Genomic DNA, 144,179 nt, shown 5'->3' with positions numbered 1-144,179 from the left:
TTCCACCCTTCTAAATTCTGGGGTTTTTTTTTTTTTTTTTTTGCTGTACGCGGGCCTCTCACTGTTGCGGCCTCTCCCGTCGCGGAGCACAGGCTCCGAATGCGCAGGCTCAGCGGCCATGGCTAATGGGCTCAGCCGCTCCGTGGCACGTGGGCTCCTCCCAGACCGGGGCACGAACCCGTGTCCCCTGCATCGGCAGGTGGACCTCCAACCACTGCGCCACCAGGGAGGCCCCTGGGGTTTTTGTTTGTTTGTTTGTTTTGTTTTGTTTTGTTTTGTTTTGCGGTACGCGGGCCTCTCACTTCTGTGGCCTCTCCCTTTGCGGAGCACAGGCTCCGGACGCGCAGGCTCAGCGGCCATGGCTCACAGGCCCAGCCGCTCCGCGGCATGTGGGATCTTTCGAGACCGGGGCACGAACCCTTGTCCCACGCATCAGCAGGCGGACTCTCAACCACTGCGCCACCAGGGAAGCCCTAAATTCTGGTTTTTGATGCTGGGATTGGGACTCTGCACACTACGTTTCTTCTTTGTCAGCTGACTTTGTTTTAAGTTCCACCAAGAGGATGACGTGCAGGGACGCTGGAAGGTAGGAGAAGGAGAGAGGGGAGTGTTTCTTCCTTATTTGCTGGCTATCCTTTTCATGTTACTCTGGGAATGGTCATGCACCCCAGTAGCACCAGTTGGTTCTAATCTCCAACTTCTTTTGCCACTCCCAGAACCAGCCTCATCGCCCTCACCTCAGAGGTCTGAGTCACAGCTCCAGGGGACCCTTTCTCTGAACGTTTAGGTTCTACAACTTCAATTTTTCTCTTTGTTCCTCCAGCCCAAGGACTTGTAGCTGCTTCCTGGAGTTATTACCTCTGTTTTACTGCCACATTCCCTCTTTGACTTTTCAGTCTTCCAACATCTGTTAAACTAATTCCCTATATTAAATTCTCTTTGTTTAAATACCTAGTATGGTTTCAGCTTTCCTGAATGGACCCTGCCTGATATAATCGGCAGCTTAATGGCCAAATGCCACTAAAAATTGTAATGCTATTTAAGTCGGGGAGAATGGATATTGGGGAGAACTATCAGTCTTCAGAACAAAACAAGAATTTTAGTACAATTTCATTCTTGTGGGTGCATAACCCCACCGTAGCTTTCAAGATTTGTTGAAACCATGTTGAGCTTTTGTTCCAGTTGATTAATTTTTTTTGTAGTTTATGCCTATAACATTTAAAGACTTCTTTAAACAGTTCTACTTAAATTCACAGACATAGTATCAATATTTGGACTTAACACATTTTATTGGTTTTATTTTTCATAACTCTTTTGATATAACAGATCTTCGTGTTTTGTAAGTTATTTATTCTGATTCTTTTTCCTTCCCTAGGTAATATTTTTTTAGAAAAAAATGTATGTGTGTAGCATACGTTCTGGATTCCTGGGTATTCAAAAATGTGTCTTACAGTGAATGGGTCCACATGTCACTAGTGTCATGTAATATAGATTTAAGATTATTTTATTGAGAAAAACTTACAGAGAAGTAGCATAGGGCACCAGTGCCCTGAACACTCATTACCCCACAGAAAGGTGATTACTCCACAGAAAGGTGGACTGCGTGCATATGGACCAGTTTTCAGGAAGGGAGGCCCCAAAGTACTTTATATATTTACAGGGAAGATGGGAGGAAGTGAGGAACACTTAGTGGGTATAACAGTGGGGTTTCCTGGTTGAGGAGGCTGATAAAAAGCCTCCAGAGCTCAGCCTTTGGTTTTAACTTGTTCTTCTACTGGGCTCACTTAAGCCTGCTGAATAGACTTTTTTTAAAAAATTTTTTTACACAGCAGGTTCTTATTAGTTATCTATTTTTATACATATTAGTGTGTATATGTCAATCCTAGTCTCCCAATTCATCCCACCACCACCACCACCCCCGCCACTTTCCCCCCCTTGGTGTCCATACGTTTGTTCTCTACATTTGTGTCTCAGTTTCTGCCCTACAAAGCAGTTCATCTGTACCGTTTTTCTAGGTTCCACATATATGCATTAATATATGATATTTGTTTTTCTCTTTCTGACTTACTTCACTCTGTATGACAGTCTCTAGATCCATCCATGTCTCTACAGATGACTCGATTTTGTTCCTTTTTATGGCTGAGTAATATTCCATTGTATATATGTATATATGTGTATATATGTGCCACATCTTCTTTATCCATTCATCTGTCGATAGGCATTTAGGTTGCTTCCATGTCCTGGCTATTGTAAATAGTGCTGCAGTGAACATTGGGGTGCATGTGTCTTTTTGAATTATGGTTTTCTCAGGGTATATGCCCAGTAGTGGGATTGCTGGGTAATATGGTAGTTCTATTTTAGTTTTTAAAGGAACCTCCATACTGTTCTCCATAGTGACTGTATCAATTTACATTCCCACCAACAGTGCAAGAGGGTTCCCTTTTCTCCACACCCTCTCCAGCATTTGTTGTTTGTAGATTTTCTGATGATGCCCATTCTAACTGGTGTGAGGTGATACCTCATTGAAGTTTTGATTTGCATTTCTCTAATAATTAGTGATTTTGAGCAGCTTTTCATGTGCTTCTTGGCCATCTGTATGTCTTCTTTGGAGAAATGTCTATTTAGGTCTTCTGCCCATTTTTGGATTGGGTTGTTTCTTTTTTCAATATTGAGCTGCATGAGCTGTTTTTGTATTTTGGAGATTAATCCTTTGTCCGTTGATTCGTTTGCAAATATTTTCTCCCATTCTGAGGGTTGTCTTTTTGTCTTGTTTGTAGTTTCCTTTGCTGTGGAAAAACTTTTTTTTTTTTTTTTTGTGGTACGCGGGCCTGTCACTGTTGTGGTCTCTCCCGTTGCGGAGCAACAGGCTCCGGACGCGCAGGCTCAGCAGCCATGGCTCACGGGCACAGCCGCTCCACGGCATGTGGGATCCTCCCGGATCGGGGCACGAACCCGTGTCCCCTGCATCGGCAGGAGGACTCTCAACCACTGCGCCACCAGGGAAGCCCTGCTGTGGAAAAACTTTTAAGTTTCATTAGGTCCCATCTGTTTATTTTTGTTTTTATTTCCATTACTTTAGGAGGTAGATCAAAAAAGATCTTGCTGTGATTTATGTCAAAGCGTGTCCTTCCTATGTTTTCCTCTAAGAGTTTTATAGTGTCTGGTCTTGCATTTAGGTCTCTAATCCATTTTGAGTTTATTTTTGTGTATGGTGTTAGGGAGTGTTCTAATTTCATTCATTTACATGTAGCTGTCCAGTTTTCCCAGCACCACTTACTGAAGAGACTGTCTTTTCTCCATTGTATATCCTTGCCTCCTTTGTCATAGATTAGTTGACATAGGTGCATGGGTTTACCTCTGAGCTTTCTGTCCTGTCCCATTGATCTATATTTCCGTTTTTGTGCCAGTACCATATTGTCCTGATTACTGTAGCTTTGTAGTACAATCTGAAGTCGGGGAGTCTGATTCCTCCAGCTCAGTTTTTTTCCCTCAAGACCACTTTGGCTATTTGGGGTCTTTTGTATCTCCTTACAAATTATAAGATTTTTTTTGTTCTAGTTCTGTAAAAAATGCCATTGGTACTTTGGTAGGCATTGCGTTGAATCTGTAGATTGCTTTGGGTAGTATAGTCATTTTCACAATATTGATTCTTCCAATCCAAGAACATGGTATATCTCTCCATCTGTTGGTATCATTTTTAATTTCTTTTATCACTGTCTTGTAGTTTTCTGCATACAGGTCTTTTGTCTCCTTAGGTAGGTTTATTCCTAGGTATTTTATTCTGTTTGTTGCAATGGTAAATGGGAGTGTTGCCTTAATTTCTCTTTCAGATTTTTCATCATTAGTGTATAGGAATGCAAGAGATTACTGTGCATAATTACTGTGCAACTTTACCAAATTCATTGATTAGCTCTAGGAGTTTTCTGGTGGCATCTTTGAGATTCTCTAGGTATAGTATCATGTCATCTTCAAACAGTGATACTTTTACTTCTTCTTTTCCAATTTGTATTCCTTTTATTTCTTTTTCTTCTCTGATTGCCGTGGCTAGGACTTCCAAAACTATGTTGAATAATAGTGGTGAGAGTGGACATCTTTGTCTTGTTCCTGATCTTAGAGGAAATGCTTTCAGTTTTTCACCATTGAGAATGATGTTTGCTGTGGGTTCGCCGTATACGGCCTTTATTATGTTGAGGTAGGTTCTCTCTATGCCCACTTTCTGGAGAGTTTTTTTTTTTTTTTTTTTTTTAAACATCTTTATTGGGGTATAATTGCTTTACAATGGTGTGTTAGTTTCTGCTTTACAACAAAGTGAATCAGCTATACATATACATATGTTCCCATATGTCTTCCCTCTTGCGTCTCACTCCCTCCCACTCTCCCCATCCCACCCTTCCAGGCTGTCACAAAGCACCGAGCTAATATCCCTGTGCCTTGCGGCTGCTTCCCCCCAGCTATCTACCTTACTACGTTTGTTAGTGTGTATATGTCCATGACTCTCTCTCGCCCTGTCAAAACTCACCCTTCCCCCTCCCCATATCCTTAAGTCCGTTCTCCAGTAGGTCTGCGTCTTTATTCCTATCTTACCCCTAGGTTCTTCATGACATTTTTTTCCCTTAAATTCCATATATATGTGTTAGCATACGGTATTTGTCTTTTTCTTTCTGACTTACTTCACTCTGTATGACAGATTCTAGGTCTATCCATCTCATTACAAATAGCTCAATTTCATTTCTTTTTAAGGCTGAGTAATATTCCATTGTGTATATGTGCCACATCTTCTTTATCCATTCATCCGATGATGGGCGCTTAGGTTGTTTCCATGTCCTGGCTATTGTAAATAGAGCTGCAATGAACATTTTGGTACATGACTCTCTTTGAATTTTGGTTTTCTCAGGGTATATGCCAAGTAGTGGGATTGCTGGGTCATATGGTAATTCTATTTGTAGTTTTTTAAGGAACCTCTGGAGAGTTTTTATTATAAATGGGTGTTGAATTTTGTCAAAAGCTTTTTCTGCATCTATTGAGATGATCATATGATTTTTATTCTTCAATTTGTTAATATGGTGTATCACATTGATTGACTTTGCATATATTGAAGAATCTTTGCATCCCTGGGATAAATCCCACTTGGTCGTGGTGTATGATCCTTTTAATGTGTTGTTGAATTCTGTTTGCTAGTATTTTGTTGAGGATTTTTGCATCTATATTCATGAGTGATATTGGTCTGTAATTTTCTTTTTTTGTACTATCTTTGTCTGGTTTTAGTATCAGGGTGATGGTGGCCTCGTAGAATGAGTTTGGGAGTGCTCCTTTGTAATTTTTTGGAAGAGTTTGAGAAGGATGGGTGTTAGCTCTTCTCTAAATATTTGATAGAATTCACCTGTGAAGCCATCTGGTTCTGGACTTTTGTTTGTTGGAAGATATTTAATCGCAGTTTCAGTTTCATTACTTGTGATTGGTCTGTTCATATTTTCTATTTCTTCCTGGTTCAGTCTTGGAAGCTTATACCTTTCTAAGAATTTGTCCATTTCTTCCAGGTTGTCCATTTTATTGGCATAGAGTTGATTGTAGTAGTCTCTTAGGATGCTTTGTATTTCTGCCGTGTCTGTTGTAACTTCTCCTTTTTTATTTCTAATTCTATTGATTTGAGTCCTCTCCCTCTTTTTCTTAATGAGTCTGGCTAATGGTTTATCAATTTTGTTTATCTTCTCAAAGAACCAGCTTTTAGTTTTATTGATCTTTGCTATTGTTTTCTTTGTTTCTATTTCATTTATTTCTGCTCTGATCTTTATGATTTCTTTCCTTCTGCTAACTTTGGGTTTTGTTTGTTCTTCTTTCTCTAGTTCCTTTAGGTGTGAGGTTAGATTGTTTATTTGAGATGTTTGTTGTTTTTTGAGGTAGGCTTGTATTGCTATAAACTTCCGTCTTAGAACTCCTTTTGCTGCATCCCATAGGTTTTGGATCATTGTGTTTTCATTGTCATTTGTCTCTAGGTATTTTTTGATTTCCTCTTTGATTTCTTCAGTGATCTCTTGGTTATTTAGTAGTGTGTTGTTTAGCCTCCATGTGTTTCTGCTTTTTACGTTTTTTTCCCTGTAACTGATTTCTAATTTCATAGCGTTGTGGTCAGAAAGGATGCTTGGTATCATTTCAATTGTCTTAAATTTACTGAGGCTTGATTTGTGACCCAAGATGTGATCTGTCCTGGACAATGTTCCGTGTGCACTTGAGAAGAAAGTGTAATCTGCTGTTTTGGGATGGAATGTCCTATAAATATCAATTAAATCTATCTGGTCTATTGTGTCGTTTAAAGCTTGTGTTTCCTTATTAATTTTCTGTTTGGATGATCTGTCATTTGGTGTAAGTGAGGTGTTAAAGTCCCCCACTATTACTGTACTACTGTCGATTTCCTCTTTTATAGCTGTTAGCAGTTGCCTTATGTATTCAGGTGCTCCTATGTTGGCTGCATATATATTTATAATTGTTATCTTGTTCTTGGATTGATCCCTTGATCATTATGTAGTGTCCTTCCTTGTCTCTTGTAACATTTTTTATTTTAAAGTCTATTTTATCTGATATGAGTATTGCTACTCCAGTTTCTTTTGATTTCCATTTGCATGGAATATCTTTTTCCATTCCCTCGCTTTCAGTCTGTATGTGTCCCTAGGTCTGAAGTGGGTCTCCTATAGACAGCATATATGTGGGTCTTGTTTTTGTATCCATTCAGCAAGCCTGTGTCTTTTGGTTGGAGCATTTAATCCATTCACGTTTAAGGTAATTATTGATATGTATGTTCCTTTGACCATTTTCTTAATTGTTTTGGGCTTGTTTTTGTAGGTCCTTTTTCTCTTGTGTTTCCCAGTTAGAGAAGTTCCTTTAGCATTTGTTGTAGAGCTGGTTTGGTGGTGCTGAATTCTCTTAGCTTTTGCTTGTCTGTAAAGCTTTTGATTTCTCCATCAAATGTAAATGAGATCCTTGCCAGGTAGAGTAATCTTGGTTGTAGGTTCTTCCCTTTCATCACTTTAAATATGTCATTCCACTCCCTTCTGGCTTGTAGAATTTCTGCTGACAAATCAGCTGTTAACCTTATGGGATTTCCCTTGTATGTTATTTGACGTTTTTCCCTTGCTGCTTTCAATAATTTTTCTTGTCTTTAATTTTTGCCAATTTGATTACTATGTGTCTCAGCGTGTTTCTCCTTGGGTTTATCCTATATGGGACTCTGGCTTCCTGGACTTGGGTGGCTATTTCCTTTTCCATGTTAGGGAAGTTTTCGACTATAATCTCTTCAAATATTTTCTCTGGTCCTTTCTCTGTCTCTTCTCTTTCCGGGACCCCTCTCTTTCTGGGACCCCTGTAATGTGAATGTTGGCGTGTTTAATGTTGTCCCAGAGGTCTCTTAGGCTGTCTTCATTCTTTTCATTCTTTTTTCTTTATTCTGTTCCGCAGCAGTGAATTCCACCATTCTGTCTTCCAGGTCACTTATCCATTCTTCTGCTCCATTATTCTGCTATTGATTCCTTCTACTGTAGTTTTCATTTCAGTTATTGTGTTGTTCATCTCTGTTTGTTTGTTCTTTAATTCTTCTAGGTGTTTGTTACACATTTCTTGCACCTTTTTAGTCTTTGCTTCCATTCTTTTTCCGAAGTCCTGGATCATCTTCACTTCAATCAGTATTCTGATTTCTTTTTCTGGAAGGTTGCCTATCTCCACTTCATTTAGTTGTTTTTCTGTGGTTTTATCTTGTTCTTCATCTGGTACATAGCCCTCTGCCTTTTCATCTTGTCTGTCTTTTCTGTGCATGTGGTTTTTGTTCCATAGGCTGCAGGATTGTAGTTCTTCTTGCTTCTGCTGTCTGCCCTCTGGTGGATGAGGCTATCTAAGAGGCTTGTGCAATTTTCCTGATGGGAGGGACTGGTGCTGGGTAGAGCTGGCTGTTGCTCTGGTGGGCAGAGCTCAGTAGAACTTTAATCTGCCTGACTGCTGATGGGTGGGGCTGGGTTCCCTCCCTGTTGGTTGTTTGGCCTGAGGCGACCCAACACTGGAGCCTACCTGGGCTCCTTGGTGGGGCTAATGTGGACTCTGGGAGGGCTCACGCCAAGGAGTATTTCCTGGAACTTCTGCTGCCAGTGTCCTTGTTCTCACAGTGAGACACAGCCACCCCCTACTGCCTCTGCAGGAGATCCTGCAAACACTAGCAGGTAGGTCTGGTTCAGTCTCCTGTGGGGTCACTGCTCCTTCCCCTGGGTCCTGATGCGCACACTACTTTGTGTGTGCCCTCCAAGAGTGGAGTCTCTGTGTCCCCCACTCCTGTCGAAGTCCTGCAATCAAATCCCGCTAGCCTTCAAAGTCTGATTCTCTAGGATTCCTCCTCCTGTTGCCGGATCCCCAAGTTGGGAAGCCTGACATGGGGCTCAGAACCTTCACTCCAGTGGGTGGACTTCTGTGGTATAAGTGTCCTCCAGTTTGTGAGTCACCCACCCAGCAGTTATGGGATTTGATTTTATTGTGATCGCGTTCCTCCTACCGTCTCATTGTGGCTTCCCCTTTGTCTTTGGGTGTGGGGTGTCTTTTTTGGTGAGTTCCAGTGTCTTCCTGCCGATGATTGTTCAGCAGTTCAGCTAGTTGTGATTCCGGTGCTCTTGTAGGAGGGAGTGAGAGCACGTCCTTCTACTCCGCCATCTTGAACCAATGTGATGGTGAGTTTTTTATGGTAAATTTGGCTAGGCTATGGTGCCCAGTTGTTTGGTCAAACACCAGTCTAGATGTTGCTGCTGTGAAGGTATTTTGTAGATGTGATTACTGTTTGAATGGACTTCTTGTTAAGCTACTGAGAGAGGTGAGGGAATGAACCTCCAGAGCCCTTGGATGTTTATCTTCTTGGTAATGTTGGCACTAACACCTATAAAAGATAATTTGGCTGGGTGTGCAGTTCTAGGGTAAGAATACTCTTAGATATCAGCTAGGGTTTCTTGCGTCCTTGAGATCAACTTGAACCCTGATTTCACATCTTGTGCATGTCCAGAGCAGTACCCAAGATTTCTTCAGATTCCCAGGGGATTCATGCAGTGTTTAAGAGAACAGGCTCACGACCTAAACTGCCTGTGTTTAAATTCTGACTCTGTTGCTTGTGTAACCACGTGACCTTGGTTTCTTAAACTTTCATTGCCTCATCTGTAAAATGGGAAAATAACACATCAGTTGTGCTGACCACATCTTTCCAGTTCTCCAGCTTTGGTCCCCTTGTGCCTGGGTTAAGCTAGGTGACTAGTTCTTGGTTGTGAGTAGAAATGACATTTGTGATATCTGGAATTGCTGGTTTGAGACCCTCAAGAGTTCTCTCCCCCGACCTCCCCACTTTGGCATGGTGATAAGCAATGTATAAGATGATTGAGTTGTCCAGTTTGCACACATAAATGAAAGGGAATAAAAAGCATCTGAAATTTGAGGCCTTATGGGTAGGCCTGCCCATAACATTTCTGAGGTCTGGAGCCAGAGCACAAAGGAGGTATGTATACAGTTGTCTAGATATTTGAAAGTTATAAACTGAGATAAAATATTAAATAAAATCTGTTCTACCTCCTGCCTTGACAAATATATTTCCATAACAAAAAAATTAAAATAATGTAAAGCTATTTTTATGACTGAGAATCAACAAAATATCACAGATGACTGTATTAATTACTGCACATATTTTAGGTGGTCTTTGGTGGGTCAGTAATATTTACATGAGTAAGAAAATTAAGAAACAAAATTTATGACATTTGATATAATTTTATTTTAATGAAATCACTAATTATGTGAATATAAGAATTTACATTATTTCTATTCTCTTGACATTAGTGGTATTAAGTGTTAAAAGCAAAGTAATTATTCAAAGTATACAAAATTTAAATATACAAAATTTATCAAAATGGAAAATTTTATAGATGCAAAATCAAAAATTAAAATTATTTTATTTTCAAAAAACATTTTCCCATAACAGTAAAATTATCTATGAAAAGGTAAAATAAAATTATAATTAGTGAATATCAAACTTATACATCAAAATTAAGTAAGCATAAATTTAATATTTCAAAACTTCAATATTATTGATACTTTATACTTTTTATTGCAATTTTAGTGTTCAGTTTCCATCTAGTTGCCAATATAAAGGATATTGGTATCACTTTATGCATCTAGACCTTATATTTACAAATTCAAGAGTAATATGAATTATTAATATTGTAAAATGTTTCTCTGACAGTATGTGCAACTTTTGACAGTACTACAAATTGGAACAGGGAAAGAAAATGGGCATTTGACATTACTGGGAAATGATACTTTGTTGTGCAAGAATCTTCTGCATTCATGTTGAGGGAAAAGATTTGACAAATTAGTCTTTTTTCTTTCACTTCAATTACTCCAGTCTTCTATCCACTACAAATCAGTGTTCATCTCTGACATCAGCAGTGACAGCCCGAGGGCTAGGAAGGTACATTACACTCCAGCGTAGTTACTTTGCTCTTTCGTTGGTTGGTTTGTTTTGGCTGTGCTGCACAGCTGCGGGATCTTAGCCAGGAATTGAACCCAGGCCCTCGGCAGTGAACACGTGGAGTCCTAACCACTGGGTTGCCAGGGAGTTCCCTAGTTATTTTGTTTTGATGACATATGAAAGAGATATCGAGAAGTGAATTCCTGGGGCCTGAATGGTGTAAGATATGAGAGCAGCTGTTTGTGTTGTGCCAGGGCTGAGTATCAGATCTTGAGTGACACAGAGGCTCTCTAAAATATGGAGCTAAGGACAGTAGCTCCTCCTGTCTAGGTCTGGGGGAACTAGAGTGGCAGAGTTGGAGAAGTCACCTGCTCCTAAACTTTAAAGAGTAAGAGAATTAAGAAAAGGTTTGAATATCAAAGGCCAATCAGTGATAAACCCAGCAATAAAGGATTGAGTTCTTCTCATTTAAGTCTGATGGCTTCAAACTGCCAGTGATTAGAGAGAGAGAGGGAGGCCTGGGAATGAGACATTAATATAGTAAACTAGACTTGATGTCTTTGGAAAGATATGAATAGTAATGAAAGTTGAGTGTGCCTACTGGCTCCTGACACTAAAGAAGCAAATAGATCATAAGCCAATTGAGATTCTGAGAAAGTTATATTGCAGAAGAGTCTGTGAGCCTAGACTAAAATGCTTTTAACAGGTTGAAACAATCTCTGGCCCCCAAACTTTCATAGGCGGGAAGTAGGCTGTGAAATCTTGAGGCTCCCAAGGAGGACATAATCTCTAACACACACCATAATGTGGCCAAGGAGGATAATGGACGTGGAAGAACCTCCAGAAAGGTGATGCAGGGGCCACAAAGAATCGAGAAATTCTTCAACAAGTGGAATCAGGTCTAATCAAGGAAATTCCCCCAACTGGCAGAAAAGAGAATCCTCATAATGCCTGTCCCATCAGATTTCCTAATTGCTACAGACCAATGATTGCTGTGTGTCCTCCATCAGGCCTTCTTCTGGAGGGAAGTTTGTCATAGTTATCCTCTCCTTGATCTGCATGGTACAGTGGGCGTGTTAGGGGTCTGAGGGAAGATAGCATGTCCATTAGTTCATGTGCTGTGAGGTCCCACAGAGGCACATCCAGATCTAAAGACGTCTGTGCCTCATCAGCCCTGGACTTTGAACTGGATGCAGTAACTTGATGGGACTTTGGTTTTTCTTCCTTTGGGAGATGACAGCATGTTCAGTGTGGGAAGGACAGTGTGCCCAATATCTGGTAGCCAAAGGGGTGGACTGCTGTAGAGATGGCCACCTCCCATTGAAAACTGTGCTCTAATTCCATAGTGTAGAGATATTGCTGGAAAGACATAGAATCAGTTCTTCTGCCAGGCATGAGTTTTACTGGGGTTATGCTTTCCTGGCTCTGGCTTTATAAAAGAAGCCCAGGGCAGCCTCTCACTGCCAAGGAAATCTAACTTCAAATCCAACTCTGCTGTGGGCGTCCTCTTTATTTATGGCACTCCTCTTGCTTTATACCTCAGCTATATATTAAAATATTTCAAATATTATATATAGCATTTTTATGTGTTTGGAGGAGGTAGGGTTGCATTCCACATTAGCTCTGCCTGCCATCCTGAAGTTCTCCCAAACAACAGCAAACATCCAAAAAATAAATTGCAAAGTTCCAAAAATGTTGAATTAAATCATTGAGGAAGGAGAAGCATTAATTTTATTTATTATTCTTTAAAATATATTTATTTCATCTTATCCTATGCATCTCTTTACATTGTAATTACTGTATAAATCATGATCTTAATGTTTGCATAACATTCATTAGGTTCCATACAATATTTTTGTAGTGAATTTCTTAGTGGCCTCTGCTTGCTATTCATCAAGTAGAACATAAATATAATACACTAATTTACCGTCAGATACATCTGATGGTAAGATCTTAAAAATTTTAAAAAAATTCTTAACTATGACTTTTCTTCTAAATACAATTTTCTTAATAGACTTTCCATTTGGGGAGATACAATATTTGTTCTTTTAGTTTCAGAAAGAGGTTCTGGTATATATTGAAGATGAATTGCTTAAATTGGGTCCATTTTGGTTTGTCTTGAAGGAGTTTATCAATATATTTTCTCTATCCAAAAGAGTATTTCACGCAAATGTATGACCTAGAATCTCAGAAGCATAATGGATATGCGAAAAACTGGTCAGCAGTGTCATTTTAGGGTATAAATCACTGGCTACTTGTTTCAAATACTGGTCAACTAAATCTGCTCTTGGTGTAAATATTTGCCTATATTTAAGATTCTGAATAGCCTCAAGAGAAGTAACACACAGGGATTGAGATTTCATCATGGTGTTTTAAAAAGTAGGTTGTGGGCTTCCCTGGTGGCGCAGTGGTTGAGAGTCTGCCTGCCGATGCAGGGGACACGGGTTCGTGCCCCGGTCTGGGAAGATCCCACATGCCGTGGAGCGGCTGTGCCCGTGAGCCATGGCCGCTGAGCCTGCGCATCCGGGGCCTGTTGCTCCGCAACGGGAGGGGCCACAACAGTGAGAGGCCCGCGGCCGCAAAGAAAAAAAGCAGGTTATTATGAGAAAAACTGGCAATGAGCTACTCCAAAAAATTCAGTACAATTTTAGTAAAATTGTTTTTATGTAATATTTTATTTACATTATGAAACATTTATAGAAAATTAGACAAGACAAGTGAAATTGCTGAGCAGTAGGATGTCAGCTTTATAAAGTGTTATCAAATTGCTCTTCAAAGTCATGGTACCAATTATGCTTCCACCAGCAATGTGCGGGGGTTCCAGTGTTCTCACATGCTCCCTCAATACTTGGTCACATCTGATTTATTTTTCCAATCTGATGAGAAATTTTTATATCATTGTTTTTATTTACATTTCCCTGGTTATTATTGGGTTGAATCTTTTAAAACATACTGTATTTGTTTGCTGTTTGGATTTCCTTTTGTTTGTCTTTTTTTGTCCTTGTCTACTTTTTGTTGTAACATTTTTTTCGTATTTATAGTTTATAGAAGTTATTTAAAGAGGATTTTACACATTTTTTTTAGTAGTTGCCCTAGGATTTACAACATTTGTCTTTATGTAATCACACGGTATCTTTAAACAGTGTCATCCTACTTCATATACAGTATAAGAACCTTACAACATATTATTTCAATTTCTCCTTCCATCTTTTGTGCTGTTTGTGGTCATATATATTATTTCTGCATATGCTATAAACCTACAATACATTGCTATTATTTTTGCTTTAGACAGCCAATGATCTTTTAGAGTGATTAGACATAAGAAAACATGTCTTTTATATTTACCTTCATTTTAACCATTTCTGGAAAACTTTGTTTCTTTTTGTCAATACAAGTTTCTGTCTGTCATCATATTTCTTCTTCTTGAAGGACTTCCTTTGACCTTTCTTGCAGTGCAATTCTGAAGTTAATAAATTCTCTCAGTACTTGTTTGTCTAAAAAAGCCTTTATTTTTCCTCCAACTTTGAAAAATATTTTCGTTGAATATAGAAATCTAGATTCATCAGTTTTCTCTGCAGCAGGTTAAGGAGACACTAAGGAGGCTTGCTTAGTTGTGGACAAGAAGTCTGCTGTGATTCTTATCATTTTCCTCTGTATGAAATTTTTCAATTGAATTTGTTTGCTTGTTTTTTGCTGTTGAATTGTATGAGTTCTTTATATAGTTTGAATATTAATCTCCTATCAGATATATGATTTGCAGATATCTTCTCCCACTTGTTATGTTGCCTTTTCATTTTGTTGTGCAGAACCTTTGTAGTTTGATGTAGTCTCACTTGTTTATTTTTGCTTTTGTTGCGTTTACTTTTGGTATCAAATTCAAAAAGTTGTTGGCAAGGCCAATTTCAAGGAGTTTACCACCTATGTTTTCTTCTAGGAGTTTTATGGTTTCAGGTCTTACGTTCAAGTCTTTAATCCATTTTGAGTTAATTTTTGTGTATGGTATAAGATGGTGGTCCAGTTTCATTCTTTCGCATGTGGCTATCTAGTTTTCCAATGCTGTTTATTGAAGAGACTATCCTTTCTCCATTATATGTTCTTTTTTAAAAAAAAGTTTTATTGGCATATAGTTGATTTACAATGTTGTGTTAGTTTCAGGTGTACAGTAAAGTGAATCAGTTATACACATGCATGTATCTGTTCTTTTTTAGATTCTTTTCCCATGTGGGTTATTACAGAATGTTGAGTAGAGTTCCCTGTACTATACAGTAGGTCCGTATCTATTTTATTTACAGTTAATCCCAATCTCCTAATTTATCCCTCCCCCCTCCCTTCCCCTTTGGTAATCATAAATTTGTTTTCTACGTCTGTGACTCTATTTCTGTTCTGTAAATAAGTTCATTTGTACCATTATTTTAGATTCCACATCTAAGCGATACCATATAATATTTGTCTTTCTCTGTCTGACAGTATGATAATCTCTAGGTCCATCCATGTTGCTGCAATTGGCATTATTTCATTCTTTTTTATGGCTAAGTAAGTTCCATTGTATATATGTACCACATCTTCTTTATCTACTCCTCTGTTGATGGACATTTAGGTTGCTTCCATGTCCTCTCTTTTGTAAACAGTGCTGCAGTGAACATAGGGGTGCATGTATCTTTTCAAATTATGGTTTTCTCTGGATATATGCCCAGGAGTGGGATTGCTGGATCATATGGTAGCTCTATTTTTAGTTTTTTTAAGGAAACTCTGTACTGTTCTCCATAGTGGCTGTACCAATTTACATTCCCACCAACAGTGTTGGAGGTTTCCCTTTTCTCCACACTCTCTCCAGCATTTATTGTCTATAGATTTTTTGATGATGGCCATCCTGACCAGTGTGAGGAGATACCTCATTGTAGTTTTTTTTTAATTTTATTGGAGTATAATTCATTTACAATGTTGTGTTTCAAGTGTACAGCAAAGTGAATCTGTTATAGAAATACATATATCCACTTTTTTAGACTCTTTTCCCATATAGGCCATTACAGAGTATTGAGTAGAGTTCCCTGCGCTATACAGTAGGTCCTTATTAGTTATCTATTTTATATATAGAAGTGTGTATGTGTCAATCGCAATCTTCCAATTTATCCCTCCCCACTTTACTCCCTGGTAACCGTAAGTTTATTTTCTACATCTGTAACTCTATTTCGTGTAGATAAGTTCATTTGTAGGCTTTTCTTTAGATTCCACATATAAGTGATGTATGATATTTGTCTTTCTCTGTCTGACTTACTTCACTCAGTATGAGAATCTCTGGGTCCATCCATGTTGCTGCAAATGCATTATTTTGTTCTTTTTTATGGCTGAGTAATATTCCATTGTATATATGTACCACATCTTCTTTATCCATTCCTTTGTTGATGGACATTTAGGCTGCTTCCATGTTCTGGCTATTGTGAATAGTGCTGCAATGAACATTGGGATACACGTATTTTTTCAGATTATGTTTTTTTCCTGAATATATATATGCCCAGGAGTGGGATTTCTGGATCATATGGTAGCTCTATTTTCAGTTTTTTAAGGAACCTCCATACTGTTCTCCATACTGGCTGTACCAGTTTGCATTCCCACCAACAGTGTAGGAGGGTTCTCATTTCTCCACACCCTCTCCAGCATTTACTGTTCGTAGATTTTTTGATGATACCTATTCTGACTGGTGTGAGGTGATACCTCATTCTAGTCTTGATTCGCATTTCTCTAATAATTAGTCATGTTGAGCATCTTTTCATGTGCTTTTTAACCGTCTGTATGTCTTCTTTGGAAAAATGTCTATTTAGATCTGCCCATTTTTTGATTGGGTTGTTTATTTTTTGATATTAAGCTGCATGAGCTGTTTGTATATTTTGGAGATTAATACCTTGTCAGTTGCTTCGTTTGCAAATATTTTCTCCCATTCTGAGGGTTGTCTTTTCATTTTGTTTATGGTTTCCTTTGCTGTGCGAGAGCTTTTAAGTTTAATTAGGTCCCATTTGTTTATTTTTGTTTATATTTTCATTACTCTAGGGGTGGATTGAAAAAGATCTTGCTGTGATTTATGTCAAAGAATGTTCTGCCTATGCTTTCCTCTAAGAGTTTTATAGTATCCAGCCTTACATTTAGGTCTTTAATCTGTTTTGAGGTTTTTTTGTGTGTGTATAGTGTTAGGGAGTGTTCTAATTTCATTTGTTTACATGTAGCTGTCCAGTTTTCCCAGCACCACTTATTGAAGAGACTGTCTTTTCTCCATCATATATTTTTGCCTCCTTTGTCATAAGATTAGGTGACCACAGGTGCGTGGGTTTATCTCTGGACTTTCTATCTTGTTCCACTGAGCTATATTTCTGTTTTTGTGCCAGCACCATACTGTTTTGTTTTTTTTTTTAAATAAATTTATTTATTTTATTTTTGGATGTGTTGAGTCTTTGTTGCTGCATGTAGGGTCTCTCTAGTTGCAGTGAGCGGGGGCTACTCTTCATTGCAGTGAGCAGGCTTCTCATTGCGGTGTCTTCTCTTGTTGCGGAGCATGGGCTGTATGCACACGGGCTTCAGTAGTTGCAGTGGGCTCAGTAGTTGTGGCTCGTGGGCTCCAGAGTGCAGGATCAGTAGTTGTGGTGCACGGGCTTAGTTGCTCTGCAGCATGTGGGATCTTCCCGGACCAGGGCTTGAATTCGTGTCCCCTCCATTGGCAGATGGATTCTTAACCACTGCATCACCAGAGAAGCCCATACCGTACTGTTTTGATTACTGTAGCTTTGTAGTATAGTCTGAAGTCAGGGAGCCTGATTCCTCCAGCTTCGTTTTTCTTTCTCAAGATTGCTTTGGCTATTCAGGGTCTTTTGTGTTTCCCTACAAATTGTAAAATTTTTGTTCTAATTCTGTGAAAAATGCCATTGGTAATTTGATAGGGGTTGCACTGAATCTGTAGATTGCTTTGGGTAGTATAGTCATTTTCACAATATTGATTCTTCCAATCCAAGAACATGGTATATCTCTCTATCTGTTTGTGTCATCTTTTATTTCTTTCGTCAGTTATAGTTTTCTGAGTACAGGTCTTTTGCCTCCTTAGGTAGGTTTATTCCTAGGTATTTTGTTCTTTTTGATGTGATGGTAACTGGGATTGTTTCCTTAATTTCTCTCTCTTGATCTTTCGTTGTTAGTGTATAGGAATGCAAGAGATTTCTGTGTATTAATTTTGTATCCTGCAGCTTTACCAAATTCATTGATGAGCTCTAGTAGTTTTCTGGTAGCATCTTTAGGATTTTCTATGTGTAGTAGCATGTCATCTGCAAACAGTGACAGTTTTACTTCTTTTCCAATTTGGATTCTCTTTATATCATTTTCTTCTCGGACTGCTGGGGCTAGGAGTTCCAAAACTATGTCTTGTTCCTGATCTTAGAGGAAATGCTTTCAGTTTTTCTCCATTGAGAATGATGTTAGCTGTGGGTTTGTCATATATGGCCTTTATTATGTTGAGGTATGTTCCCTTTATGCCCACTTTCTGGAGAGTTTTTATCATAAATGGGTGTTGAATTCTGTCAAAACCTTTTTCTGTATCTATTGAAGTGATTAAAAAAAATTATTTTATTTTTGGCTGTGTTGGGTCTTCACTGCTGGGTGTGGGCTTTCTCTAGTTGTGGTGAGTGGGGGCTACTCTTTGTTGCAGAGCATGGGCTTCTCATTGCAGTGGCTTCTCTTGTTGTGGAGCATGGGCTCTAGGTGCATGGGCTTCAGTAGTTGTGGCTTGCAGGCTTCAGTAGTTGTGGCTCGCGGGCTTTAGAGCACAGGCTCAGTAGTTGTGGTGCATGGCTTAGTTGCTCTGTGGCATGTGGGATCTTCCTGGACCAGGGCTTGAACCCGTGTCCCCTGCATTGGCAGGCAGACTCTTAACCACTGTGCCACCAGGTAAGTCCCTGCATCTATTGAGATGATCATGTGGTTTTTACCCTTTAGTTCGTTAATGTAGTGTATCACATTGATTGATTTGCAGATACTGAAGAATCCTTGCATCCCTGGCATAAATCCCACTGGATCATAGTGGATGATCCTTTTAATGTGCTGTTGGATTTGGTTTGCTAGCATTTTGTTGAGGATTTTTGCGTCTATGTTCATCAGTGATATTGACCTGTAATTTTTTTTTTGTGGTATCTTTCTCTGGTTTTGGTATCAGGGTGATGGTGGCCTTGTAGAATAAGCTTGGGAGTGTTCGTTCCTGTGTAATTTTTTGGAATAGTTTCAGAGGATAGGTGTTAACTCTTCTCAAAATGTTTGATATAATTCGCCTGTGAAGCCATCTGGTCCTGAACTGTTGTTTGTTGGAAGTTTTAAAACCACAGTTTCAATTTCAATACTTGTGATTGGTCTGTTCATATTTTCTGTTTCTTCCTGGTTCAGTCATGGAAGGTTGTACCTTTCTAAGAATTTGTCCATTTCTTCTACATTGTGCAGTTTATTGGTGTATAGCTCCTTCTAGTAGTTCCTTATGATCCTTTGTATTTCTGTGGTGTCACTTGTAACTTCTTTTTCCTTTCTGATTTTATTGATTTGAGCCCTTTCCCTTTTTTCTTGATGAGGCTGGCTAAAGGTTTTTCAAATTTGTTTATCTTTTCAAAGAACCAACTTTTAGTTTCATTGGTCTTTTCTATTGTTTTCTTCATCTCTATATCATTTATTTCTGCTCTGATCTTTATGATTCTTTTCCCTTCTACTAAGTTTGGGTTTTGCTTGTTCTTTCTCTAGCTGCTTTAGGTGTAAGATTAGGTTGTTTATTTGAGATTTTTCTTGTTTCCTGAGATAAGATTGTACTGCTATAACTTCCCTCTTAGAACTTTTGCTGCATCTCATAGGTTTTGGATTGTCATGTTTTCATTGTTATTTCTCTCTAGGTATTTTTTGATTTCCTCTTTGATTTCTTCAGTGATCCATTGGTTGTTTAGTAACATATTGTTTAGCCTCCATGTGCATGTGGGCCCCCCACCGGCATCTGCTCCTGATGCTGTCTCAGAGCACATGAGCCTGCCCAAGCAGGAGGGGGCAGATGTGGTGACCTAGGGCACGTGAATCCTCTCTGGTGGGAGCCCCTCATAGGGCCCACAGAGGCAGGGGACAGCACATGGGGAAAGAGGCTGCAATGGCAGCCCCACCTCTCACGTGTCACTCAACAATGGCGCTTCACCTCTATGGCACCCCGTGCTTCTTCAACGAATATTTCTGGTTGCGGAGCTCCTCATTCCTGTCCCTTCAGGCTGTCTCCCCACAGCCAACAGCAGTGCTTTTCCCAGGTCTACTCTCCAAACCTCATGTTCCAGCCCCCAGCCCCCACGCACACCAGCAGACACGTGTCTCAGGCTGGGGCGCGCAGGGCTGTGGCATGGACTATCTGTGTAGGTGTCACTCTGCCCTGCCTGCCACAGACTTGTTGCTGTGCTCTCCTCTGAGCCCCTGAAGCTCCCCTTCCGTCCCAGCTGATCTCCCTGCTGGTGAGGGGGCTTCTCTGGATGCAGGAACCTCTCCTGTCCTTCACCTCCCCACCCCCAGCAGCACAGGTACCATCCTGCTTCCTCCTTTCTTTTTTTTCCTTTCTTTCATCCTACCCAGTTATGTGGCGATCTTTCTTGTCCTTTTAGGTGTCTGAGGTACTAGGCTATTGTTCAGCAGGTACTTTTGTGAGAATTGTTCCATTTGTAGATGTATTCTTTTTTTAAAAAATTTATTTATTTGTGGCTGCATTGCATCTTCGTTGCTGTGCACAGGCTTTCTCTAGTTGCGGCAAGCAGGGACTACTCTTTGCTGCAGTGTGTGGGCTTCTCATCGTGGTGGCTTCTCTTGTTGTGGAGCATGGGCTCTAGGCTTGCAGGCTTTGTAGTTGTGGCAAACAGGCTCAGTAGTTGTGGCTCGTGGGCTCTAGAGCACAGGCTCTGTAGTTGTGGCGCACGGGCTTAGTTGCTCCATGGCATGTGCGATCTTCCTGGACCAGGGCTTGAACCCGTGTCCCCTGCATTTTCAGGCAGATTCTTAACCACTGCGCCACCAGGGAAATCCCTGTAGATGTATTCTTGATGTATTTGTGGGGAGAGGTGAATTTCATGTCCTCCTACTCTGCCATCTTGACTCCTCCCCCTCCATTATATGTTCTGACTCCTTTGTTGTAAATTAATTATCACATATGCATGAGTCTATTTCTGGGTTCCTTATTCTGTTCCATTGATCTACATGTCTATTTTTATGCCAATACCATACTCTTTTGATTACTATAGCTTTGTAGTATACGGTTGACCCTTGATCAAACTGGGGTTAGGGGCAGTGACCCTCTGTGCGGTTGAAAATTCACATATAACTTACAGTTGGCCATATGTATCCAGGGTCCCTCATATCCACAGTTCTGCATCTGTGGATTCAACCAACTGCAGATCATTTAGTACCACAGTTTTTACTACTGAAAAAAATCCATGTATAAGTGGACCCATGAATTTCAAGTTCGTGTTGTTCAAGAGTCAAGTGTAGTTTGAAATCAGGGATTGTGATGGCCTCCAGCTTTGTTCTTGTTTCTCAAGAGTGCCTTGGCTATCTGGTGCCTTTTGTGGTTCTATACAAATTTTAGGATTGTTTGTTCCATTTCTGTGAAAAATGCCATTGGAATTTTGATTGGAATTGCAATGACTCTGTCGATTTCCTTGGGTAGTACATACATTTTTTTTTTTTTTTTTTGCGGTACTCGGGCCCCTCACTGTTGTGGCCTCTCCCGTGTGGAGCACAGGCTCCGGACGCGCAGGCTCAGCGGCTATGGCTCATGGGCCCAGCCACTCCGCGGCATGTGGGATCCTCCTGGACAGGGGCACGAACCCGTGTCCCCTGCATCGGCAGGCGGACTCTCAACCACTGCGCCACTAGGGAAGCCCATGGGTAGTACATACATTTTAACATTAACTTTTCTAATTCATGAGCATGAAACTTCTTTCCATTTATTTGTATCTTCAACTTCTTTCATAAGTGTCTTATAGTTTCCAGTATACAAGTCTTTCACCTCCTTGGTTAAGTTTATTTCTAGGTATTTTATTCTTTTCGATGCAACTGTAAATGGAATTGTTTTCTTAAATTCTCTTTCTGATAGTATATAATTAGTATATAGAAATGCAACAGATTTTTGTATATTGGTTTTGTATCCTGCAACTTTACTGAGTTCATTTATTCTAACAATTTTTTTGTGGAGTCTTCAGGGTCTTCTATATATGATATCATGCTATCTGCAAATAGTGACAGATTACTTTTTCCTTTCCAATTTGGAGGCCTTTTATTTCTTTTTCTGGCCTAATTGCTCTGGCTAGGACTTCCAATACTATATTGAATAAAAGTGGCAAGAGTGGGCATCATTGTTTTGTTCCTGATCTTTAAGGAAAAGCTTTCAGCTTTTCACCACTGAATATGATGTTAGCTGTGGGCTTATCATATATTGCCTTTATTATGTTGAGGTATGTTACTTCTATACCCACCTTTGTTGACAGTTTTAATTATAAATGGATGTCGAATTTTGTTAAATGTTTTTTCTGCAGCTATTGAGATGATCATATGATTTCTATCCATCATTTTGTTAATGTGGCATAATATATTATTGATTTGCATATGTTGAACCATCCATGCATCCCTGGAATAAGTCTCACTTGATCAAGATATATGATCCTTTTAATGTATTGTTGAATTCAGTTTGCTAGTATTTTGTTGAGGATTTTTGCAGCTGTGCTCATCAGGGATATTGGACTGTAATTTTTTTTTTCTTGTGGTGTCCTTGTCTGGTTTTGGTATCAGGGTAATGTTGGCCTTGTAAAATGAGTTTGGAAGTAGTCCCTCCTCCTCTATTTTTGGAAGAGTTTGAGAAAGATTGGTATTAATTCCTCTTTAAATACTTGGTTGAATCTACCAGTGAAGCCATCTGGTTGTAAATTTTTGTTTGTTAGGAGGTTTTTGATTACTGATTCAATCTCCTTACTAGTAATCAGTCTCTTCAGATTTTAAGTTTCTTCATGATTCAGTCTTGGTAGGTTGTATGTTTCTAGGAACGTATCCATTCCTTACAGATCGTGAAATTTTTTGGCATATAATTGTTCATATAGTCTTCTTATGATCCTTTGTATTACTGTGGTATCAGTATTAACATATCCTCTTTCATTTCTGATTTTGGGTCCTCTCTTTTTCCTTTGTGAGTCTAGTTAAAGGTTTTTCAATTTTGTTTATCTTTTCAGAGAGCCAGCTCTTTCTTTCACTGATTTATTTTTAGTATGTATTTTGCTCTGATCTTTGTTATTTCCTTTCTTCTACTAATGTTGGGCTTCTTTTGTTCTTTTTTTTCTACTTTCTTGAGGTATAAAGTTAGGTTGTTTGAGATTTTTCTTGTTTCTTGATGTAGGCATTTATCACTGTGATCTTCCTTCTTAGAACTGCTTTTGCCGTATCTCATAAATTTTGGTATGCTGTATTTCCATTTTGTCTCAAGGTTTTTTTTTGTTGTTGTTTGTTCATTTCACTTAGATTTCTTCTTTGACCTGCTATTTGTTCTGTAGCGTGTTGTTTAATTTCCACATATTTGTGTATTTTGATAAGTTAATTCTCTAAAAATTCTTTTTATCAAGTTTTAAGTTAGTACTGTGAAGTTGGTATTCTACTATGTCTTATGTCTCTGTTGAATTTAATCCCCCTTCCTGTTTATTTGTGCTTTTTTGGTTATAATTTTAAAACTTTATTGAAATATTATATACAGAAAATCATGCTGACCATACCCCTTCTTTTTAATTTTTAAATCATTTGTCCCTCAGGAGCTCGTCTTTTCCTCTCTCCCTCTCTTCCTCCCTCCCTTCCTTCCTCAAAGCCAAATTTGGGGTGTTATTGCTCCTCTCTCCTGTCCTTTTTAAATATTAATCTCTACTTGTATTTTCCTTTTTCTAATCATTCCTTCTATTATCTTGGTTTTTTGTTATTGTTCTTATAACTTGAGTTACTTAGCTCATTTTCAGCCTTTCTTCCTTTCCTATTTAAGTTTATGAAATTCCCTCTGTACATGTTTTGACATGTCAGGTTTTTATTTTATTTTTTAAAGTTTATTTATTATTTATTTATTTAAAAAATTTTTGGCTGCACCGGGTCTCAGTTGCAGCACACTGGATCTTTTGTTGTGGCACACAGGCTTCGCTCTAGTTGTGGCGTGCGGGTTTTCTCTAGCTGTGGTGTGCAGGCTCCAGGGCACGTGGGCTCTGTAGCTGTGGCACGCAGGTTCCAGAGCGCGTGGGCTCTGCAGTTTGCGGCATGCAGGCTCTCTAGTTGAGATGCACAAGCTCAGTAGTTGCGGCACTTGGGCTTAGTTGCCCTGCGGCATGTGGGATCTTAGTTCCCTGACCAGGGATTGAACCCGCGTCCCCTGCATTGTAAGGCATATTCTTTACCACTGGACCACCTGGGAAGTCCCGTGACATGTCAGGTTTTTTTTTTTTTTGCTGTACGCGGGCCTCTCACTGTTGTGGCCTCTCCCATTGCGGAGCACAAGCTCCGGACGCGCAGGCTCAGCGGCCATGGCTCACGGGCCCAGCCGCTCTGCGACATGTGGGATCTTCCCAGACCGGGGCACGAACCCGTGTCCCCTGCATCAGCAGGCGGACTCTCAACCACTGCGCCACCAGGGAAGCCCGACATGTCAGGTTTTTAATCTCTTGTCTTTGTCTCACTGTTAAACAACAGTTAAATAACACAATTCCGGATTGACTGTTAGTTTTCCCTGAGTGATTTTAAAGGTTTTTAACCTACACTCTTTCGGGGGAAATTTTCAAAAAACACTAAGTAGAGAAAATAATGCAGGGTTAACAATTATCAATATTTCTTTAGCATTGTTTGGTTTTTTGGGGGGAGGGTGGGGGATGGAGGGTTCTTAGTCCTTTGTGTATTAGTATCTTTTCTCTGCTTTTGAGATTTTCTCTTTGAAGTTCTTAAGTATTCACATGATGTGTTCAGGTAGAGATTTAGTTTTATGTAAACTGTTTCTTGAATCTGAGAATTCATGTTTTTCATTTATTTTAGATAATTTTCAATCATTATTTTTTAATACAATCTCTCCCATTTTAAAAAGTCCTTCTGGATCCTGTCAAACACATGTAGGAGCTTCTTATTCTACTGTCTCTTAATTTTTCTCTTATATTTCCTTCTTTGTATCTTCTTCCTACATTCTGTGTAATTTCTTCAGGTCTAATTTGAGTTTACTATTCTCTATGGTTCTAGTCTACAATTAACATATTAATTGACCTTTCAATTTCAATGTGTGTATTTTTCACTTGTAAGTTTTGTTGATTATTTTTCAAATCTCCCTGTTCATATTTCATAGTACAGTCATCCCTTGGAGTCCAGTCCACAGTATTGGTTCTAGGGCCCCTCTTGAATACCAAAATCCATGGATGCTCAAGTCCCTTAAATAAAATGCCATAGCATAGTCAGGCCTCTGTATCCACAAATGCAGAACCTGCAAATATGGAGGGTCAACTGTATCTTATTCTTTCCTTAGGGTTTTGATTTCTTCTTTTATTTGTTAATCATTTCAACATACTTATATATTTTTTCTGATTGTTTTATTAGCTCAAGTTCCTGGTGCTCTAATCCTCCTGTTTGTTGTTTGTTAATCCTGGTTTATGATAGTTTTTTTTTTTAAACCTATACTCATTTTTAGTGGGATAAACTTTTTTCCTGTGACATTTAAGTATGACCTGGATTGTGGGAATGTTTGCTTGTAGAGACTCTGCATTTGTGCCCCAAAGCTATCCCCATTCATTTTTCAGCTTGGATTCCTAGATCATGTGGATAATGCACATTAAAACATTGCAACCAGGGACTTCTCTGTGGCACAGTGGCTAAGAGTCCTCCTGCCAATGCAGGGGACACGGGTTCGAGCCCTGGTCTGGGAAGATCCCACATGCTGCGGAGCAACTAAGCCCGTGCACCACAACTACTGAGCCTGTGCTCTAGAGCCCGTGAGCCACAACTGCTGAGCCCACGTGCCACAACTAATGAAGCCTGCGTGCCTAGAGGCCATGCTCAGCAACAAGAGAAGCCACCAGCCCCTGCTTGCTGCAACTAGAGAAAGCTCGTGTGCAGTAACGAAGACCCAACACAGCCAAATATAAAAAGATAAATTATTTAAAAACCCCAACACATTGCAACTGAACTGCACAGGGCAGGAGGGTTCCATTTTTTTCATATATGTATGTGTATATATATATGTGTGTGTGCGTGTATATTTATATATTTTTATTTATTCATTCATTCATTCAGGCTGCACCAGGTCTTAGTTGTGACACACGGGCTCTTTGTTGTGGCATGTGGGATCTTTTAGTTGCGGCATACGGGATCTTTATTTTTTTTAGTTGCGTCATGAGGATTTCTTAGTTGCAGCATGCATGCGGGATCTAGTTTCCCTGACCAGGGATCGAACCTGGGTACCCCCCGCATTGGGAGCGTGGAGTCTTACCCACTGGATCACCACGGAAGTCCCAGGAGGGTTCCATTTTTCAGGGGAGATTTTTTTAAACTCAGAACTTAGGCAGAAGCAAACAAGCTTCCTTTTGTATTTCTTTTTGGGTACAATCCCACTTTAATGTAGGGGTCTAGCTCTAGAAATCAGAGAGCCCAAGACTTTCCTCCTATCCCCAGATGAGAAATAAAATCCAAGTGCCTATATAGGTTATTGTCACTTACCTCAATCATTGTACTGAAAATGTTCCCAAAGGTCATGAAAGACCTTTATATTGCCAGATTAAGTGGCATTTTAAATCTTTACACCCCTTGACATTTTTGTTGCATGTAAACCACTTCTCTTTTAAATTTTGCTTTTCTTGTTTGTGGTGTACACAACACGTTCATTTGGGGTTAGGAGATGGGTGTGCATGTTGCTGCCACTTACTGGTTGTGTGACTTTGGTCAAATAACTTTTGAGTTTGATTTCTTATCTAAAATAGGGATAATGCCATCTTCATAGCATTCAGAGGTTCTAATAAGTTAATATCTATAAAAGCACTTAATAAATTATAGACCACTATAGAAATTATCATACTATCTTGGTTCTCTTCTGACCATTATGCCTTTTTATTATAATCATTTGGTATGATTCAAGACGTGATATTCTGCCTGTCTCCCATTACATCTCCTTTCAAATAATTCAGTCTCATGACTTTAATGACCAACTTCTAAATCTTTCATCATTTCTTTCTTCTTACTAAAACAATGCTACTATCATAGGTTGTGATGATGATTAAATAAATGCAGGCAACTTAGTAAATAATACATACTCAATAGAGGCTATTACATTTTTATGTGCTTCCTGGACATTTGCATTTATCTTCGAAATATGGATCATCTTTCCTTTCCAAACTGGCTTCCTTTCCCAGCTTCCTTGTTCTTACAAGTGATAAGCACTATTCCCCAGTCTGTCAAGCCTGAGAAATGGAGTCTTCTGACCTTTTTGCTTTTCATCATCTTCCTTACTAGTCTATAAATTCTACAGATATTTCTTAAAAGACATTCCTTCCACCTATTCCTTTTGCTCCTAATTGGCTCTCCTTCCTTAGTGCTGGTTACAACTCATGCTTGGATTAGTGCAATTTGTAGGCTGGTTTCCATGTGGGCCAGCCTTCCTATTGTTGCACATTCTTTTTTTTTTTTTTTTGCACAGTACGCGGGCCTCTCACTGTTGTGGTCTCTCCCGTTGCGGAGCACAGGCTCTGGACGCCCAGGCTCAGCAGCCATGGCTCACGGGCCCAGCCACTCCACGGCATGTGGGATCTTCCTGGACCGGGACACGAACCCGTGTCCCCTGCATCGGCAGGCAGACTCTCAACCAGTGCGCCACCAGGGAAGCCCTGCTGCACATTTTTAAAGCCACTCTCATGTCCCTCTTGTGAAAGTCAATAGTTTCCCGTTTCCTAGTCTAAATCAACTTTTAGGACCCTGTACAATCTAGCCCTATTCTAGCTATGCAATTTTTCTCATTCCTAACCCTCTTCTTCCCATCTTTCCACTGTCTTATGAACGTAATACATTTGTTTACTAATCTTTTATCTTTACCTTTGTTCCCTTTCTATCCCAATCTCATTCATAATTTAAGGTGAAGTTCAAATATGTGGTTTGTCTCCTTTGGTGAACTTATAAAACCTGTTTCGGAAGTTGTAGATTGTGATTATTTCCTGTCACAGGTATAACAAGTATTTTGTCTTTCCAAATGGATCCTACTTGAGGGTAAGATACCTGGTCTTCTTATTTTTACTGTGGTCCCTACAGTCCAACACCTCAGCGCAAAGTAGGTGCTTACTATGTATTACTAACCAAATTCTCATCCATGGCCTCTCATTTCAGTGGGCAAATACTCCTAAGTACTTTCACCAGCAAGCGACACCTAAATTAATTCTTTTATGTTAGGAATTCTGATAAAAAATTGGGGGAAAACTTTAAGCATGAGATTAAAGTATTTCAAAATTATAAATAATTTAAAATTATACATAATTTTATGTACTACTAGTTACAGCAACAAATACCTTTTATGCAAGTTCTTAAATTATAGATCAATAATATTTTCAATAGCTCACTACTTTTGAGGCACTTATAACAGCTTCTACAGATAAATAGGACACATTAATGAAAATGACAGTGGAAGCAAATCTTATTTTCAAAATTGTTATCTAGTGTTACCTTGTCACAAACTCTAGTCCATAGAAAAGAACTGCAATCAGTTTTATTTGAATTGGTCTTCAGTGTCATGAAAAAGATCTGAAGATCTTTGCTTGCAGTATGTTAACGTAGGCTATTAACATGATTGTTCATAATTTAGCAGATTGCCTCACAGTGCTGGAAGTCAATGACCTCAGAAAACATTAGCTGAGCCAAATAAGATGTAATGTTGAAAGTATTTTTCTAAAAATTTAGTAACTGGGGAAAGTCAATAATTATCTGTTGAATAATTTTTAAATGTTCAAATTAATTATGCTATGATAGTTGTATTACCTAACTCATTTTATTTTTCACTGATGTTATTAGACCCTATAACAAAGAATTTTAACAAGCACACCTCCCCAAAATAGAGGAACTTAGCTACATGTTTAATTACACAGAGATAAAAAAAAGTTATTGTTGAGAAAAAAATAAACAAAATTGATTATCCATTTAATACTGTATTGTGCAAAAGGGTTTATTTTTGAGGATAATGGTATTCACAGATTTTCTCATTTCCTCAAACATCACATAATGCATTTCTTCCCAGTTATGAGAAGCTCATTATAGATAACTCTTTCATCTTAAATTCTGCTAAGTAAATGCTATTAAATATTTTTTGTGTCAAGTTATAGAAAATAACATTTCTTAATTTACATGCTTTTAAAAAATTATTAAAGCAAAAATAATTTTAAAAGAGCTCTTTTGAGGGAACATTCTCTCCTGTCTACTTTCATAGAAAGCAAAATCTACTGTAAAACTAAGTGAATAAAGTAAACCTACCTTTATTTGACCTGATAGTTAAAAATGAAATTCATAGTGAGAAATACTTTCTCAAATAATTGAGGTAACACATGATAAAACCATGGTTCAAAAAATTCTAGCTCAATGAATTATTTAAATGTAAAATCTAATGCAAAATGAGGCAAGGAAGGCACTGTGACCATGACAAGAGTGTACTAATGACATCCTCTTCTCATAAAGCCATTGGAAAAATTTGCATGTGCATTTGAGGAAAAAGATACAACTCACTGGCCCATTGTTGAATAATAGAATCCTCCTAGGTTGAGTACTGTGACATATTTGATAATTTTACAATTAACATTTGGTGCTTTGGATTGCTACAGTAGAATGAAACTATGAATAGTTTTTATTGTAGGTCCCAATGTCACATGGCCTTGGTTATTTCAGAACTAATAAATCCTTTAGTTTTAGAAACATTTTCACTGATTTTACTTTTTCTATGGCAATGTATAATTGGCAACTCACCATTTACTTAAATGGTAGGGCTATTTATTTCTCCAGAAAAATCTTTATTCTACATTTTATGACTTTTTTTTCCACACAGAAGGATCTTAATACTTTGCTTCAATGAAAACCCGTCTCAATCTACAGTTACACATAGCCAGAAAGACCTGCACTTAAAAAAAAATAAAAAGTATATGAGAATTACAGAAAAAATTTATTTGTATTTATTGATGGTTTAAAGAAATGATTTTTCATAATTATATCAGACATAAAATGGTAATAAAATTTTAATTGCTTCAAAAGTATCTTGTGGTCAAGGTAATCTATTTAGAAATGTCAGATTAAAATTTTCTTCTAAATGTCTTTATTTTAGAATTGTTTTGATAACTCTGTGTTCTTTAGGTATTTTGTGTGTGTCTGTCTGTGTGATTGTACATGTGTATATTTTTATAAGATGAAGTCCCAGCAGTTAATAGGATTCTCCCATAATTAGTCTCACAAATAAATTATTAATGTCAAGCATCAAACTCTATAGTTTCAGAGATGGAGAATTAGCAAAACTACACTTAACGGTAAGTACATGCCATAGACAAGAGTTTATCTTTCCTGTCCTCTGCAATAAGTCAAAGCAGATGTGGTCTTTCAGTGTATCATTAGTCAAACTTTGTTACAGAAACACATCAGTTTGTCTTCATGAAATCTTTCATCTAATATCATGTAAGTTAGATTAAGCACACTTGTTGAAATGTATACCTTAAAATAAAAAATAACCATGTGATTCTTTACATCTTTTCAGTTTGGTTCTATCTATCTGAGAGAGAAGACTGAAACGTCACTCCAGTGCTCTCCAGCACAACTGGTATGTCTGTTTCTTTACTTAGCACTTCTTATCGTTTCTAACATAGTAAGATGTACTTATTTACTGTGTTAATTGTGTTTCCCAGCACCCCCCCTTCCCCACTTAGAATGTAAGATTCGCAAAGGCAGGGGTTTTTGTCTTTTGGCTATTGGTGTATTCCAAGTGCCTAGAACAAAAACTGACACCTAGTAGTGCTCAAATATTCACTGAATAAAACAACGTGATTGATAGAAGATGAGGTCAGAGATGTGGATGGGGGAACAGATCATCTTGTAGGCCACTGTAATGACTCCAGCTCTGAATGCAATGAGGAGCCACTCTAGAATTCGGAGCAGAGGAGTGCCATAACCTGATACGTGTTTGAAAAGCTTCACTCTAGCTGCTGTGTTGAGGATGGGCTGTAGTAGGCAGGGTGGAAGAAAGGAGACGGATCTGGGTGAGGAACGATGAGGGCACAGATCAGGGTGACAGCACTGGAAATGGTGAGGAGTGGTTGAATTCTGTATTACTCTGAAGGTAAAGCAAACAGTATTTCCCGATGTCTTGGACACGGGTTGTGAGAAAAGAGAGGAATCAAGGTGGTTCTGATTTAAGCAACTGGAAGGACAGAGTTGTAATCAACTGATTTATGAAACATTATGGGAGCAGTGTGTTTGAAGGTAGGGTGAGGGAAGATTAGAGTTCAGTATTGAAGATACTCTATGTTTTGTCGGGCAGTCACTAAGATAAACCAAAGGCTGGTGCATCCGTGTGTGGCTCAGGCAATATTCTGGGCTGGAGACATAGATTAAAGGTTCATTTTGTATGAACGAGGCTTAAAGTGAATTCAGAGAAGAGGAAAGAGGCCTGAACACCCTTGCAGCTGAAAGGTCTTCTTTGAGAAGGAATGAATTTTATCACAGAAATAAAAGGAATATCAGGTTCTTCTCAGGTAATAAACACCCTGAAGGAGAAAAACATCATTATCAGGTGATGTTACCTTATGAAGGATAGGTAAGAACAAGCAAATTATGAACATAATTTAAAGATAAAATTTATTCTCTGATGGTTTACTCATGCAAACTGCACATAAAAGAAAATAGTACAGTTTGTGTAACATTGCAAATATAAGGACTCAAAATGCTAGGTACAGAAGTAGTGTGACATCCTGAAAGTCAAAATGGAATTTGTGTTTATACAACTAATAATGACTTTTATTCGCTGAGTACAGACTGATTTACAATGAAAGTTTTGCTAACCTTGGTAATAAGCTCATTAACTGTTTACATCACTTCTTACATCTATGTAGTTTTATTTTACAGTTGCAAGAATTCCTGTTACCAAAGAACTTTTAACTTGCATAAATAATAAAATTTAAGAAAAATGCACTGAATGACCCAGGAGAGTGAAAAACAGAGGCTTTTCCTAATCCATCCAAACTACAATAAAAAACAGCCTTTGAGATATATTTTCATATTTTGTGCCTTTGAGATCAACTCCTTAGCATAACTATGGCAAAATCATGATTAGAAATTGATTACTGGAAAATTATAAAATCAGTTAAAAATAAAAAAATTTTAGAAGTAGAATTATCAACCCAAAATGGTATTTTTAATAAGCCAAACAATAAAATTCCTATTATCTTCATAATTAAAAGTCCTGAAATGTCATTTGTATAATCTGAACGTTTCCCAGTTTGGAACTTAGGCAGGTGGAATGTTTCCTTGAATTACCAAGGATATTCCATACCGGTTTTTAAAATGTCAGTCTCATTAGGAGATGGCACTGAGACTTTAGCAAACAGTGTAGTATGGATGCAGAACAAACTACACAACTTATTATAAATGCATTACAGATATTTACATAATGGATCCTGCTCGAATGCCAGAAGTTGCTACTGGGGAGGACTCATAACTATTTTACAAAGTTTTCTTACACACGTCTACTACATTTTTATTTTTTAACAATTTTGTCTATTTTAAAATATTGTACTGTATTTTGAACATAACTGCAGAATAAAAATAGATAATGGCACATTAGAAAACTCAGTATCCCACAGATGACTGGATAATGAGAAAAGTGTACCTACAATCATCTCATCAGAAACAAACTACATCATGGAATGTTAGTTATCCAAGCCTGCACAGTAATGACATCTTAAATTGCAATCATCTATTGGCCAGCATCACACTGAAGGCATCGTTAAACATTCAAGCAAAGATTGCTGGCATGAACTATTGAAAGACACACACACAAACACACACACACACCCACCCACCCCACACACACACTCTTTCTCTCATTCACTCGTTTCCCATATTATAATTACATTGTTCTAAAGATAGATACTGATTTTTTCCCCACGAGAAACGTTATCAAAATATGCTACTAAAGATGACAGTGCTTTCACAAGAATAAGTACAAGTTACTTGCAAGTACAAGACAATGGGGTAAACAGTCTTAAATTTTCTAAGTAGTAATTTTTAGGCTTTTTCTGGCAACCATACCTTACTTGATTATGCATAAACTTCTCAGTTTGAAACCTGAAATCTGCAAAACAAAACAAAACAAAACAAAACCAAAAACTAATTTCAAAAAATTATTAGATATCTGATAACCCTGTATTGTACATTATATAATTTCATATTTTGTTAGTCTCAAAACATAGGGTTTAAAATACTGAATTTAAGCCTTAAAAGTCATTTTTGAAATGATAAAGGATTCCAAAATTCATGCCTACTTAAAATCTTAAAAAAAAGGAAACGCACTGTTACTGATCTTCATTTAGTTTAAGTGTGCATAAAAGCACTGTATGTCTTTTACCATGTTTCACTCACTTAAAAAGTGTTCGATAATGTTCTTCCTTTTGCATAATGTGCAAAATAAAAGGCAAAAAGATTAAAAGCAAATTTCTATATTTTTCTTGCTAGTGCTTTATGACCTTGTTAACACTACAAAGTCAATAGGGACTATGCAGAACTTTGGTATAAATGATATAACAATACTACCATCACAGTTGAGGGTTAAGAGGTGGTCAAAAGAAATGGAAGTGGGTAGAGAGATTCAGTAACACCCCCATTTATTAAAACACCACAAAATTAAAAGTGAAATAAACCACAATGAATTAATTATAATACAATTTACACATTGAGCACAGAAAAATGAATAAATCTAACAATATTTATAAAAAAAGCAAAATCAGTCTTTTTCCAGAGACTAAAAACTGTTGCTGTTCAGTCTGATCGTCAACTGCTGCTACACCAACTTTAGAGCCAAATTTAATTTCAAGTAAAAAAAAAAATTTACAACCACAGACTTCGCATAAATGGAAATTGGTCTTTCCTTGATTTCCCTTTGAAGTCACTAATGAGTATCTAAAACTGCTGCACTGAGGTTTTTAATCAACTTCCTGAGGGCTGTGACTGGGAGGAAGGAGCCATGACAATCTCTGAAAGCGCAGGCTCTGAACTCTGGTCCGCCATCTGCGTGAGGACTGAAGTGGCTACAGCTTCTGCCTTGGAAGTTGAACTGACTCCATTGGATGTGCTGACAGAACTATGCTGTATAGCTTCAGTATGTGGACTACTCGGCACTGACAGGTCTTCTGAACTATCATCTTTATCAGCAGCTGAGTGGAAAAAGGAAACTACTCAGTTTCTTAAAATAGTTGTAAGAATTTATCAGGTTGAGTCAATGCACAGAATAAAAAGTTAGATGGCATTTTACAGAATCAGTTTAGAGAAGTTGGTATGACTGGAATTGAGTAACTGAAAGGTGGCTAGAAGTCATGAAGTAGGCAATTTTGTCTGTACAGGCTAAACAACGCACAAGCGTGCACATGGAAACACCTCAATGCCCAGTGCCACATAAAAGAGAGCTGAAGAATTATTTGCTAAATAGTGTTAAGGAAGAAAATTGGGTGGGAATTTGGGAGATAGGTCTCTTATAGATATAATCAAACACTTACCCCAGCAACACATTTAACAAAACCAGTCTGTTTGCCTACATGCCATTCTTATTAAAAGATTAAAAAATTTATAACCATATGCATAAACAAAATGAATTCTAACATACAAATTATATCTTCAAATAATTCCCTCTGTAGAAACTATTTTTATTCTGGCTGACTTTCCATCTAAGGCAGCAATGGATGATTATAACACCTGATTCTAGTGATGCATACACATGAGAATAAGCAATATTTAGACTCTAAATGCCACCAGCTGTTATAGTTGCACGAATTGAGATTCAAATAAAAATCCATATAAAACTCAAGATACTGTAATTGAAAAGATATTCAGGAAAGGGCATTCTAAATATTTATGAAAATATATCTACCATTGTTTAGGCTTTAACAACAAATCTTCAACTTTCTTATTTTAATGGAAGAGAATCCAATAATTTCATTTAGTGAAAAATCTGGTAAGTACAACACACACAAATAATTATAGTGTATGCAAGTTATGAGACACAATGATAGCATGAACACCTGTGAACCCAGCCCCCAATTTAAGAGAAAATTGCTAGTAACACTCGTGCTTCTTGGAGGCTCCTCTCTTCACCAAAGGCAATCACCATTCTGATACGTATTTCTTTTACCATTCCCTTGTTTTTTTCTTTGAAGTTTTACCAAATAGGTATATATCCCTAAACAGTACTGTTTAGCTTTGTTTCTTCTGAACGCTCTAAAATAATTTTTATTTAGTGTTTAGAAGTATAATAAGCTGGCTTCCTATCAAACCTGACAATACATACTGGCCTGCTTACTGATGGCCAGGTGCTCATTCTGAAAGTCAACTATTAAAAGACTGTGGACCCCATGAAGTAGGACTTACCCCATGATTTGTAATGTAGAAGATAGAGGGGGAGGAATCTGGCAAGTACAACTTTAGTTCAAATAAAATTCTTCATTTTGAGGGGTTTCTGAAATATAGTAGCTCTTACAGAATTTTAATGTGATAGAATCTCACCCTCTCTATAAATCTGCTTTAAATGCAAAACTACACCACTGGATAAAAAATCTGACCTCAAGATGCAGTTAAAAAAAAAAAAAAGCACAATCAGTAATCCTTTTTAAAATTATATAAAGCAGAAAGGATACTCTTCTGATCAAGCAATAATGAATGTTATAAAATATTTACAATTCAGTTATATAGCCAATACAATTGTTATACATTCACAGAAAACACTAGCAAATGACAATTTAACTAGAGAGAACAGTAAAAAGCCCTCTATTTCACCACTATTCACCATGACAACAAAATGTCTTTTCAATGTTACGTTCTAGGGATATAACAGCTTTCAGAAATAAAGAGGCTGATCTGTGATGAGTGGTATAAGGAAATGTAAATATATTGTGGAGGCGATGACTCAAAATGAAACAGTTAAGTTGTAAGGGACAAGTGCTTATCTACCTCCAGGCTTTCAGAATTTGGTAAAACAAATCTTTAGGCCGTACAAAGAAGCAGGTACTCACTTATAAATTATGTAATTATCAATTTTATGTATAAAATACCTTTATAATGTGATACAGCTGCACCTATGTCCAGTTCTAGATGGTAAAGGGAGAAAAATTACTAATATAATCACAAGCTCTAGAAAGATACAAGAGATCTTACTGCATTCACAGAGTCATTTTTGGCCCTACTTAAAAGAAACCAGCTGTTTGACAATTCACTCTCTCTGAAGTTCCACCAGTGTTTATACATATTCTCATTAATGAAAATATAAGCTCACAATTTTGGGCCCAATAAGCTTTTCTTCCCATTTAGGATTACAGCAACAACTATAGTACAATGTTAATTATGCCCAGAGATCTACAGAATATGAATTAATGGCAACAAGATTACTCTTACGTTTTACTCTTCAAGGAACCCAAACATTAAAAATGTTTTCATTCTCATTTTATATACTACTTGACCCTTAAGGTCAACAACTGTCACGGTTTTCCCATGACTGAGGGGTTTCCTAGGACGTGGGACTTCCCAATGTTAAAAAAGAGACCCTATGACTGTGTGACTTTATACTGTCACCTTTACCTGCAAGATTTTGTAAGATTCCTTAATTTCTACTAAACCTTAGTTTTCTATATACAATGTTTTGAGTTAACTAGTATTATAGCTCACCACTATTAGCAACTGCTATGTGCTACAATGTGATGAAGTGTTAGGTATTTGTGAATTTCTCCACATTTTCTCCAAGATTTAAACATTTACTTAAACAATCTTTGTATTTACCTTGACTATTAAACAACAGAGAAGTCAGATTTTTCCCAAAGACTTCAAATTTGAAAATAAAAAATTTGAAATTTCTACAAAGTCCAATTATCTCCCAAGAGCTGAACAGAACTAATTTTATGCAAGAACTATACTTACCTCAGTCAATATGATTATCTAGATAACCGGACAGGATAAAAGATAGGAACTGTTCCCAAACCCAAAAATGTCTTATTCATTTCTTACATTTTCACAACCTCGTATACCTTCACTAGAAACTTATTAATCTAGATTTTCAGTCAGTTTGAGGATATAGCATATAAAACCATACATATATACACTTAAAAATATCTTTATTGCTTAAAATAAAAAATTGGCTTGCATTTGCTGAGCATATACTGCCTGGATAACAGGGATAAAACTGTTGGGGTTATCCAATAAATTAACTAAGATTAAAAAATTGAAGATAATTTAAAACTGAATGCAATTTAAGAGTTAATTTTCCTTCTAATTTTATAGAATCACTTGTATATTTCTTTCTGAACCATCAAAATTCAAGAGAGCTCTCTTGTTAAGAAAATCATGTATACATAATGCTGAACTCAGTAACTTCTAAAGGAAATTATGTTGTTAAGTCCGATGGGAGCCATAATGGCCTCATCCCTGCAGCAATCACTATTAATACAAACCCCAAACATATTTCTATATGGTTTCAATTTACTCCACAATGTGTTTCACAATCCTGTCAAAATGACTAGATATCAAAGGATTGAGATTTATTTGCTCAAAACTGACAAAAATCAATGTTCTAAATATATATGGCAACAGAGAGTTGCTCGATCTACTGAATCTTTTAAATTAAAAAATATTGCCCCTTGGGCTTCCCTGGTGGCGCAGTGATTGAGAGTCTGCCTGCTAATGCAGGGGACATGGGTTCGTGCCCCGGTCCAGGAAGATCCCACATGCCGCGGAGCGGCTGGGCCCGTGAGCCATGGCTGCTGAGCCTGTGCGTCTGGAGAGACCACAGCAGTAAGAGGCCCGCGTACCGCAAAAAAAAAAAAAAAAAAAAAAAAAAAAAAAAAAAAAAAAAAAATATTGCCCATTCTGATGAAACTGCTTACAACGACTACAAGTAAAGATGGTGGCCATTAAGTTTTATCGTGAGCACCTGAGGAACTGTTTGCATCCACTACAAAATGTTTTTTTCTTTTGAATTACTGACACTGGCAAATTAAAACGAAGTGGATACATATGGTTGAAACAATTTTCACATTTACAAATATCCTGAAATATCACTAAATCATAAAAATGAAAGCTGTGGGTTATATATTATGAATGTTGCCTAATGCATTCCCAGCTCTGTTATTTGTTACAAATTTGTGTACGATGGACAGAATTGGCCATTTATTCAAGAGTAACAGCTGGTTCCAACATTGTGCATCTTATCAAAACAGGACATTACAAGAAGGAAAAGCACAATTAACTTCTAAAATGCTGAAAACAGAAGAATCTCATTTTGAAGGTAAATATTTAAAAGGAAACTTACAAGCAGATAATTTAAATACTGTTCTATTTTAGCATTTTTATGACTAACTAGAAGACTCAATCTAAAGATTCAGAACAATAAAATTGCACAATGCTGATATCTAAGAAAGAACAATAGGATCTGCTACAGATTAAGTGAAGACAAAAAAAAATTACTAAACGGAGGCTAGTAGTAGTGTTTCACTATGTCAGTCCAAGAAAAGTATTACTCTGAGAATATAAACAAAGTATCATCAGTACTTACACTATACTTTAAATTATTAACCAACCCATTTTATTTATAGTAATCTCTAGAAAAAAGCTAGAAGTAGGAAAATTTTAAAACTCTAGATTCTAAGAAGTATATCCCCCATTCCATAATAAACTTGCAGAACTTCTGATATTTAACATTAAATATCAGAACTGCAGTCTCCACTTTTTTAATGGTAGCTTGGTTCACTCTGGCAGTATTTCACTGATGTAGCCTAAGGCTATATAGGTAATGGAACATTACTCACTATGATAGCCAGATTTCTTCTGCATGGCGGTTACAGGGCAATCTTTATGAGCCAGAAGAAGCTGTTTCAGCTGTGCCACTTCATTTCTCAGCAGGGTGACTTCACTCTGGGGAAGAAACAACTTATGTACCTTACCAGCATCAGACTAACAATTTTTACTGTTTAACACAAGTGAAGATTAAGATATGAAAATCGGACATCTTTAAAAGAACACCAAGAAAAAAAAAAAACACCAAGGAATAAACAAAATATGCTGTTTAAATGTTTAATCATTATACATTAGCTTTTATATTTTAGCATTTATATAGACCCTGAAACTTACATAAAAATTTAACACCACAACTGGATAGCATATTTCAAAGTTACTTTTTACATTATCATTTGCCTTGTGACTGCTTATATACTACAGGTTACCTATCAAAGGTATTTTTTACACGTTACACGCTCTTTTTTTTTTGCAGTACGTGGGCCTCTCACTGTTGCGGCCTCTCCTGTTGCAGAGCACAGGCTCCGGACATGCAGGCTCAGTGGCCATGGCTCACGGGCCCAGCCACTCTGCAGCATGTGGGATCTTCCTGGACCGGGGCATGAACCGGTGTCCCCTGCATCGGCAGGCAGACTGTCAACCACTGCGCCATCAGGGAAGCCCACATGCTCTTTTTGATTATTTGAACAATTAGAAGTATCAGGGGAGTCAGGATACAATTTCACTGACTCTATTCACTTGGAAGTAAAAATTTTGTCCTGGAAACTAAATTAAGCAGTTTTCTAGAAACTAGGAAAAGCTCCATAGGGGAAAACACAAACAACCAAAGAATCATGGATACCTAAAATGCATCGCAAGGCATTGTGTTGGACACGGAACCAGTGAAAGCAGATGTAATGTTGAAATGGCTTAACTGCCTTTGACCTAGGCCATTTGTACACATCTGAGTTTAAATCTGATAAATCAACGGTGATCTATCCTACTCCTTATCACAGAATGAGCAGTTCAGTCTTTGTTTTGGATGCATTAATCTGATAGATTCTATGTAAAAGTTCCAAATTGAGAGAGTCCAATTAATTCCTTTGGGTCACCCCCAAATATTAACACATAAATTAGTGATAATTACCAATACTCAAGAGTTAGAAATAATATGAATTTAATAAATTGGTAACATTAAAAGATCTTAACTTACAAACACCTCTACTTATTTGGACTTATATTAACCATTCACATTTTATCCATGAACCCAAAACTAAATGAAATACAGCAAAAAAGGTGTACATAACAGCTCAAGCACTTCTTTTTCCATCCCTCAGTCTCTTAACCAGAAAGCTGAAGGTAAAATACTTTAGTAATTAGACTCATTACGCCTCCTTAAGTGATCAATGACAGAAACATACAAATCAAAAGAATAAAAGTTAAGCAATCCAAAGGCAAGTCTGTTGGGTCAAATAGTTCCTCACACCCCAATAACAATAAACTGTAACACTGTATTAAAGCACAGAACAAATGCTTGTTCTTGACGCTTACAAGAACTCTGAACCATTCATAAAAAGGTTAAATTATGTTTAGAATATTGTATTTGAGACAAAAATGGGTGTATAGTGATTAAAGTACAAAAAGAAAAGGTTAAAAGTTTGCTTTAAAAAACAAGCTGTTATTTAGAAAACTAATTTCTATGGAATACTGAAGTCGTCATTAGTGTCAATACTGCTAATTATAGCTCTTAATTAATGACACTATTTATGGGAACCCGTATTATGAATAATCCAACGTATATTATCCAAAAAAAAGTTTCTCTCTCTGCTGTGTCAGCTTGATTTTGAGACTCACATCTACAAGTTTCGCTCATTAATTTTTATAATATGAAATAGGGCTGGATATGTATTTTTAGTCAAGAATACACAATCTTTTATAATCTGGTACCTGTGATCACCCTTCTCACTAGTTTGAACCTATTAAATAATATTTAATCATTTTGACCTACAAAAATAGAAATTTCATATGGCTAACTAAATATATACTGTTGCTTCCATCTAGAAAACCTTTTTGCCTTGTTAATTATTTCACGCATCTTTAAGCGTCAACTCAGTACAAATATGCATAGGAAAAGTTAGGTATCAATTTCTGTGCTCCCACAGCCGTATATACATGTATGTATCGTATGTGTGTTTGTATGTGTGTATTTACATAGTACTTATCACACTGGATTGTAATTTTTAGTTTACTTATTTGCCACCTCTGCCAGATTGAGGTTTCTCAAGGGCAGGGATTATCTTGCTTTTTGTATCCCCAGAGCATAGCCCACAGCCTGGCACAGACTGAGTACACGGAATTACCATGGTCTTCTCTAAAATCTATTTTCAGGGGGTAAAAAACACCAAAGAAGGTGAAATGAAATAGCTTAAATGATATAAAACTGGTCAGGGATCCTAATTTCATTATTTATTGCCAACAACCTCACCAACATAGTCACACTGTTAATTTTCTCAGTCAGAAAATGAAAATTGGCGTGTTTAATAGCATCACCTCAATTACAGAATTTTAAAAATCACAAATGCTTTCTCAACTACTCTATATGGACATTCATTATAAACCATATTATGAAACAAAATGCTGTATTAGATAAAATTCCTGAGCAGTTACAAGTTGATAATCTAACTGATACAAAATAGTTGATTTAAATAATTCTGGGGATTAACCAAGAAAACAATATTCCTGTGCACTCAAAATTAAATATATACATTCAAAATCTCTCTTTAAATGACAGGTTTGAAACTGATGGATGGAATATCAGTTTCTATATTCAAACTTAACAGTTGGTGGTGTTTTGGTTGTTCATCTAATTAGACTACCTGGTCCATTGACAAGTGAAGGAACTAAAGATGCCACTAGCTAACAATGGGTAATGAACATTAAGGACTTCAGAGGTAAGGTATTTGATTCCTGTTACAACAACTTACTTATATTTGTGTTAACTGAATTTAATTGGAGTCACACTTCACAGAGCAAACAACTCGGGGAAAGAAAAAAACTGGAAGAGAGGAGGAAATTGAAAATAAAACCATTTGAACATTATAATTTATATATACTTAAGTGATAACAGTACACAAATATGCTAGTCTTCATCCAAAATTCAAATAACCCAATTTTCCCCCTACACCTTTTAAATGACAGAAATTGTAAGAAAAAAACCCCCAACAAACTCAAGCTTTGCTCAATACAAATTTAGTCTAATTTTTTACATCATCCTGATCTAAAATGTTTTACAATGGTAAGAGATTTTCCTAATGGTAATCCTGAAGCTCAAGTGATTTTTGATTGAAAGGTTAAATTAAATCAATAGTTTGTATTATTATTGTATCCTAATATTCAATTTCTTTAAAAACTGGTATCAAGCACTAGACTGAAAGCAGCAAATGGGACATGGTTGCTAGCAAAGAATTGGGACTGTGAGAAATACTGCAAAGCACACAGGTAGAGTGCTGATTAGGAATAAGAGAAGGCCAAACCTTGAAGGAAGTGGATTTAGTTGAGCTGTAGAGCCCTAAGTATGAGCATAAGCTTGTGGTCAAGATCAGGTCAAGCAGAGGTTGAAAACAAGAGGCTCATTATGGTATATAACCTTTACATTAGGCAGAACTGTAGGAGTTGGCCAAAGCCCAGCCAGCATTTTTAAAATCGTTTGATAAAATGTAGCAAAATTCAACAAATTAATCCAAACATTCAAGAATTATAGTCTCATACCCATATGTATAAAGGAAAGGACTTAAACATAAAGATAGACAATATTTAGATAAGGTAGTTACATAAATCATGACTTTAACTGTGAAATGTTTTGACAAAGAAAGATCGGAAGACAGGTAGAATCAGAGACAAAAGCCTCCATACATATAATGAGAAGAGTCCTGAAGATCCTATGGAGAGACCTCACAATAAAAAAAAAAAAAGAAAGCCGTAACAGACCATATCTATCTATCTATCTATCTATCTATCTATATTTGTATTTATATAAATATATAAAACCGGTTTGCTTAAGCCAAAGTGAATCTGGAGGGGATACATGTTAAGCCATAAACAGATTTAATATTAAATGAAAAAAGAAATATTTATACCTCTACTATCTGAGGATTATTTTAGATTGGATTATAATTGGATTTAGCCTCCAAAGCCTTTCTGGTTAGTTTGTTATTTAGTATATTTGCAGAATATGTTAACTGTCTTCCCGGATCATTCTGAAGATGAAGTGAAATAAGAGACACGGAAACATTTGGAAAACATTAAAGTCCCATTCAAATGTGAGCAATTACTGATACTTTTGTCAAAGAAAAGTATATTTGGTAAGATAAAGTAGATGCTGAAGAAAATTATTATTATGGTCTTAAAAGAAAATGTAATTATTTTGGCACTGTCTATACCATTGCTCTACTCTATTTGTATCTAGTCAAAGGTTAATTACATACTGATGAACAAATAATATATTTTTTTAACAGTCTGTCTGAAGCAGATCAGCCTGATGAAATAATGACAGGATAGCTAATTGATTAATCAATCAAAATTTTTCACTGATATTTGGCCACAGATTGATGACCAGGTACTCCATAAATTCATGATCTTTGACTTTCTAGTTCAGCTACTACCCCCCAAATTAAAGAAATAATATTGGATAGTTTCTTCTTTGGGGAATTTCTCATTGCTAAAGATAAGCCAGTCTTCACAAAAATCAATGATTAAGTATCTTAACTTCCCACCACAAGTTTTAAGGGTTGTCATGGATGCAAAACCTTATACTTGAAAACAAAATAGTTCTTTAATTTTTATTTTCAACAATAGAAAAAAAGATGACAGGGTTCATAATATTTTGCAAATATTCTGCAAAATTAATGGGAATGACTCTTTTCCTATTCTCATACTTTAATTATTTGTTTCACATCTGTCTTCTGGGCCAGACCACAAATTCTGCCAAGTGTTAAGGACAATGTCTTTTTTCACTGTTCTATCCCGTGTCTAATAACGTGCCCTGCACACAATAGCTGCTTAATGACAGAATGAATAATAAATAATTAGCATTTGCACAGTGTAGTTACAACATACTTTTCTATTACCTCTCATTTGATCTTCAATATAGTACTTATTCTATGAGTCTGACAGATGGGGAAGTAAAGGCTTGGGAAGATTTTAGTAAAGGCTAGTAAAAAGAAGTACTCAGAATAAAATGCATGAGGTAGAGGTGGCATCACTATTACCCTTTCCCCCTCTAGAATATAGTGAAAAACTCAGGGGGGAAAAGGAAAACAGTTCTATTTTTTTTCAGGAATTAAACAGATATTGTATACCATCTCCCAACTGCTGCCATTCCTTTCTATTTTGGGTGATAAATACTAAAGTAAAATATCGTTTAGGTACCAGGAATAAAATATTTGATCCCATTCCCCTTAAGTCAATGGACCAATAAGCAAAACCTTTTCCATATTATCTTATGAGTGAAAACTCCTCACATATCCTGCTATCAAAGAATGCTTCCATTAATTTACTGAGCTTCCACTCCACACACATTTTGCAATACCTAAGTTTTAAAAGCAAAATCCACAACAAACTCTCCAAGTTTTATCCACAGATTGTTAAGGAGCTCCTATTAGTAAAGAGAAGAGTCAGCCTTTTGTTCATAAAGGAAATGCTGAAATTCTAAACTGAAAACTAACCCCCAAGATGAGTATAGCTAAAAGACAAAGACATAATGAGGTTAAAACCATTTCAAGTAAAAGACAAAAATCATATATTACCTTTAAATATATAATAGTTTATAACCAACAGTATCCAATTCTTGGTCTAGATGACCACAAATGTATCTAATACAATTTGATAAAATTGCTCTTTTAAAGCAATGACTCTAGAAAGCTAAAATATAATTAAATTCAGTAAGTGGGGCAATAAGGTTGAATAATTAGTATTTTCTTTGAAACCTAATATATATTTGGTAAAAATATGAAGAGTCACACCTCAACACTCATTAAACCTTTTATTATATATAATATGTAAGCGACCATGGGTCATTACTGCCCACTACACCGATCAGCTAAGCCTGTATGTCACGTGAAGGATTATTAAGGAAATGTAGAATTGATGAATGTTTTCACATAGAGTTTAATTATTTCTTTGACATTCAATTTTCTTTACAAGTCATTCTGTTCTTCACAGTTAACGGTTTTGCTGTTGGCGAACCGAATGAAATTTTTCTCCAGAATCTATTATAAGCACATTAACTCTTCATACTCTGAAAACTAGAATGTGTCACTTACTCTTTAAGAACTGTTTTTATTTTATATGACAAATAACAAACAACCAAAAAAATCATATATCCACTTGAAACAATAAAGTCATAATTGAGGTACCCTTTCTTCCCAAACCATCCATGCTTTCCAACCCCCTCTTCATCACTGTTACAAGCTGGTACATGTCATTCTTAAAATTTTACTTCTATTTAAAGAATCATTTCTATACTGACTTCTATACCTACACATTTATCCATCTAACTATAAACCTTTCATTAATGAAAAAGAATTATGTTACACATTTTAGTATGCAACTTTAATTTATTGAGGTGAAATTTCCATAATATAGAATTAACCATTTTAAAGTGAACAGTTCGGTAGCATTTAGTACATCTGCAATGTTGGGTTACCACCACCCTCCATCTGTCCATTCAAAGTAAAACCCCTTATCCATTAACCAGTTTCTGCCTGTTTCTTCCTCCCCCCCCAGTCTCTGGAAATTACATTTGCATTTTGTCTCTATGGATTCATTTGTTCTAGATATTTCATATAAATGGAGTCATATAATTCATGACTTTGTGTGTGGCTTCTTTCACTTAAGCATAACACTTTGAGGTTCATCCACATTGTACTTTCACTCCTTTTTATGGCTGAAAAATATTCCATTGGATGTATATGCCACAATTTATCTATTGATGGACACTGGACAGTTTCCAGCAACTTTCTTTTTGCCCATAATAATATATTACAGACATTTTTCCAGGTTAATACATGCAGAAGGACCTTATTCTCTTTCTTTTTTGCACAAGTATTTTTAAAAAAAAATCCCTGATAACACATCATTTCACCTATCTTCATATTTTGGTATGCATCTCTAAAACTAAGAACACTTTCTTATCTAACCATGATGCCATCATCACTCAATTATTAATGATTAAAAATACTGATTTTTATGCTTAGTGACATAAATTAGAGAAAGACAAATACTGTAGGATATCACCTACATCTGGAATCTAAAAACCAAAACTAGTAAATATAACAAAAAAGAAACAGATATTGAGAAAAACAGAGCTTACCAGTGGGGAGAGAGAAGAGGGGAGGGGTGAGATAGGGGTAGGGGATTGAGAGGTAAAAACTACTATATATAAAATAAATAAGCTACAAGGATATATTGTACAGCACAAGGAATATAGCCAATATTTTATATAAGTGTAAATGAAGTATAACCTTTAACAATTGTGAATCACGATGTGTACACCAAAACTTATATAAGTGTATATTATACATCAACTATACCTCAGTTTAAAACATATACTGACTTTACTGGTTCTGTTTGTAATTTGAGGTATTAACTAAAGTTATGTTCAACTGTAGAGTTTAACTTAGTGATTTCTTGAATTTGACTTCCATTTAAAAATTTTGGGACTTCCCTGGTGGTCCAGTGGTTAAGAATCCGCCTTCCAATGCAGGGGACGCAAGTTCAATCCCTGTTCAGGTAACTAAAATCCCACATGCCACGGGGCAACTAAACTCTAGAGACTGCGCGCCACAACTAGAGAGCCCGTGTGCTGCAACTACTGAGCCTGCATGCTCTGGAGCCCACATGCCACGACTAGAAAAGCCCGTGTGCTGCAAGGAAAGATCCCGCGTACCGCAACGAATATCCCACATGCCACAACTAAGACCCGACACAGCCAAATAAATAAATAAATAACGTCTTAAAAAAAAAAAAAGTAAAAGTTTCACACTTGCTTCAAAACTAAAGTGTTAGGTAACTTTTACCTAGGTGATAAATCTTGCCTTTATTCCTCTAATCAAGAAATTTCTACCCAAATTAGGAAATATAAAAATGTAACACAATTTACAATAATGATATTTTAATCAGTTTGGATGGTAGAAAAAGCAAGAGATCAATGAAGTAAATTTTACATTTATTTTGAATGCTGAATTTTCCAAGGTTTTCTGAAATAATAAAGCACTGCTGCTATTCGTATTGGTGACCAGTGCTGCAGTATAACTAAAGAAATAGCAATGTCTAAGTAAAAGCTGTTAACACTGCTATGCCTTGGGTCAAAACAGAAACTGGCCCAACCTAAATAAAGTCCAATACCATGAAAAATACCATATACTTATATACCGCTTTATAGTTTTCAAACATTTCTACTTCTTAAAAAGGCAAAATAAGCCAAATTACAAAAATACTGATAAATCTATCCTATTAAAATTAATATATTTAAAAATATCTGCAAACATTCTAATTCCACTGATGTATGTAACAACCCACAGCAGTAGGACCAGCAAGTATTATTATCTCTATTCTATGGATAAGATAACTGAGGCTAACAAAGATATCTTTAATATCATGTAACTGTAAAATAGCCGAGTCATTCAGAAGAATGATTTTGTTAGTTAAGAACAGAAAAGAAAAAAATAGGTCCTCCTAAATCACTTTGTTAATGTAATATGAACATTTAAAAATTTAAATGATGATAGTTAATATTCTAACAGAGAAATCTGGTAAATAATAGACATATTTATAGTATATAAATAAATTGGTATCTATAATCTGTTTCACTTTAAGAAGAAAAAATTCAAGTTTTTTTCTTAAACATTATGAAAATAGTTCTTGAATAAGAATTCATTTGTCAGATAATATATTATTTCTTAACATATCCTAGTATACAAGTACATATTTGAAGTTTCTGTGATATGGTAAATGTTTAATTTTGTTCTAAATGGTTAAAAGTAAATTTTGTGAGATAATTATATTTGTCCTAAAGCTAACATGTCAATATTCAAAAGCACAGCAGAGTTTTTTTTAAATTTATTTTTGGCTGCATTAGGTCTTTGTTGCCGCACGTGGGCTTACTTTAGTTGCCTTGAGCGGGGGCTACTCTTCGTTGCGGTGCACAGGCTTCTCATTGCAGTGGCTTCTCTTATTGCAGAGCACGGCTCTAGGCACTCAGGCTTCAGTAGTTGTGGCAGGCGGGCTCTAGAGCGCAGACTCAGTAGTCGTGGCGCACGGGCTTAGCTGCTCTGCGGCATGTGCGATCTTCCCAGACCAGGGCTTGAACCCATGTCCCCTGCATTGGCAGGCGGATTCTTAACCACTGAGCCACCAGGGAAGCCCTCAACATAGAGTTTAAAAGATGTCAGCCTCACGTATGAAAAAATTTTGTTATAAAATTTACATTAGATTAAATGCTACGCCTGGTGCTAAAAAGCTTCTTCCTAAGCATTTAACAAGACACTTATATTGGTGACATCTTTAAAGATATAAGAAGAGAGCAGGTCTCATCATCAATTCTGATTACACAGAAGATTCATTTTTAACTAGGAATGGATAGCTCAGAAGGTTGACCAATAACAACTACAATTCATTAACATCAATTTTCTAGTTGATGCTCATCAGTTGGTATTTTAGAAGATTTTACTTGAGAATATTCACAACATTAACAACAACAATAAAAAAGGAAGAAAAAACAGAAGGAAGGAAACAGACTTAGTGCTGCCCAATACCATCACTGCAAATCTTACCAAAGACTGAACAGGAAGGAGCCTTAAACCTTTATACCCCATAAGGTTCCTAAGAAATGTATCTGAGGCACACTGGCAGGGCAGTATGAAATGATTTTTATTGCCACTGGCCATATTGTACCTGTTCTGTGGATAATTAGAGTCCTTCAGTTTCCAAAGCTGTCAATCTGGCACCTTTCACGAGCACTATATTCACTTTAAATAAAACAAACAAAACAAAACAAAATTTATAATTCAAAGAACAAAAGCACTAAAAACAGAAACTACAAATTGCAGCAACTTTATAGTTGTGATATAAACCAACAAATAAAAAAAGTAAAATACCAGCAATATCTTACACTTTGAGATTCTTTGTTTGAACTCTATATCACAACTTTATAAAGTTTAAGCCAGACAGTTTAGGTACTTTTGTACTATACAAGTAAACACTTATATTTAAAAATTTCTTCACTGTATCAGTGTTGAAAATTTTATATTACTTCATCTCGGTATTCAAATAGGTTTATAAAACTGCGCTTTACTATAGATTCCATACACACCCAATATTGTGTCCTAAAATGTCTGGATGGCTAACTAGGAAAAAGTGTGTTCATAATTATTAAAAATAAATAAATAAATAAAACAATTTACATATATGCACCATACCTGCAATTGACCATTTAATGAACTCAAGTCTTCTGCTTTCTTTTCTAAAGATTGAACCCAGACTTTTCTTTTTTGTCTGCATCTTGAAGCTGCTGCTCTATTTCTTTCCAGAAACTTCCTTCTTTTTTCATCAGGATCTTCATTAGCTGCTCTTCTTCGACGACCAGTTGTATTTTGGGTCTGTGGAGTTGTGTGAGCTGGGGAAGCCTATAATAGACACAAATGAAAGTTTTTTATATTTGTACCTAGTGATTAAATTAACACAGGCAGTAAAGGGTGGCAAAGGCGAGAGCCACTAATTTTATTTTCTAAGTCTCATTGTATACATCAATATTGTAGAGCAATGTGAAAATCACCCTGTGGTTTAACAAATTCCTTGAAATAAATGAGCATTGCTAAAACATGATTCTCACTAATTAACTATCACAGTGAATGTATTCTTTAAAGTTTGTATAGTATTTTCATTTTTATAGAAATAATACAAAGAAATTTAAAATGCAATACAAATGATCATGTACAGATCTTGTAGTTTTCCATCTTGTATTTTTCCAAGTGTACTTTTAAGCAAACACTGTGGTATTATTCAATCCTTTGATAATTATTAAGGTACTAAAATAACTTCCTATTTAAATTCATTATGAGAAACCATGTTTTCTATGATATTTTTGAAATAAAAAATAGCATTAAATCTGTAAATTTTCTTTAAAAATTGGTTTCTCTAAAATTAAGGAGTTGAAAGTACATACATATTTTAGTGTATTCAGCTCTTCTTCAGTTTTTGAAATTTGGGATCAGTCTTTTTCTAAGGGTCAGGTTCATATAATTATTAATGCTCATTTTCCTGGTGGGTAGAATCCCAGAGTCTAGATTCTCATTTTAATTGGCCCCCCTGCCCTGCCAGATCAGCCAGAGACAGGAATCTTCAGTCACTAGTGATACAGTCCAGTGTGTAGGACTACAGAATAACATCTTCAAGCTTCTCACAAATCCCAAAATTGTGCCCCACAACACTTGAATACAGGAGACAGTATATGAACCCTTAGAAATAGTGCAAAAGAAATAGCACTTTGTGGCCACAGACACAGGATCCAAAGAAGCAGCCTGAAAAACCTCTACTTAATGGTATTTTAAAATGATGTGAACAAAAACTATCTTCTCTTAATCTATACAATAAACAAAAATCTTAAAAACTTAAGTTCTGCAGGGAAATAACCTGAATTAGTTCTCACTCTACAAACTCCAAAAAATCAAAGTTATCATTCCTTTTCCAAGTAACTAGCATTAAATATTGTGAGGGTTATTTCGTTTATACTGTATTTTAATTGTAATTAAGATCAAGTATTAAATCAGATTCTTTTACCTACATAATTGCAATTTAATCTTTTAGAAAAATCTTTCTATGGCTGGCTTCAAGAATGGTAACTTTGAAATATATTTTTATCCTGTTAACTTACTGATAATAGCAGGTTTTAAAATTTTACTGAATAGGAGAGAACAGTTTTTGGTTTTTGTTTTTAATTGACAACTTGGTTACTACAGCAAAGGCTAATCACAGGTATTGTAAGCAGAAACTATTACAGAGTTATATTTGTATATCATTACCCCTAACAAGGATTTGAGGCTACTTAGAAGCATATATTTCTCCTTCTCTCCCTCCTTCCAGTGATTCATTCATTCTACTTCATTGAAAAAAATACAGGAGCTATGCTAGTGATACAGCAGTGAACAAACAGATAAAAGTCCTGCCCTCATGGAGCTTCATTCCAATACAATAAAATATAAAGCTATAAATGAAAACTAGATCCAGGGAAACTACAGTTAGTATAAGAAAATAAATTATATTCATTTATTTTCTTTTAAATAAACACTTAAAGATGTAAAAGCCATACTAAGCTTACAGGCCGTACAAAGAAATAGCCATAAGCTGCATTCGGCTCATGAGCTAGTTTGCTAACCCCTGAATTATGACATGAGAACATACTCACTTTTCCCCTCTCTTGGCCCCTAAGTAAAGTTGCTTAGTGGATGACAACCACAACTATATTCCACTTTATCTTAAGTTTCACAAAGATAAAATACAGTAATCTAAATACCTATGCTTAGTAGGCAGTCTAAAACTTGCTGTGTAACTGTGTTTCTTTAATTGGAAAGTTTTACTTTTAAATGTGAATATTCTTTACGTAGAGAAGATAAAAGGTATAAATAGAGCTCTGAAACATTTAACAGAAATATAGTAATGCTTACTGTAGAAATATACTGCAGACATATAGAAATATCAATCATCTAATGGGCGGTAACAAATTAAAGATAAGTGAAAAGGGCCTCTGGTATAAATAGCTGCCATTAAGCCTATCTGCTCCTTTGGTGTATTTCACAAATGTTAATTCAAGAATCGTTTGACTTATATTAGTAATATAATACCTATATACATTTCTTGTTGAATACAATCAACAGAAAAACAGTTTTCTTTAAAAAGTATTGATGGACATTATGCCATGTCAAACCAACATACAGACACTCACAGAAACATTTACAGGGTGCCATGAGCAGTAACAACTGCTTGATTATTTTTACTTATTTATTTTTTGTATCAATACTTTTACATTGAACTACCTTTTCCTAAGGCTTTTTATACACTTTGGGAATAAAATTTTACCAGAAAACTTTTTTCAAAGCATATAGTCATTTAAATTACACTGTGTTTGTTTGGTTTTTTTTTAAGGATAACTGAACACTGAATGATAAAAACAACACACATACCGGAGTTTCTGTAGTGGATGTGGCTGGCTGTTGTAATGACTGTGGTCGAGATTCCTCTGATTGAGTCCTAACCAGTCCGCTACCATGACCTTTGACAGTATCGCCATTGGTAACTGGAGGATGTTGCTGGGTCAAAGCAGCTTTTAATCTCTGAAATGCAAACACCAATTTAAAAAAAAAGTTTCCTGCTTTCCACCCAAATCCAACTCCCAGCATACTCTTTGGTTAACCAAAAGAAATTATTTGTTAAGGAATACATAAATACATTCAGCTTTAATATTAGTTTTGATTTATCATATTCCACTGCATTCCTAAATATCAGTAAGACGAACAGGACCTTTGGAAAGTTTGCCTGAGTCTTTTTTGTCTAGTACTACTAGAGGGTTCTATACTTTGCTATTCCTAATTAATCAATTTTGAGAAAAGAGTGAAAACTAAAAACACTGTTGACTGAAAATAACTAGATTTGTTCAACTAAAATAAGCAAAACAAGTTAATTATGCATGTTTCACTATTTTCTCCTACCCCATTCCTATATCCCATATCCCAGTCTTTTCAGGCTCTGCCTAGATTCTTAGACCTAAATATCTTCTTTTTCAGATTTGAGTCCATTTGATCTCTGCTTGCAGGTTTGATGTCACTGCTTACTTGGACAATGACCTGATTTTGCATTTTTTAGGCCACTGTACTGACTGTCAGACTGAACCTCCTCCTAGAACCCACAGCTGGGTTTGCCTCCCTTAGGTCTTCCCTGTCACCAGTAAGCAGACCTAGCTCCAAGTCTATCCCTTCTACTATGTTCCATTTTGCCAGTGAACTGTACCCAACTCACTGTCAGAGTATGGCAGATCTAGCATTATAATGAAGCTCTAGACATTTATGGCTACTTCTTTAAAACAAAACAAAACAAAACACCATTTGAGTAAGGCTTATTATTCTATCAGCAAAAATATATGAGTATCTTATCTCCCCAACCAGACAGTAAGCTCTTTAAAAGCAGAGATTGCCTTTTATTTCTTTGCATCCCTTTTAGCAACTGGTACATTGATTTGCTACATAAATGGACAACAGATATATTTGCTAATGGACAGAAATTGGTTTCTTTGAAAATGGTACATGGGATCTTTGGGGTGGTTTTATTGTTATGCTCTATAAATATGAAATAATTAGCACAAAATAGTCATATTATAGTATCTTAGCAATGAAAGGGATCTCAGGGATCTGAGAGACCTGGGACTATTATTGATGATATTGTTCTTAATAACTCAGAAGTAGCCCTTGAGCTCAAAATATAGTTTTATAACAAAATCTGGTGAAGAGATATGTCATTACATTTTCCTAAGATCCACACTCAGGTGCACAGGTGGCAGGGAGGGAGGTTACAAATATAAGAACAAATATACAAATGTAAGAACTATGCTGCAGTCTACCCAGTGCTTCCCACACTTCCTAGAAGTCAATTAACTACCTTGGTATCACATGCTAAAAACAGATTCTTGGCAACCTTTCCTCTCTTCTTTCCCTGGAAATAGCATAAAGGGGTAGATAATAGAGAAGAGCTTTAGAAAAAGTCTCCCAAATGATTCTACTACAATTGTTTTCATTTATTCCAACTAAGAACAATTTAGAAAATTTGTAATTTCTTTATTTTCACCTATACATATCTTCTTACCATCTATAATTGATCCAGATCCCTTAAAAACTGAAGCACAGGACTTCCCTGGTGGCACAGTGATTAAGAATCCACCTGCCAATACAGGGGACACGGGTTCAAGGACGGGTTCAATCCTTGGTCCGGGAAGATCCCACACGCTGCAGAGCAACTAAGCCTGTGCACCACAACTACTGAGCCTGTGCTCTAGAACCCGCAAGCCACAACTACTGAGCTCACAAGCCACAACTATCGAAGCCCACGTGCCCTAGAGCCCTTACACCGCAACTACTGAGCCCACGTGCTGCAACCACTGAAGCCCGCGTGTCTAGAGCCTGTGCTCCACAACAAGCGAAGCCCCGCTTGCTGCAAACAGAGAAAGTGACACGTGGCAATTAAGACCCAACACAGCCAAAAAATAATAATTAAAAAAAAAAACAAGCATATATGAAAAGATCAAAATTTCCAATGAAGCAGTAATTCTAACTAGACAAGTGTTAATGGACATTTTCTACTGCTAATCATTGTAGATCTGGGTATGATTTTAAAATCAAAGTCAGTAGTATAAAAAATATTTTGTTGAGATATAAGTTACATACAGTAAAATGAACTCTTTTTAGTGTACAGTTCTGTGAGTTTCAGCAAGCACATACAGTCGTGCAACCACCCTCTACAATCAGGATACAGAACAGTTCTATTACCCCCCCAAACTTTCCTCATGCTTCTTTCCTGTCACTCTCCTCCCACCCACAGCCCCTGGAAACCACCAGTCTGTTTTTTGATGCCCAAAGTTTTGCCTTTTCCAGAATATCATATAAATGGAATCATACAGTGTATATAGCCTTTTGAATCCGGCTTTTTTCCTTTAGCATAATGCACTTGAGATCCATCCCTGTTGTTGCATTATCAGTAGTTTTTCAATGAGTTTCTAATAAACAAGTATTCCAGTTTTACAGATTAGGACACTAGAGATCATTTGCCCAAGGTCACACAGCCATTAAGCTAGTTAAAATCCTATATTTGAACATGGATCTCCTTAATTTCAAAGTGCACAGTTTTTCCATGGCATCATGTTACATATGTTATCCTACCAAAAAAAAAAAAAAAAAAAAAGGAAAAAGGAAAAATCAAGAAAGAAAAAGGAAAAAATTAAGGAAGATAAAAATTAAGGAAGATAAGGAAATTAAGGCTGCATGGCTTGATGATTCAGAAGACAACCACAAGGGAATTCCCTGGCAGTCCAGTGGCTAGGACTCCATGCTTTCACTGCCATGGGCCCAGGTTCAATCCCTGGTCGGGGAACTAAGATCTCGCAAGCCATGCGGCATGAAAGACAACCACAAAGGATTAGGAATGCCAAGTCTGATACTGCAACTGCTAAAGTCCTGTCACTCCAGGATCAGGTATGTTTTTTCCATCTTTTCTGACTGAATACTTCTTTATGAATTGCAAATACCACCACAATAGGTCAGTATATGTAATGTATACCGTATACATATTAGCATACATAATGTATACAGAGAGAAGACACTTTATTGTTTAGAATTTAACTCTGCCTCAAACAATCTGTGTGACTCTGAACAAATCATTTCAATCTCTGAGTCTGTGTTTCCTTGTCTGTAAAATTGGGAACAATGATAATTTCCTTGCAGGGATGAGGTAAAGATTAAATATAATATGCAAAATTACCTGATTCATAAAAGGATTTCTTAAGTATCAACTTCCTTACTTTTTTCTTTTTTAAACAATTATTTATTTTTGGCTGAACTGGGTCTTTGTTGCGGCACACAGGATCTTTTGTTGTTGTGTGCAGGCTTCTCTCTAGTTGTGGCATGCGGGTTTTCTCTTCTCTAGTTGTGGCACACAGGCTCCAGGGTGCGTAGGCTCTGTAGTGATGTGTGGGTTCCAGAGTGCGTGGGCTCTGTAGTTTGCAGCACGCGGGCTCTAATTGAGGCACGCGAGCTCAGTAGTTGTGGGTGAGGGCTTAGTTGCCCTGAGGCATGATGTGGGATCTTAGTTCCCTGACCAGGGATCAAACCCGTGTCCCCTGCATTGTAAGACGGATTCTTTACCACTGGACCACCAGGGAAGTCCCTTCCTTACTTTTTTCAAAAACAGCTATTGAGGCCTCTATTTTTTTAGCACAGGTGTCAGGGTGAGGACACCAAAGAATCAGGAAAGTTCCTATACTTTTGTATTTTCAAAATATACTTAGAGGGAAAAAAAGTACTTAGGGGTTCATCTTAAGGACTGGTTTAGCTTCAGACATATTTTATTATGGAAAATGTATTCTCAAGACCATGTGACACACTGCATCTTTCAGAATCCAGGTCAGATTCCTGGTTGCTTTTTTTCTTCCTTCTTTTTTAAACAAGCAGAAATGACCACATTAGCAGCTAAGATCCAGGAAATTGGGACACTCATAACTGATGGGCTAATGTGGAAGTGTATGGATTAAAAATTAGGTAGGTGACCAAAGCAATAGTTGGCTGTAATCAGGTAGGAATACTTAGGCTAAATGGTCAAAGAACTTAAAGTAAAAAGACAGGAGTCTGAAGGTATGGGTCACATAAACAGAAGGAGGAGGATCTGAGTGTGCATACTTATGTCTTTTAAAAACCAATCTATATGGGGCTTCCCTGGTGGCACAGTGGTTGAGAGTCCACCTGCCGATGCAGGGGACACGGGTTCGTGCCCCGGTCCGGGAAGATCCCACATGCCGCGGAGCGGCTGGGCCCGTGAGCCATAGCCGCTGAGCCTGCGCGTCCGGAGCCTGTGCTCCACAATGGGAGAGGCCACAACAGTGAGAGGCCCACGTACCGGAAAAAAACAAAACAAAACAAAACAAAACCCACCAATCTATAGCGTTAGGTGGGCTTCCATTTCTGGATATAAAATGTACATAAATATACATATTGGTTGAGATGTGAAGCTTGGTAAATTATGTGTTGGTAAAACATTTTTAAGTCCTTAGGTAGAAAACAAAGAAGAGCATTTAAAGTTTTTTAGTGAAGAGCTTAACTCTTAGAATTAATGAAATACAGTAACTGCACATAGGGGAGTCTGAAGTACATAAACATCACTCTCTTGAATAATCTTTAGTAGGGCAAGTTACTATCTTATAGAGCACTTAAAAGCAGCATTCATTATCCTCTCTTGACTGCCCTAGGGTATACAGTACTCATCCAGGGAGGAAGCTCTAATGTTTACTCCATGCTGTTACATTGATTACGATGGGTCTAACTTGGAAAAGTGTGCCACTGGGTACAAAATGTAAGAAAAAGATTTTCAAGGGTTAATTAACACTGCTCTGAACTGCAGATTTTTTTTTTTAAACAGCAACAAAAACACACATACACTAAAAGAAATTACAGTGGGTTAGGTTAGGTGAAGGAAATTGTCATTATTCATATACATTTTACAACTAACATAAGGATATCTACAATCCACCCACATATATGTTAGAGGTATTTTAAAGAAGGGCAACTATTTGGTCCTCCCCCAAATTAATGAAAACATATAAATATAATATTTATTTTACAGTAGAAATTTGGAGCTAATCAATTAGTCCAATTACCATCTTACAAGTAAAGAAACTAAGGCCCAAAGAGTGAAGTTACTTCCCAGAATCACAGAGGGAGTTATAAAAGAAACAGAGCTAGGACCAGAAATTCCGTCTGTTGACTCTTACTTCACTGAACAAACATAGTTTAAATAAAAGTTTTTCCAAACTAGAGCTTTTGTCTAATATTAAGTATTCTAAGTATATTTTAATAATCATTAAGAAGAGTATCAGACATTGGTCAGTCCATTACTAAGATCAAAATTTCTATCAATAGAGAAATCTAGTTAAGTAAATAAAGATTGAATACTCAGAGAAAGTAAATAAGATTTAACAAGTCTATATTCTCTAACATGTACAATAAAAGCTAGGCATAATTTTAATATTAAACTAAAGGTATACAGTGAAAGAAAACTAAAATCTTTATTACTACATTTCTAAGCAGACTTAGTGCTTTAATGTTTAGAGTTAAAATTTTAGTGCTGTAAAATTCAACTACTATGTTGAAAACTTTTTTCTTAGAGATTGTGTCAATTAAAGAGTAAATAGTCTGTTGTGCTGACCAATCTGACACTCATCTTAAGAGGTAATCTGCTAAAAATAATTTGTTATTCAAATTCTATGTTATATGTTGTACCCCTGAAAACAAATTTTATCACATCTGTCAGAACTTGGTTGGAAGAAACTACTCTATCATAGTTCAAAGAAAAAACACAATGTTCTCTAGAAACAATGTATGAAAAAGTCAGATCCATATTTCATATGTGCCACAAAAGCTCATCAGAGTAATAACCCTCCTTCTCTGGGGTGTTATCCTACCATCTGCTGCTCTATTACTTATCTTTATTTTGCAACTAATTAACAGCATAATCTTCTAAATTCAGCAAGTTAATTATCATTATTGTAGTCTTTGCAGCATCATCAGTCCTCGTGAAATCTTGTCTCCCCACCCCCAGAGAACATATGAAAATGAAGTACGTTGGGAGAGAGTCTGTTTCTTTGGAGTGGGCTCGTTAGGTGTTTGCTGATTAGCTTGGCGTGCAGAGGCAGGTCAGAAGAATTCTGCTGAACATGAGGTTCCATGCAGGGCCCAACTAAGTTAATGTAGGTTTCTGAACATTTGCCAAGATGCCCTCTGTCAGCTCTCAGTAGAAACCCCCTGCAGAAACCCTACTGGCTACCCACTGTGTGCAAAGATCTCTCTCAGTTTGTCACACAAGTCTTAAAGGAATGATTCTGGGGAATACTACTCAAATACTTTACTAAATCTTCTTAAACAAAACTCCTGGATGGTTAACATTTTCTTATTTAGAAGTTACTTTTTTTTTTTTTTTGCAGTACGCGGGCTTCTCACCGTTGTGGCCTCTCCTGCTGCGGAGCACAGGCTCCGGACGCACAGGCCCAGCGGCCATGGCTCACGGGCCCAGCCGTTCCACGGCATGTGGGATCTTCCCGGACCGGGGCACGAACTCGTATCCCCTGCACTGGCAGGCAGACTCTCAACTACTGCGCCACCAGGGAAGCCCCAGAACTTACTTTTTGATTACAAATATTACATAGGAAATTTGTTTTATTAGAAGAGTAACACAGATAGCAAATATCTGTGGTTTAATGTGCTTAATGACCAACAAAACCCCTAAACCTAAATCTGGTGAGATCCAGTGCAATTCTGTGAAAATAGTAGATAATAGGAATTTTCCTAGAGTATTAAAAAATACTAGGTAATCTTGTATTTGTGGACCACCATATATATATATTTTTAAAAACTACGTGCTTACTTTTCCAAAGACTTAACGTTTTTAAAAAACAAAACATAACAAACACAACTTGTCCTGAAGAAATTTCTTTAGCAAAAAAGAAGGATCTTATTTAAATATTTATAGTAGACACAAACACAATGCATATAAATCTTCCTGTGAGCACTGGGCATCTGAAAATCAGGGCACCACAAAAGCATCCTTGGCTATCTTAGGATACAAATAAGTTTCTCTTCAGCTGTAGTGCGCTACTCATTCTTATGTGTTCCAATGCTGCCATTTCTCAAACATTATTTTTTAACCACATTTTAGCACAATCACCATTGCTGCACTATTTAGCATGTCATTAAAAGACTGTGACCACAAAAGTCAAACAAATCCTTAACAGAGATGCAGAATCAAGCAGGGAGGATATTTTAAATATTTTCAGAGTTGAAAACAACAAAGCAAAATCCAACTGAAGCAGTGAAAGAAGAAATTATAAGTTTTGCTGGGGTGCTACAGACTGGTAAACAGTCAGAAAAATTATTTAATGTGTAATGTGAATCTAGGGGATGTGAGCTGGGGACCACTCATTTGGAGAGCATGGAACTGGAATTCTATCACTGATAGAGAAAGAATTAAGTCCCATGATCGTTTATCTGATCATTAAGAAACCTCTGTGCAATGGGATATGAACCCAGTCTCAACTTTCTCCAGTTAGAATTATACAATTATTTATTTAGTAAATCTTTTTTTTAGCCCTTTGATGCTTAATTAAGTAATCAATGACACTGACATTTTAATCTAAATTTAGAAACAATCTGTAACTATTTTGTATTTTATGTTACAAATGTATCTAAAATAACTTGCCACATAGAGTAAGAGACTGCCCTTGGATTTTAGTTTTAAATGTTTGAGATTGATTTAGTCCTGTGATTTTAGTTGGAAGAACTAAGATAATCTTACTAAGCCTCTTAATAATACAGGAATATTGAAGAGAACCAAACCCTCATTATATCTATAATTTAATTATTTAAGTTATTGAACTACTTGGGGAAGTTTGTTAGACAATGAGGTACCTATAGAGAAAACAGGATATATTAAGTTTAAAATGAAGTTTAGTATGTTTAATTTTATTTTAAGCCCTTTAAAAGTGATCGCTGTGCAACTCGATTTATAAATTGGCCTTGAGAACTTAGGGAAGAAATAAGTTTTTGAATTTGTAACTTTATTTTTAAAAAGGAGACTCTCAATAACGGTTTTTGTGCACAAAAGTCACCATCAAGGGTATCAAAAAACTGAAAACAAGAGCCAAACACCTCATTGATACAATATAATCCTAACTGCCATACCTGTTGGGAAAAAAAGTCAATAATGGCATATTGAAAAGATATGAAGACTTTTTTTTACTCTCTTGATGATCATTGGAAACATTTGCCAAGAAAAATCTCAAAACTTAAGATCACGTCTGCTGAATTTCTTAGTACCCAAGAAATGTTTGTTAAATAAATAGCAATCATTAGAAATAACTGTTAAATGAGGCTGATGCAAAATAAATGAACATGAATTAAACTACAAAACCCAAACTATATCCGGGTTATTCCCAAAGGTTGGTAGATTTGTTTTGTACTTATACCAATATATAAGTATACTTGATAATGATGATAATGAAATTCAAGCACTGAAAATTCTTCAATCAAACTGATTCACTGGATAATCAAATATCCTAAAGGTGGTACATTACCAAACCACAATGTAATTTAATTAATATAGAAATCAATAAGAAACAGATAAAAAGCCCTGAAATATTTGGAAATTATATACTATACTTTTAAATAACCCACAGTTCAAGGAAGAAATCACAAGGGAAATTAGAAAATAAATAATAAAAAGACAGCATATCAAAATTTGTGCACAAAGTTATAGCGTTAAATGCCTATATGAGAAAGGTAAAAAGATTTTAATCTAAGCTTCTACTTTAAGAAGCTAAAAAAAGATAAGCAAATTAAACCCAACTAAGTAGACAAAGAAAATATTAAAGATAAAAGTAGCAATCAATGGTAATACAGTATACCATTAAGAAAAATAAAGGCAAGCTACAGACTGAGGAAATATTCATGAGATATATATATACATATCTATATATAAATTTGTATCTAGAATATATATAAAGAATTCCTATAACACAATAGTAAAAGACAAGTAACCAAATTTAAAGAATGAGCAAAAAATATCACAAATAATGTCTGGCTGATTGGAAATGTAAATTGAAACCAAGAGATGCTGCCACAATCTCCTAGAATGTCTACATTGAAAACAATAGATAAAACCAAATGTCTGCAAAAATGTGGGAACAACTGGAATTCCCATACACTGCTGGCAGGAATGTAAACCTTTGGCAAAAGGTCTGGCAATTTATTATAAAGTTATATGTATACCTACTCTCTGACTCAGCAATTCCACTCTTAGGTAGATAACCTTAATGAAAATATACATCTACAAAGAGTTATACAAGAATGTGCATACGAGCTTTATTCACAACAGCTAAATACTAAAAACCATTCAAGTGTCCACCAACAGGAGAATGGATAAAGAAATTGTGGTATACTCACACAATGGAAAACTACTCAGCAATAAAAAGAAACAAACTTTGATACACGCAACAACATGGATAAATCTCAGACATATGCTTAGCTGAACACAAGAGTATATATTGATTCCATTTACATTGCTGGTGACAAATATAAGAATAGTTGGGGGAGGTGGACTGATTGGGAAGGGAAATAAAGAAACTTGATGGGTAGATGTTAATGTTCTATACCATAATAAGGGTGTGAGTTACATGAATGCACTTAAACTGTACAGATAAAATCGGTCCATTTCAATCTATGTAAATTTTACATTAAGAAAGCCTTATGGGCTTCCCTGGTGGCACAGTGGTTGAGAGTCCGCCTGCCGATGCAGGGGACACGGGTTCATGCCCCGGTCTGGGAAGATCCCACATGCCGCGGAGCGACTAGGCCCGTGAGCCATGGCCGCTGAGCCTGCGCGTCCGGAGCCTGTGCTCCGCAACGGGAGAGGCCACAACAGTGAGAGGCCCGCGTACCACAAAAAAAAAAAAAAAAAAAAAAGAGTGAGGGTAGGGAGTGGTCTGAGGTACAGATAAAACAAGAATGGCAGTTATATCGTTAATAATTGAAACTGGATGATGGGTACATGGGGGTTCATTATAGAAACCTATTTATTTTGTATGTGTTTGAATTCTTCCATAACAAAAAGCTTAAAAAAAAAAGGAAATGGACTAATTTCTGAGTCTTTTTAAATTAAAAACAGGACAGTCTTATTTATTATCCCAGTTAAAATAGGCAATCACCTAAATATGGCTATTTTATATGTTAACAATATTCTAATAAGAAATTTAATTGGACTGTTAAATTTAAGTGGGGCAATCTGTGACTCCCCATGCTATTTTGGGGCTTTCAACCAATAACTGTTTTTCATATATAAATTTGTGAAATGTAGCTTTGGTATTTTTTTTTTAATATACAAGCATACAAAATACTTTTATTCTTATTAAATTTCTTAGTGATTAAAAGAAAAAGTTATTCAGGGAAGTTTACTAGTTTCTACAAATATGGCCTAATCTCTTATAGCCAAAAGTATTTCTTTAAATCTGATTTGTTCCATTGGAATTAATTTGTGGGGAAAAAAAGTCCACTGAATATGTAAAAATATTTTTAGATACAGTGTACAACAACAGGATCTCTTAAACTTCTATTTCTACTCTACTCAGTTTCACTAATTGAATTTTTCATTATAACAGTTATGTTTAAAGTAGGTAGTGTAAAACACATTCCCAGTGAAGCTCTTCTGCTATCAAGTGGAAAAGATTCATCTTAGTTATTATTTCCATGCCTTTGACCTAAACATGCTGTTATGTGAAAAATTCCCCTCCTGGGTTTTCAAGTTCCCTCACCACAATCAATAACCAGCTAATTTTAATACTCTTCAACCAACTATTACTCATTCAGATGGTATATAAGTTTTGCTGTTAAAAAAAAAAGTTATCCCATGCCCATTTCAGATTGATTATTTGCACTAATGGAGAATAGCAGTAAAAAATTTAAAGCCTTGCGATAATATTGATACATAATGGCTTTCATGTGTACAGATTTATATTTTTAGTATAGTGCCTAGCATAGAACTGAAACAAATAATAGGTGTCTAAAAACTATCTATCGATTCATTGGTTGTAGTTAAGAATTAGCTTTAAAGTGTGTTAGACTATAGAAGGGAGAATTACACTTATTTGAAAAAAACCAACCCCCCACACTCCCCATCCCACAGCAGCAGCTTCAGATCTTCTACCAAGAAAATTAGCAAGTTAGTAGGATTTGGGGCTAAGAGAGACCCCAGAAATCAAAGTTTAACCCCTTTATTTCACAGATGAGGAAAATGAGTCTCTGAAAAGTTAAAGTAGGTTGATTAGGGGTACTGAATAGCAGAATCAGGATTAAAATGAAAATACGTCTCTTGATTCCTACTCTATAGTTCATCCCTTACCACCAATTTCTTAGTGTCTGAAACATAACTCAAAAATATGGTTTTCGTTTATATATTATGTGTAATGTTTACTAACTCGTATACTATTTCAGAATTCTAGTTAATTCTGTTCAACTCATTTGTATACTGTATACAACCACTCATTATATCAGCACTGCCTTCAGATGATTACTTCTAGTTTCAGCTGCAATATCTCTAGCCTCCAGCAGGAGGAGAATTTATCTAAAAAGCCACACCAAAAATCAGACAAACCAATGACAAGAACTAGAACTTTACTCCCAATCCATTCATTTGCTTTAAAGTATCAGTAGCTTGTCACTATGCTAATGAAAACTTTCCTTTTCCAAATTTTCTGGTTCTTCTGTAATGTAATACAGTCCATGATTTTATAAAATTTGATCTAAATTGTGCATGTGAAGTGGGCTTTAATGGAAAAAATTAATTCGAAACAGGCTCAAGAAATGTATAGAACAAATAAAATCTTGGCTTACCATTTTTGCTTCTGACTGTACTGGTTGAGGAGAGGAAGGACCTGGAATTCCCGGAACACTAGGCACCATGGTGACTGGTCGAACAAGCTATGCAGAAGATATTGAAAAATAATTGCTAGAGAATATATTCAAAATGAGATTTGTACTTTTATTTGCACAATGGCTGCTATAATAATTTACATATTATAATCAATATAACGCATTAACATTTACATGACAATATATTATACATTAATAGAAAATGTATATTAATATTATTAATATAAATGTAATTGGTATAATTATTTGAGACTTCAGAATTAGAAAACTGTATCTCTGTCGGAACCCTTATTGACCTTAATCCTGATTTATCCTTCAAAAGTTGTCAATTGGGGCTTCCCTGGTGGAGCACTGGTTGAGAGTCCGCCTGCCGATGCGGGGGACACGGATTCGTGCCCCGGTCCGGGAAGATCCCACATGCCGCAGAGCGGCTGGGCCCGTGAGCCATGGCCGCTGAGCCTGCGCGTCCGGAGCCTGTGCTCCGCAACGGGAGAGGCCACAACAGTTAGAGGCCCGCGTACCGCAAAAAAAAAAAAAAGAAAAAAAGTTGTCAATTGTTCTGAGACACTCACTTTCCTAATCTTCAATTTTCATAATTCCTTTTTTAAAATGATTTCTTCTTATAGAAAATAATATTTAAAGTGATGGATGCAAAATTTCTCACAGATCTGTCACCCATTTTGAATGTGAAAGGAAAGAATGTTAAAACTTGTATAACTAGGCATAGAAAGTAATTTCAACAATGAACTTTGCTTTTCTAAAATATATACATATAAAATTTCTAAAATATACAATGAAAAGTTCTTTGATATATTAATATAAAGCATGACAAAGAAGAACCTGATTACCTCTAATAATTCCTCTAATAATAATAATTATGTAACAGATTTTTCTGGTTTTTGCCTTTTTTTTTACTTTTTTTTTTTTTTTTTTTTTTTGCAGTACACGGGCCTCTCATTGTTGTGGCCTCCTCCGTTGCGGAGCACAGGCTCCAGACGCGCAGGCTCAGCGGCCATGGCCCACGGGCCCAGCTGCTCCACGGCATGTGGGATCCTCCGAGACCGGGGCACGAACCCGCATCCCCCGCATCGGCAGGCGGACTCCCAACCACTGCGCCACCAGAGAAGCCCTGGTTTTTGCCTTTTTTAAAAAACCTAATATCAACACTGAATGATTAATTATTATGTACCTAAAGTATACCTCTTTTTCATTTCAGTTTCTCTCATCACAGTTACATTTAACGGGATAACCGTACACTCCCAGATACAGGACAAGGATGTTTCCCCCTTGAAAATATCCTCAGAAAAGAGGAAGTAATCACCTTATATTCGAGTCCTTATAAAATATCTCATTCTGAACAACAAAGTCCTGTTTGAAGACAACATATTATCTTGAAATTATTTCAATCAATGTTAATTTTGGATACTTAAAAAGGTCACTTTGGAAGAACTAGTTAATAAAAGAAGTAAATATTTAACATTAATTTTAGTATTATTTCTGAGGATATAATCTCACCAAAGTGTTAGATGTTCCTGTAAGGAGGCTTTTAAAACTAATTTTTAAAAGCTATACAATAAGTGATTATATTGTACTGATCAGAAACAACTATCTACAAGGTAAAAGAAGAAACTGTCTTTTTATTACATGAATGAATATTAGGACTTGGTGTAAGATTCCCAGGATTACAATAATAGATTCAAAAAGTGTTATACTGAAACTACTTTGGTGAGGATGAAAACAATGTGTTTTGGAAAATTGTGTGAGATTTCTTAAAAAGTGGTTCTAATGATGAAAACTTGATTGTTGAAGACACATTTGAAGAGTCTGAATAAACTTATGAAATGTGAGAACAGGAAAAAAGGATTATTTCTAACTTATATTATTCCAAAGAATGTGCTTCTAAATATCCACCATGTTATTAAATATTGTAAGTAGATATTTAACTACGTCTTTCAAAATTTATATATTTAACATGCCCTCAAAAAACTTTTCTTATGTATCTTCTCATTAGGAAAGTGGGGACTATCTATTGCCCATTCTACTAGACCATTTAGATTTTCACACGCTTGGGACAGCAAAGGAATTTTGTAAACCCAACCTGACCATAATATTTCACAGAGAGTGCTTTTATAAACAATTTCTATAGTAATCAAAATAACATGGAGTTACCTGATAAGTGTTCCAGTATAAATGTCTTCTTAAAGAATAGAAATCTATGTTAATATTTGAATTCTACAAATCTAGCATATTGAAATGGGTTGAATATGGAATAAAGTTCTTAATACTAAAAATAAAAGGAAAACAAGATTTTTAGGATGGAAAAATGTTTTCTATCCAATTTTGTTTGCCTTGAAAGGTAAATGCTATCACAATAAATATCAGTGAGTAAATATTGCTCACCACTAAGTATTCTGTTGAATTCAGTTTCATAAACTAATCAAGCAGCCCCCCCTTGGGCTGTATTTTCTGATTACAAAGATCGGTTTTACTATAAAGAAAAAATTTTAATAGTCTAAATTTCAAACTTACTGGGACTGCAGCTGGAACATGCACATTCGAACTTGTAATTGATGCAGGAATAGCAACAGGCATGGTTTGTCCATTAGGAAGATGTAACAGAAGAGGAAATGGGCCTGGTACAGGACTAAGGAAAACAAAAGAAGGGCAATTAGAGAAAAGAAATCCCTATCAATAATCTCTAAAAATACAAGAGTATTTTTACTCCTATTATTATATCATTTAAAAGTAAATTTTCCAGAGAAAGGTAAACACTGTATGATTTCACTTATATGTGGAATCTAAAAAACAAAACAGACGAACAAACATAACAAAACAGAAACGGAGAACAGACAGGTGGTTTCCAGAGGGAAGGGTGTTGGAGAGATGAGAGAAATTAAGAGGTACAAACTTCCAGTTACAAAATAAAGGAGTCACAGGGATGAAATTCACAGTGTGAGGAATACAGCCATTAATAATGTTATATCTTTGTACAGTAACAAAGGTGGTCAAAAGGTACAAACTTACAGTTATAAGATAAATAAGTACTAGGGATGTAATGTACAACATGATTAATATAGTCAACACTGTTGTATGTTACATATGAAAGCTGTTACAAGAGTAAATCCTAAGAGTTCTCATCACAAGGAAAAAATATTTTTTTCTTTTATGTTATATCTGTACAAGATGATGGATGCTCACTAAACTTACTGTGGTAATCATTTCATGATGTATGTAAGTCAGATCATTATGCTATACACCTTAAATGTATACAGTGCTGTATGTCAATTGCAGTTAACCCTTGAACAACAAGGGGGTTAGATGCACTGACACTATGCAGAGTTGAAAATCCCAGTGTAGCTTATGGTCGGCCTCTGTATCTGCAGATTGAACCAACTGTGGATTGTGTAGTGTGGTAGTATGTATTTGTTGAAAAATATCTGTGTGTAACTGGACTCACGCAGTTCAAACTGGTATTGTTCAAGGGTCCACTGTATATCTCAATAAAACTGGAAAAAAAAGAAAAAAGAACTGCAGCTCCAGCCCAAGAAAATGCCTATGTGACAGATGGAAACTTGATACCATCTTTCTCATAACATGAATAAAATACCCACAGAAAATTATTCATGGTATATATACACCACTCAAGTAATTAAAAACAAAACAAAAATCTTCCAATCACTGCAAAGCACATCGTAAAATTTAATTGTTTTTAATTGCATCTTAAATGCACAATGTACGTAAGCAGTGTAGAGAAAAAGAGGAAAAAAATGGAAAAAGTTATGAATTTACTTAGGACAATCTCCAACATGTTAGTTGAGAAAAATTCTTATCAACTACCTGTAAGAACTGAAAGAAATGTTACCTGGTGATAAAAATAATCTTATGTGTTTTGTGTGAAATAGCATGAAAATAAGAGACCATCTTAAAATCACATTCTATGTTGATTTGTTTCTCAAATTAAGTTTTAGATATTTATTTTCTAATTTATTAGATACTATTTATATTTATTAAAAAGACTACCCAAGCATTTTTTCCGAAAATCAAAGCATGCAAAATACTATTAACACACACACACACACACACACACACACACACACACACACACGCCACAATTAGAATAATTAAATATCTTAGGACAAATCATAACAAGAAAAACTTAACAATTCATGTAATTCAATGATTGGCCCAAATCACTTACACGATTGGCCTGTTGGAGGACGGTGCCTGTGTGATTACAGTACTTGAGGTTGGTGAAGGTACTGCCTGCTGAATAATTACACTTGAGTCAGAACTTGTAAGCAGCACATTGGGAACCTGTAATGATGCTGGACGAACGATAGCTGATGTGGGCTGTGCAGTTTGTGTCAATGGTACTTCCTATTTAATAATGAGATAGAGAAAGAATGTAATTTAAAAATGCAAGTCAACAGAATATAACACATTTTTATAAACAACAACAAACATAATACTTAATATACCCCAAAGTATATTAATATTTAAAGTTAATTAAAAGAAAATTGTAGAAGCCACTGTAAAGTTTCAGATGCAATGTTCATATTTTAATTTAAAAACATCTTGAGTCGTTTTTTCAGTACAATTTGTTTTATCATCAATCTAGAAATAAGTTAGGCTGGGCAACTTGGCTATATAACTCCATGAGAAGTTAAGTTAAAAAACAGAAATACAACTCCATTCTCATGGAAGCATAGAACTTAAAATCCAGAAGGGATTGCCTAGTCCTACTCCATCATTATACTGTATAAAGAAGAAATAGGTCCAGGAGACTGTTTTATAGTTGATACAAATTCAATAATAGAATACTTATAAAATGGTATTATAGTAAGGGCCCAAAAATGTTAAAAAATTTTTAAAGTAATACAAATATTTGCTAATTTCAGGTAACTATCTCTACATTATCAATAATTTCTCAGTATCAAAAGGCCAAGTAATATTGATACCTTGAATGTAAAAATAAATAACTATTGGAGTAACATCTTTCCAAAGTAAAGGAAAACACAGAACCTCATAGATGGTCTTTTCCCCAATTTTACAGATTAGAAAACAGAGATTATCCAGGACTCTGTAACTAGTTACTGTAAAAATTGGGTCTACTATGTTCTTTGAATTGGCCTTTATACTGCCATTTATTATCAAAATCTTATTAAGCTATACAGGAAGAAAGATAAACTAGTAGTACTAGGACTTCATTTATTTGACAAGTTTGAGAATTTACAACACACCCTCAAGGCCTAGTGGGAAGAGAGACAATAAACAAGTAAAACAAACAAGAAGATTTCAGACTGTAATGTGTTACAGACTAACAGCAAAACATAAGAAATCATGAAAGATCAACTGAGGGAAGGTTGGAGTTGGCTCCTTTGACAGCATAGTGAGGTAAGGTGAGCTTCTTTGCAAAACAGCATTTGAACAGGTACTGAAAAGATAAGGAGGAGAGCATTCTAGGGAAAAGGAAGCAATACCAAGAGCAATGTCTTTGAGGTAGGAAAAAGCTTAGAATACCTGATGAACACACCAGAGAATGGCATGAGGTGAAGCTGGATGGGTAGGTAAGTCCAGATCAATGAGGACTTATAGAAGGAGTGTGTTACCTTAAATGCAATGGCAAACCATTGAAGGTTTTTTTTAAGCAGGGAAGTGACATAATGTATTAAAAATAAAATAGCCTATGGAAAATAGATTGGAGATGGAAGTAGAAAGTCCAGGTAATTGTTAAAAATTATATTAACATTATTAATATATTAATTATATTACAATTATTATATTAATATTATTTGTATTTTAACAAATAATAATTGTTAACAATTATTAGAAGGTAATTGTTAACAATCCAAGTAAAAGATGATGATGGATTGGACTAAAGTGGTGACACTGAAGATAAAAGAGATAAATTAAGGATATATTCAGGAAGTAGGTCTAGTAAGATTTGTTACTGGTTTCAGTGTGAAGGAAAAGAGGGAATTAAGTATTCTTTATTCTTGGCCTGAGCAACTAGATGGATGGAAAGAAGTTTTCCCTGTTTTACCGAGACAGGGAAAACTGTGGGAAAAAAATCAAGGGCTCTAATTTAGACCTGCTATGTTTAAGATGTCCATTAGACACAGAAAAGGAAATGTCAAGATGGAGCTGGATATGAATATGGAAATCTGGGAAATATCTGGGTTGATATAAATTTGAAAACCATGTAGATGGTTTTTAAAGTTATGAGTCTGGATGAGAGCACTTAAGAAAAAAATTGAGAAAGAAAAGAGAAGGGGGCCCAGAACTTGCTTTTTACAACTTGGAATAACTATGCCATGCCCAGGGGGAACTAATGACTGAGGAATGCAGGAAGAAGAAATACCCCTAAAAGAGGCTAAAGCAGCAATCAACAGGAAAAAACTGCTGAGTGTGAAGGGACTGAAATACTTTCTAGGAAAAAGATATTTATATCAAAGATTTAACAGCACTTCTTATAATTGTGATAATGTGGAAACAACCTTTATGTCCAACAAGAACAAGATAAGTAAATACATTAAGGTAATGATAAAATAAAGTGCAACCATTAAAAATTATGACTTTGGAAAATTTTCTAATGCCATGGGAAAATGTACATTAATGCTGAATGTCTAAAGCATGATATAAAAAAGTAAACTGGGACTTCCCTGGTGGCACAGTGGTTAAGAATCCACCTGCCAATGCAGGGGACACAGGTTCAATCCCTGATCCGGGAAGATCCTTCATGCTGCGGAGCATCTAAGCCCGTGCACAACTACTGAGCCTACGCTCTAGAGTTTGAGAGCCACAACTATTGAAGCCCGTGCACCACAACTACTGAGCTCACGCACTGTAACTACTGAAGCATGTGCGCCTAGAGCATGTACAATGAGAATGAAGAGTAGCCCCCGCTCACCACAACTAGAGAAAGCCTGCAAGCAGCAAGGAAGACCCAAAGCAGCCAAAAAAAAAAAAAGTAAACCAAGATTCCTCTTTGTATCCTATAACTATTCACTTACATATGCATATTTTTATGTATAAATGCATGCATATATCTAGGAAAAATGTTTCAAAATACTAGTAATTCTTATCAGTCAATTATGGGCTAAAAGGTAGTTTTTTTTTTTCTTTCTTATATTTTTCTATATTCTTAAACTTTTTATAACGAGAATGTACTTTTATAACAAGGAAATGAAAAAAACACAAAACACCTAAGGTCAAAGCATTTATTCCTAGGTAAATAGTTACTTTTTCTGCCTTACTTCTAGCTCCTCTGCCACGGCTCTTCTATTCTCCCCAATAATTTTTCTGTGTGTAACAAAAAACGAATTATCTATAAAGGTACAGTCTTCTTTCCCTGAAATTTGAGTATTCACAGACTTTCACATATAATAAGACTATTACAACCTGACACTGATTTATGTATAATTTATTACATTAACATTTCATGTAGATCAAATATTAGACTTTACTTAGCTGATTTTTTTCCACTTAGTTTGTGTTTCTACCATAAATACAAATTTCTAACCTTCTCATCACTGGTAGTAGACTCTGGGTGAGGTAAAGGACTATCCTGGTGAGTGGTTTCTACAACAGAGGGCTCCTCAATTTTGCTTCTTACGATGGGTGTTGCAAGAGGAGATAAATCTAGAGGCATCTAAAACACAAACGTTAAATAAAATGTTAGGAGTTTAAAAATAGCCAATCAGTATATCTAAAATAAGAGAGCAGGGAGTGAAAACTATGATTACTGTTCTGTCAGAAGCACTGTTTTAATTTCATGGTTAACAACATACTTTTTTAATGTCGTCTTCTGAGGCTTTCTTGAATTCATTCTCAAATGGACTTGCCAACTCATTAAACAAACCCACTTCTTCACAGTTTTTCAAGAACCTTGTTGGTGTTGGGGTCTGATCTGAAATAAATGTCAAGAAGTAAACACATAGATTTAAATATCATACAGGACCCTAAAATATAGCTAGTAAATTAACAAATTAGCGGGACTGGTTCAGTCAGCTGTTAATTCTCTTTGGAAAGACCTCTTCCTTTAAAGCAAACAAAATCTGGTTAAGTTTTTGTTGCAGTTTAAGGTATTTCCTCCAACTTTATGAACCATAAAAGTATGAAAAGAAGTACTTCTTGTTCCTTAGTCCACACATTCTCTCTGAGTGACATAAACACCCGCTACTCAGAGATCAACTACTGTCGTTATCTAACACAAAATTTTTAAAAAATTTACACTATTAAAACTTACAAATGCATAAAATACATGCAATTTGGGGAAAACTAGGACAACAGCATGTATATTTGCTTTAACTTGGCCCTTCCACTAGTGTTCATAATCTATTATGAAAGCAAGCTTAAGATAAAACAGTCTTTAGTAGGTAGATCAAAATACTACAAGAAAAAGAAGGTTAAAACAAGAGCCCCCTGCAAATGAAAACTAAAACAAAACCCTCCTTTTTAAAGCTAATTTTCTATTTTAAAGCATTTTTCAAGCTTGGTATGAGGAGCTATGTAAGAGTTATATGTCTAATGTTCTAGCTTAATTCCTAGGCAGCAGAGAATTAGTCAAACTCTGCTTTCTCGAAACTTGAAACATTTTACCTACATTTGAATATGTACTCACACTGGGTGCATTAAAATATGTACTGAATGTACATGTGAACATGTATTAGTTACAGAACAAATGCCACTTAAGGTCCACGTTGAATTGAAAAAGAGCAAATTTATGAATTTTGCCTGTTTAGTCTTATTATTTTCAAGGCTGTTTACTCAGATTGATTAGAGTTGGTAGCACATTCAAATTCTATTCACATTTTATATATTTTAGGGCATCAGTTTTATAGGTTATATCAGGGATCAAGCTTAAACTAAATAAAAGTATAAGGATGACTCCTGGTTTAAGATAAAATACTCATAAAACCTTCTGTGAAATTAAAATTCACATATTTCTGTTAACTATTGGGTCCCCAGAGTGGGCATTACTTACTGTTTTATCTTCACCCTCACCTTAACATATTCCCAGAGTATTAATATGTTTACTACATATAAATATATTTAACACTAAAATGACCTACTTGTCATACACATTAGATATAATGTAGGCCTACCTCAGACACTATTAGTAGTATCAAAATTACTGAAGGACTTTTATTTTGTCTTCATTTTACCTAATAGTTAGTCTGCAACATATATAACCTCTACCCCCAAAAAGACTTCAAAATGGTATTATAATAAGGGCCCAGCATACTTGTATCAACCTAGGTCCATCATGACTGAATTAGTAAACTGAACATAAATTTGACTCTTCTGTTCATGCCCAAAGGGTTTGTCTATCTAAGCGTAGATATGGAAAAATCACTTTTATCAGTGATTACTATAATGATCAGGCTTGAAAAGAGAAAAGTCAACACAGGCACAATTGTTTAAACATGCACATGGCTTATGGCTATTGATCATCAAATATATACCATACACATCATGCATTATATTTATACAGTAATGCTAAACTACTCATCTCAATGTATATTAGTAAAAAAATGGTCAAGTGCTATGTTTGAATGTGTTCTACTTTTCTATTGCATTAAATATAAACAGATAGGAAAGTAAGTTCTAGAAACCAATCTCAAAATATTTTTGAGTTAAATGTTACAGAGAGAGATATGGCTCTAAGGCAAGAAATTCTAGAGAAGCAAAGACCTTCGTGCCTAGGAGAGTGAACCTTCAGGCTGTTGTTATTTTGTTTGTGTTTTTGGTTCTCTCTCCTAGTATCTGATGTATAGTGTTTTAAAGAAATGCATACTTCACTCTTGTCTACTTCCTTCTACTTATATATAGAAATGAAGATATGTTGAATGCTACCCTACATTTTTCCTAAACAAATTGTTTTTTGGTAAATTATCAACATTTTTACCTCCAGTTTTTTCAATGCAAAAATCTTGATACCGAATGACAAGAACCGTCTTTTTTCCTCATTATCTCTCCAAAGCATTGCATATGACAATTTGATCTCTATGTTGGGTAATAATTTAAAAGTATTAATAATATTCAGTATACAGGTATATAATTCTAGACTTACAAATAGTATAACCTAAGCTTTACAAGAGAAAAAAATTAAGTTAATTTGAATATTTATGTGAATCTGTGGTTATGACACAAAAAGGACTGAAATGTATATAAGTATATTAAATTTTATATAAAACTGTTTTCTTACCACACTACTTATAAAATATACAAAATGCAATGAAATTAACTGTTATGTGTGTGTACATATACAGAGATATGTACATATATATATTTAAATACTAAAAAAGGGGTAGCTGATATAGCATGGAAGGACAATAAACCAATGCATGAATTGGGTTTCTCTCTTTGCATACTGTAAGATAATCATCTGCTTAGGTGATACTGCATGTTCATAGGAGCAACATACAAAAATAAAAGCACTGACTGAATTTTAGCCCCCTTTATTGAGAGTATTTTACTAACACAGATGTTTAGTCCAAAAAGAAACAAACAAAATCCTAATGAACAAGTCTGCTAATTGCTCTTTCTCCAACAGGAAGAGCTTGATCATCATCTAGCTTCGCATAGCATTGTAAAGCAGGTGTAAACAGCTAAAAGAAACATTGACTAAACATCACATTAGTTCAACTATCAGTTAAATGTAAATTTTGGAAATGGTATGAATGTTCCCAGGTTTCTAATTAACTTCCACAAAAAATGACATTAAAATCCACATTTGAAAACCACACAAAAAGAGTGAAATGAATGGTCAGAAGGAAACATAAAAATGTAATGGGTAAAATACATGTTGCCAACATTTATTGTAAATGAAGTCATTGGAATATCACCAGACTATATTATTTACAGAGAATACACAAAAATTGTGCACATTCCAGGTGAAATATGTATATAAGCTATTAATAAAAGCATATACTAACCAGCCACAATGACACTGTCATTACGTGCTGGACCAAATTTCAGTGTCATCTCATGTTTATGTTTATGGACAGCCAAATGATCCTCGTTGGTAAAACGCTGTGGCAAAAAGTTTTAAAATATAGTTAAGATTTTCAATTTGATCAAATAAGTTAAATGATAAGGAAATTCATTTCCACAACATGTAAAACCACCATTAAAAAAGAAATAGCAGTTTGTTAACTATAAAGAACCTACTGTTAGTATAGATAAACATACTAGATCTCAAACAATCATAGAGAAACACATTACCCAAGAACAAGCAATTCTGATATAATACTAGGTCACATAACTCATTTTAGAGCATTTAAAAACAAAACCTGAGGCAAAGAAACTTTATATAAATTTCATTTGGACACTAAAAATAGAACACTATTAATTTTTGCCATATCATAGTAGAAATATATACTCCATGGTATAATGACTTTTGAAGAAAGCACTGTATTTTACTTAGATTTCAGGTTACTTACCACTTTTAAAATGAAAACTTTCTTATAAAAATATTACTCCTGGACAAATTAAGAGGTAAATCAGGTTCTTTATGTTATCACATAAAAAAAAGAATGCCTCGATCATAATCCAGCAAAGAAATAGTGGCCAGTACAATAATAAAGCAATTAATTACTTTAAAATAAAATTAAGGACTTCCCTGGTGGCACAGTGGTTAAGATTCCGCCTGCCAATGCAGGGGAAACGGGTTCTAGCCCTGGTCCGGGAAGATCTCACATGCCGCAGAGCAACTAAGCCTAAGCCCGTGCGCCACAACGACTGAGCCTGCACTCTAGAGCCCAAGAGCCACAACTACTGAAGCCCGCGCACTGCAACTACTGAAGCCCATGCGCCTAGAGCTCATGCTCTGCAATGAGAAGCCCGTGCACCGCAATGAAGAGTAGCCCCCGCTGGCCACAACTAGAGAAAGCCTGCACGCAGCAAGGAAGACCCAACGCAGCCAAAAGTAAATAAATAAATAATTTTTTTAAAAGTAAAATAAAATTAAATTAAAATTTTAACTTAGAATAAAGTGAATTTTCATTTTATTATCGCATTCTTATATAAAAAAATGAAGCAAATTTATTTTTAAAACTACACTTAGCTTGGATACATCCTGCCTACCAAAGGTGACATTTATGATTACAATATAATAAATGCATTGTTTAAATACCTCCTGACTGTGTCTGGACATCAATCTTTATGAAGATGCTTCCTTATCTTTAGTAACATTTATAACTGAAAATTGAGAGCACTTACTTTTTGTTATTTCAGAGCAATAATTATAAAATGCCAAATTAAGAGATCTAAACTCACTCTCTAGTCTATATCCTTACAAATGGGATGTTAAAATTATATATATTTGAACTTGGTTCCTCTGAACCACCAAAAATGGATTCTTTCTCTTTGGTCTCATCACCCCACTATCCAACTCACTACATCCTTTCATGCAACAAATGATAATAGCTTTAGGGTAACGTTAAAACTACATAAAAGAATGAAATATTTCTTTCCATTATGTTTTTTATTCTAAATATTAAAAGTATGACCTATATCATACTTAGGCCAGCCCACAAGCCCACTGTAAAAGTTAATCCCTCTCATATATACCCCATCTTGCTCTGCACAGTGCCTGGTTATAGCACCTATCAAATATGATATTGATATTTTTGTATTTCCTTTTAAGTCGGCTGAGCTCCTACTATTTGAGCTCCCCCAAATTTAGCATATACTAAGTAGTCAATAAATGCCAATTGAAAGAAAGAACACCTTACAATTAAAGAATTGAATCTTCAAGCCCAGTATAAAGGAAAAACAAAAAACCCACCAAACCACAGACTGCTCCTTAAGATGAATTAAGCCTTTAATTTAATTTGGCTGTATAGTGCTCTCATGTAAGTATGCTTACCACTAAGTCTTTAAGTTACTGTACACCAGTGGAAAATTATTATTATATGACCCCTCTTCAAAACCTGCTTGTATTCCCATTGTAGGTGAGTGTCCAGATGCAAACAGTACCTCTACCCCTTGACTTATTCATTTACTCTTCAAACATTTATTAAGTACCAACTATAGGCAATGGGATCATAATCCAGCTCCTCCCCACTCAAGTGCTATTTTCCTATTGCTTCATCATTGTAAGAATCCTTTCCAAATTGGAGAAATAAGGGCTTCCCTGGTGGCGCAGTGGTTAAGAAACCACCTGCCAATGCAGGGGACACAGATTTGAGCCCTGGTCCAGGAAGATTCCCACATGCTGCGAAGCAACTAAACCCGTGCGTCACAACTACTGAGCCTGCGCTCTACAGCCCGCGAGCCACAACTACTCAGTCCGCGAGCCACAACTACTGAAGCCCAAGTGCCTAGAGCCCGTGCTCCGCATCAGGAGAAGCCCACATGCAGCAATGAAGACCCAACACAGCCAAAAATAAAAAAACAAATTGGAGAAATAAGAAATAGTCATCCTTTGATAGACCGAATAACAAAGCTCTTGGAGAATGAACATAGCTATAGCATTTACTTGTGTTACTTCATTGCGTTTTACTTTGCATTACAGTTCTGAATGTCTTACAAGTATCTTTTTTTTTTTTTGCTTGAATGTCTTACAGGTATCTTAAAGCAAGGTTCACTTTATGTTCCAAAGAGCCTAACAACGTGGCTTTCTCCATTGAGGGCAATCATTAAACATTTGCAAATGAATGTGTTTTGGTAGTAGAGGTCTTAGATTTTAAAACAGCAGCCAGCATAATTAACAGATAGTTATGTGCTAAGAATTTTTTATCCTAACAGTATCCTCTGCTTAGATTCTGGTTTGAACACAAATATCCAAATCAAACAGCAACTACATATAGAATAAATAACATTATGCTTTATACAAAACATGTGAAAACGGCACCGAGATTGATTCTAAGTGAAAAGAAACAGCTAAAAGGATCCTAAAAAACATTTAGGATCATATGACTAGTAAGAGGAGAAATGCGACGAATATGAATTTACAAAGTCTCATGGAGAATGTACAGATCAAATTTACCTGAATGCTATTTATAAAGGAATTGTTGATCATATAATGATATTATTTATATATACGGGTAAAATACACTGAAATTGACACTTGATACAGTTGAGTTTAACCTTGGCTATCATCTGAGAAAACTTATTTATCTCTAACAAGAAACTTAAAAAGACAGTGTCAGGGCTTCCCTGGTAGCGCAGTGGTTGAGAATCTGTCTGCCAATGCAGGACACATGGGTTCGAGCCCTGGTCTGGGAAGATCCCACATGCCGCAGAGCAACTGGGCCCGTGAGCCATGGCCGCTGAGCCTGCACGTCCAGAGCCTGTGCTCCACAACAAGAGAGGCCACGATAGTGAGAGGCCCGTGCACTGCGATGAAGAGTGGCCCCCGCTTGCCACAATTAGAGAAAGCCCTCGCACAGAAATGAAGACCCAACACAGCCAAAAATAAATATATATATAAAAAAAAAAAAAAAAAAAAAAAAGTGTCAAAAGGCAGTCACCAGGAACATATATATTGTAAAACGCATTCTTTCTTCAACAAACACATAAAGTAGCTATTACAAGCTAACATTTTTGCAGAATCTCTTTGAACTGCTTTCCCAGACAAATTAAGAATTTTATTCTAAAAATAAGCTTCGTAGAAAAATTATAATGATACTGCTAGTGATAACATATTGAATTCATACAATTTCTTTCTTCCAGGCAATTGAGAGCACAACTCCAATGCAAAATGTTACTGATGTGTAGTGTTTTGTTAAAGAAGAAGACTTTGAGCATATAGCTGAATAAACAATGGGAAAGGCAGTCAAGAAAGGTAGGATAGGCCAATCATCTCTCTTAAAAGGTTAAAAAGGATGGGTAACCTGACAGGTAGGAGGGAGGTGAAATAGTTGCTTCCATAATAAATTAATTTAAGCTCTGGTATCTGAGAAATCTGTGTTTCCAAGGCTTGAACACTCTTACCAGAATTAACTTCCTAAGAAATCAGTCATTCTGCATTTAATACATGCATTCATATCTATGATATAGATTATTATTCCTATTTAAAATAGATTAAATAGGTACTAAGTTATAAAGCCATCAGGCCAATAGCCCATTTTATTACTTCTTTAACTAGCTGAATTATTTTATTCAACATCAGGAAGTTACTAATTAAACACACACACATACACACTTCCACTCTCACACCTTCACTGAAACTTTAGATTAAATAAAATGATTATCTCCTTTGTAAAACAACTTATAATGTATTAACATTCTACCAAAGAAAGAATTTTCAATAAGAGTATCACCAAAAGCAAAGATACTATCAATAAAATATGAGTTTCAATGTTAAATGAATCTTTCACTAAATTATCTCAACTTCGTCTCTTTTACTGAATTCAGTGGAACACCATGTTAAAACAAATGAAATGAACAGGACTCTGTGAAATACCTAATAGTGACTGAGCGAGCATATGAAAAAAATTGTAATATAAAGAGTCGAAAGTTAAAATCCTCTGCATTGAATTCTATAAGTCTCTCTCTCTGAAATGACATTATCAACAAAATGTATTAAAAATTTTAAATACCTATTTGAAAATTTAAGTCCATTAAGTTTTTTAAAGGTGAAATTCAAATTTGGAATAATGTTATCACCTACTAGTGACAAAAAATAATTTGTAATACCACCAATAAATTGGTGTTTCTAAAATCAATTCTTATTAGAATTTCTGATTTCCTAGGAAATACTATTTGAATCTAGAGAGAGATTATACCATTTCTGTTCTAAGCAAGATTTAACAAATGGATGATGCTGACCTTAGCCGGATTATCATTTTGGCCAGTAACAGTTACAAGGTATTATAACATAGAGATTAGACTATTTTAAGTATCTTAGGGAACAAATATAAGCCAAAAAATAGTTAATAATACCTAGGACTGGAGTGTTCATGATGAGAACGGTGCTTAGATAAATTACTAGTGAAAATAAATTGTTTTAGCTTTTAAAAACAATATGCAAAATGTATGAAGAACCTTAAAAATGTGTATACATTTTCACCCAATAATTTGATTTCTAAAAATGTATTTTGAGGAATTAATTAGAGATGCATATAAAGGGTAATACAGAAGAATACTCATCACAATGTTGTGTTTTTTTAAGGCCGTAATAATTTTTAGGTCATAAAAGAGGAATGGGTAAATAGATTATGGGACACATCCTGGCAATAGAATACTACGCAGGAACTCAAACCCATGTTTTCAGTTAACACACAAAATGCCCATAATACATATAGTGTCATCTGCATACAAACAGAATACAAAACTTTATGTGCAGTATGATCCCAATTTTGTTTGAATAAATAAAAGGGGGGAAGGATATAGGAAATACACCAAATGTTAACAGAAGTCCTCTCTGGATTTTATTTTTTCCTTCTGTCAACATTTTCAGTGATGCTTTTGTAATTATGAGAAAATAAAAACCTTTAATGTTAATTGAAAAAAAAAACATATACAAAGACCTGTATTCAAATATACCTTGAAGCCTGAACATTCTATTTAGGGATGTTTCGCTATAAATATTAACACAAGAGCAGGCTTGGGTTCAAACTTATCTTCAATATTTTCAGGCTCTGTGACTGAGAGACATTCAGTAGTATATTTAAGTTCAACTGCTCACTTGTAAAATGAGGCCAGTAGCACCTATTTTATAGGGCTTTTGCAGGATTAAATGACATAACCCACATAAGCTTCTTAGCACAGTGACTGGCTAAGTTAAAAAATGTTACTACTGTTATAACTGTTTTTATTACTATGACAACTTTTATATGAAACTTTAATTCCTCAAATCCTTTTTGAAACAAGCTGGAGCACAAATAAATAGACATGGTATATATACACTTGATAAATATCTGAAAGCTCTATTCTGTGGTTCATAAGCAACTTTTTTGTGTTTCTCAGGTAGAGCTTTTTGTTGTTATTGTTTTGAATACACTTTTTACTTTGGGAAACCTTTAAGTTTACAGAAAAGTTGCAATAATAGTACAGACAGTTCTCACACACTCATTACTCAGTTTGTTTCCCCAATGTTCTCATCTTACATTACTGTGGTACATTTATCAAAACTAAGAAACCAACATTGATATATTACTATTAACTAAACTCAAGACTTTGGTAATTTCAGTATTACCCAGCTTAACCAGACTCAGACTCCAAATGACTTTTTGTTAGGTTACCAAATTCAAAATCATCTCTGAAAACTATGACAAGGACCGCCAGCTGTCCCTCAATATCTATTACCCTTTTTCCTTCAATAAAAGAACTTCTGAATTTTAGGTGAGCACTTGGCTGCCCAGGACAAAGACCACATTTTCTAGCTTTCTTTGCAGTTAGGTGGGCATATGATTGGGCTGGGACCAAAAGAATGAGTGAAAATTATATGCATTACTTCCAGTTAATGCTCCTAAAATGATGGGTGTATACATGCTGTGTTTTGCTTCCCCTTCTCCCTCTCTTATTGCTGGAATATGGACTTGAGTCAGGAGCTGGAACAGCCATCATGGAGCTAAAAATGGAAGTAGCATGTTGAGGGTTATAGAATCAGCCAGCCCTGGGACTCCTACTTCCCAGTTACTACATAAAGAACAAACTGCTCAATCTATTAAGGTTGAGTCTTTGTTTCAGCCAGCATCCTAAGTAATACAAGTCTCTTTAAAACAATGTGCCATAGCTTCTAAAGGTGATTTCTTTTGTGTAATGGAATGAAAAGAAATGTAGTTTTTTATGGTGACCATATCGAAGAAATGTTTATATGTCTAAGTTTTGATATGCTTCCTTTTCTCTATTCAAACCTTCCACACCTCTTCCCGCCTTTTCACTTTCAGTTACTATGGATAAATTGTCTATGGTCCTTTCTAAGGCCAGTCCCTTCACTTGAACACTGGATCCCATCCTCTCTTAAGGACCCCATTCCTGCAATAGTCCCTCTCTCTGCAGTGTCAAATATGCTGTGATAGTCCCACCTTAAAATTCAAAACAAACAAAAAAACTCCATCTTCAATTCTCCTCCAGCAGTTATTTTACTGTTCCCTTTAAGCTAAATTCCAAGAAAAAGGTATCTTATAATGTCTCCACTTCTGGTTCTCCACATTTACTCATCAGTCTAACTCCAATCTCACTGCTGTCACTGCTGCTTCACTGAAACTCCTCTTAGCAAGGTGTCTAATAATCCCCATTTTTCTAAATCCAATAATAAATACTGAATTCTCACCTTACCCTTTCAACTACATGACTACATTGTTCCCCCACACTTTGAAATACTTTTTCTACTTGACTTCCAGAACACAATTTTCTTCATTGTCTGCTTGCTTCTCAGTCTCCTCTGCTACATCCTCCCCCTCTTTCTGACTTCTGAACACTGGAGTGTCTTAAAGCTTAGCTCTCACCCTTCCTCTCTATCTATACTATTTAAATACACAAGTAAAACTAAAGAAATATGGGGATTATAGATTATCAGACAAAATGTATTACAAACCCTGACAATGGAAAAATTATTATCAGACATCAAGGGAGAGGAAAGAAGTAGGAGGAAAAATGAATGTTAACTCCTTTCGTAACAGGGAGTCTAAAAAACAATTCTAACTTCTTAATGTTTTTCATATTTTTAAAAAATATTAGGTCTTTTACACAATCTCTGATACACATACATACATATGTTCTTACATTCAGCAATAGGTTTATTTTTCTTCTGTTGCATTTTAGTAAATTAAAAAGAAATAGTGTAATAAACCCCTTTGCACACTCACCCAGCTTTAGCAATTATCAACCTATGATCCATCTCATTTCATCTCTACTCACCATTCACCCAATGGATTTTTTTGAGGCCCACCCCAGAAATTATTTTACCTGTTAAGCATTTCAGTATTTGTCTGTGCCAGATTGTAAAATATGGCCACAAATTCCTTCCATTATGATATGTACCCTCCTTCCTTTGCAATGTGGTAAGGCTGGTTCTCCCATCCGGAGGAGGGTATCTATTTCCCCACCCCTTGAGTCTGGGCTGGTCTGGTGACTTGCACTGATCAACAGAATGCTGCAGAAGTGATGACCTGTCACTTCCAAACTGAAGTTTCAAGAAGCTTTATAGCTTTTGCTTCTATTCTCCTGGAATACTACTGTCCAGAGACTGACAGGTAACAAAATATATTGAACATATATCTAATAACCTTGGGCATATGTCTTTTCATAGTTTTGACAGTGCATCTTTGGGATAGAGTCCCAGAAGTAGGATTGTTGGGTCAAAGGGTAAATGCATGTGTAATTTTGCTAGATATTGTCAAACTCCCTCTAGGGGGTGTGCCATCTTGCACTTTTACCAGCAATGAATAAGAGTGCAAGAGTACTTTTAATATCACTGAAGTAAAATGGTTGCTGCTTTGCCAAAAGTATAAACATTCTTATGGTAGAAAATGCCAAAATAATCATAGATTGATTTATAGGCAGGATCATTAGATGGAAATGTTGCTGATATATATTATGAGGAAGAACAATGGGTGACTTTGGGGCCTGATAAAGTGCTGGAACACCCTTGTTATGTTCATAGAAGACCTTAGCCCTACGAAGGGTGTCTTCTTGGCTGGCTAAGAGGTAGTCTACCTCTCAGTCTCTTGGCCATTTGTGCCATGGACATGGACTGGGCATGTCCAAGGCAGTCTGCTGCGAGAACTTAAACAATGAATATTAAAAAGTTCCCAGACTTTCTGGATCTGGTGTTGAGGTGAATAAACTCTTACTTTACCCCGGGGATGTGCTGTGTAATGTTCCATTTGCCTCACCCCATCCGCTAAGGAAGCAAACCATTAATAGTGTCTATAAACAGTCTGGATATGCTTGAACAGATTGTGTAATTTTTCTCAGCAATTTTAAAATATCTTCTTGACCTGAAGAGTATCTCATTTCCATTTGCCTTTTTCTCCTAATTTTACTGAGTCATTCTTTCACTGGTTCTATCTCCCAGATAGGGAGAAATGACAGCCTGGCCTTGGGAGTTGGGGTGGAGGCAGAAGATGGAAGGGATAGTTTTGGCGCAGAGGCACCAAAAACGGGGAAGGTTGGATGGTACTAATTCGACTTCTTGGATTCATCCTGAAGTCAAATCCCCCCTGATCTTTTGTTGGCTTCATTTGGAAGCGCTCTTAAGTAAATTTTAAGTAAATTTAAATGTAATTCTTTTTATTTAAAATGGCATGTATGTTACTAAAGACTCAATCACAAAATAACAATTCCAACTATTTTAAGCAGAAAAGGATAGGACAAGGAAATTAGGGACTGGTTTGAGACTGAGTTTCCACGAATGATTCCTAGAACAACACAGCAAAACTGGTCATGGTCCAAAGGCTGGCTCTAGAAACATATTGTATTAGCTCTAATCCAGGGATTAAAGATTCATACTGTGTCTGTCCAATCCATTCCAGCAAAATGGAGGACTTGAGTAATACCACCTTTCCATTCAACTTGGTCCCAAATCCAAGGAGTAAATGTAATTTACCAGAATGAGTAAATCTGGTTGGTGGAACCTAAAATCATACCCAGAATTCTAGCTGAAAAGGATTTTAGAAATTGCAATTTTTAGCTTTCCTGAATTTATAGAAAAATGTATACAAAATATATCTTCAAAATATATGTCAAATCAGTCTATTTCTCTATTTGTCCATTATTACCACCTAGTCAAAGCCACCACTATCTCTCTGACTGCTGCCAGTCTCTACTTTCACTATTAGCTCAGCAATGGCTTTTCATTGCTCTCTGAATAAAATCCAAATACCTTATCACAGTCAACAAAAGCCCTACAGGTTATTGACTCTTTTTATTCCCCTACCTTTCTGACATCATCTCCTACCCTTATCCTCATTAATCACTATATGCTCCAGCCGCAACAGTCATCTTTCTGTTTTTAAACACACCAAATCCATTTCTTCCCTATGAGACTTTATATTTGCTGTTCCTTCAGTCTGGAAAACTCTTCCCCCAGGTACGTGCAGGGTTTGCTCCCACATCTTTATTCAAATGTCACCTTATTACAGAGGCATTCCCTGACCAACCTATCTAAAATATCACCAACCCTGGTAACTCCTACCTTTACCCTGCTCAACATCATGGACACCACGTAAATTAAAATCTTTAGATACCACTATACCCTCACCAGAATGATTAAAATTAAATATCCAAAACAATCCTGAAAAAGAACTAAATTGGAGAATTTACTCTACCTGACTGGTAGGCTTACTGTAAAGCTAAAGCAATCAAGACAGTATGGTACTGGCATAAAAGTTGACAGACTGATGAAAGGAACAGAATAGAAAGCTAAGAAATAGATCCACACTTACACAAATCATTTGATTTTCAATAAAGGGGATGAAGCAACTTAATGGAGAAAGGAAAATCTTTTCAACAAACGACACTGGAATATCTGAGAAACCATATGGAAAAAAAAGTGAGCTTCAACTCCTACCTCACACTATACACAAAAATTAATTCAAGATACAAAAGAGACCGAAATGAAAAACCAAGCTTTCAGAGGAAAGCAATGGAGAATATCTTTATGACTTAAGGTTAAGCAAAAGTTTCTTAGATAAGTCACAAAAACCAACAACCAAAGAAGAGAAAAAATTAATACATTAGACTTCATTAAAATTAGAAACATCTGTTCATCAAAAGATACTATTATGAAAATCAAGTTGGAAACCACAGACCTGGAGAAAAATTTGATGACAGACTGGTACCCAGGATATTTAAAGAGCTCATACAACTCAATAATTAAAAGACAGGCAACCTAATTTTTAAAAACAAGTAGAAAATTTGAAAAGATATTTCACAAAAAATAAAGTATACGATTGGCCAATAAGCACATGAAAAAGTGCTCATTTTTTCATCAGTCAACAAAGAAATGCAAAGTAACACTTTATATATCAGTATACACACAATGAAAATGGCTAAAATTAAAAGATTGACACCAAATGTTGGCAAAGATATGATACAACAGGACCTCTCATAGACTGTTGGTGGAAATGCAAAGTGACACCTCTGTTTTGCAAAGTAGTTTGGCAATTTCCTATTATATATTACATATGATCCCACCACTACTCTCCTAGGTACTCACCCAAGAGAAAAGAAAGCATGCATTCATTCAAAGGCTTATACATAAATATTCACAACAGCTTTATTTCTAACAACTAAAAACTGGAAATAAGACAAATGTCCATAAACAAGTGAATAAATAAACTAATGGTGAAATAAGGAAATACTGCTCCTCAATGAAAAGGAATTAACTACTAATCACATAGCATGCAGAAATTGTAAATTAATTATGTGGAAGGAAAGAATCCAGTCAAAAGTACATACTGTATGATTCCATTTATATAAAATTCTGGAAAATACAAACTAACCTACAGTGACAGAAGGCAGATCAGTGGTTGACAGGGATGGGAGGGAGGTATAACAAATAAGCATGAGGAAACTTTTGGGGATGATGAATATGTTCACTATCTTAATTGTGGTGATGGTTTTATGGATACATACATATGTTAAAATGTATCAAACTGTACACTATAAGTATGTGCAGTTTATTGTATATAAATTATACCTCCATTTAAAATATCAGCTAAAGAAAACAATGAGAACCAAAGAAACACTTTAATACTTATTTATGATTTATAGTTTGTATATTTAAGTACTCTGTAAATTTACTACACATTAAATTTATTCTTTCATTCCTTAGTGTCTATAGCTATTTTAAGATTATTATAACAGTAATAGATTAATAATTTAATGGCCTATTAAAAAACACTGAAATATTATTTCTGTAACAACACTAAAATATTATTTTCTAAAAATGCTTCCATACATGCTCTATATTAAAGATGTTATACTTAAGAACATTCATATATTATTAGTGATATGCTCAGAGGTAAACATTAGTTTTTTTCATAAGAGTTCAGCAGGTAAACTAATTTTCATAAAAGATAATGTATATCTGATTTCCAATTAGGCAATTCACAATGATTTTCAACCAATAATGGTCAAATGAATATACTTTTAAATCTTGGATTTTCTCCAGGTTTTCCATCTTTCCCTTACAAGACTTATTTTTTTTTCCATATTAGATTGTATTCATTAAAACTCAGATGTGCTATTGAGGAAAATTAATTTCTTCCCCAAATTTTTCTGGGTTATTTTCATTCTAACTCCAAAATTGTACAAAACATTGTAAAAGAATCCTTTTAATGACAACATATATTGTCATAAGTGTTTTACTAAATATGAATATACAAAACAATTTATATATTACCTGGCCACATCCAGGGGCAGTACATAGAAAGGGTTTGTCATCACTCATATTCCACAGGTCCTTGTATTGCCTATAATAAAACATTAAGAAATGGCTAAATGTTTCACAGTACAGATTTTTAAATAGAGAACAACTTAAGGGCTTCCCTGGTGGCACAGTAGTTGAGAGTCCTCCTGCCGATGCAGGGGACGTGGGTTCGTGCCCCGGTCTGGGAAGATCCCACATGCCGTGGAGCGGCTGGGTCCAAGAACCATGGCCGCTGAGCCTGCGCGTCTGGAGCCTGTGCTCCGCAATGGGAGAGGCCACGATAGTGAGAGGCCCGTGTACCACAAAAAAAAAAAAAAAAAAATGAACAACTTAAAATGTAATATTATTTGATTTTCACTAAGCTTATCACCTTCTATCTGAATGTGAAGTAAAACACTTTTACTGACATTTTAACCCCACCTTCCATTTTCTTATTATGAACAGAGACATGTAACATGCAGATTTTACACTACAGAAAAAAATATTAGGAACCCTGATCTATCAGTCTAAATCTTTCCTGTTCAGTAGCATAAGTGCAGAAAAATGAAATAATGAGAAGATAACCACTTTAAATGCCAATGAAATAATGGACTAGGTAACTATCATCAATGTCTGATAAAACAATCAGGAACAAAGGTGACAGGAACTTTATAATGGCTGGGTCAGGGTGACAGCATCTGAACTCACAGGTCAGTCTTAAATTAACATCACTAAAAGTGAGACAAACATTATGTGCCCCCTGATATGATGCAATAAAAAGCACACAAAGGATTCTTGGGGGAAAAAAAGTCAAGCCTGAATCTAATCAAGCCTCTCTAGATCCAACTACAGGAAATACAGGAGATAGAAAAACATGTTGAAAGGGGATACAGCAGGAGCAAGAAGAACTACAATTCTGCAGCCTGTGGATCGAAAACCACATTCAAAGAGACAGACAAAATGAAAAGGCAGAGGACTATGTACCAGATGAAGGAACAAGATAAAAACCCAGAAAAACAATTAAATCAAGTGGAGATAGGCAACCTCCCAGAAAAAGAAATCAGAATAATGATAGTGAAGATGATCCAGGACCTCGGAAAAAGAATGGAGGCAAAGATGAAGAAGGCGTAAGAAATGCTGAAGAAAGACCTAGAAGAATTAAAGAACAAACACCTAGAAGAATTAAAGAACAAACAAACAGAGATGAACAATACAATAACTGAAATAAAAACTACACTAGAAGGAATCAATAGCAGAATAACTGAGGCAGAAGAACGGATAAGTGACCTGGAAGACAGAATGGTGGAATTCACTGCTGAGGAACAGAATAAATAAAAAAGAATGAAAAAAAAATGAGGACAGCCTAAGAGACCTCTGGAACAACATTAAACACACCAACATTCACATTATAGGGGTTCCAGAAGGAGAAGAGAGAGAGAAAGGACCCGAGAAAATATCTGAAGAGATTATAGTCAAAAACTTGCCTAACGTGGGAAAGGAAACAGCCACCCAAGTCCAGGAAGCACAGAGAGTCCAGGCAGGATAAACCCAAGGAGGAACATGCCGAGACACATAGTAATCAAACTGACAAAAATTCAAGACAAAGAAAAATTTATGGAAAGCAACAAGGGAAAAATGACAAATAACATACAAGGGAACTCCCATAAGCTTAACAGCTGATTTGTCAGCAGAAACTCTACAAGGCAGAAGGGACTGGCATGATATACTTAAAGTGATGAAAGGGAAGAACCTACAACCAAGATTACTCTACCTGGCAAGGATCTCATTTAGATTCGATGGAGAAATCAAAAGCTTTACAGACAAGCAAAAGTTAAGAGAATTCAGCACCACCAAACCAGTTCTACAACAAATGCTAAAGGAACTTCTCTAACTGGGAAACACAAGAGAAGAAAAGGACCTACAAAAACAAACCCAAAACAATTAAGAAAATGGTCAAAGGAACATACATATCAATAATTACCTTAAACGTGAATGGATTAAATGCTCCAACCAAAAGACACAGGCTTGCTGAATGGATACAAAAACAAGACCCATATATATGCTGTCTACAAGAGACCCACTTCAGACCTAGGGACACATACAGCCTGAAAGTGAGGGGATGGAAAAAGATATTCCATGCAAATGGAAATCAAAAGAAAGCTGGAATAGCAGTACCCATGTGAGATAAAATAGACTTATAAAAAAAGAATGTTATAAGAGACAAGGAAGGACACTACATAATGATCAAGGGATCAATCTAAGAAGGAAGATACAACAATTATAAATAAATATGCAGCCAACATAGGAGCACCTCAATACATAAGGCAACTGCTAACAGCTATAAAAGAGGAAACTGACGGTAACACAATAGTGGTGGGCTTTAACACTTCACTTACACTAATAGATCATCCAGACAGAAAACTGATAAGGAAACACAAGCTTTTTCTTTAGACCAGATAGATTTAAATGACATCTACAGGACATTCCATCCAAAAACAGCATATTACACTTTCTTCTCAAGTGCACACGGAACATTCTCCAGGATAGATCACATCTTGGGTCACAAATCAATCCTCAGTAAATTTAAGAAAACTGAAATCATATCAAGCATCTTTTCTGACCACAATGCTATGAAATTAGAAATCAGTTACAGGGGAAAAAACCGCAAAAAACACAAACACATGGAGGCTAAACAATACATTACTAAATAACCAAGAGATCACTGAAGAAATCAAAGAGGAAATCAAAAAATACCTAGAGACAAATGACAATGAAAACACGATGATCCAAAACCTATGGGATGCAGCAAAAGCAGTTCTAAGAGGGAAGTTTAGAGCTATACAAGCCTACCTCAAGAAACAAGAAAAATCTCAAATAAACACTCTAACCTTACACCTAAAGGAACTAGAGAAAGAAGAACAAAAAAACCCCAAAGTTAGCAGAAGGAAGGAAATCATAAAGATCAGATCAGAAATAAATGAAATAGAAACAAAGAAAACAATAGCAAAGATCAATGAAACTAAAAGCTGGTTCTTTGAGAAGATAAACAAAATTGATAAACCTTTAGCCAGACGCATGAAGAAAAAGAGGTAGAGGACTCAAATCAATAAAATTAGAAATGAAAGAGGAGAAGTTACAACAGACACGGCAGAAATACAAAGCATCCTAAGAGACTACTACAATCAACTCTATGCCAATAAAATGGACAACCTGGAAGAAATGGACAAATTCTTAGAAAGGTATAATCTCCCAAGACTGAACCAGGAAGAAACAAAATATGAACAGACTAATCACAAGTAATAAAATTGAAACTGTGATTAAAAATCTTCCAACAAACAAAAGTCCAGGACCAGACGGCTTCACAGGTGAATTCTATCAAATGTTTAGAGAAGAGCTAACACCCATCCTTCTCAAACTCTTCCAAAAACTTGCAGAGAAAGGAACACTCTCAACTCATTCTAAGAGGCCACCATCACCCTGATACCAAAACCAGACAGAGATACTACAAAGAAAGAAAATTACAGACCAATATCACCAATGAATATAGATGCAAAAATCCTCAATAAAATACTAGGAAACAGAATCCAACAACACATTAAAAGGATCATACACCAAGATCAAGTGGGATTTATCCCAGGGATGCAAGGATTCCTCAGTATAATGCAAATCAATTAATATGTGTGATATACCATATTAACAAATTGAAGAATAAAAACCATATGATCATCTCAATAGATGCAGAAAAAACTTTTGACAAAAGTCAACACCCATTTATGATAAAAACTCTCCAGAAAGTGGGCATAGAGGGAACCTACCTCAACATAATAAAGGCCATATACAACAAACCCAGCGCAAACATCATTCTCAATGGTGAAAAACTGAAAGCATTTCCTCTAAGGTCAGGAAGAAGACAACAATGTCCACTCTCGCCACTATTACTCAACATAGATTTGGAATTCCTAGCCACGGCAATCAGAGAAGAGAAAGAAATAAAAGGAATATAAATTGGAAAAGAACAAGTAAAACTGTCACTGTTTGCAGATGACATGATACTATACATAGAGAATCCTAAAGATGCCACCAGAAAACTCCTAGAGCTAATCAATGAATCTGGTAAAGTAGCAAGATACAAAATTAATGCACAGAAATCTCTTGCATTCCTATACACTAATGATGAAAAATCTGAAAGAGAAATTAAGGAAACACTCCCATTTACCATTGCAACAAACAGAATAAAATATCTAGGAATAAACCTACCTAGGGAGACAAAAGACCTGTATGCAGAAAATTATAAGACACTGATGAAAGAAATTAAAGATGATAGCAACAGATGGAGAGATACACCATGTTCTTGGATTGGAAGAATCAACATTGTGAAAATGACTATACTACCCAAAGCAATCTACAGATTCAGTGCAATCCCTATCAAGTTACCAGTGGCATTTTTTTTTTTACAGAACTAGAACAAAAAATCTTAAAATTTCTGTGCAGACAGAAAAGACCCCGAATAGCCAAAGCAGACTTGAGGGAAAAAAACAGAGCTGGAGGAATCAGATTCCCTGACTTCAGACTATACCACAAAGCTACAGTAATGAAGACAATATGGTACTGGCACAAAAACAGAAATATACATCAAAGGAACAGGATAGAAAGCTCAGAGAAAAACCCATGCACCTATGATCAACTAATCTACAACAAAGGAGGTAAGGATATACAACAGAGAAAAGACAGTCTCTTCAACAAGTGGTGCTGGGAAAACTGGACAGCTACATGTAAAAGAATGAAATTAGAACACTCCCTAACACCATACACCAAAATAAACTCAAAATGGATTCAAGACCTAAATGTAAGACCGGACACTATAAAACTCTTAGAGGAAAACATAGGAAGAACACTCTTTGACATAAATCACAGCAAGATCTTTTTTGACCCACCTCCTAGAGTAATGGAAATAAAAACAAAAATAAACAAATGGGACCTAATGAAACTTAAAAGCTTTTGCACAGCAAAAGAAACTATAAACGAAACGAAAAGACAATCCTCAGAATGGGAAAAGTATTTGCAAATGAATCAATGGATAAAGGATTAATCTCCAAAATATATAAACAGCTCATGCAGCTCAATATTAAAAAAACAAACAGCCCAATCAAAAAATGGGCAGAAGACCTAAACAGACATCTCTCCAAAGAAGTCATACAGATAGCCAAGAGGCACATGAAAAGCTGCTCAACATTACTAATTATTAGAGAAATGCAAATCAAAACTACAATGAGGTATCACTTACACCAGTTAGAATAGACATCATCAGGAAATCTACAAACAACAAATGCTGGAGAGGGTGTGGAGAAAAGGGAACCCTCTTGCACTGCTGGTGGGAATGTAAATTGATATAGCCACTATGGAGAGCAGTATGGAGATTCCTTAGAAAACTAAAAATAAAATTACCATATGCCCCAGCAATCCCACTACTGGGCATATAACCAGAGAAAACTGCAATTCAAAAAGACACATGCGGGCTTCCCTGGTGGCGCAGTGGTTGAGAGTTCGCCTGCCGATGCAGGGGACATGGGTTCGTGCCCTGGTCTGGGAGGATCCCACATGCCGCGGACCGGCTGGGCCCGTGAGCCATGGCCGCTGGGCCTGTGTGTCTGGAACCTGTGCTCCGCAACGGGAGAGGCCACAGCAGTGAGAGGCCCGCGTTTCGCCAAAAAAAAAAAAAAAAAAAAAAAAAAGACACATGCACCCCAATGTTCACTGCAGCACTATTTACAATAGCCAGGTCATGGAAGCAACCTAAATGCCCATTGACAGACGAATGGATAAAGAAGTTGTGGTACATATATACAATGGAGTATTACTTAGCCACAAAAAGTAACAAAATTGGGTCATTTGTAGAGACGTGGACAGACCTAGAGACTGTCATACAGAGTGAAGTAAGTCAGAAAGAGGAGAACAAATATCATATATTAATGCATATTATATGTGGAATCCAGAAAAAATGGTACAGATGAACCGGTTTGCAAGGCAAAAACAGAGACACAGATGTAGAGAACAAATGTATGGACACCAAGAGGGGAAAGTGGGGGTGGGGATGGGATGAATTGGGAGACTGGGATTGACATGTATACACTAATATGTATCAAACAGATAACTAATAAGAACCTGCTGTATAAAAAAATAAATTTTAAGAATCCTCTAACCTAAAAAAAAAAAAAAAAAAAAAAAAGAAAAACATGTCAAACAACATCACCAAGCTGGAATTAGCCAAATTCTACAGGACAAAAGACCTGGTTTCTTCAAGAAATAAATGTCATGGGGAACTAAAGAAAAGAGGAGGTAGAGGGGAACTGTTTTAGATTAAAAGAGGTCTAATAAACATACTAAACAAAATGCAATATGGGGACTTTCTTGGATCCAGATTTGAACCAAACAACTACAAAAAGACATTTTTGAGTCAAGATTGTTTTCCTACTTTTTGATATAGACTTAAAGTTTCCAATTATTCCTTCCGTTAACTTGTAGGTTTTTGTTTTTGCTTTCTTCATAGAAATTACATATATGAACTATATTTGACAACTAAAAATTCTGTAACATTGTTTCTTTTTCAACACTAGTTTGTTAACCTTTCGGAAATAAGTTTCTCTTCAGGAACAGAGATGACAATCACTATTATGGCCAAATTTGGGAAATGCTAGAATACTGTTTTTTGGGGGCAGGACTTTTCAGACTTTATATGTTCAAGAGAAATGACCAGAAGAGCACCTAGAATACAGCATTTTTGCCACATCCATTTTCTATTTGAACCTTTTTCACTAGAACAATACTAGAACATCTCATGGGACTAGTATTATTTGGAACTCATTTTAGGAGAAATCAAAACCCTAAAATATGTTTATGCTTGTCATAGTTAAGTATATTTTGATGCTCTATTTGATAATTTTAAAATACTATAGCAGTAGTAGCTAAACTACATACTAGGTAAGTATTTTCTTATTTATGAAAAACACTTGAAATATTTATCTAGAAATAACCTATGAGAATTTTTATAATCTAAAATATGAAAAAAGCACAAAATACCAAATATTGCATACACACCTGGCAGAATTCACATGTAACTTGAATTTCATAAGTTGTACAACTTATCACGTCCTCTTTTTCATGGCAAGGATACTGAAAAATGAAGTGGTTTCACACTGTTAAATATAGTTTTGAAACATTTCTTGAAACATAGTAAAACAATAAAAACACTCAAATAATTACACTCTTTGTAACACTACTGTCATCCAAAAACCCACTCACTATTAAGAATCTTTATAATAGAGCACTGCTCCTAAAATATGAACAGCCATATAAATGCCTTAAACATAGGTATTAATATATCCAACTCCACGATAAAGAGGGTAAAAGAGAAACATTTAGCCTTTAGGACTGTGGTTGAAGAGCAGTAATTAAAAGAGTGAAAATCCTGACTTTTGACGTCTGATGAAAAGATGAGATCTAGTATTTCAAAATATCTATTCAGAAAGCTTTAAGTTTTAAAAAATGTAGTCAGTGATGGTCTGGTTCTCGGCCTAATTCATCATTATTTGTCCCATAATGTAATGATAGTTGATCTTTATAAGAAGTTCCCTCTTCCCTAACTTTATAGTTTACTTATTTGACATTAGCTTAAGGACAAGTACAACATACTTAAACTATGTTTAAACTATGAGGGTCAGTGGCTCATCTTTAAACTCTACTAATACTCCATTACATTCACTGAAACCCCATGTAGTGGCAAACAGAGTTAACTATATGCTTATGCAAATAAGCCAATGGTACACAGAGAAAATTTTTATTTTACATAATTTTGCTTATAAATGTGGTGTCAAGAATGTCCTGCTCAGGAAAATTGGGTAATTCCTGTGGGGAAATGTGTAAATAGCTACACTTCTGAGTCCTGGAGTCAGAGATGGTCTGATATAGGAGAAAGGAAGAAGAAAGTTCTTTTCCTGGTCCCAGGCAAAACTTCTATCTATCTGGTAAGGTTACATTTCATCATTCACATCCAACTTTACCATGTTGCCTGTGAGAAGAGGGGAAAAAGCACTAGAATAAACCAAAGGAAACCTATAAAAGTTATGCTTCAGTCACTACCAGTAGAATGTGAACTCAATGAAGACAAGGAACTTACCTTTGGGTTAACTACCTGAAACAGTGGCTAGCTTATAGTAGCATTTACTCATTAAATATTAAGGAATGAATAAACAGCCACATGATATGAAAAAGTCAGATAAATTTAGTTTAAGTTATCTAACTGAAAAAACTTCTAAAACTAATAAATGCAGTTCATATTGCTTTGAAAAATCAAAGCAATATTTAAACTCAGTTAAGTTCAAGAAACATTTAAACACCAAACTCATGCCAAGACACAAAGGTGAAAAAACAAACAGTCCAAAAAAACCCAGAACAAAACAAACAGTCCCTCCACTTTGAGAAACTTTCAGTCAAGCAGAAGAAAGAATACAGAAATATAATTTCAATTCAATTTGCTAAGAATAACAGTTAAAATATTAAAAATATACAGGTAGGGGCTTCCCTGGTGGCGCAGTGGTTGAGAGTCCACCTGCCAATTCAGGGGACACGGGTTCGTGCCCCGGTCCGGGAGGATCCCACATGTCGTGGAGTGGCTGGGCCTGTGAGCCATGGCTGCTCAGCCTGCGCGTCTGGAGCCTGTGCTCCACAACGGGAGAGGCCACAACAGTGAGAGGCCCGCGTACCGCAAAAAAAAAAATAAAAAAATAAAAAGATAAATAAATAAATAAATAAAAATATACAGGTAGTGCAGGGACCGATCCGATAGTTCTAGAAAAGCTTTGAGGGAATTAACCCTTCGTATCCTCCTCTCTGATCTCTTCCACACACCCCTGACTACTATTGTCCCATTCTTCTACGAAAGGTGTTCCTTACCTGCAGGAGGCAACTTCTATAGTTCCTTTCCTATAGTCTAGGAACTAGACTATTTCCTAGCCAACCAATAAAAATTCCCATTCCTTATACTATTTCCTAATACCTAGCTGAGGTCTGTAAATATAAGTCAAAGCACCTTGGCACATAAATGATGAGAGTTCTTCTGGGAGGATTAACAAAGAGATAGCATTTTTAAGCTAACTAACTGAATCTCAAGCCTCTAAATCGAGGTTTATCTCCCTTTTACATCAAGGGTGGAAATATGCTCCTAGGAAAGCATGGGAAGGAGGCTTTGTTCAACTATAAACTCAGAGAAGACAATGACTGCAGATAGTGAACTGTTACTATACCACACCACTCTCTGGCAAGCATCCACAACCTATACTGGTAGGAAAATCACTGTCATGAAGAATATACAGAAGGGTTCTAGGCAAGATTTAAAAGAAGCCAGTTTCTTTGGTTTCTCTAATCTCTCTCTTAACTCTTCTTCTAACATTCCTTCATCTTCCCTACCCTAATGATTTAGTGCCAAAGTTCCCCCTTTTGTCTTTCAACCAACAAATATTTGAGTATCTACTTTGTGCTTTGCACTATGCTACATGCTAGGGATGCAGTGGTGAATTAAATAGATTCTGCCCTCAAGAAGCTTCCAGGATTGTGAAGGAGCTTATGCTAGCTAATCAAGCATCCAGCTCAGACTCCTCTTTCCAGTTTCTAAGACAATTCCACATATAAACACGTGTATGTTCCTCATATTTTCTCTATTTCATTGCTATAGGCATTTTATTTTAGAACTCCAAACTTGGTTAAAGGTATATTTTAAATTTTGTTATAACACAGCCATAGAACTATTCACCACTAGGTATCCCATAAATGATCAATCTTACATAATTCTAAAAAAACCTTTAAAACTCAAGTTTAATTGGGGTTCAGAAAGAGGTCATTGTTATTTCTGGATAGTATGAACTAGATTATGCTTACTGAATTAAGATGTTGTAAGGAACTTTAAATTTGCTCCCAGAAAAAATACAGAAGAAAAAAAAAGCCACCCAAAATACTATCATTCAGAGATTACTGTCTAACACTCCAGAGTACATATTCAGTCTTATTAATGTATAAAGATAAATAAAAAAATTTTAATTGTAAAAAGAGCATTATAACTTCCTTTAAAACACAATTATCTAAATTCTGCCACATCATCAAATATTAGATGTCATTTTAATGGCTATATAGTATTCCACAATACAGATATAACATATTTATAATTAATTCTTTACCACTGGATTTTTATCATCAGTGAATATCTTTGAGGACAAATCTTTGCGTAACATCCACATGAGGTAAAGAATAGGGATGGCACCAGCCCAGGATAGGATATCAGGGCCCAAGCAGGAAGATGTCTACTTGATGAGGAGGAGGGGGTCTGGTGGCAACAGGCAATTCATTACATATACATGCAGGTATTAACTGAATAAGTGAATTTATCAAGGATATAGTAGATGAAGGTAAATTCACACTACAGGTGAAGGTAATTACACAGAATAAACCCTGGTACTGGATGAGATTTGGAGATATTCATGTGCACTCACGACTTTCAATATAAATATACAGATATAGAAATACAGATGATAATATGTGTATATACATGCATATATATTCAAATACTTCCCTAGCTGTGTCACTGAGAAGGCCTGGGAGCACTGATACCCAATAGCAATAAGCCCTCCAGACCTCGATGTCAAAATACTATTCTCCACCAAAAGGAACCTGGGATCCTTGAAGAATTGGCTGATTCCGAGGCTAAAGCAGGAATAATACAGGATGGGCCTTGAATACCTTCTGCAAGAAAGTAAAGAAGGACTTATGGATTTAGCCAGAAAGTGGCCAAATCTCAGACAATTTGAGATTCAAAATAAATGATAGTAATAGATCATACTGTGAATAAAATAGGATTCCATTAATCTGATATAAAACATACCAATGTAGAAATGAAAATTTGATAAGACAAAATGTTTCCATCCTCTCAAAGTATCTCCCTATAAAATACATTTTAATTACTAAAGGCAAAACAGTAATATACAGTACAAAAGCCTGGCAAATATCACTTTACTCAAGTGATCCAAGTTAACAACACTAAACATAAGGAAAATCAACATCAATATCATTGCAACCCTTCGGTTGCAATGAGGAGGACACAGCATCACTTTCATAATAGTCATGCCAAAGATACATAACCTGAGTCTAATCGTGAAGAAACATTACAGAACACCAAATGGAGGTAAACTCCTCAAATAACTGGGCCATAATCTTCAAAAGTGTCCAAGTCATCAAAGTCAAGGAAAGATCGAGGAACTGCTTCAGATTGAAAAAGACCAATGAGACATGATAACTAACTGCAATATGAGATTCTAGACTGAATCCTTTTGCTATAAAGGACAGACATTATTGGAATAACTGGCAAAACTTAAATGTAATCTGCAGATTAGATGGTAGCAATATTTCAAAGCTAATTTCTTGATTTTCATGGTTGTATTATGGTTTTGGAGGAGAGTGTCTTATTGTAGAAAGTAAAGTATTTGGGCGAATGGGACATCATGCTAGCAACTTACTCTTAAAAGGTTCTGGACTAAAAAACTTAAAAATAAAAAAGGAAAAACCTACAGAGGGAGGGACTTCCCTGATGGCGCAGTGGTTAAGAATCCGCCTGCCAATGCAGGGAACACGGGTTCGAGCCCTGGTCTGGGAAGATCCCACATGCCACAGAGCAACTAAGCCCGTGCGCCACAGCTACTGAGCCTGCACTCTAGAGCCCGCGAGCCACAACTACTGAGCCCGTGTGCCACAACTACTGAAGCCCACGTGCATAGAGCCCATGCTCCGCAACAAGAGAAGCCACCGTACTGAGAAGCCCGTGCACCGCAACGAAGAGTAGCCCCGACTCGCCACGCTAGAGAAAGCCTGCGCGCAGCAACGAAGACCCAATGCAGCCAAAAAATAAATTAATTAAAAAAAAAAACTTACAGAATGAATTTAAGTTATATATAAATAACATGCACTGTGATAATTCAATATATAACCACTATATAATTAGTATCATGTAGTTTTTAGCAGTAGTTTTGAGAAAAATACTAAAACACACAGATTCTCTAACAATTCTCTGCTTGCTTCCAGTTTATAACCTTCATGTTATGAGATGTCAAAGAACATGGACTTCCCTGGTGGTCCAGTGGTTAAGACTCTGTGCTCCCAATGCAGGGGGCACGGGTTCAATCCCTGGTCGGGGAACTAGGATCCTGTATACCTCACCACACGGCCAAAAAAAAAAAAAGAGCGAGAGATGTCAAAGAACAGAAAAACTATGTTCTGTACTGAAAAGAGCAAACTTAGTAGAACAATTTTTGTATCTGAATAAAGACTCAAAGGGTAGTGTTAGACAATTATTTGTCCTATAGGTAACTCCTTTGTTTAAAATCTGAAATGTGAGTTAAACCTATTAAGCAAAATAGACAATCCTTTAGGCTGTAGTATCACTATTTCCATGCCATTTTGAATTATATCATTCAAATGATGCAGCTGATAAAAATGTGTGCTTTTCTTACATCTCACCAAAAACAAGTAAGCAAGAAACCAATTCACTTCACAGAAAACAGTGTGAGTCAAGTGGGAGCAGGACATTCCTAAGATACTGCTGGTCTCCCCCGAAGGGGACAGCCAAGCCCTGTCTGTCTTGGGTGTTGACAATGTGGACAAAAATGTCCAAAGGTATGACAGGATCTATCCTCTGCCTCTCTCCATGTTCCTGACCAAGAAACAAAGGACTTGTGACTCTCAAAAATATTTGAAAGAAAATTTCTACCCATCTCCACTATCCACTCATTCAGTCTCCCAAATAGGAGGAGAAATAACTTGGTGAACTTGAGAAAAGGGTTATTATGGATATGTAACTTAGGGCCCTCTTGGCTCCTGAGTTCATTTCTCACAGAAATATATGGGAAAGACTACAGTCCTTCACTACATGGCTGGGTAAACATCTAATCTGTAGACCTCCCTAACCCTCTGGGGTGGGGCATCCACTGTCTTTACACTTGGGGTAAAAGTTCATTTCAGGCTTAGGTCCAAAACATGTTCTCCAGTCCAGACCTATCAGCAATAAAGCTGGTATCTATTTTTATTCTTTTAAAATTTTTAACATATAAATCATTTTTGGACAAAAACACATGCCCCTGGTAAAAATCAAACAGTACAAAAGGATATACAGTATAAAGTAAGTCTCCTTCCTTTTTTCCCACCCCTGACCTCAGTCCCAATTTCCAAAGATAACCACTCTTACCAGTTACTATGTATTTTTCCAGAGATAATCCATGTATTTACAAGTATATTATATATGTGTATATCACATTTTTATACAAATTGTGGCATACTATACATGCTGTTATGAATTTTGCTTTTTCATTTAACAATATATTACAGCTGGTATTTTAATCCCCCCATCCACCAAAAAAAAGAAAATAGTGTGAGTAAATGAATCTTTGAAAATAGGGGTGGGGGGAAATGACACAATTTCTGGTGACTAATTTCAGAAATCACTAGAGTCTAAAATGTGAATTTGATTGATCTTCTAGTTAGTTATAGAACTACAAATGCTGTAACCTCTTACATTTAAAGCATGTACTCAAGTTTCAAAGCAGATTTTTAAAATATGGATATTACTAAATGTTACACACAATGTACAGAATTCCCAAACATTTCTAATACAAATAATTTATTTTATGAAATTTATTTGGAAGACATTTGACTATTTTGTACCCGATACTACATTAAGAATAAGAAAGATGGTCCCTGACCTCAAAATCAGATTAGTAAGGAAAACAAATAAGTGAAAATAGTAATACTAATTCAGTGATATACATATAATAATAGATATACACAAGCGCTATGGGAACATAGGGGAATAAAGGGTATACTGGAACTGGTCATCTCTCCTCCGCAGCCATAATCCCCTCTTAGAGCCACACTGCCAGCAAAGGGCAATCCTGTATTTCCATGGCCTGACATACCTGTTTCAGGTGAACCAGAGGAGACACCCGAACAGTCAAGCCATCAGATTACCTCTTCAGGAAACGTGTAAAAAGAAAAAAATAATAATAATAAATCAGCCAAACAGAGGTATACACTAGACATTCAAAATCATACTCAGGACTGGCAGACATTTTCTGCCATGTTCATACTGATAAGAAATTAATGAGGGACTTCGCTGGTGGCACAGTGGTTAAAAATCTGCCTGCCAATGCAGGGGACGCGGGTTCAATCCCTGGTCCAGGAAGATCCCACTGCCGCGGAGCAACTAAGCCCGTGAACCACATCTACTGAGCCTGCACTCTAGAGCCCGTGAGCCACAACTACTGAAGCCTGCAAACCTAGAGCCCGTGCTCCGCAACAAGAGAAGCCACCACAATGAGAAGCCTGCGCACCACAACGAAGAGTAGCCCCCGCTCAACACAACTAGAGAAAGCCCACGCCCAGCAACAAAGACCCAATGCAGCCAAAAGTAAATACCTTAATTAATTTTTAAAAATTAGTGAAAGCCAGAATGGAGTAGGCACAGAAAAACAGGGACGAGAAACCATGTAGCCAAGATGAAGGAAAGAAGTTTCTGCAATGCCTGACTGTGCTTTCTGTGATTGGGTCATGTGAGAATCTTCTGTATCCTGATTATGAGCTTTTTTTTTAGGTTGAATTTATCCGATTTTCTACCCCCTAACTTAGTACCTAGCCGACCCTGAAGAGAGGGTCTGTGAAGGGTACTGAAGGAAGTAATGCCTCAGCTTAGTCTTCTCAAAGAAATAAGAGATGATGTTTTGGGCAGAGGAGACAGCATGTAGAAGCACAGTAAAGCAGAGTACACTGAAGGATCTCTAAGAACTTCTGATGGCTAAAGCATGGGATATATGATTGAAGGGAAGAGAGGTGAGGCCAGAGAAGGAAACATATCTCTAAGGGCCTTTAATACCCCAGTAAGGAGTCTGAAGTCCAACCTCACTCCCCCATCCCACCCGCACCCTGAGGTTATAAACTATGGTCCTGCACCAAAATGTCGAGCTAAGAAAGTTTTTCCATTTTTTAAATGGTCAGTGGGTAGGGAAGAAGAAGCAACAGAGACTATATGTGACCCCCATAAAGCCTAAAAATCTTACTATCTGCCTCTTTAAAGAAAAAGTTTGCTTAATCCTGCTGTAAAAAATGGAAAGATTTTAAATAGGTGAATTAGATAATCAAAGGGGCATTTTTGCAACATCTCTAATGGAAGTGTGGAGGATGGACTGGTGAGAGTAACACTATGCATAAGAAAACCAGTACACGTTACTACTAGATTCAGGAAAGAGAATGATGGTTTATACTCAAGCAGTGCCAGTCAAAATGAGAGGAAAGGACAAGTTATGGAAAAAAATGTTCTTATGATAAGGCCTCTAATCCTTAACACTGTCTGCAGACCCTTGCGTGGACTGACCTCTGCCACCCACCCCAGTCTTAATGATACCTTGATCTCTTGGCTGTAGTTAGGCAGCTCCCTCTCTCAGCCTAGAATGCTCTTACTTCCCACTCATCTGTTCCTTTCTTAGTTAATACCACTCACCTCTGATCTTCCTCCAGCCACTATCCCCCTACCCTGAAATTCGGATGTCTCATTTACTTATTCAGTCAATAAGTATTTATCGAGCACATGCAAGAGGGTAGGAGTTAATCCTTACAAAATCCTAGGAGAGTTGAGACTTTCATATTGGAACTCTTTGCTACAGAGGGCTCCCTAGTCAGACAAGTTTAGGACCCTCTGAGTTAAACAAAATTACATACTTTTATGCAGTCTTCAGTGTGCTTTTACATGCTGACATGCACTGTAGTTCCAAAAGGATATTTCCAAATTTGCTGAACCTTAGGAATTTCTTTTACTAAACATTATCAATATGGTAGGACAACTAGCATTCTGAGGATTACCGTATGGAAACACCTCTTGAACTTAATAATATTTGAGAAACAATCACAAAATAAAAGACCACTTTTGCAGCAAAAGCTTAAAATTTCTTACCTTTCTAGCTGGTGGGCCATGAGCTTTATTTACTCTTCTGCCAGGAATCCCTCAACTCCAATCAAGTAAGCAGTGCTTCTCAAGTTTCCATCTAAGTATCCCTAGGGCAAAGGAGAGGCAGAAAAGAGCAAACTCATTACTCTGCAAAATCTAAATAACTCCAGGAACTTCCCTGGTGGCGCAGTGGTTAAGAATCCGCCAGCCAATGCAGGGGACACGGGCTCGATCCATGGTCTGGGAAGATCCCACATGCGGTGGAGCAACTAAGCCCGGGTGCTGCAACTACTGAAACCCACGCGCCTAGAGCCCGTGCTCTGCAACGAGAGAAGCCACGGCAATGAGAAGCCCACACACTGCAATGAACACAACCAGAGAAAGCCCACATGCAGCAACGAAGACCCAACACAGCCAAAAATAAATAAATAAATTTAAATAAATAACTCCACTACAAAAATTTGTAAATGTTTATGTTATATTTTAAAATGCATGTGTATTTTGCCTTCTATTCCATTATTTTTTAGTATAAAAATTAAGGTTCCCTGCAAATCTTTAATGCTCCAGGAAGATGTTTACCTTGTGGCCTCCCAAAACTCCTGGCACACTGCCACCTATCAGATGTGTAACAGTTTCAAAGATGGAAGCATGGCAATGGAATCTTGGTGAAAAGGGAAAAATAAAACTTTTTAATATAACAGAAGGAAGAGGTAGTCACAGCTGATCCGCGAAACGGCAGCGCTGAATCTTGAGCGTCAAAATTCTTAAGAGTGAAGGTTAATGGCTCTTCTTGTGCCAGTGTGCTTCACACAACTGTTTATGTGCTTCTTATTTGGAAATGACTTTTTTATGCCTGTATCAGTTAGGATTAGGTTCAGCTGTGAGTGAGAAAACTCAAAATAACAATGGCTTAAATGAGTCAGAAATTTATTTCTCTCACAAGAACACAGGCAGTCCAGAACCATGATCATTGGGAACCCAGGCTCCTTCTGTCTTGTTGTTCTTCCATCCTCAACATGTGGCGTCCCCTTCACAGTTTAAAATAACTGCTCAAGGTCTAGCCATCACATCAATGGCAGGAAGGAAAATGGTGAGATGAGAGATAGCCTCCCTTTAAGGATACTTTTCAGAAATCTTACAGGAAACTTCTATTCTGGCCAGAACTTAAATCACATGGCCCAAGCTAGCAAGGAAGCTGAGAAATACATTCTTTATTTCACCACATGCTTAGAAAAAAAAACTGGAGCATCTACAATAAGGAAAAAGAAGAGAATGAATATTGGTGGACAATTAGTTGTTTCTGTCATCATATGCAGCTCATTCTAAAATGTAAGATGGTTGGATACCTTGTAGAGATGTCTTATCAGTCCACTGAAGGGAGCTTTCAAAGGCAGAAACTCCTGCCAGTGGCCAAGGAGCAAGACCAATGTTAATAAGGACTTCTCTAAATATGCAAGACCAATCTGTAGGTGACAGAGGAAGAAGGAAAACTATCTGAAGACCAGAGTAACAATATAAGAGTAAAGCAACAACCTAAATAGTTGTAGTTTAGGAGGATAAACTCACTAGGCAGTCCACAAAACTTAGGAATGATTACATGGGACCGTTAGGTAAGTAATGGAGTGCCTAAGGTGAGATTGGGTAAGAACTTTGCAGAAAGTTCAGTTACCAATTGCATTAGGAAAAGGCAGCTATCCCAGGAGCAAGATGTTAAAGGGAGAGTTGACCTTCCCTTACCTGAGGGCTGAGCTCCCATGCATGAGGGCCAAGTATGAACTTGGAGATTTCCTTATTGCACAGACTGTTGAAAAGAAGAGTTGCACTTTACCTTGAGTAAGGTTGGCCAGAACAGCCTTAATATGTTTAAAACTTTTGATGCAAATATCAAAAGCTATAAGGACTCATTTCAAAATCGGTAATGAAATTGTTCTATATACAGACTGTTCCTTAAAGGAAAAGGGACCAGAACAGGGTATTTAGCTAGACAAATGTAAATTTGGGACTATGAATGGAGCAGCAATTCAAAGGACAAATGGCTCTGTGGGATAACTGTACTTACTACTGAAAATAATCCACATATAAGTGGATCCATGCAGTTCAAACCCATGTTGTTTAAGGATCAACTGTACTTATAAAAGAATGGTGTCAGTATCTTGAAAAGCCAGAAATTACATTTTTTTAACTATCTAAACTTATGAAGAAATATTTTAGGAATCAACTTAGAAATGTGCAAGAGTACATAGTTTATCAAATTTCTTTTCAGGAGTATATATATGAGTGTACTAGGCAGAATGGCCCCCCAAAGATGTCCACACCCCAATCCCTGGAACTTATGAATAGGTTATGTTACATAGCAAAATGGACTTTGCAGATGTAAAAATCATCACAGATTCCAAAATAGGAAGATTATCCTGGGTTATCCAGATGGCCAATCTAATCACATGAGCCAGTAAGAGTGAAGAACTTTATCTGTCAGAGAGCTTTTGGCAGTAGCAGAAGTCAGAGATTAAGCATGAGAGAGACTTTACCTGCCATTACTGGAGGGGCAGCACTGAAAGCATTTCAACTTCTATGAGTGAAGACTAGCCCTGGCTGACAGAAAGGAAAGAGGGACCTCAGTCTTAAAACTGTATGCAGTCAACAATCCAAATGAACTGGGAAATGGATTCTTCCTCAGAGACTCCAAAAAGAAAGAAAGAATGCAGCTCTGCTAACATACTGATTTTGGCTTTGTAAGACCCATGTAGTGGGCCCAGCTGAGCCCACCTGGACTTCTGACAAACAAAAACTATGAGATAAATTTGGGTTGTTTTATGATGCAAAGTATGTAGTGATTTGTGAAACAGGAATAAAAAATAAAGTAAGCAAAAATGCTAATGTACTCAGGAGGACAGGCTTGTAGCCCAAGGAACCGCATAGATTCAGAGTTTTCTCTGTGCTCTAATTTCCTTCTCATATCTTGGTAAGTGCCACAAAATGCCAAGAAATGATCCTAGAGCTCATACTAGGAAGAGCAATATGGTCATAATGATGAACTTAAACCTAAGAAGTTGAAAACCTGTAGCTATAAGCCAGTAGGAATTCATTCCCCTTTGAGTTTCTAAATTAGGAAAAATTTAAATGGTATGATTTCACCTCCTATCCTCTCCAGGAAGAAAAAATATACTAGTTTCAGGATTGTCAAAAATAATAATTGAGGGCTTCCCTGGTGGTGCAGTGGCTGAGAGTCCGCCTGCTGATGCAGAGGGCGCGGGTTCGTGCCCCAGTCGGGGAGGATCCCACATGTCACGGAGCGGCTGGGCCCGTGAGCCGTGGCCGCTGAGCCTGCGCGTCCGGAGCCTGTGCTACGCAGCGGGAGAGGCCACAACAGTGAGAGGCCCACGTACCCTCCCCCCACAACACACACAAATAATAATAATAGAAAACAATACTGTATATGTAAAACATATCAAGTACAGTGCATGGCACTCATATAGTATCTATTCAGTTTATTAGAAGTTTTACTGTATTTTGACTTTAAATGTACATTTTCCTAATACTTAATTAATCTAAATCTTACTACCTTCTTTATTTTTAAAGCCAGAAGCTGAGCACTACATAGTTTAACTTTTAGACAGAAGATTTTTACATTAATCTTTAACCCATGAATTTGATGTTATCCCATAAGGTTATTTGGTATATAGTGTTTTACTTCATCAATGTAAGAAAGTGAGAAAAATGTAAGTTCCGCTTTAAAGAGGAAAGCAGCAGTTTTTAATTGTTCACTACTCACAGGAGACACAACAGATGTTCTTCATACATATCACAACTCCCAAGAATATACCAAAGTTTTGATGAAATTCCTCAAAGTTGATGGGATACATGAAGAGCATCACAGACTTTTCTCAATACTGTATTCATGAAAGTACATTATGAGTGCAGTTGGCCCTCCGGATTCAACAAACCTCAGATCAAAAATATTTGGGGGGGGGCGGGGGGCTTCCCTGGTGGCACAGTGGTTGAGAGTCCTGCGCTCTGCAACGGGAGAGGCCGCAGCGTTGAGAGGCCCGCGTACCGCAAAAAAAAAAAAAAAAAAAAAAAAAAAAAAAAAATATATATATATATATATATATATTTGGGGGGAAGAAATTCCAGAAAGTTCCAAAAAGCAAATCTTGTATTTGCCTCCTGCCTGGCAACTATTTACAAAGCATTTACATTGTATTAGGTATCATAAGTAATGTAGAGACGATTTAAAGAATACGGGAGGGTGTACTTAGGTTACATGCAAATACAGTGCCATTTTATATAAGGGACTTGAGCATCAACAGATTTTGGTATCTGCAGTGGATCCTGGAACCGAACCCCACAGATACCAAGGGATGACTGTATGTGAATAGTGAAATCAGCCCAATATCTCAAAATATTATTTAATAATATCAGTAGTCCAATTTTTAAGTCAAACTTCATTTTTTCAAGTGAGTCTTGATTATTCCCAGACCTTTAATTCCTAGGTGAATTAAGGTAAGCAAGTTCTTGTTTTATAGTTTAAAATTACAACAGAACAACATTAGAAATATATAAATACAAAGAATTTACAGATTAACGGTTATGAATATGAACAGTGCTAATGAAAGTTTTTACTAATAACATCATTTTAGATTTGGTAATCATATCAGCTATACAAAACAGTGTCCATAGCATTAATTTTGCTCAAGGTAGATGTATAAAATGTACCTATTGATCATTGCTTTTCCTCACTAAAAACTTATCTTTGTAAAAGTAATATAGAAACTCACAGCTCACCAAGAATTACAATAATTCATAATCACCGCTTAGGAGTACATCAATAATTTCTCATTATGAAGAGGGCACAATTAAGATACAGATTATGTACAATTCCCATTACAACACTAGTAAGCTTACCTCCCCCCACACCATGCAAAGTACATCAAAATTCAGGTAAATGAAAGAGATATTACCTCAGAAGTAACCCTCAATCCAACATCCACACTTCAACGATCATTAAAACCTATCTTACAATGATAAAAGATACTAGTGACTCTCAACACCATGACTGAGAAATGATGCTATACTTATATTAAATAATTAGTAAAGAAATCAAAAGAACAAACATTAGAAGTATGATGTTTTAATTTAATCATCTCTTCCACTATAGAGAGGAAGAAATGAAAGGTCTCACAGAAATGTTTATAGTGGGATTGGTGGAGCAGAAGAAAATGACAACTGGAATGCATGCAAATCACAGTATCATGACTTTACCATCTCAAAATGTGGATATGCTATACTCCACGAGTTTTATATAGAAAAAGTCTCACTTGGGAAGAACGGATGTATATGGAACAAAAACTACAAGCTATTCTCTCACATGGATTTATGAAAATTCTGAGGTAGTATTATAAGTTCCACCACAAATTGTAAGTTCCTAGGGAAGACTCAACATTATTGCCAAAGCTACCAAATAGATGACTGCTGTACTGTCTTCAAGCCACACCACATGCATGCCTGTTGGGGTTGTGATGGATTATTATTATTTTTGAATGAACTTTAACAATTATAATTACCATACCATATACTGAGTACTCATTAAGTTCCTGACACTGTTTCAAGCATTGTATATACGTTAAATATTTGAATGTTCACAACAAGACTATGAGTTAAGTATTATCTTTAAAGATAAGGAAACTGAGGCACAGAGAAGTTATATGATTTGCCCAAGGTGACCCAGATAATAAGTGGTAGACTCATGACAACCTGATTAGTAACTACCCTACGACATTGATTATATACTTACAATGACCCAGAAGATAATACTGAGGAAACAAAAACAGGCAATTTGGCTGTAACATACACATTCCTTATTTGAAGGGTTACCTATATGGAATGTCACTATGAAGTTTAATAATTCACAAATGTATAGTTCAGAAAGAAGCTCTTATATTAAAACAAACTAGCATAAGACATCCAATGTGTAAACTATGTAAAACTGCAGAAAATTTAAGGATTATTGCTACTTGGATGTCAAAAGTTTCAGTAATCTTTAAGAGAAATAAAATCAGTGAAATGACAGAAAATATGAAATACACATATCTGTCCCAGCACACAGATCACTGGCAGACAAATAACTACAGACTGATATAGTCAACTAAATAAAACTTCTAAATAACGTCACTTACATTAATAATTCCTGGGCTTCCCGGGTGGCGCAGTGGTTGAGAGTCCGCCTGCCGATGCAGGGGACGCGGGTTCGTGCCTGGGTCCAGGAGGATCCCACATGCCGCGGAGCGGCTGGGCCCGTGAGCCATGGCCGCTGAGCCTGCGCATCCGGAGCCTGTGCTCCGCAACAGGAGAGGCCACAACGGTGAGAGGCCCGCGTACCGCGCAAAAAATAATAATAATAATTCCTAGCTAAGTAATCCTACTTTTTTTAATAAGTGCAACTCCAAAGTTGGTAAAATTATGACAAAGTTGATGCAGTAACATTCTGATGACAGTGTAAACTTGCTCAACTCTTTGGGGAGGCAAAAATTTGGCAACTGTAGAAACATTTATATCCTTTGACCTAGAATCTCATTTGAGATTGGTATCTACAGAAATAATTCAAAATAAAAGATCTATGCACAGAGACGCTTAATTCAATGTTAAAACAGGCAGAAACTGAAAGTTATTTTCCTGTTGGACCTTTAAAATTGAGGCAATTTTAGGAACTTCGCTGGTGGCACAGTGGTTAAGAATCTGCCTGCCAATGCACGGGACACGGGTTCAAGCCCTGGTCTGAGAAGATCTCACATGCCGGGGAGCAACTAATTCCATGTGTCACAACTACTGAGCCCACGTGCCACAACTACTGAAGCCCGCGCACCTAGAGCCCGTGCTCCGCAACAAGTGAAGCCACTTCAATGAGAAGCCCGTGCCCCGCGAAGAAGAGTAGCGCCCGCTCTCTCCAGCAACTAGAGAAAGCCCGCGTGCAGCAAGGAAGACCCAACGCAGCCAAAAATAAATAAATAAACAAACCAATAAAAAACAAACACCTATGTTCTAAATTACCACAATATTATAGTTTAAATAATTAAAAACTTAATGGCAGGAGCATTCTCTCAGAACAAGATCAAACATGTCTTAGGAAAGCAGCATACACAGCACTGTAAATCTGGAATATTCTTACAAACTATTTTACAAAGATTAGGATTCAATTATCAATGACCTTAAAGACCCATGAACTTTTTTGTTTCTTGATCTGAAGAAGGGCATCTCTATTTTTGAACACACTTTACAACGATGTTCCTACAGTTTTGAAAACAGTGTTTACAGTGGATTTTTCAAGTCACTGTAACAAATTTAAATTTAATTACAAAATATCATTGCTATTGCATTTGTCTTTCAGGGCACTTAACCCTACTGGGATGACTCTTTAACAAGCTTCTCACCTTCACAGTTTTCGTACAACAGACCAAGCATATAGGCTTTCCGATTATGCCTAGAAAAACTATTACTGACAGTGGTTATAAATTTCTTCAGATAGGACAAAAAACATGCTCAGAGGAACAGTTTTTGTTCTGATTTCAAATATTCACATTAAATTTATTTAGTTACTATCTCCAAAATTTTAAATTCCTAAGAAATTGTAACTTTCACATAATAATTTACAGATTAGTCAACAGGCCTAAGGTCCATCAGGAGTAACCCCTTTCACTCCATCATATTCACAATAGTTTTGCTCTTGGCCTGACCAGTTTTAAAACTCTTCATTAAACAAAGACAATTTTATACCACTTAAAGGCACAAAAATAGTCCCCATCTCTTCCGTCCTCTGCCTCCTTCTAGCGTCAGTTCAACCAGCGAACACAGAAAACACACTCTCGGCCCTGGTCCCCGGGATATCAATTTAAAAAAAGCACAGGTGATTTCCCTACAGAACGTTTGCAGTCCACCCAGGAAGGTTAAAAAAAAAAAAAAAAGGGGGGGGGTAAAATACCAGAATCAATCTGCACCCGCACCTCAGCCCCGCCCCATCTGAAAAAGTGGGGGGTGGCGGGAGTGTGAAGGGGCAGAAAGGACAGAAAAGGCCGAGACTTCCAGCTCCCAGGTTCTGCATACCATTTGTTCCATCAGCTCCCACCGCAGCCAGAGACCCTGACCCTGTTTTCTGCCGCGCCTCCTGATCCTCCCCCTCGCCACCATCACATACAGTTCCCAACCACTGAGTGGGGAGACCAGAGCCGGCCCTCTTCCTGTTCAACCCAAGGACTGAAGGGGGCTCTCCTTGCACCCTCGGCAAATCCGACGTGTGCCCCAGGGATCTCCAAACTGACCAGACAAGGGAACGATACAGCAGGGGGAGGGGTCTAAGAGGAGCCGTTATTCCTTTTTCCTCCTCGTCAGGAAAGCGCGCGAGCGGGGAGGGGCCGGAACAACAAATGCCAGTTACCTAACGGTCCGGCCTGTTCGGCCGGGCTCCCGAAGCCGACGCCGCGCGGGCCGCTAAAGCTGCAGCACAGCCACAGCCGCCCCGAGGGCTAGGCACTGGCAGGAGCGCCCGAGGTGATGGGAAGCGGGGGGTGGGGACTATGGTGAGCGACGTCGCCATGTTAGTGCCTTCTTTCTCTGTATCCCTACAGTCTCCAGTCCTGCGGCCCTCTCCTCATCACTACTCACCTTTCCAGGTCACTAGTTCATGCTTCTTTCGGTCGCTGGGGAGACCCGAGCTCAGCGGTGTTTACAAACCACCCCTGGAGGAAAGGACTGAACCGCACTTTAAAGGCCACGGGCTCCCACAGGCTTCCGTCCTCTCTCGCGAGATCTGACTGACAACCCTTCTCTCCGCCCCCCTCCCGACATCCCTCCTTTCTTCTCGCGCCCCTCCTCTCCACGCACACGCCCCTTCTTGCCTTCCTTCTGACAGAGCGCCTCCGGATCAGATGGTTCAGTCAGGCTTAAGGAAGGGGGCGGGAACCAAAGAATACTCGGGCGCTGGTTATTGGATACAGAACCCGAAGGGCGGGAAGCAGTTCTGGAGGGGGCGGGACCAGGGAGTTAGAAGAGTGGCGTCTCTGTACCCGGGAGCTGCGGAAGGCTGTGATTGGCAGCCGGCTGGAGGTGGGCGCGAGTGTAGGGCGCTGGAGCAGGTGGATGTTGAGGTCGCGTGAGGAGGTTGATGGTGTGCAGGCAGGAAAGGTGAACTCTGGGAAGGCTGCCGGTGGCGGGAGAGAAAGCAGGAGGAATCCTCTGAGCCCAGCTCCGGAAACCTGGTATTTCCGTTGCTGTCATTTCCCGGCCTTTGGTAGGGAGGAGTGTAAAGCGTAGGTAGGTTCGCACCGAAACTCACCTTCCGGCCGCACTGAAGCCTGAGAAGGACAGCTTCGGTTTAGAAGACGCGGAGTTTGCTGGAAATTACCCCCTAAGCCCTCTACGCGCCTGAAACGGGGAAGCAAGATGTCAGTTTCGAAATAAATGAAATAAGCCTTTACCATGAATGGCGTTTGTTCGAATTTTACTAAGCTGTAGCTGGAACTGATTCCTCTGGCTCTTAGCGCCCAGTACAGTGTATGATGTTAGCATATAATTATGTTCTAAGTAACTTACTAAAAGGAAATACAGTGCCTTCCACTATATCTCCCTAACTTAAAATAGTGCAAGAGGAAAATCCTCCATATTATGGTGTATCCTATTTTATCAATTTTCCTTTACTTAGCAGTTATAGATAAAAATATATCAATTTTAGTAGAGATAATTCCAAACCTTTAAAACATCAACAACTCCGTATTAACACTTGAGAGGACCAAAGGACACCAAATTAATACGGCGTAGAAATAGCACTCTTTCCATAATACTGTCCTACTGCTTATAGGCCGATGCAATGCCTAGGAAATAACTGTCAAGCTTTGAAAGTAGCTGTTTAAAAAGAAGGCGGGGCGGGGGAGCTAATCATTTGATTAACATAAAGGACAAAAAAGACCGTATTTATTGCTCTTCAGTTGACACAGATACATTCCTACAAACAAAGAGAAGTGCTGAAAATATTTCTTAATGTTGTTCTATGATTCTCTTTACAACTTAAATGTTTCGACTGTTAAAGGTAGGGATATTGATTGTTCAATAAATACACCCTAGCACCCTTGAAAAGTATGATGGGGACCCTGCGAAAATTTGCATTAATTATTTATTTAAAAAGCACGTTTTTTCCGGGGCCTTGTTTTCCACTTACTAAGTGATGATTTCTAGTCTATAGCAAAATTATGTATTAAGTTTACATATGAACATTAACTGCACTCAAACATTATCTCCAAACTCAAATGAAACTGAAATTGTTGTTAGATTGTGGGGCATAGTATTTGAGAGTTAATGAACCTACAGTTCAATAATGGTACCTGCCATAAAAGTGACATTGTAATGGCACTGGACCTTTTAGCTGGTTTCTGGCCTCTATACATGTATGTGAGCCAACTCACTCCTCTTTTAAAACTAATTTCATTACTCAAGAGACCTGAAAGAAGCCAAATTGACACTGTTTATGTCTCCAGTTAAAAGTACCATCTCTACATAACATTAGTAACATTGTAGTAGTGTTAGTGTAGTGTAGCACTGATTATTAAAACCTCAGCAGTTCAGATTACTGATGATGAACATGGTGATGGACAAAATGTGTGACTGACAGATCACAGATTGCTCGGTCTAGAATATATTCACTAAAATGTGCACAAATGAGTTATAAATGTTATGGCATTTCAAAGTAGATAGCCTTTTTTTTTTTTTTTTTGCGGTACGCGGGCCTCTCACTGTTGTGGCCTCTCCCGTTGCAGAGCACAGGCTCCGGATGCGCAGGCTCAGCGGCCATGGCTCACGGGCCCAGCCGCTCCGCGGCATGTGGGATCTTCCCGGACCGGGACACGAACCCGTGTCCCCTGCATCGGCGGGCGGACTCTCAACCACTGCGCCACCAGGGAAGCCCTCTCTCTTCAAAATTTAAGCTCCTGGGCTTCCCTGGTGGCGCAGTGGTTGAGAGTCCGCCTACCGATGCGGGGGACACGGGTTCGTGCCCCGGTCTGGGAGGATCCCACATGCCGCGGAGCGGCTGGGCCCGTGAGCCATGGCCGCTGAGCCTGCGCGTCCGGAGCCTGTCCTCCGCAACGGGAGAGGCCACAGCAGTGAGAGGCCCGCGTAACGCATAAAAAAAAAAAAAAAAAAAAAAAAATTTAAGCTCCTTTGAGAAAGAAGCTCTAAGTTACAAAACATATAAGAGGAGATAGAGTACTTAAATCATTTGGGAGAAAGAAGTACAGATTCTTGCCAAGAACTTGTGCCAATTTTTAGAGATTATCAACAGATTGATAGCCGAAAGGATATGACCTAGGGAGACAATTTACAAAATTGACATTTCTATTGATTTGTAAGTGAGATGTGTATTGCAGCCTGTTTTCTCACTGACAGATTAGACCAGTGGTTCTCAAACTTTTTGACTTTGGGACCCTACACCTGATAACAACATCTTAACATAAGTAACACTTTGGGGAAAAATAATTATATTTTCTAAAACAAAAATAGAAGAATGACATTGTTTTCATGTTTGCAAATCGTTATGTCATGGCTTAGTAGAAGATAGTTGCATTATTGTATCTGCTTCTGCATTTGATCTGCTGCAATATGTTTTGGTTGAAGTGTATGATGAAAATCTAGCCTCACAGAACTATGTAAATGGAAAAGGGAGGACCTCATGAACTCCCTGAAAGGCTCTTGGGGCCCTCAGAATTCTCAGACCACACTTTAAGAATCACTGGATTAGCAGTACATTGCAATAGGGAGGAGGAAACAAGTCTTCCAATGAACCAGTTGACAGCTTTTTGAAAGATAAGGAGTCTGAGTCATGACATGCCGGGAATCATAGTATTCTGGTAGTACTTCTTTGAGAAGCACTGTAAACTTTGAATTTTATGTATATACAGATCACCTGGGTTCCTTGTTAAAATTCAGATTCTGATTCAAAAGATCTGATGCGAGGCTACAGAACCTATAGTTCTAACAAGCTCCCAGGTGATGCCAATGGTGCTGATCCATGGACATCACTTTGAGTAGCAATGCTGTAGTAAATTATGATATACACATCACCAGAAAACCTACAGAATGCACAAGTAAGCTTGCGTGTGTGTGTGTGTGTGTGTGTGTGTGTGTGTGTGAGGGAAGTGTAGGATAGGGATAGGTGGAGGAAAGAGAGAAGTATAAATAAATGCATGCTATCTACCAATACTTTTTTAAAAACTATTTAAAAGATGCTATCGTTTTTTATAAATCCTGTATTATGACAATTTTCACTACTACTTGTCAACCAGCAAAGCAAACTAAGGCATAATGTTGCTATGTTTGTTGAGGCAGAGGAGAAGGGTATTAGATCTGAAAAAAAAATAATTTTTCCCCCTAATAATGTAAAGGATTGGGCAAGTAATTGATGAACTATGTGTTAGAATCTTAAGTCCATTTCATTAGCGACAGCATGAAATTATGCAATTTATATATGCTCAGCATGTAGAGAATTCAACAACTCATTTATAATTTCATGTGTAGAAATATTTTAAAAGGCTTTGCAGAGGATAGTACGGCAACAATACAAACTTTTCCTTACTTAACATGCAAAACAAACCATATTGGCTAAAATTATCAAACACAATTTTACGGTACGCGGGACTCTCACTGTTGTGGCCTCTCCCGTTGCAGAGCACAGGCTCCGGACGCGCAGGCTCAGTGGCCATGGCTCACGGGCCCAGCCGCTCCATGGCATGTGGGATCTTCCTGGACCAGGGCATGAACCTGTGTCCCCTGCATCAGCAGGGAGACTCTTAACCACCGCGCCACCAGGGAAGCCTATCAAACAGACTTTAAAACTTGCAGTAGAAGCATGAGATAGTTTATTTGGTTATTAAATGTTATTTCTCATTTCTCTACAATCTTTCCTTAAACTTAACTTCAAGGACATTAATTTCTACCCAACTTTAGCCGCTTAACAACTTGACCACAAAATTTGGTCATTCCTTGGACCTACCTTACTTCTAAGATCTGAACTCTGAAATTTAAAAAATTTGTCTAATTTTTGGTGCTTACTGAAATGGATCTTCAACCTTATTGCAACCTCTGAGCCCTTGATCCCCCCTCTTTTAAAAAAATTTTGATAAAATACACACAAAATTTACCATCTTAACCATTTTAAGTGTACATTTCAGTCATATTATAAATATATTCATAATGTTGTACAACCATCACCACCATCCATCTCCATAACTCTTCTCATCTAGTAAACTAAAACTCTATACCCATTAAACTATAGCTGCCCGTCCCCCTCATTTCCCCCACCTCAGCCCCTAGCGACCACAATTCTACCTTTTGTCTCCATGATTTTGACTACTCTAAGTACCTCATATAAGTGAAAACATATGGTGTTTGTCTTTTTGTGACAGGCTTATTTCACTTAGCATAATGTTCTCAGGGTTCATCCGCAGTGTAGCATGTGTCAGAATTTCCTTCTTTTTAAGGCTGAAAAATATTCCACTGTATGTATATACCACATTTTGTTTATCCATTCATCCATCGATGACACTGGGGGTGCCATTTTAGCTACTGTGAACAACATTGCTATGACTATGGGCGTACAAGTATCTCTTCAAGACCTTGCTTTCGATTCTTTTGAGTATATACCCAGAAGTGCAATTGCTGGGTCATATGGTAATTCTATTTCTAATTTTTTGAGGAACACCATACTGTTTTCTACAGCAGCCATACCATTTTACATTCCTACTTACTGTGCACAGGGGTTCCATTTTCTCCATATCAATGCCAACATTTGTTATCTTCCATTTTTCTTTGATAGTAGCTATTCTAGTGGGTGCTTGGTGGTATCTCATTGTAGTTTTGATTTGCATTTCCCAATTGATTAGAGATGTTGAGCATCTTTTCATGTGCTTGTTAGCCATTTGACTATCTTTTTTTTGGAGAAATGTCTATTCAAGTCCTTTGGTCATTTTTAAATTGGGTTTTTTTGTTGTTGTTGAGTTTCAGGAGTACTCTATATGTCTGGATATTAATCCCTTATCAGATATATGACAAATATTTTCTCCCATTCTGTGGATTGCCTTTTTACTCTGTTGATGGTTTTCTTATTGCACAAATTTTTAAAAATTTTCATGATGTCCAATTTATCTATTTTTTTCTTTTGTTGCCTGTGCCTTTGGTGTCATATTCAAGAAATCATTGCCAAATCCAATGTCCTGCAAACTCTGCCCTGTTTTCTTCCAAGGGTTTTATAATTTTAGGTCTTACATTTAAGTCTTTAATCCACTTTGAGTTAACTTTTGTATAGTGTTAAATAAGGGTCCAGCTTTTTTCTTTTGCATGTGGATAGCCAGTTTTCCCAGTATCATTTGCTGAAAAGACTGTCCTTTCTCCATTGAATGGTCTTAGCATTTTTGTCAAAAATTATTTTACAAAAAAATATTACTCAGCCATAAAAAAGCATGAAATATTGCCTTTTGTAGCAACATTGATGGACCTAGAGAATATTATACGTAGTGAAGTCAGACAGAGAAAGACAAATGCTATATGATATCACCTATATGTGGAATCTAAAAAACAATACAAATGAATCTACATACAAAACAGAAACAGACTCACACAGAAAACAAACTTATGGTTACCAAAGGGGAGAGGGAGGGAAGAAGGGACAAATTAGGAGTATGGGATTAACAGATACAAATTACTGAACATAAAACTAAAACTGATAAGCAACAAGGATTTACTGTATAGCACATGGAATTATATTCAATACCTTATAATAACCTATAATGGAATATAATCTGAAAAAAATAATTGAATCACTTTGCCGTACACCTGAAACTAACACAATATTGTAAATCAACTATCCTATACCAAAAAATAAGACGAGTAAAAATATTATTTGGCCATATATGCAAGGGTTTATTTCTGGGCTCTCTATTCTATTCCATTGGTCTATTATGTCTATCTTTATGCCAGCACCACACAGCTTTGATTACTGTAGTTTTTGTAAGTTTTGAAATCAGAAAGTTCATACTTTTCTTTTTTTGACTTTCTCCACATCTTCCTTTAGTTCTATGATCATCTTTAAGACAGTTGTTTAAAAGTTTTTGCCTAGTAGATCTGCCATCAGGTCTTTTTCAGGGGCATATTCTGTTGATCTTTTTTTCCTTTTAACGAACCACACTTTCCTGTTTCTTTGAATATTTTGTGATATTTTTTGTTGAAAACTGGACATTTGAATCTAATAATGTGGGATCTCTGGAAATCAGATTCTCCTCCTTCCCCAAGATTTGCGCTTTTTATTATTTTTATTTATTGTTGTAGGCTGTCTCTGTGCCAAGGATCAACCTGATGTATAAACATAAGGTCTTCTCAGGTCTTTTCTGAGTCCATGACTTCCCTTGGGCACAAGTGGTCACTGTCCTTACTCCAGCTCTGCACTTCTTTTATTCACATGTACTCCATATCATATACCATACCCTTCCCCTTTTCAAGCCCACAAGTCTCTCTTCAGGAGTATGCTTCAATCTTGTATTAGAATTCTATAACAAAAAAAACACAACATACCAACTTCCCCCAAATCAACTTTTTCCTTGTCATCCCTAAGATAATCATACTAAAAATCAAAGCATGGACTTTGGAATCAAAGACGACCTGAATTTGGATCCTGACTTTGCCCCTTAATGGCTATGTAATTTGGGGAACTGTTTAACTCCTCTGAGCCTTTTTACTCTACATCTTGGAAACCAATCCCAATTTTGCATGGTTGTCATAAAAGTTAAATGACATAGTATACGAAGTCCCTAGGATAGGGAATGGCACTTATTTGATGCACATACCCTCTCCTCCTCCAACTGGTTCCCATCAAATCCTACTGATACAACTTTTGTAGACTCTTTTAAAAAAAATACTCATTGCCGCCATCCTAGACTGGACCCTCGTTGCCTCTCACCAAAGCTACTATAGCAACCACTGACCATTCCTGGCTCCGGTCTATCCTACACTGTTCTTGTATTAAACTTCCTTGGCTCTGGACCTTCAATGGCTGGCTGTGGTCAAATGAATAAAACCCACACTTTTACATCTGACAAATTACATAATTTGGCCCCAGTTTACCTTTGCAGCCTTATCTTACACTATTTCCCTTCCATACCCAGGTTGCTTCTCCCGAACCTTACCACATGCTTTCACTAGCTAAGATACCCTCTTATTCTGGCCTTTCTTCATTCCACCAGTTCAAGGTTTATATTAATTTGTAGAAAAATAACTCTTCTTCATGTGATTCCATTGTTAGAAAACTCTTTCTACTCCCCTGAACATCTTAGTACTTCCTGCCACTCTTCTGGAACTCACCATTCTACTTTGAGTTTTAGCTATTTCCATACATGTCTAGTGTTTGGGGCTAGATGACAAGTTTTTCTTTAGTTCAAACATACTCAAATCTGTATTTTGGGTTAATCCCAAAGGCATTAAAAATACCACATTCCTGCAATGAAGAAAGGTAACAACATGTTACCAAATAAGAAGTATGCCTGGAAATCTGAAATACCTTTAGGTATTCTAAATAAATAGATGAATTAGCACTCTACCACTCTTGGGTGCTCTTGTCTCTTGGAGTTTTTAAACAGGCCAAACTTATCAACATGAAAAACTCATTTGGTCTTCAATGCAAAAATATCTTTATTGGCCTCTGTTCAGAAACTAAGAAGTTAGTGAAAAGCATACACCTTTAATATTTGCTTATAAGGCTGGTAGTACTTGCTGCAAAAATGGCATACAATAAACATTTCTGCTGTCAAATAGATGTATTCTAGTGATGTACTTTCAATGTCAGAAACTTGTTACTCCAAGTAAGGTAAGATCGCCTGTGGTTATACTTCTAAGTTATACTGATTTTCTAAAGAATTTTTTTTTCCTCAGTACCTTGGAAGCCAGGCAGCCACAGCACAATTTCCTTTTCATTCTCAGGGGATTTCCTCAGCTAAGGGCATGTCTTATAAGAAACCTGTTCCAGAATCAATGTTTCAGGCCTCTTTAAACACCAAACCAGCAGTAAGAGCAGGTTTTTTGTTTGTTTGGCCTAAAATGAACTTCTACCAGAGGACTGGTTAATCTAAGTATTTCCCTAGACTTAAAAAATTTCATGATTTTACACTGTGGACTTTGTGTTAATTGTACAGTACTTCTTTGTAAATTGTAGTAAGATATGTATTTTCTTTTAACCATTTTAAAGTGTACAATTCAGTGGCATTCAGTACATTCATAATGTTGTACAACCATCACCAGAACACCGGTTACCCCAAAAGGACCTCCCACACCTATTAAGCAGTTACTTCCCAATCTCTACTCCCACTAGCCTTTAGTAACCACTAATCTACTGTCTCTATGGACTTTTTGGTTTTTGGTGGCACTGTGCAGCTTGTGGGATTTTAGTTTCCCAACCAGGGATTGAACCTGGGTTCTCGGTGGTGAGAGCGCAGAGTCCTAACCACTGGACCACCAAGGAATTCCCCTGTCTCTACAGATTTGTGTACTCTGAATATTTCATGTAAATATTCAGCCTATTGTGCTTGGCTTCTTTCACTTAGCCAAGTGAAAGCACTTTCACTTTCATGTTTTCAAGGTTCACTCATGTTGTAACGCTCATCAGTACCTCATTCTTTTCTATGGCTGAATAATATTCCATTATATGGATATACCACATTTTATCATCAGTTTATCCAAACATCAATTTGGTTGTCTCTACCTTTTAGCTATTGTGAATAGTGCTGCTATGAACATCTGTATATAGTTTTTGTTGAATGCCTATAATTCTTTTGGGTATATACCAAGCTATGGAATTGCTAGGTCATATAATACATGTAATACTTCTTTACATTGCTAAATTCAAATACTGAGTAGTACTATTTAAGAAAAAGGTGAAGGTTCCAGGAAATTATGTAACATAGACTAGGTGATTAACCAACCAGAAAGTGGTAGTAGCTCTAGCTCTTTAGTGTTTTTGACACTTTATAGAGAGTGGGAAGGATACAGATAAGTTAGTGATCCTCAAATAATGTGCTCAAAAATTACCTGAGAAACCTTTTTAAAAATGCAGATGGCTGAGTTTCAAGGCCAAAGACTCTAATTCAGTAGGTCTGGAGCGTAGGGATTTGTACTTTAGACATCCTAGGTGATTCTGATGGAGATGGGTCTTCCCACTGCACTTTGACAAACCCTTGTAGCTGACGGCTCTTAACTGAAATCAAATTAGGCAGAAGGGATTAAAGGAATAAAATGAAGCTTTCCAACTGTCAGCCTAACCTTTTATAGAAACCCTGAAACTGTGATGACAAATAATGTAATGGTACAATATATTTGCTAGGGGGAAAGCTCAGTCTTCCTATAGTAGCACCCCTTTTTTCATTTTAATAGGCAAAATTTGACCAATAAGCAACACGCAGTATTAGAAACAGAATACTATTGAACCAATTGTCATTCTCAAGACTCCTATTATAAACATTTGTTGGTATCAAAGATGAGCAATGCTTTAGCAACTTTTGGCTTTAAATTTAAATTCAGTTTACTTTTTGATATTTGGTTTTTAATGAGAGCCTTGTTTAAGCAAGAAACTAGCTGCTAGTTAGATTGAGTTTCTTTTTAGAAGACAGGTAAGATTCACTATAGACACACAACTACCTAACGTGAGACCTACTGAAAAGTAAAAATCACCTCCCTAATCCCAACACCCATTTAATAAGGCTTCAATTCCTAAAAACCCGACGTGATTTATTTTTAGATCCAGCTGTGTTAAGACCAGCCAGGTTAGTCCTGGAAGGTGATTCTGCTTCCAAGTATTGTAATTCACGTTATTAGCCCTTAAAAACACAAAACCATCTTGAGCAATTAATATCTTGATTTAATTAATCATATTTCATAGAAGCTCAAACCACTCAAACATTTCCCCTTTACATGAATAAACAAAAGCCCTATAATTTACAATGTTCAGAACACTATATAAAAGAATTCCCATAAAAATTACATTAGGATCTTTTCCATCACCAGGGCAACTGCAGTAGTTTCCTCTGACTTGTACAGCCTCTGCCTGAATACATGTTCTTCTTTGTGATGATCTAAACTTAAATTAGGTAAGTACAAATCACAGCAAAAATTAAAGTTTTCATCTTTAATGACTTTGGAAATAACGTACATTTTCATGACACCAATGCTACAGTTTTTGGAGTTACAGTAAGATACACAGAATTACATCCGTAATTAACATGAATGCCAACATTTCAAGCAGTAATTTCTGTTACATGGCAAACAAAATCAAGAAAGCAACCATCAAACAAAAGAGACCCATAGCTTCAGACAAGGCAAATCCCAGGATAGCATATGAGAACAGCTGCTGTTTCAGCGAAGGGTTTCTAAAAGAGACAACACATATCATTGTTACTTTGAAATATAATTTGTATTTTAACATGGTTGGTAAATGTTAAAGAACCAGATTACGAGCGTGAGGATCTTTGTAAATTGGAAAGGACCGGAACAGTGTTTTGCCTAGTTCTCTTTTGGTTCTGCCTTTGACATTCCTTTCTCCTCATTCCTAATCATATGGGGAAAGGGAGGCACTGTCTCTCTATATCAATGTAAGTGGTTAGTCTTCATCCATTTTGAGGGATTCTGACATTCTTCTTATCCCCGTGAAAGTTTGTTCTATACTTTTTAAGATTTATTAGTTTAAAAATAAGGTCTTAAATAATAAAACGGAAGCTGATGTTTTTAAAGCATAAGCTCTCTTAATTATATTCCCACTACAACTTAAAAATTAAAGAGTGCAGACTCTGAAGTCAAAGTGAGTTAAAATTTATTTTCTGACACTGGCTTTGACTTTGGGCAAGCCGTATAACCTCTGTGTCTCTAGTCCTTCACAGGTAAACCAGTGTTTCTCCAAGGCGTGTTGGGAGCAGTGAGATAACTGCATGCAAAGACCTCAAAATATAATGCAAGACACAGACAGGCACTTAATACAAAGTAGCTATGATGATTTCACTAGTTTCCTAAGTTTCCAATTATTTCAAGCATGTTTTTAAACTAGTTTATTCGGCAACAGGAATTACCTGGCGTAACCAATGATGAGGCTGCCGAAGACTGTGCCAATACCAGCACCAGAACCAGCCACTCCTACTGTTGCAGCACCTGCACCTATAAATTTGGCTGCAGTATCAATGTCTCTGCTGACTGCACTGGTCTGGAACTCCCTTTGGATTAACTGAGACACACCATTCTGGGCCCCATTAAATACCGTAGAGCTCTAGAGAACAGGAAATAAAGGCAAAGGTCAAATCAGCAATCACAGTTAGCTATTTTAATTACCGTACTGTCAAAATGATAACCACTTCTCTATTTTTGTAGCTGAGTTTGAATAGGTGGTGTGGCACAACAGAAAAATCTGGGGCTTAGAATAATTCCCATCTTGCAGAATAGGAACAGCAATATCACACTGCATAAGGTTTTTGAAAATTAAGAAACGGTGTACGTGCATATGCTTTTATTTTAAATAAATTAATTAATTTTTGGCTGCATTGGGTCTTCACTGCTGCACTTGGGCTTTCTCTAGTTGTGGCGAGCAGGGGCTACTCTTCGTTGCAGTGAGCGGGCTTCTCATTGCAGTGGCTTCTCTTGTTGCAGAGCACGGGCTCTAGGTGCGCAGGCTTCAGTAGTTGTGGCATGTGGGCTCAGTAGTTATGGCTCGCGGGCTCTAGAGCACAGGCTCAGTAGTTGTGATGTACGGGCTTAGTTGCTCCACGGCATGTGGGATCTTCCTGGACCACGGCTCGAACCCATAACCCCTGCATTGGCAGGCAGATTCTTAACCACTGCGCCACCAGGGAAGCCCTGCATATGCTTTTTAATAGAGTAGCTGTTCAGTAACTGTTGCTATCATAATCTTAAATACAGGCAACTCAAAACCATATACTTAAGTATATATACTGACTATGTTTCTTAGCCAATTCAGGTGGATAAGTTTTGGATACAGAAGTTTCTTTCATTGGCTCATTCTCTGCAAATTTTTTGGATGAAAGGGTGGAAAGGACCCTCTCAGACCACTCATTAATGAGGTTTTTCCCCTTCACTTTAATCGAAACCATAAGGCTTATTTGGTAGTGTTACTTAATTTTTATTATTACTACATTTACCTCTCCAGTCCTAGCCTCTGGTCGAGATAACACTGATGCAGAAATTGGTCTGTATGCAACTCTGGATCCAGCTCGGATCTGTTAATGAAAAAAGATTCCATGTATTAAGTAAAAATACAGATAAAACTTCAATGACCCTTCTTGCACCAATGAATTCTAAAAAGGCAAGCTGCAAAAATGAGTAAGAAGAATTATGACTTTCCTCTATTGATTCTTATCTTGTCTGTTTGGTCATTTTTCAAGGCACAAAGCAATTTTAATAAAATTGTTAACGCAATTTTAAAGCTTGCTTCATAATGTATTTGTGATATCCTGAACAAAACTTCTAAGAACAATTAGTTAAAAAGAATAAGTATTGCTTTTAAAATTTTAATTATTGTAGCACCACAATTCAGATCAGAAAACCAGCAATAAAGACCTCACATTCTTTGGTTAAGTTTAAGTGGATCAACAAGTAGGTACAACAGCACTATAAACAGCGTGTCATTTTAAATAGCCCATTAGTTAACATGAGCTCCCGCTATTTCTAGGATATTCTTATATGTCGATTAATCATAGAATTAAAAAGCAGCTTAAGCAATTCCACATCAGTGGAAGAACAATAGTTGAAATACTCTGACCATAAGGACACGTTCCAGTCCACCTTCTCCGCCCTTGAGTGTCCACTAAATTAAGGTCACAGAAAACCCCTTCAGAACCAAGACCTGATTCTCTAAGACAAACCCCCGAGATCTTCACTTCATCAAGTGTCCAAAATGGTTTTGGAAATAACATCCCAGAAGCAGGAGGGGAGATTTTCGGGTCCTGCACCAGCCGCCTCCGCCCACACAGGGTGAGGAAAGTCCCTCCCTCTGCAGCAGCGAGACTGACCTACAGATCAGCAAGTGAGAGTGCAGCCGCGACGCTAGGCCTCAGGGGCCCCCTCCACCCTCCACTGCACCCCAACCGTCGCGAGGCCGCGATCCAACAGGGTGTCGGAGGAGGTGGGGTGGGGGGCCGCTCCGGAACGAGGGGCAAGAAGGGTTTGACCTACACCGAGCTGGGCCTGACAGCTAGGCCTTCGGCGTTTCTCCACCCCGCGAGTGGAGGGGAGGAGCGGAATGAGAAGCCCCAGGAAGAGGAGGAAAGGGAGAAAAGGACACAGAGGTTATGGGGCTAGGGAAAGCTGTCCCGAGAGGGCGGTGTGTCCTGCCCCGAGGTGACCCGTTCAACAACGTGGACGCCCAGGCCAAGTGGTCGGGGCCTCGAGCCCCCGGCCCAGCCTGGGCTACGCACCAGAGCTGGGGTGCAGGCGAGCTTGGCGCAGGCGAACATCTTGCACTCTTCGGGGCGGCGCGGCTGGAGGACTTGGGTGACAAACGACTAGGGCTCCTCTCCCGCTTCCTCTCTGCGGAGGCAAAGAGGCTTAAGGTCAAGTGCCCTCCGAGGGCCCGTCCTTCCACCCAGGTCCCGCGGGCTCCCGTGCACGCGGTCAGCTCGGGTCCCGCGCCAAGCGAGGCGACAGCAGAATGAATGGGTCCCTCCTGGGCGCGGCTCCACCTCGGCCACGTCCGGCTCCCGCACCCTACGCTTACCTTCCCGGGAGGTGGCAGCGGCCGAGTCAGCAGAGGTCGAAGGAATGGGGCTGGATGCGCAGGCGCGGTCCGGCTCTTATCCGCGCCGCGGCACCCGGATGCAGAAGGCGGGGAATCGGGTACAGCTGGGAAGACGCTCAAGGTCACCGTGTAACAACTTTATTGGTAACCAGTCGGGAAAGGCAGCGACAGCCGCCCGGAGACGGACTGAGGAGCAGAGGGTGGCGGAGAGACAAGAAGAAGAAATAAAGACCAGCCCAGGCAGAGAGAACCGAACAAGTTGTTTCGCCTTTGATCTAGGCTGGTCGGAGGATAGTGGGACTTTGTCTTTCAGTTGATGAGATTTGGCCTTTTATCAGTTCCTAGGTCCCTTTCATAGAGGAGCTCCCTTCCTGGTCATTCTCCTCTGTGAAATGGGACTCAATGTGGGGAAACGGTTCATTCTCTGCTTGGCAGAAGCAGTTAGGGTTCCCAGCAAAGTGAAAATACATTTCTTTAAAGGAATCTGGAAAAGGTTCCAGAGTCTGGAATAATCTTTTGGGTGAAAGTGGGCCTGACCTACTGGGACAAAGGAATAAGCAAATGAATAGATCTAAGAGCTTCGTGACTTGGGCACAAAATTGCCTCTTGGTAAAGTGAAGCAGGTCGGTTTTTCAATCCCAGCCCCATGGTTGGGAGAATTAAGGGATTGTAAATGTTTTTTCATGTAGAGCCAGGGACTAAAGAAAGTCTGAGTTTTTTCAAAACTGACCCAACTTTAACACCTGTTTTTGGTAACTTTGGACTTCAGATGAATACAGAAATATCTCAGAAAAATGGCTCTTTCTGGACTTCTGTTAAGTCCTTGAATTCTGTAAATCTGACTTAATAGTTCTAACAAGTGGCTATCAGAGGTGATACAAGTCAACATAAAAGAATAAATATCTAGTGTGCCCAGATGATGGGATGGCTGGGGACTGAAATCCTACCCACTTGGTCTACAGCCCTGGTACAACATGGACCCAGAGGATCACTTCTTTTTCTAGTTGGCACAAAGGTGCAGTATCACCTAGCAGTAATCCTGGGGAGAAGCCCTCAGAACTAAAATTTGAAGAGTGAATAAGAGTTTGTCACTGATCTAACTTCACAGAAAAATGCTTCAAAATCACACACGAGCTAATCATTTTAGTTTCAATCTCTTTTTAAAAATTAATTACTTTTTATTTTTGGCTGTGTCAGGTCTTAGTTGCAGCACGCGAGATCTTCGTTGCAGCACGCAGGCTTCTCTCCAGTTGCAGCGTGCTGGCTCTCTAATTGAGGCGTGTGGGCTTAGTTGCCCCGTGACATGTGGGATCTTCCCGGACCTGGGATTAAACCCATATCCCCTGCATTGGAAGGCGGATTCTTAACCACTGGACCACCAGGGAAGTCCCCAGGTTCAATCTTTAGCCCATAAAAGAGATAATGCATACGTGCAGTTCAAAGAGAAATTATTAGTGTATTTTCTCAAGTACTCAGTTCTTGCCTGAAGTATGTGGTAAGATGTCCTGTGATGCTTAAAGTAGAATAAACAATAATGCTCTGTATTAGTCAGAGTTCTCCAGAGAAACAGAACCAGCTGGAAGAAAAACTGACCTCCCTCAGTAGGATCCTACAGGTTCTGCTTCTGTGGAGAACCCTGAGTAGTACAGAGCACTATTGTTTATATATAGAGAGAGAGACAGACAGACTGACAGGATAACCATGAGGAATGGGCTTATGTGGTTATAGAAGCTGAGAAGTCCCATGAGCTGATGTCTCCAAGCTGGAGACTCAGGAAAGCTGGTGGTAAAATTCAATTGGAATCTGAAGGCCTGAGGACCAAAGAGGCCAGTGATATAAATCCCAGTCTGAGAAGATAAGATGGAATGTCCCATACCAAAGCCAGACAAAGATGTCACAAAAAAAGAAAACTACAGGCCAATATCACTGATGAACATAGATGCAAAAATCCTCAACAAAATACTAGCAAACAGAATCCAACAGCACCTTAAAAGGATCATACACCATGATCAAGTGGGGTTTATCTCAGGAATGCAAGGATTCTTCAATATATGCAAGTCAATCAATGTGATACACCATATTAACAAACTGAAGAATAAAAACCATATGATCATCTCAATAGATGCAGAAATAGCTTTCAACAAAATTCAACACCGATTTATGATAAAAACTCTCCAGAAAGTGGGCATAGAGGGAACCTACCTCAACATAATAAAGGCAATATACGACAAATCCACAGCAAACATCATCCTCAATGGTGAAAAACTGAAAGCATTTCCTCTAAGATCAGGAACAAGACAAGGATGTCCACTCTCACCACTATTATTCAACATAGTTTTGGAAGTCCTAGCCACAGCAATCAGAGAAGAAAAAGGAATCCAAATTGGAAAAGAAGAAGTAAAGCTGTCACTGTTTGCAGATGACATGATACTATACATAGAGAATCCTAAAGTTGCTACCAGAAAACTACTAGAGCTAGTCAATGAATTTGGTAAAGTAGCAGGATACAAAATTAACGCACAGAAATCTCTTGCATTCCTATACACTAATGATGAAAAATCTGAAAGAGAAATTAAGGAAATACTCCCATTTGCCACTGCAACAAAAAGAATAAAATATCTAGGAATAAACCTACCTAAGGAGACAAAAGACCTGTATGCAGAAAACTGTAAGACACTGATGAAAGAAATTAAAGACGACACAAACAGATGGAGAGATATACCATGTACTTGGATTGGAAGAATCAACATTGTGAAAATGACTATACTACCCAAAGCAATCTACAGATTCAATGCAATCCCTATCAAACTACCAATGGCATTTTTCACAGAACTAGAACAAAAAATTTCACAATTTGTATGGAAACACAAAAGACCATGAATAGCCAAAGCAATCTTGAGAAAGAAAAACAAAGCTGGGGGAATCAGACTCCCAGACTTCAGACTATATTACAAAGCTACAGTAATCAAGACAGTATGGTATTGGCACAAAAACGGAAATATAGATCAATGGCACAGGATAGAAAGCCTAGAGATAAACCATAGGAACTATAGGAATAGCTACTACCTTTGGCTGAGGAAGAGTGAATAGTAACGAAAAACTTAGAAATTTAGAGGAGAGGACATGGCTGTCACAGGAACTTGAAGTTCACTTGTGGTGAAGAAACTTGCTGAAGGCACGGGCCACAAGTGAACCATGAGGATTGCCGAGGTGAACACAAACCAGGCCTCTGCTGCAAGCCAATCCACCTGAAGAAGAAAGGAAAGTCCTTCCTCCTCTTCTGGCCTCACAGTGTCTTTCCAGTGCCCTCTATTGGCGAAGCCTAACATTTTGCCAGTTGTCATAGCAGAAATGCCTATTGGGTCCAGTTGTAGAATAGAAACAAGGCATAGAAAGATGGATTTCTAGTGGAGAAGTCATAAATTACTAACTAGCACAGATGGTAAGATTCTCAAGGGCAGGGATTAGGTCTAATTTGTATTTATGTCTTCCACAGCACCTAATGTAGAGTATTAAACATAGTAGTCACTCAGTAAAGTTTGCTCAGTAATAAATAGGGTACTTAGTATATTCGAAGTAATTTGCAGAAACTTTATTATTCTCTTTTAACTAAAATTTTAGGCTGTTGGGAAAAATTGAAATGACCTCTAGAATTTCTTTGTCTTGCTCATACTGCAAAATTCAAACTTAGAGAACTTGAGGAACGTATTTTTGCTTTGTGGCATGAATTTGTTCAAACAAACATTTTTTCTGTGCCTAAGAAGGATTCTGTGTGTATATTCTCATGTGCCTAAAGAATTCATTAAAAAACAAAACAATAAAGCCCTTTATTGACCTATTATATGATACAATAGAGTATTGGCAGGAATGGGACATCAGCTGAAGCATAATAGGCCCTGGGCTGGGTTGTGAGGTAGGCAAGGTCTGTCTGTGGTCAACCTTTCACTTCTTTTCTCAATGCCTTTGGTCCATCCTTCGGCAACTTACTCTCTCTGCCGGCACCTCGTACCTTCTTGGTGTCTCCTGGCTATGTTAGGCTCTCCATGGTGGCACCTACTGAAGCCATCTCTTTCCAGGCAGTGTCCAGCTTCTGAACTCTTACCCATGTAAAATCTAACTTATTGCTTGCTTCAGCAGTGCATATACCAAAATTATAATGATACAGAGAAGACTAACATGGCACCTGTGCAAGGATGACACTCAAATTTATCACGTATTCCATGTTTTAATAATTTGCTACCATTTCCCTCACAGGTGGGGAGGGATGTGAATGCATCTAAGAAAGGGAGAGAATTACAAATGCATTTCCTGTGTTTAAAAAATAGAAGGTTCATCGATGGTTACCTATGGTGGAAGGAATAGATTAGAACAAGAATAGAAGCTAAACCTCTTTGAATATGCTTTGCTTTCTGGATTTGAATTTGGAACCATGCAAACCATTTATAGAAGTAAAAAAAATTTTAATCCCTACAAATTGAAAGTAAATGAAACAACTGAATTTAACTGCATCTAGTCGGTAACATAACCACACATTTACTTTTGGTAAGTACAAAGAGTCTACAAATGGATAAAAAGACAAGCAACTCCTAGATCATCTGCTTTATGCACGCCAGCCTCTTTGTTATTCCTGCAACATGCCAACCATATTCCCCTGATAGAACTGCACTTTTCATTCCTTTAGTTTGGAACACCTTATGTTTATGGCTTAACCTCCACTTCATTCAAGTCTTTGCTCAAGTCACTTCTTAAGAGAGGCCTTCCTGGATCCCTTGCCTAACCTTATATTTCTCCATAGCAGTTATTGCTACCTGGCATTATTTACTGCTTGTTTGTTTGTAGCTCACATTAGACTCTAAGTCTATGAGGACAGGGACTTTGTTTCGTTTATTGCTGTATCCACATAGCCTAGAACTTGCTTGGCCCACTAATAGGTACTCAGTACATTTTTGAGCAATGAGGTTGGAAGGAACTATTAAATTTTCTTCACATACCTCTGTATTATTTGATATGTTACCATAAGCATTGCTTTAAAATGTAAAAAACCAATATGTTAGGAAAGTTTTAATACTTCATAATAATTGATAAATGTATTATATTATCCCTTCTATGGCACTTGCATTAATGAAACCAAAGGGAAGCATTATTTAATGTTGAATTTCAGTTTTTGGTGATGGGCTTCGGTGTACTTTTATATTCAAACTCTAACCTCTCCATGGTAAGGCTATTCCTGTTTGAAAGCATCACGTGGGTGTGGGTGTGGGTGTGTATACCTTCTTATCTATATGTTGGCTGGAGTTTCTTGTATGTGATAGGAAAGTATATTGTCAGTTTCAGCTGTGTGTGTGTGTGTGTGTGTGTGTGTGTGTGTGTATATAATTTTTTTTTTTCTGGCTGTGCTGCGTGGTATGTGGGATCTTAGTTATCTGACCAGGGATTGAACCCGGGCCCACAGCAGTGGAAGCACTGAGTCCTACCCATTGGACCACCAGGGAATGCCCTCGGCTATATTTTAAGACAACCAAATGCAAATGTAAGTCCTTATTCTCCTTCGAGAAATTAAATCCATTCATAATCAATGGACCCAGATATTGAACTTACCGTTAAGAGATAAGAGATTTCACAACACTAACAAAATGTTTGAGAGGACTTCTGCTTATCAAGTTTTTTGCTACTCTAGCCTCAGTGAGGTCTTTAAGGGTCATATTTCTAGTCCTAGTGCTATGTGATAAATGAAGGTCTTACATCAATTTAGGGAATTACAGGGTTTCCATATGGTACAAGTGCCCCATGCTGAGTAATGCTTTGTCTTCTTTCCACTTTTGGATTATCGTGGCTCTGTGTAAGAATAATATGGTTACACGGCATGAGTCACTCTCCTTGACCACCTCTTACATCACTGATTTTAGTCAGTTATTCCATTACTTTAGTCAGTTATTCCAGTTTGTTCAGACAAATAGTCTCAGACTTTTCCTTACCAATCTCACCTATCTAAGAATTTCTGATCTATGGGCTTTACTACCAAGGTTAGTTTCCTATGTCATGTCCCCAAGCCAGGGAACTTGGCTTAAAGTAGTGATGGCTCTGTATTAATTTTAAGGGAAGCATGGTTTTCAGAGGCAAAATATCAAGGAGACACATTTCACAAAATGGGGTCTATAAACCTTAAGGTTCATTTAAGCCTCAAGGATTAAGTTAGAGTGCTTGCTGAAATTGCCTTTCTTGATTTGAACTAGAGGAGAGCATATGCAAAATGTGTACGTTTTAAATATAGCAACTTGTATTTGAACTTGAAGTGGAAAACATGGCCAGAAAAACACCAGTGGTCAATAGCTATAGGAAAAGCAAAGTTCATAGTAGATAAAATCTTTAACTTAGAGGGTCCTATTCCCTCATTGTGATGAGAACATTCCAGTTTGGAAAGTCACACGTGGAACTTCTTTTATCTGGTCATATTTTTGCTCAGTCTTATACAGTATTATGGGGCTGGTCAATCATTCAGGAGAATGGCCATATATTCATGGTAGACACAGGTTACTGAACTGCAGATCCTACCAGTTGCTCCAGGTTGTTCTCTGGTGAGATTCCATCTACGTTTCTTGACAATTTAAGGGAGTTCTCTCAGCTTGTTCTACCAGAGAACTCCTACCAGCTGAGGAATATAAGCAGACCCCCTATAGGAGTACAGCCTTAAAGGATCAGGGAAGCTTTTCAAAAGGCCCTGTTCTATTTTACGTTAAAAAAATCCTGCAATGTTTATATGATACTCTATTGTAGAAACTGAGATAATTTAAAATGCTTTAAATTACCAATTAAATTACTTAATTCTCCCCTTTATTATTCTTCAGTGAAACTGATGTACCAGGAGATAGGTCGTGCTAGGAAAGCATGGTTTTGCTCACTTCTTACCCAACCATTGCCTATTTCAAGATTGCAAGGACCTCAGCTTTAGGAGGAAGGATTTATTGTCAGATAAATCCAGATAAACTTCCTGTTTCTGATCTGCTCAACCCATGGCCTGTGGCCATGGGTACATTAATAGAGGGTACATTAATACACAACAATATGGTATGTATTATATACCAGGTAGATAGTCCACCTTTCTGAAAACGTAACTCAACTGGCAAATTGTATATAATCCTTTTATTAAGATCCTAACAATTTTAATTTCTCAAGAGTTAACTTTAATCAAACCCTTCCACTACACCGTTTCCTCACTATCTTTCAACCTCTTGGCAAAATATCTTAGTGTTTTTTACATTACATCCTACATCTGATCAGCATCAGTTAACCTCATCTGATCAACAGCATGACAGCATGTTCAGAGCTCTGGGGAATGAACTGGAAGGGAGGGACCAGGTTTAAGGAGTTCAGGTTAAACTCAGGGTCTGAAGTGGTAACTTCTTCCCCCATACAAAGGCTGTGACTTTTTCAGATAAATTTGGAGGGTGCTTTTGGTAGGCAGAATGCCCTTCCCCAAAGATGTCCATGTCCTAAACCCCAGAATCGGTGAATATGTTACCTTAGATGGTGAAAGGGACTTTGCAGATGTGGTTAGGTTAAGGGTTTTGAGATGAAGAGATTATCCTGGATTATCTGGGTAGGCACAATGTAATCACAAGGGTCCTTATAAGTGAAACAGGGAGGCTGGATAGTCAGAGAAGGAGATATGACCCTAGAAGCAGAGTTGGAGTGATACAGCATGAGAAAGACTCTGGCTGTTACTGGCTTTGAGGAAATGGAAGAAGGCCATCAGCCAAGGAATTCAGGCAGCCTCCAAAATCTGGAAAGGCAAGGTAATGGATTCTCTCCCAGAGCTTCCAGAAGGAATGCAGCCCTGCCAATACCTTGATTTTAGGCCAGTGAGACCCATTTCAAAATTCTGTCCTCCAAAATGGTAAAATAATAATTTTGTGGGTTTTTTTTTTAAGGTACCCAGTTTGTGGTAATTTGTTATAACAGCAGTAGAAAACTAATACAGAGGTCAAATTTTGGTGATTCCAGGCATGGGTCAAATCAAGGAGATGGGATGGGGCCTTGACTTTGGAATCCAGGCAGCCAAGGTGCCCAGTGTTATGTGGCATGGGCCATTCATTATGGATCTTAGTTTAGTACAAGGCCTGGGAGATGAGTAGCAGGGGTGTGCTCTGACAGAAGAGGACATGATCTCCAAGAGCATAGTAGGTATACTAGCCAGCTTACTGGCTATCCTGGGCACCCAAAATTTGGAGGACAGAAAAAAAGCCAGGTACCCAAGAAACTGAACAGAAGTATATCCAAAGAGAAGACTGATATCTCTAGGCAGGAAGATATAGGAAGCTGGTCTATAACAGTACTGCTGAAACGCTCTTGAGCATAAAGCAACAAAATATACTTTCTGAACCACAGTGACTTCTAGAAGACTAGAAATAGCTTTCCAGGTTGGCCTCCAAGTTGCTCTTAGGGTAGAAAACCTGCAGGAAGAGGGCAGCTAGAGGAGAATCACTAATGATAGGCTGTTGGCCAGAAAGGGAATAGAGGGAGGGTCAGGAAACGTGGGCCAGTGTCAATTCAATGATGAGTCAGGGTCATTGATAGCTTATTGCACAGTAAAAGTCACAGGCTTCCTAATTCATACTTTTTGACTATTCAGAGGTCTGGTCTAGGTGGTACTATGAACTAAGTCTAGACACATTCCTTCCTTTCTTTTCTTCCCCCACTGAGACTACCCTATTTAGGCCAATATCTCACTAGTACTACTCTACTTTTTTTTTTTTTTTTTTTGGCTGCACGGCTTAAGGGATCTCAGTTCCTCAACCAGGGACTGAACCCAGGCCACAGCAGTGGAAGCGCCGAATCCTAACCACTAGACCACCAGGGAACTCCCATATTACTCTTACTTAGTCTACTTGTCTCCATTTTTGGTCCTTCAGATTCATATGTTATTCATTCATTCATTCATTCAACAAGCATTTTATTTATTATGTATAATTGTGAGACTCCTTTCCATAGATATTTTCTTTGCTGAGAATTCTAGAATAAAATATATAGTAATTAATGTAAAGTTAAAAGCTTTCATTTTTTTCTGGAACCCTGCTAGTCAGTCTGCTATTAAAATCCTCTGGTCTGGCCAAACAACCATCCTCCAAACAGCCATTGCATAAGAGCCTCTTTGTAACTGGCTGCTTTGCTTTGGCAAAGCTCACAGGGACCTCTTCAGTTACCTCTTACATATATCAACAAAACATATGCTATGCAAATACAAGTGAAGGTTAAAACAAAATAAATAGGGGGCAGGCTAGGTGGAATGTTAAGAATTAGGACCAAGTTTTCTTAACTGTCTCTATTTGCTATTGTTGCTCCAAGATTATCTGGACAAACAGCATTTCCCCTGAGATCTGCTAATTCCTTGCCACATTACAGTTCTCCTGCCTTGGAGTTCTTATTTAATTTGGACCTCTAGCATACCAGAATATAGACCCTTGGCTTACACATCCCATGCTTTGACATCCAACCAATTTTCTCTTAAAAACAAAAAGAAAAAAAAACCCACCAAAACTATCCTTCTAAAATTATATAAGTAATATATGACTACAGGCTTGTAAAAATCTAAACAGTATAAAATTATAGACAATAAAAACTATAGCTCTTATATATCCTCCTCCCCAATATTGTTTTCCTTCTCAAAGTAACCATTACTAACCGCATAGTGTATACCTTTCTAAATCTTTCACTGTATTTTTACGTAGTAGTATACAAATTTATGAATATAGTTTTACATTTTCTTAAATAAAAATGTGTATCTTCTTTTCAATGAATAGTGCTGGGAAAACTGGATATATATGTGCAAAATAGTGGGACCCTTACTTTATGCCATATACAAAAATTAATTCAAAATGGATCAAACACCCAAGTGTAAGATCTAAAACTATAAAACTCTTAGGAGAAAACATAGGAGGAAATCTTCATGACAAAGGATTTGATGATGATTTCTTAGATATGACACCAAAAGCACAGGCAACAAAACAAGAAATAGATTAACTAGACTTCATCAGCATTAAAAATTGTATGCATCAAAGGACACCGTCAAGAGAGTGAAAGACACATGCACAGAATGGGAGAAAATATTACAAATCATATATCTGATAAGGGATTAATATTCAGAATATGTAAAGAACTTCTACAACTAAACAACAACCCCCCCGCAAACAACCCAATCCAAAAATGAAAAAGGAATTCAATAGACACTTCTCCAAATAAGATATACAAATGGGCAATAAGCACATAAAAACATGTACAACATCACTAGTCATTAGGGAAATGGAAATCAAAACCACAAGATACCACTTCATACCTATTAGAATGACTATTATCCAAAAAATGGAAAAAATTGTTGGTGAGGATGTAAGGAAACTGGAATCCTGGTGCACCAATAGTTGGAATGTAAAATGGTATAGCTGCTGTTGAAAACAATGTGATGGCTCTTCAAAAAGTTAAATACAGAATTACCATATGATCCAACAATTCCACTTCTAGGTATATATACTCAAAACAATTGAAAGCGGGGACTCAAACAGATACTTTCCCACCAGTGTTCATAGAAGCATTATTCACAATAGCCAAAAGATGGAACCAACACACATGTCCATCAACAAATGAATGGATAAGCAAAGTGTGGTATATACATACAATGGAATATTACTCAGCCTTAAAAATAATGAATATTATTTTTTTTTTTTTTTTTTTTTTTTTTTTTTTTTTTTTGCGTTACGCGGGCCTCTCACTGTTGTGGCCTCTCCCGTTGCGGAGGACAGGCTCCGGACGCGCAGGCCCAGCGGCCATGGCTCACGGGCCCAGCCGCTCCGCGGCATGTGGGATCCTCCCAGACCGGGGCACGAACCCGTGTCCCCTGCATCGGCAGGCGGACTCTCAACCACTGCGCCACCAGGGAAGCCCTGAATATTATTTTAATACATGCTACAACAAAATACACGCTACAACAGAATACACATAATGAAATTAGAACTTCTCTAACACCATATACAGAAGTAAACTCAAAACGGATTAAAGACCTAAATGTAAGATCAGACACTATAAAACTCCTAGAGGAAAACATAGGCAGAACACTCTTTGACATAAATTGCTTCAAAATTTTTTTTTTGTCTCGTTTCCTAGATAATGGGAACAAAAGCAAAAATAAACAAATGGGACCTAGTTAAACTTAAAAGCTCTTGCACAGCAAAGGAAACCATAAACAAAATGAAAAGACAACCCACAGAATGAGAGAAAATATTTGCAAATGATGCAACTGCCAAGGGATTAATTTCCAAAATACACAAACAGCTTATATAGCTCAATATAAAAAAAAAAACCCAATAAAAAAACGGGCAGAACACCTGAATAGACATTTCTCCGAAGAAGACATACAGATGGCCAACAGGCACATGAAAAGATGCTCAACATCGCTTAATTATTAAAGAAATGCAGATCAAAACTGCAATGAAGTATCACCTCACACTGGTCAAAATGGCCATAATCAAAAAGTCTATAAATAATAAATGCTGGAGAGGGTGTGGAGAAAAGGGAACCCTCCTACATTGTTGGTGGGAATGTAAATTGGTGCAGCCACTATGGAAAACAGTACGAAGGTTCCTTAAAAAACCAACACTAGCATTACCATATGATCCAGCAATCCCACTCCTGGGCAGACATCTGGAGAAAACTCTAATTTGAAAATATACATGCACCCCAATATTCATAGCATCACTATTTACAATATCCAAGACATGGAAGCAACCTAAGTGTCCATCAACAGATGAATGGATAAAGAAGATGTGGTACACACACACACAAGAATATTACTCAGCCATAAAAAAGAATGAAATAGTGCCATCTGCAGTAACATGGATGGACCTAGTGATTATCATACTAGTGAACTAAGTCAGACAAAGAAAAGCAAATATCATATGATATCACTTCTATGTGGAATTAAGTCAGACAGAGAAAGGCAAATATAAGTCAGACAGAGAAAGGCATATCACTTATATGTGGAATCCAAAAAACGATACAGATGAACTTATTTACAAAACAGAAGGAGGGGGCTTCCCTGGTGGCGCAGTGGTTAAGAATCCGCCTGCCAATGCAGGGGATATGGGTTCAAGCCCTTGTCCGGGAAGATCCCACATGCTGTGGAGCAACTAAGCCTGAGCGCCACAACTACTGAGCCCACGCTCTAGAGCCTGCAAACCACAACTACTGAAAACCACGTGCCACAACTACTGAAGCCCGCGCACCTAGAGCCCGTGCTCTGCAACAAGAGAAGCCAACGCAATGAGAAGCCTGCGCACTGCAAAGAAGAGTAGCCCCCGCTCACCTCAACTAGAGAAAGCCTGCGTGCAGTAACGAAGACTCAACAGAGCCAAAAATAAATAAATTAAAAGAAACAAAAAACCCCCAAACAGAAGCAGACTCTCAAACATAGGAAACAAATTTATGATTACCAAAGGGGAAAGGGGGAGGGAGGGATAAATTGGGAATTTGGGATTAACAGATACACACTACTATCTATAAAATGGATAAACAATAAGGACCTATTGTATAGCATAGGAAACTATATTCAATATCTTATAATAACCTATAATGGAAAAGAATCTGAAAAAGAATATATGTATATGTATATAAATAAAACTGAATTACTTTGAGGTACACCTGAAACACTGTAAATCAACTATACTCAATTCCAAAAAAAAAAAAGAAACAGGCTTTGGAAAAGTGAGCTTTTAATAAAACAAAAATTATGACAAACATATTGTATCTCAGCAAAACATTTTTTTGATACATGCTACAACATGGATGAAATTTGAAAACATTAAAATAAGCCAGATGCAAAAGGATGAATATCATATGATTCCTCTTATATGATATACATAGAATAGGCAAATTCATAGAGACAGAAAGTAGGATAGAGGATAACAGGACTGAAGGGAAGGGAAATAGAGAGTTATTGTTTAATGGGTACAGAGTTTCTCTTTAGGATGCTGAAAAAGTTCTGGAAATGGATAGTGGTGATTGTTGTACAAAATGTGAATGTACTTAATGCCACTGAAGTGAAATAATTTTTAATATAAATTTGTATATAAAATATTATATTATGTACATTTTAACTAAATAAATAAGTATAATATATAATGATAAATGTAATAAAACAACCCCCCAAATTATACCTTGCTTTTTCAACAAATACCTGCTAGTATTATTTCAATTTCAGTAAACACACAGTTACCTCAATCTTTTAAAAATAGTGCTTAAAATTTTATAATGGAGGGACTTCCCTGGTGGTGCAGTGGTTAAGAATCTGCCTGCCAATGCAGGGGACATGGGTTCAAGCCCTGGTCTGAGAAGACCCCACATGCCACGGAGCAACTAAGCCCGTGTGCCACAACTACTGAGCCTACATTCTAGAGCCCGCGAGCCACAACTACTGAGCCTGCGCTCTAGAGCCCGAGTGCCACAACTACTGAGCCCACGTGCCACAACTACTGAAGCCCACACGCCTAGAGCCTGTGCTCCGCAACAAGAGAAGCCACCGCAATGAGAAGCCCGCGCACTGCAACGAAGACCCAACGCAGCCAAAAATAAATACGTAAATAAATTTTAAAATTTTATAATGGAAAATTCAAACATATTAAAAAGCAAAGGGAATAGTATACTAAATTCCCACCCATCACCCAGCTTCAATGGTTATCAACGCGTGGTTAGTCTCGTTTCTTCTGTTCTCCCTCTCATCTACTCCTTTTCCCTTCTATCTGCTCTACCTCATGTTATTTTGAAACAAATTCCAGAAGTCATAATATTTAAATTATGAATGTTTAAGTATGAATCTGTATAAGGACTCTTTACTGAAAAACATAACCACAATACCATTATCACACTTACAATATTTAATAATTCCTTAATCTCAACAAATATGCAGCCAGTGTTCAGATATGCCTGATTGTATTATAATATTTTTTAGTTGGTTTGTTGAAATTAAGAATCTGTACAAGTTCTACACATTGTAATTAGTTATATGTCTTTTAAGTCACTTTTCATCTATAGACTCTCCATCACTCTTCTTTCACCTTTATTAGTTGAAGAAACTCAGTTGTTTGTTATGGAGTGTTTCCCATAATCTGGATTTTGCTAAGTTTATCCTCATAGTGTCATTGAACATGTTCATTTGAACTCTGTATTTCCTGAAAATTGGTAGGTAGACCTAGAGGCTTGGTCATTTTTTTTTTTTCCTTCTTAAAATAGCTTTTGTAGGTTGTGTTGTGTACTTCCTACGTGCACCATTTTGGAGGCACACAATGTCTGGTTGTCTTTTTTCTGATATTAAAATTGATCAATGAGTTCAGCTTGATTTATCCATTATAAAGCTCCCCATCAGCTTCCTACTTAACAAGTTTAGTGCTCATTGATGATTATTTCGTATGTCCATTATTTCATTAGGATTGAAATATGGCGATATTCTTTTTCTATTATTTCTTCTTCACTTAGCTGAAATTATTCTACAAAGAAAAACTTTCCCATATCAACGATTTTTATTATCTTGTGTTAGTTAGGACAGAAAAGGCAGAAGAAATTGTTGATTCTTTCCCTTTTTTACAGTTTTCAGAATAATGAGTCATAGGTAATTTTAAACCATCAGGAAATGAGTACAAGAGTGGATTTAGAGTGGGGGATATATCTTTAAGGAAATTTGGATGATTTCTGTCTTTGAAAGAAGCCTGTTCTAGGTGATCTGTAATGTCCGTTTGAGCTCAAAATTTTTCTTATTCGTGAAAAACATTTATGCTTTATTTCTTAATTTTGGAAAGAATTAGTTAATATATTCTAATGTTCTTTAGAGTATAAGGTATTCCTTTAACATATAGCATAATTTATTTGCCAAATAATTGGCAATAATTTTGTGGGTTTATATCAAAGTACTGGAGAGTTAGCTAATATTTTTGGGGGGACTACTTCATTATCTTTAAAATTTTTTATGTAAAAAATTTAAGCTATATTTTTAAACTTTAAATATTAAACAAAGAAAAATTGCAAGGAGAGTGCAGAGAACTACTGTTTGCCCTTTACCCTGACCCACCAATTCTATCATTTTCTACACTTTTTCATATTCTCTCTTATTCCCTCTGTTTGTATACACACACACATGCACATGTATGGTGTATGTGTATGTATGGTGTTGTCTTTATATAGATATGTCTATATCTCTCTATCCACGTATGTACACAGGTGTTATATATATTATTTATTTTTCCTAAACCATTTGAGGGTAGGTTTCATGCCTCATGCCCCTTAATATTTCTGTGCATATTTCCTAAGAAGAAGAAGATTCTCTTACATAATCACAGTTATCAATTCAGAAAATCTATCATTAATAAAATATTTTTATTCAACCTACAGCCCACATTTCAATTTCATCAGTTGTCCCAATTAGGTCCTTTAGAGAAATTTTCCCCTCTAATACAGGATCCAGTCCAAAGTCACTTACTGCATTTAATCACTGTGCCTCTTAATCTGTTATCATCTAGAACACTTCCTTAGCCTTTCTTGCTCTGTCATGACACTGACATTTTTGAGGAATCCAGGTCAATTTCATTCATTTTTTCCTGCCATAACCATATACATTACTCAGTTCTCATCATAAATAACAGAAGTTGCCTATGGCTGACTGAGCAGGAATTTATTAAAAAGGTATTGGGGAGCTCCTTGACATATCTCAATAAATACATTTTATTCTGCATATATATATATATATCAAACCATACTGTTCACACACACACAAAAGTGATATTTATTGAGCACTTCTAATGTGCCACTGTCCCTATTACACGATAAGTATTGTTTTATCCAAAACATGACCCTATAAGATACTCTTTCAAATACTCCTGAGTCCCATTTTGAAAATGAGACGATTGTGGATTACGGAGGTTAAGTGGCTTGCCCGAGGTCACACAACCAATACAGGGCTGAGTGTTCAAAGTCAAGTTGTGTCTGACACTAAAGCCCATCCCTCTTCAGTTCCACAGTTTTATATGGCAGCATTACTTGAACATTTTCCCGTAAGATATTTTCTAGAAAATAAATGATCTGTGATAACCTGAAATATTAAGGATTGTTTCAGTAGATATTATATAATAAGAGGTACATGCTGAAAAACATTCACACTTTTGTATAGCTTTTTTCCATCTTTAAAAATGCTTCACAGACATGACCTAATGCTAGAGTTACTGGCCAGAAAATCCTCGGCGTGCACATCAAAATGTACCCACTTGGGGGCACCCACAATGCAGCTTTTCTGCCTGCTCTCCTGCCCAGAAGCTTTAAGCCCTGCAGAGCTGGAGTTGAGCTAGCTGATGAGCTCAGGCTGCTCTACAGGACTCAGACAGCAGGATCTAATGTCTCAAGGAAGTGCCTCCTGTATCTCCAAGTGGGGAGAATATCTTCCTTAGCCTGTTGCCTGAACAATACATTGTTATGTGTTATTTGAAACATTAATAATTAGTGCATTTGCTACAGGCCAAATGTACTAGATAGATACATTATTAGGATTTAACGACCAAGACCTAAAAACAATTGCTGATTAAAAATGATATATTTGTCCAAAGGGGTTTTTGGATTTATGCTATGCCAACATTAGGCACATAATAATTAACAGGGGTAAACATAAACAGCAGGGGTAAAAATGTGTCCTAAAATCAAGCTAAATGTTTCAAACTGATTTTGCATGCGTGTTCACCTGAGGCATGCTCTCTGGTGATCTCTAGAGCATGGAGGGCTTCTACAGGTGTTACTGCTGATATGATCTCTAGGTCAGTCATTTGGTCTTCAGCTGTATCAGATAGTAGAGATGCTTCTGAAATATACTGTCAAAGATGTCATTGACCCAGATGTAGTTGCTGAGACTGCCTAGAAAGGGGTTATTATTCTAGAACATAAGGAGAGAAGATACGGAAAATGAGATTCTACTGGACGTGGCTCTCACAGTGTCTTTTATACCCACCACCTCTGCTAAAGAGGCAGATGAAGGTGGCTATGTTTCGTACCATATAAATCTGCCTTGCACTAGAGGGGGCCAAAATATCGACTGGAGAGCAGCTTTCAGGGTGATCTGGCTCAAAAAGCACTACTCAAAGAGGGACAAACTGGACCAATCATGTGCTCGCTTGCAGGAATCTGATTTGGGAAACTGAAACACGAAGTGGGTAACAGTAGGAACTGATGTGGAAGGAGTATAGAGGGGGGTACAGTGTAGAATAGAGGCCAAGAGCAAAGCCAAGTATGAGGAAGCTAAGCTGTGAAAAAGATGAGAAAAATTAAGTGGAAGCGGTGAGAAGGAGAAGACAGAGAAGAGAAATCCAGTCATTTGCGGGAGGAGTAGCAAGAAGTTTGAGGAGAAGCAGAGACAGGGAGGGGCTGAGCAAAGTGGAAATGGAGCACTTTAGAGGAGAGTCATGGCTCTTGTTCCCGAGGGTCCTTGGGAACAGTTTGGTCCCTGTTTCTGGTCCAGTCTGGTCCCTGTTCCTTGACTGCCATGAGATCCTGGCTCCATCCTGAGTCTTATAATAAACAGCCATTAATCGTGCAAACTTGAGTGAATATCTGTCTCTCTCTAACCAAACGAACCAGAATAGGAGTAATGTGAGAGAAAAATATTACTGCTTCCAGAGTCCTTTTTGAAAAAGTGTGGTAAAATATACATAAAATTTACCCCTTTAATCATTTTTAAGTGCACGGTTCAGGAGCGTTAAGCACATCCACGTTGTTGTGCAACCATAAACACTCCAAAACTTGTTCATCATCCTGAACTCTGTACCCATTAAACAATAACTCCCCCTGTCCCCTCGTGCAGCCCCTGGCGACTACTATTCTACCTCTGTATGAATTTGTGCAGAGTCCCCTTTGAATGAATAATACTGGTAGTAGATGGTTATTATGTATAATTTATATAAATTATATTAGTTAGGATTTAAAATATTGGTATCAGATTAAGATATTACTTATATTATTGGTATTAAATGGTTAAGTATATATATTTAATATATTTGTTATAATGATACATGTATACGTATTATTTATGGTTAAGATATTGATTTTATTTAAACGGCTAAGATATTTATCTGGACAAAACCACTGCCCAGAGTTTTGGGGGAGCTGGAGTTATCCCAAATAGCCTGGCATGTTTAGACTATTGATTGTGTGCA

The 144,179-nt window shown here is 37.1% G+C and overlaps 2 protein-coding genes and 1 non-coding gene across 15 annotated transcripts; 1 reads left to right on the top strand and 2 right to left on the bottom strand.

Moving 5' to 3' along the window:
• Nucleotides 1-31,341: 31,341 nt before the first annotated feature.
• Nucleotides 31,342-111,973, bottom strand: ATF2 (activating transcription factor 2). 12 transcript variants are annotated; one of them, XM_032637388.1, is made up of 16 exons: nt 111,801-111,973; nt 103,152-103,252; nt 101,125-101,178; nt 94,214-94,288; nt 87,113-87,182; nt 74,748-74,844; nt 71,598-71,716; nt 71,330-71,458; nt 68,006-68,184; nt 66,337-66,451; nt 63,769-63,855; nt 51,763-51,912; nt 49,003-49,209; nt 38,563-38,668; nt 35,821-35,856; nt 33,368-33,933 (listed from the first exon to the last, which is right to left on the bottom strand). In XM_032637388.1, the coding sequence occupies exons 4-16, from the start codon at nt 94,243-94,245 to the stop codon at nt 33,707-33,709; spliced, it is 1,554 nt and encodes a 517-aa protein (XP_032493279.1). In that variant the 5' UTR covers nt 94,246-94,288; nt 101,125-101,178; nt 103,152-103,252; nt 111,801-111,973; the 3' UTR covers nt 33,368-33,706. The 12 variants fall into 12 exon arrangements, 10 of the variants coding, with proteins under 10 accessions (XP_032493282.1, XP_032493285.1, XP_032493281.1 ...); XM_032637389.1 differs by lacking the exon at nt 111,801-111,973 and adding an exon at nt 104,883-104,899; XR_004350720.1 differs by lacking the exons at nt 35,821-35,856; nt 101,125-101,178 and adding an exon at nt 48,479-48,552 and having other exon boundaries at nt 31,342-33,933; nt 111,801-111,971.
• Nucleotides 111,974-122,061: 10,088 nt separating this feature from the next.
• ATP5MC3 (ATP synthase membrane subunit c locus 3) lies at nt 122,062-128,312 on the bottom strand. 2 transcript variants are annotated; one of them, XM_032638439.1, is made up of 5 exons: nt 125,935-126,033; nt 125,636-125,747; nt 124,361-124,438; nt 123,281-123,474; nt 122,062-122,587 (listed from the first exon to the last, which is right to left on the bottom strand). In XM_032638439.1, exons 2-5 carry the CDS (start codon nt 125,672-125,674, stop codon nt 122,473-122,475), a joined length of 426 nt encoding a protein of 141 aa, XP_032494330.1. In that variant the 5' UTR covers nt 125,675-125,747; nt 125,935-126,033; the 3' UTR covers nt 122,062-122,472. The 2 variants fall into 2 exon arrangements, with proteins under 2 accessions (XP_032494330.1, XP_032494331.1); XM_032638440.1 differs by having other exon boundaries at nt 125,636-128,312.
• A 1,766-nt stretch (nt 128,313-130,078) lies between these two features.
• LOC116757272 lies at nt 130,079-130,183 on the top strand. The gene has a single exon (XR_004350918.1). It is a non-coding gene; the product is annotated as a U6 spliceosomal RNA (small nuclear RNA).
• The last annotated feature ends 13,996 nt before the right edge of the window (nt 130,184-144,179 follow it).

This window comes from Phocoena sinus, chromosome 7, assembly GCF_008692025.1.
Source record: "Phocoena sinus isolate mPhoSin1 chromosome 7, mPhoSin1.pri, whole genome shotgun sequence".
NCBI classification, from domain to species: domain Eukaryota; kingdom Metazoa; phylum Chordata; class Mammalia; order Artiodactyla; family Phocoenidae; genus Phocoena; species Phocoena sinus.
Note: the sequence above shows the minus strand (reverse complement) of the source record. Positions and strands in the feature narration are given on the sequence as shown.

What these genes read in the sequence shown, in the direction of transcription:
- ATF2 (XM_032637388.1), bottom strand. Translation starts at nt 94,245, where the DNA reads ATGAAATTCAAGTTACATGTGAATTCTGCCAG. An exon ending in TTACATGTGAATTCTGCCAG is followed by an intron (nt 87,183 to 94,213) that starts GTGTGTATGCAA and finishes GTTTTATTATAG; the next exon opens with GCAATACAAGGACCTGTGGA. An exon ending in TGACAGTGTCATTGTGGCTG is followed by an intron (nt 71,717 to 74,747) that starts GTTAGTATATGC and finishes CATTTATTTCAG; the next exon opens with ATCAGACCCCAACACCAACA.
- ATP5MC3 (XM_032638440.1), bottom strand. Translation starts at nt 125,674, where the DNA reads ATGTTCGCCTGCGCCAAGCTCGCCTGCACCCCAGCTCTG. An exon ending in TCGCCTGCACCCCAGCTCTG is followed by an intron (nt 124,439 to 125,635) that starts GTGCGTAGCCCA and finishes TTTCATTAACAG; the next exon opens with ATCCGAGCTGGATCCAGAGT. An exon ending in CTCATCATTGGTTACGCCAG is followed by an intron (nt 122,588 to 123,280) that starts GTAATTCCTGTT and finishes TGTCTCTTTTAG; the next exon opens with AAACCCTTCGCTGAAACAGC.